Source organism: Nipponia nippon, unplaced genomic scaffold (assembly GCF_047370975.1).
Source record: "Nipponia nippon isolate SJK-2023a ecotype South Korea unplaced genomic scaffold, ASM4737097v1 scaffold_5, whole genome shotgun sequence".
Taxonomy (NCBI): domain Eukaryota; kingdom Metazoa; phylum Chordata; class Aves; order Pelecaniformes; family Threskiornithidae; genus Nipponia; species Nipponia nippon.
This window is the reverse complement of record NW_028262369.1, coordinates 90,750,120-90,894,298: the sequence shown is the minus strand read 5'-3', so window position 1 is coordinate 90,894,298 and position 144,179 is coordinate 90,750,120. Positions and strand designations below refer to the sequence as shown.

Genomic DNA, 144,179 nt, shown 5'->3' with positions numbered 1-144,179 from the left:
AAAACAGCACTATACCAGCTACTAGGAAGAAAATTAACTCTGTCCTAGCCGACACCAGGACACTGGTCTATGCCAGATAGTGGTCTAACACTAGGTGGATGCAAAAAGGTAAAATAGGGAATAAGGTCCCCACAGCAGTGCTATTCTGTGGCCTTGCTCAGACCCTGCCTTCCCCAGGAGACATAAGGAGGGGAAAGCAAATCTCACTGCCCTCTGCTTAACCTAACAGAGAAAGATTGTGAGGAAAAGGTGAAGCACACTTTCAGTCTCTGCTATCCCACTGGATTGCACAACTGAGAAATACAGTTGGTAATATTCATGAATTGGGCATATTGCTCCCAGCACGTTCCCCACCACAAATGAGAGATAACAGAAAAAAACATTGTTCCCTAAATCACACATTCTTCCCCACAGATCCTTTGGGGATGATAAAGACACATGTAACTCCTAATTCTGGTTTTCTACTTCTGCCTTTCACTATCCATAGAAGGAATGCCTCATCATCAGCCTGCTTGTTACTCTTCTGTCCTATTTCAACTTTCAGGACAAAAAATTCCCTGATGTAAAACTACTATCCAGAAGAGCAAAGCCCAAAATGGATATGGCCTTCCGTCTGCCTGTGTTTATTTTTACTGGTATTGCCTTTGATACTAACACTGTATCTTCCTTTCAATCTGCAAAGCACCTAGAACATTTTCTACTGCACACTTAAAAAATACAAAATACTCATAAAACATTGCTGGGGAAGCGGTGAGTAACAAAACCCACGCTGTCCTACAGCCATGTATTATGACAAAAAAAATAAGTTTGATTAAATTCATGCTATGCAGTTTAAGTGTTGCTATTCCAACTGTGAGCAACTAGATACTTCATCTTGAGCTTCCTTTTCAAGGCAATACTAATGCCTTAGGAGGGTCTTTAGTCATAGTTCCTTGCTTATTTCAGAAGCTTCCCCATGCCAGTGCTATCATGCATATAGGCACCTTGGCAACTGTGTCAGAAAGCAGATATTGGGCTTCTAATGTTAAGGCCAAAGGCTGCAGATAAATAAGGTTGTGGTGACCCAAGGGAACAGGCTATATGTCTTCTAATTGCTTTTTTCATTTTAAATCTGAATGTTCAGCAACAAAAGCCTACTGAAATTTCAGGGTAGGGGAAGGAAGAAGGGTGAGAACAGGAAAGTAATCACTTTCTGTGGGCCTTTTTCAAGCCTCTTTAAGCCCTAAAGGAGATTCAGTGTTTAAGTCTTCAAAAGGAGCAAAAGCAGGTCCTGCTTTTCCACCTGAAAGAGTGATCAGGAAAAGAGAAATATGTTAAATTTGCCTAATACTTAAACCTTAAATATGAAAATGCAAAAAGCAAAGGCTGAAAGTTATGGGAAAAATAAAGTATGTTTGTAAGGATTTTAATGACAGAAGAAAATCTGCCTTCTCTTCTTCCCTTTGACCAACTTATTATCAATTTCATTTAAATCTTGCTGTGGGTCATGTAAGCTTCTATGCCACTCCTTTAAGCTGTGAGGAGCTTTCTTGTAGGCTGAGGGCTGTATGGCAGATAAAAAGATCCCCAAGATGTGGAAGCTTTGCAATCTCATTGATCTCTTTTTGTTTCTCTATTCTGCTTTTCCTTATGAGGCTTTGTTACGTTTCTGCCAGCTCTGGCAGCCTCATCACTCCAACTCTTTTTTCCAGTGGCATTTCTTTCCCTTTCCCTTTCCCATTCCCTTTCCCTTTCCCTTCCCTTTCGAGTCTCCCTTATACTTCATTACTTCCCCTTTTGGTCACATCTTTCTTTCTCAGTTCCCTAGGTGAGGGGTTGCTGTCATTCCCTGTTGCATGTAACCCATCCCCAGTCAATGCTGGCATTTTTCTTCTCCAAGTACATTCTACCATACAACTCAAAACCAGAGCTCTTTGCAACAGTCTTGAATCTGGTTTTCTCACAGCACTTTTTAGTACTGCTTAACTCTGAAGAAGTATCCTCAGAGATGACAATTCATGTACAGACAGCTGATCTCTGAAAAGCTATTTGTACTCAGCCTGGCTCAAGAACTTGTGAAAGGAGGGTGAAAAGCTATGTATCAGAGACTTTAGTTCTGAATATTGTTCAATAACTCTGAGACTAAAGGTCCAATTTGCAAAGGTGGAGTTCAGCCAAGACACAGATGTACAGGTACAGATGCCAGCTTAAAGGCAATGGCAGTGCAGAAGATGAGCGCTCTCTATTAGGTCTTGCCAGGCTGGCACTGAGTCCTACAAGCTGCTGAGCTAATGAGTCATGAGCCCAGGACAAGAACTACAGCATCCCTCAGGATAAAACTGATGCCCTTCAGGGACTGAACCAAAGACTTGGAGAGCTGATTGTCAGAGAGGCTGAGTCAAGAGGAATTGCAGTTAATCAGCATCACTTAACACCTTCTTTCTGCAAAACACCCACAAATGTGGAACCTTTCTGACTATTTGGTCGTTGTGAGTTACCAGCTGTGTACATCAGAGATTAAAAGTACGCCTTTCTCAAGCATACTCAAGCAAACATATTCCTCTATGGAGTTCTTAACTACAACTTTATTGTCAGCTCACCAGTGTGTTACAGACCTTTGTGCAACACATGTGAGTCTAAGTAATATAGAGATTCTGTTTGCAGCAACAAAGCAAATACTGAATCTCCTTCTTAATTCATTGAGGGCTTATACTGAGCCAATTTTTATTATAGCATTGCCAAATAAATAAACATTCTGCTTTTCCCAAGTATTCTTGGTCTTGCAGGTTTCCTCCCCTTTATGTTACAGTATTGAAACAGATTGAATTGTGCAGGCAAAACCACAATTGAGAAGGAGGGGAAACATTCCCAATGTTTTAATCTGTTTTAATAATGTTTTTCAACGTTTTCCTTCTTTTTCTGTTTAAAACTCAGCCAAAAGCATTAATTAACACAAAGGGGGGGGGCGGGGGGGCGGGGAAGGGAATTACAAGCATGATCTAATTTTTATCTACATAACTAGTGGCTTAGGTGTCATTGAGATGCACACTTCTATAACCCATGCAGTCCAGTGAAGGAGTCTTTCTGCCTTATCAAATGCCTTGTACTCCTGCAATCTCACACACAGACACATAGCCCAAGAACTCTGAAAGGCAGAACAAAAACAGAATGGTATATAACAGCTTCCAGATGGTATTTGGATTCATTTCTAATAAACAGACTTTTCTCATCACTTTGTCACATCTAGATTAGATGTCCAGCATGCAAAAGGTTTCAGATGCTATATACAACAAACACTTTCCATCATACAAAAAGAGAACTAAAACTGCAAACTATCATATACCCAGAACACCAACCAGAAGAGCTAATGGAAAACTCACTTCTATAGGAATAACTCCCTTACCCTCTCTACGGACCTGTCACAGAATGTGTATTAGAGGAGTAAAAATGTGACAGCTGGTAGTGACTCTTGCTGAATGACATTACTTGTAGCACTAACATGATTATGAAATTAAGAAAGTGTGGAGATAACATATCTTCTTTTTTTTTGCAATACATTTGTTTAATCACAGAAATTCCACCAGAAAAGGAAGAAAAACAGAGGATGAGTATGCTTCTCAGCAGTGTTTGGGTCACAAAGTAGGGAAATGATGATAACATGACATGCTTTTTAAAAAAAAAGAGATATTAGAGATGTTGCCCCAGAGATTATGTAAAGTGCACAAGAAACAGTGCAGCTAATTAATGCATCTAATCTGTATTGATAATGCCCATTTAATATATATATGCCAAGAGTCCCTATTTGAAATGGCTGATGTGAAAACCTTACAGGAGTTAAACCAGAAGTTTCTGTGCCTGGGTCTCCAAGTACTTCCAAGCAAAGTGAAAGTTAACCACAGAAGGTTAAAACAAAGATGGGTGAAAGTGGAAATTACTGGCCCACATCAGACAGAATGACAGAAAGGGGACTTAAGTACCACTCTGAATATTTAAAAGTTCTACTATAGAAGGAAAAGACAAAATCCCAGCATGCCACTAAACCTTGATGTCAGTATTCCTCTTCGAAGCATATATGGCATATAAGCATTCTCTGGTGCACTTTGACCACTGTTATCTGTTATACATAAACACTAACTGAGCTGTTTTTACAGCTATTGAAGATCCTTACATCCAACTAAGAATTTTGGCATTACAGATTCCAGTCCAAGACTTAAGAACAGAAACAAGATACATTAATAATACAGCACTGGATAAGAGTATTTTAAAGATTTTTATATAATTTCAAAAAGATCAGGCGATCTTGCTTGCATCTTCTAATAAGAGAAATCCCTTATGTATTCAAAGGACCTTACTATCTCAGTACAAATCAGCCTAGAGGAGATATTATACATTTATTATAACATTTATTAAAATAAATCATAATTAGTATATCACCTGTTGATTCTTGTTATCTGTTACAATGAGATGAAGAAAAAATAAAAAAGGTCATTAGAAGTTTCTTCACTATAATCTTCTAATCGGTACTCATTTCTTAACAAATGGAAGGCAACCATATATTTTTATGAAGCAAGCCTGGGAAATAATTACATCCTTAAACAAAATAAAAAACCAGCTTATCCTTTGCTTGTCACTGGAAGGTGAGAAAGCACACAAAAAACTGCACATAGGTCAAGCTGCTCCTATGCAGCTCCTGCTTTTTGCATGTCATTTTAACACCACATTTATGTGTCAGATCTAAAATGTCACTGCTTTGAAGTGCCAACAGGGAAAGGAGAAGTAACACTGGAACTAAAAAACCTGGGCCCATATGGACATGTCAATTTATTATTTACAAAGCCAGTTTGGGGTTTTCTTCTCTGATAAGGACTTCGCCTGTGATATTTGGTGAGTCATTTTAAGACATATTTGAAGAAAGACTTTGATTCCAAAGTCCTGCCTAATTTCCACTTGAGCAATGCAAATCCAAATTACAGTCCTCGGGTTCACCACTCAGCTGCCACTCCACAGACTCTTAACCTTTTTACATTGAAACGCTTTTTACCAAAGATAAACAACCTTTTTAAAATTTCATTTCCTGGGAGTGTTCACAAACAACCTACTTCAGCTCACCCTGCTCTAAACCACTGTCTACAGAGTTTTTGCACAGATACCTGTAAATAGTATACATAGTCAAGGAAAAAGGCAGCAGAATCCAGCTTTCTGTCCTTCTACAAAAGCACCAACACTGGGCTAGAGATCAACGTCACTTTCTCTGTCTAGAACAGTGTATCTCTAATTTTGCCATATAACATAAACTCGCTTCTGCAGCTGACAGTGATTTTCTTCTTCCATCCCAGTTTCCCCAGCAGCTTGCACTCTAGGAGGTATTGTCTCTTCAGACAGTGGAGGTGTCAGTGGAGGTGTGAATTCATAGTTCCTACAACCTGGCTCACTTTTCTAATCAGCTAACTACTGGCTAAACAGAGGGCACCTTCTCCAACTGGATTTTGAAGGACCCCTGCTCAGTTTTTGTAGCACTATTCCAGGAGCAAGGCTGTGATCCTCAAGCAGAAGGAGCTGTCTCCCCATTGACCTCTGGCATCTTCTGTAGCCCTTCTCCATCTATCTTCTCGGGAAATAACAAAGACAACAGCATGTGTGCTCTCCTATCCACCTGCTGAGCTCTGCTAGGATGTGTCTGGCTTCCCCCATGCTTTTGATGAAGACAGTAGATGCCCGGTTTAGTTTAGATCACAGCATCCTGGACAAAGCGATTAGCAGTCATTTTAAAGCCACTGCAACTCAATGGCAAAGCTAAGCTAAACTGAGCATAACAGTACATGCCTGGTTAGGCAAATATTACTCAGGACAAAACAACTGAATACACATAGGTACATGTGACTCTAAAATTCACAGAAGTATGTTGATTACCTTAAACTATTCATGCAACAACAAAGTAGATTGTATAGCAGAGTTAATACACACACATCTGAAAATACCTTAAGGAACAGTATTAAAGAAAATGGGTCTAATCATAAAATGAGTTTAAGAAGAAAAACATGAGAGCATCCATGCAGGGAGAAAATGAGAGGTCAGGAACTATTATTTCACTACATGGGTCCCTGCACTAGGAGATGCTGAATGGGTGAAGAAAGAAACTGTTGTTGCTTTATTACCACACTCCATGCAGACATTCATGCAAAGATAGCCACAGCTTTACTGATTTCAGTAGTCACAAGACAGCTTAAGACCATGGGGAAAACAGTTTTAGAAAGACAGAAACAAAGGGTCCAGCGAGAAAAAGGGTTGAAATGTGACCCCCTGTTTTTGCTCAGCTACAGCTGCCCTTTCTTTTAGCTGGACTGCAAGGTGTATGTAAAGTATTGACATACAGGAGAATAATGTGTGTATAGGCAGCTAATGTGGAAGACCTTAGCCTACAAGACTGTGTTGATGGACTAATCTTCAAAGGGTGGAATAGGAAGATTCCCGCTAATATAATAATAGCAGTAATTAAGAACACAAAAACTGAAATAGTGTAGGAAGAGAAGAAAGAATACAAAAGGAAGAATACAGACATGTTAATTCATGCCTAGTCTGTAACAGAAGAAACCCCATCTGAAAAGTTTAACTCCTGGGGGAAAAAAAAACTAACTAAAATAAAAGTTTAAAAAGAAAGAAGTGAAAAAGAAATGGCAATTTCACCTTCAGATAAAAGCTACTAAGGGAAAAAGGAAGTACAGAATGTAAAAGAGTATTTTCTTTAAAAAATACTTTACATATTTCAATTCTTGTGTTTCCCTTGGGGTTTGCATATTTCGGTCACATAGTTATCCAATTAAAATGAAAACTCTGCATCATCCTTTAGGCGAGGATAGCTGCCAGCTGCTAAGTTTTATAAAGTCTTTAATCTTGTCCATAAATATTTAACAAGAATTGGTTGGTACACAAGCCAAAGTAAAGTAAGAAATCAAAGGCATGAGCTCTGCAGTAACCTCTGTATTGTCTGAATGGAGATGAACTACTTGAATAAAATTAAGAATTTTCTCTTTTTATGTTAAAATTATTATTAAAATGTATTCAGGCAACTTTTCTGATCATCTTTCCATTTTCTTCTCCTCATGTAACGTATAGAAAAGAAGCAAAGAACTAAACAGATTTCAAAACTGAGATAAATCTCTCTTTTCCAAACCGAGTTTACAGCGCAGCAAAGTACCAATCTTTGCCATTTTGTCCTATATGCTTTCCATGTTAATTAGTTGTTTTTCAAACACAGCCTTCAATAAAGGGTAACATCTTTTCCTGATATGTTGGATATATAGAGACTGCGTGTTCAATATCTGTAGGCAGAAATATACTCACAGGTGTAATGAGACTGCAGGCATAGCCCACAGCATCAGGTCTTTGCAGCATCAGCACCAGCACACCCTTACACGTGGTCTGCCGTCTAAACCCCATGGCAGCAGCAATGCACATGGCCTTCTCATTTAGACTGACGTCAGTTTAACAACCAAGCTGGCAGCCTAAGTCACACCCAGGAGCAAGGAGGAGTCCTGTGATCTGCTCTGTTTCCACAGACTACGTGCACAGGAGCGTACCTGGGAGGAGGCAGCCTTCAAAAGCACATGTGTGAGCAAATCACCGATGCAACAGTCCCGTGCCAAGCCAGGGAAAACTGGCAGCTCTTGCTTGAATACAGGATATTCTAACAGTTGCTGAACTGAGGGACTCATAGACTTATATTTGTAAGGCTACATGCAGTCATAGCCTTGCATAACCCTGTTTTTGCAGAAAGCAGAGGAATAGTCCTGTTGTCTATAGGAAATGGTAACCAATTCCACCCCCCCAATCCCAGGCCTCCAATCCCAATGTTATGCCTGCAGAGGATCAGCAGCAGGAGACATGGCCTTGCCCTGCGGCAGTACATTCTGCTTGGCTTCGATGATCCTTGTGGGTCCCTTCCAACTCAGGGCATTTTATGATTCTACGATTCATGATAAGCACACAGCAGAGTTACAGCATGTACAGCAGCAGCATCTTTTGGGCTCAAGAGAATAAGCTCAATGACAAGCTCCACACGTGGCCCTTGCATGATTGGTCTCAGTTTTTCCTCATGCCTCTGCTGACCACCAAACCTCATCTCCATGGCCTAGACACATAGGACTAGGGATACCAGACACCATCAGGAACAAGCATGAAACAGCACCTTCTGAGTCCTCTGTATCAGTGATGGACAATCCATGACCAAGACAGAGAATGACAGCTGCTGGTTCACACTTGTAGATCTCTTTTTTCAAAATGTTTGCAAACAGAACAACATATTTTAATGCCTAAGGTTTTTTACTTTTCACTTTCACTTCAAGTTTCACTTTCACTTCAAGGAATTATGTTAGTTTAATTTTTGTTTGGATTAAATGCATACTGCTAAGTACAGTCAAACGGAGATAAAGTCCTTTAACACAGCCTTAAAAAATAATTAACGAGAGCAATTTCTTGCCCATTTGATTGCCAGGCCTGTAGAAACTCAGAGTTGAGAGACAGCACAGTGAGCAGTCTCAGTCTAATAAACAAATATACAATGGCAAACACTGCTCTTAATCCTATCAGTTTGGCAGTAGCTCTTTAAACATCATACTATTTTAACGGGCAGAATATTGAAAAATGTAAGCACGAGCTCTCCAAGCACAGACTACCCAAGAAGAGGATGAGCCAGATGACCTAACGACTCTTCTCTGCCTCTGCGATAAAAGTAGGTATCTTTGTCAGCTGAACCCAGCTCAGGTGAGTGAGAGAGATGCTTTTAAATTGACTGTTTTTTACTAAGGCAACCACAGCAGAAACAACCAAAAAAAATCATTTTAATTTCCAGAAAGATCGTATCGCTTTATAACAACATAAAATAACTATCTGTGTCAGGATGTCAACCTTGATGTAAACAGACAGTTAGATATTGGAACCGCACTCAGTAAACTAAAGCTGCATATGCTATAAATTGGTTATAAGGCACTCCCTGGCACAATGGAGCAAAGCACACACCAGAGCTTAATCCTTCTGCTTTCTGAATCAATAGAAATATTCTTCTCAATTTAACAGGATGGGATGAAAACACTAGAATCAGCTTCACAGAAGTGGCAGAGTGAATTGTGAGGGATGCTGGAGATTAAATCAGATGAAAAGGGTTATTGCCAGAACCTTTGCGAGTGACAAGCGCTTTTCAGAACTTTGCATTTTCAGTTTTAATCTAAAACCTGGAAATAACGGAATCTGACTTTTGAAAGGAAGATCTTTGGCCATATTGTTAAGGTGGGAGATTGGGGGGAAAGAGGCAAAAGAAAAGGGTTCTTGTGAGATTTCTGGAAATTAAAACCTTGACATATTCAAAATCACTAGTCATTAATGAAAAATACGACTCATTCTCCCAGCTCTGTCACTGGTGAGTCAAGTAAGTTTGGAAAATTATGGTCGGAAGTACAGGTGGCTGCAAGTCTCTCTGAAGTTAATGAAAGCTGCAGAGACTAAGCACACTGGAAAAAGTCAGGTCATTAATATCCCTGCAACAAAATTTCATATATTTAAATGTAATTCTGAGGCAGTATTGCCTCATCATTTTCTTCTTCAAGTAATCAAAATAAGGCCTTCAAATACATCCATAAAAAAATATGCTTTAAATTCCTCTGAAGACAGGCTCCAAGTACAAAGCCAACGGCACATCCCACCCAATCTGTGATTAAGATGCTATTTGAACTTTGGATCCAGACTTAAGAGGTATTAGTCCTGAGTTCTGTTAGCCCTGACAGCTTAGAGCACAGTCCTTCACAGGCCTGTGAATAATTGAACAAAGGAATTCACTGCTATGGTCAAGGTGAGCAGAACTTGATAAATATTTTCATGGAAGAACTCATCCTCATAAGAAAATTTTATAGCACAGATTCATCTCTGACATGTATTAATTATAGATGAGGGAGCTCAATGAAAAGTAAGCTAGGCAGGATAGGTACTATGAGAGTCTCAGAAAATCTGCACTTAGCCTAGCGAGCAAACCCGCTTTTGTCAAAGAGCTCCTCAGGCTCACAAGCCCCTAGGGCAGAGCTAATTAAAGTTCAGAAAGAGCAGCAAGAAGTGATGAGCATGACAATTCCTCTGATGAAGGAAACAATCTAGGGGAAATCAGTGGGAGGCTGAGCATAATGACCCTGAGGTGTGATGTGTCAAAGTTAGGGAAGGCCATATGAAAACTGGTGATATCTGGGTGAGAAAAGCTGGAGTAAGCGGGAGGCAGTCCCATACTTTGCAGTGGGGGGCAGAGGAAAGCAGTAACTTAGATATTTTTTTCCACTCAATACAAACTTAACTTTTCTTCAACAAAAGCACAAACAGTTTGCGTGCTGAAGGACAGGGTGACTAACTGAGCACAACCTCTGGACTAAACCTCTATGTCCAAATATTTAGTCCTTGAGCCAGAATTAGCTGTAAAGAGCAATATAATACTATTGGATGAAGCCGTGGCTACTGGCAGAACCGCTATGAGCAGATGACAACACATGCAGTTCAGCTGTATGGACTGCTAGAGACACATGGTTGCTACAAGCTGAAACGTGGCCCGTGACTGCTGTGGGACAGGGAGAAGAGGGGAAGCACTTCACCTCTGAAGTATTAAACTGTTCAGCAGAGCAACATAAGACTGGCAGAAGAGAGAGCTGTATCTTGCTTGTGTGCAGCCAGACAGCAATGCGCCATCAATGCTTTGGTGAGAGGCACGAACACCACCACTCTCTTGCTTTGGATCTCTCCTGTAGACAGTACACATAAGATATAGCACAAGACATATAAACAACCTGAAGTTCAGGACATATTGCAGTTCTATTTTTACCTGATGCTACATTGGAAAATATTGGTATTAAGCTAGTAGAAACTTCTAAAGCAGTGCCAACTGCCTTTAACTGATACTATTACTTTAACTGATTCCTTCAGCAAATAGCCAGCAATAGCCTTTATTTCCTAGGCTACTTCCCACAACAGTAATCGAATTCTTGTTAACAATTTTCAGTCATGGAGGAAATCTGAACAAACTAATCTCTGATAAAGCACCTCTGTTCACAGCTGTGCAATCTGAAGTACTTCTGAGGGAGAGACATATTAAGCCTTGAAATTCTTCCATTTGTTATCCTCATGCCAATGAGAAAATGGAACACTTTAATTGAGTTTTGAAAGAGTGTTTGCAAACTGCTGACCTAGAAGGAAAGCCTTGCAAGTCATTTGCCATAGATTTCTTACAGGACTAGTGAGAAACCTGACATGAAGCAAAACAGCCATCTGCCACAGCACCGGTGAGTGAGTAGCGCATACAGATCAAGTCAAACGCTGGTTTTCACAAGCCTCAGCCAGAGCTAGCTATACCTAGCTTTGATTCAGGAGCAACATAAGCATTTTGCATGACAGCATCATGTGCACCATTTCAACTTCCCTTTAAAAGGCAAAACCAGGAAAATATAAACCCAGGAAAACAGGAAAATATAAACAGATACAGATCATGTGGTTTGTAGTGCTTGCCCCTCAGCAGAGCACAGAGGTAAAAACTCAATTTGCTTAAGCAACCATCTCCCTGTTCTGTTATTTGGGGGAACTCTACACAAGTTACCATAAAACTTAGGTATAGAGTTCATATGCTCATCTTATTCTGATAAGAATTGATTCAGCATAATTCAACTCACTAGAACATACACAGCCCAGCACAAGGCCATTAGGCAGGAGGCGTATATCTGCTCTAATGTTAACTTTCTGTAATAAATTATTTGGTTTTGATTCTAAGACTGGATTTCTGATAATGAAATGGGCTACTAAGCTCAGGGACACTTACAGCCGCAGAGGAACTCACACCACAGTTACCAGGAAGGAAAAATATAAAATGATATAACCCACATTCTTGCCCTTCCAGACCAGAAGATTACATTTTGGATTATCTTGACAGGCTGGATTGCAATACTTGATATTTTGGGCAGAGTGTACTTGTGTCAAATATTTGTTCTATCAGAAAATGAAAGACACATTTATCAGTGAGAGACAGGTGAGAAAGCAGAGATCAAACACACAGAAGCATCTCCGTTCAGTCTCCCGTAGTGGTGACTTCACGTGTTAAAATATTCCAGATGTTTGACCTGGTAGCAAAGGACACAGAAAGGGCCAAGGTACTCAGTGACTTCTCCACCTTGGTCTTTCAGTGGTGAAGCTTGCCATCAGCAATCCCAGGTCCATGAGACCAGTGGGAAAGTATGGAGCAAGGAAGACTTACTGTTAGCAGAGGAGGCTCAGGTTAGGGAATATTTAAACAGACTGGACTTACATAAATCCATGCAACCTGATGGTGTGTACTCACAGTGCTGAGAGAGATGGCCAGCGTCATTGCAAGGCCACTCTCAAGTATGAAAGATCATGGTGATCATGGGAGTTTCCTGAGCACTGGAAGAGAGCAAACATCACTTTTATCTTCAAGAATGGCAAGGCAGATCCAGGGAACTACAGGCCAGACAGCCTCACTTCAGTCACTGGGAGGGTGATAGGACAAATTCTCACAGAGGTCCTTTACATACAAATGAAGGTCAGAAAGGTTATTGGGCATGGATTTATGAAAGGGAAATCATGCTTGACCAACCCGATAGCCCTCTACAATTACAAGACCAGCTTGGTGATGACAGTAAATGCTGTTTATCTCTACTTTATTATGGCTTGCAGCACTGTCTACCACAGCATTAAAACTGACAAACTGATGAAGTACGTGCCAGATAAGTGGACAATGAGGTGGACTGAAAACAGGCCCAAGGGGTTGTGATCAGCAGCATGAAGTCCAGCTGGAGACCATTCCCTAGTGGTGTACCCCAAGAGTCAATATCGAAGCCAGTGTTGTTTGAATCTTCCTTAATGATCTAGATGATGGGGCAGATCAGGAAGGCATCCTCAGGAAGTTTGCAGCTGATACAAAACTGGGAGGATTGCTTGACAGACCAGATTGTTGTGCTGCCACTTGGAGAGACCTCAGCAGGGTTGAAAAATAGACAGAATAATGTTGGACTTCAGGAAGTTCAACAAAGGGAAATGCAAAGTCTTGCACCTGGGAGGAAATAACCCAATACACCAGTTCAGTCTGGGAACAACTGGCTGGAAAACAGCTTTGCAGAAAAGGACCTGGGAGTCCTGACAGACAAGTTGAACATGAGTAAGCAATGTACCCTCACAGCAAAGAAGACCAAAGGCATCCTGGCCTGCATTACAAAAAGCGTTGCCAACTGGTCAAGGGAGGTGATGCTTCCCCTCTACTCAGCCCTGATGAGACACAACTGGAGTCCTGTGTCCAGCTCTGCGTTCTCAAGGACAAGAAAGACATGGACATACTGGAGCGAGTCCAGCAAAACATCACAAAGATTACTAAGGGCTTTCAGCATACAAGTAGAGGCTGAGAGAACTGGGACTGTTCAGGGTGGAGAAGGGAAGGCTCAGGGCGATCTCATTAATGTGTATCAATACCTGATGGGGGAAGTAAAGAAAATGGAGTCAGACTCTTCTCAGCAGTGACCAGTGACCAGACAAGAGGCAACAGGCACAAACTGAAATACGGCAAATTCCATGTAAACATAAGAAAAAGCTTTTTCACTAAGAGGATATTCATGCTCTGGAATGGGTTTCCCAGAGAGGTTGTAGAGTAGCTCCCTCCTTGGAGCTATTCCAAACCTGACTGGACAGGATGCTGAGCATCTGCTTTAGCTGACCCTGCTTTCAGAAGGAGAGTTGGACCAGATTATTTCCAGAGGTGCCTTCCAACCTCAACCATTCTGGGATTATGTGAATTTACCATTTTGGTGAATTGTCTACATATCTTTCAGTGGGGTAATTCAACAAAATTGCAAGACATCTATTATTTAATCTAAAAAAATTTATGTATTCCACTAGGCAGGACACGTTTGATGCTGTGTTTGACAGCTGCAGTTAGGGAAATGGTTTTAAAGTACACTTAATATTGTAGCACATTAGTGTGACTGCTCCTACTGTCTAGGTACCATTATTAGACGGAAGTACGTGAAAGAATGGATGCCATTGCTCTTTGCAAAGTAATGTATTTATGAAAGAGCCCAGCCTCTTTGGTAATGCACGAAGAAATTGTAACTCATATTTTATATATTTTAAAGCTTTCATAATTCAACGATACCATCACTTACATGTTATTGACTATACTTACAACTCCTAAGTCCAGGGACTTGTTTCTCAGAGCCAAGGATCACCTTTTTTCCCCTCTAATACATCTATATTTTTTATTGAAGAGCTGTTTCACCCACAGGCACCCACTTGTAGTCAGTTGCTGCTTAACGGCAATCACTGCCTCTCTGGTTTTTCTCTTAGCTTTAGTATAATCTCAACAGCAATTCTGTACTGATTAGTCTTACCTAAATTTAGTGTATATATGTCTCAAATAGCATGAATACTGAATTTCAAAACACCACCCTCCATTCTGGTACTTCTCTGCTGAATCTGCTTGTCTCATCTGTAACTTCTTTGGAGCAAGAAGTATTTCAACCAAGGCACAGAGGTGCTACCCTGACAGAAACAGTAGGAAATATGAACAATAAATCTCTCTCACTGCATGCTGGAAGAAGGTCTTGGCTTCTCTCTGTACATGCATCTTCAGAGAACAGATTGAGATTATTGAACACAGGAAGACTTTGCCTCTTTGAGATGAGCACGGTGAGGAGGGAATATAATCAAGTCAGACTTGAATAAATACATTAAAAACCAAAACAAAATAAAACAAAGCCACATTTTCCCTAGAGAATTCAATATCATGACTAGCCTTCTCCATAGATTTTCTCCCAGTCAGAAGTATTAAATACTGCTATGGTGCCACCTTAGCTGGCCAATAATGAGTGGCTGGGGTTGGACTTAATGTGGTCTCATCAGCATTCAGTAGTACTACATCATACTGCAGCAGGGAGGAGACAGAATGGGGGAGGGAGAGGAGAAAAAAGGAAAGAAGGGTTAAGACAAATATTATTTCTTAAATTTCACAGTAGGTTTTCATGCTAATGGATATCCCCTTCCAGACGTCATGCTAAGTAAAGATATTGGCATAATATGTAGTGAAGACACTATTATGATTATATTTATTTTCAGTGGTTACATTTTGGCAGGAATTTTGGCAGCCTTATTCCACACAGATATGTAGGCAAATCATTCACTCTGTAAACAGGCCTACATTAGAGCCAGAACAACATCTACTATTATACCCTTCTTCTCTCTCTCTCTATGCTCCTGAGACAACAGCATTTTTGCTTGAACAAAGAATACCTAGGGCATCTGAGGTCTTAACAGCACCTCAGGGCCAGATCTTTTTTTGCTGCTAATGGCCACAGGGGACAGCAGACCAACACCAGTGCATTATCAGTTGACACTCCTTATTTGAAAAGATCCAACTGGAATTTGTGACCTACAAGTGCAGCTCACGCTGAAGCCCGTGATGCTAGAGTATCACTGCTATCAGTATTCATTCCACCTACAGCAAACTGACTTGCTTTTCTGTGCTGCAATCACACTTTCCAGTGATGCTGTACACATGTCACTGGTCTCTGCTAGAGAGCACTTATGGTCCTAGTATATATAGCATTTTTAAAAAGTACTTAGTATGCTTGTTATTAAAATTGTCTCCAAGTTCTACAAACCTCTAATTATGTGTGGCAATGAGGCCATGTTTGTTGCAGGATTATGTATTTTTTAATATATTTGTATTATGTATTTATTGGAGGATTACACATATATATATTCACCCTTAAAGCATCCCTTTTTCAACTTGGGCCAAAAAAATTGGTAGTTTATGCCTTTAATGAAGCATTAACATTTTCAAGCAAAAATCCACCTTGCTTAGCATGGTGCTTGGACTGTCTCCGTGCACAGTCCCCAGGAGAGACTGTCACCTTATCTCCCCACACTCTTCTGGCTTTCCCGTTATCCAGAGCCTTCCCAGTCCCACACTCCCCAGCTACACTGGCTGTTGGGGGAGAGTGCAGTCACAATCCTAGTTTCATCTTCACAGACTAACACAATATTTGGTACAAGGGAGTAACAGCACAATTTCTTCTTAAGGATTTATGGCAAGTGCATGCGCTGCAGAAGAAAGCAGAAAGAGGGAACTGTAATGAAGATACGGGTCTAGATAAAGTTTCAACTTGTAGTTTCACACAGTGTTACTGTGAAAGGAAAAATCTCTCCCATTTAAGCCTCCTCTCCCACTAACATTGCTGGATGTATCAACAGACTTCAGGCTGTCACTTAGCAATATATAAACAGATGTACAGCTGGTTCTAATTGATTCATTCTACCTGTTTCAGAGACCCTGCATGAAATTTTATAAAATATAATTCCAGCAGTTTGCAGCAGATATATTGAAAGGGACCGTAGATTTCTGATTCCCATTTGTATTGAAAATCAATAACTGCTAGGCATAAGACAAGAGAAAGAGATTTGTTATTCAAATGGAAGGTCAGGAGCCCATACATCTAGGTTATATTTCTGGGTTGAGTCTAGGTGTCTGTGGGTCTAAGTATATCATTTCATATTTCTGTATCTATCTGTCTTTGTAAAATGAAGTATTTAATTTGCAGAAGGCTTGCAAAGGTAAGGTACCACTTAGAAAGGACCTGAAGCCTTCAGGTGGAAGGCCAGTCTGGTATCACCGGACTACCATTAAGTATCCATTGTATTCAACAGAAACCAAGCGAAATGGGAACTATTAGGAACAAAGTCTAGCACACAACAATTAGTCAAGGCCAGTTCAGTGCCCTGATTCCCTTCCCTTTGTAAGTCCCTTCTGCACACTGAATATGGCAGGTACCCTGTAGAGAACTGAAGTAGGATGTTATAATTTAAGATACTGGACATATAGTTAATGTTGTACAGCCAACCATAAATTTGGCATTTTTCAGCCTCAAAATACTTGACTTTGCAATCTAAGTAACTATCTTAATAAACTGCATTGCTCCAAATAAGAAGTAGACTGTTAATCTAGACAAGTATCACTTTGAAGTGGGAAGAAATACAAATAACATAAATTTATATTTAAGTTCTACCTGGTCCCAAGCTTACATCCCCATAGTCAATTTGTCAGTTATTCTATGGACACATCTGCTAATCACACAGCCCCACGTCATGGGGGTCTGGCTGCATTTGCCTGAAGCCACTTCTGAATTCAGAGGGTATCTCTGAGCCCTGAAAGACTCCCAGCCCCTTGGTCAAACAAGTATTTACTAAGGAGCTCAAATGGATAGAAAACTCTTTTCCTCCCCCATGCGCTGCCTTTGCATCACCCTTGACTTTGCTTCTTCCCTGGAAGCAGCCCTTGAACATCAATCCTGGCATCTACATCCTATACCACACCCCAGCCATTAGCACCTGGAAAAGCCCCAGAGACTTCATTTAATTCTCATTTGAACTAAACCATGTCTTTCTGTGAAAGAATAGTCTTGCTATCTAGAAAGGCAGAGAGATCTAAACCTTATACTGGCTCTTTATTTCTTGTACATTGACATTATCATCAAGGGGGAAGGCTGTGTAGGTCAGATGAGGTGCCCGGTTTCACCTGTGTAACACCCTCCCTGTCAGTGTATTTGCACAGCTGTGACTTAGCAAATGGGTCTAATGCTGAAGAGAGACAAGGAAAGAAGTGTTTTTCTTTGTGGTACTGGCTGAGCAAACCTCGCAGGCACTCTGCTAACAGAGTAAAAAATCATTCAAAGCTGTCTCTTGTCACACTAGTCAGTGAGTATTATTCTCTGAGTGCAGCCTTGTTGAGAAGGAAGAGGCTATCCTTACATAGATACTTTTTGATCTACAAATTCATTTTAAGTTAGAGGCATGTGTTTTAAAGTGAGAACACAGAGACCAGTCAGAGAAGAAAGACAGACAGCATATGCTAGAATGAAACCAGCAATGGCAAAAAAGACAGGACTATGATGAAATACTTTCTTTTACAGCACAGATATCCAGCTTCAGCATGCCCTTCACAAAGCCTTGAGGGCTCACCTAGACCCCACTGAAATGAACAGCAGACTTCCACACAGAATATTGCTAGTTGCACCCTGACTTGACTGCAGATATTTAAACATTTCTTGCAGCAGCCACAGTATTTTGTACCTACTGACAGTCAACCACTGTCATTACCCAGCCTGTGGGTGGCTGACTGCTTTTCCATTATATATGTAAAATATGTAGACTAGGCTGCGATTTGGCTGCTTTCACGTATCTGTTTATCCTTGTGGCATTGCCGTATGACTGACATCAGACAAACAACAGTGTAGGACCCTTCCTAAGAGCGGTTTTTTGCCAGGTTTCTTCACTACAATGGTGCAGCTGGACTCCTGTGGTCCACAAGAAAACACAGATAGGAATGCCCTTGCGGGTCTCCAGAATGGGCTGTACCCAGCCTTGTCTTTTGGTTTCACTCTCACAGATGTTAAAATGAGCATTTCAGCTTCGTATTCTAGAGAGTCACGGCAATCAGACGGCATCCCTCCTGAGGCAGCAGGAGTGAGTGGTAGAAAGCCTTTTTAACCTATGTGGGCATCAAATACATTCTTCCACAAGTTAAATGTAGAAACTGAAGAAATGGCTGAAAAAGTATAGCTGCGCTGAGCAGACAGGTTGACCTTCATTTTACAGAGCCATGTTCCCAGTCCAGTCCAGCCCAGTCTTATCTCCCTAGAAGAGTCACCACAGTGTCAAGGATGAAAAGGTCACTGGAGTTTCAATCTGCAGTGTGCAATTTCGTAGTGCACCAAAAGCAGATATACAGACAACATACACAATGTGTGGAAAAGTACTACTAGCTGTTAATTCAGTTCATAGATATATTAGTATTTAGCATACAGTTTCTTCTCCTAAAACTAGCATATTTTAAAGTTGTCTCTAGAAATAGAGGGCTAGAGCAGGATCACAGTGAGAAACAAGGCAAGTTTAGCCATTTTCCAAAAAAAAGGTTTTTATTAAAAAAAGTAGATTCAACACTAAAATGAACTAATTTTTTTGCAATTTTTAACATGATATTTGCAAAAATGTACTAGTGTGCTCTCTCTTTCAGAAGGACTTGATATGTGCCAAAATTTCCATGGCAATAGAGGCAGCGTTTCATGTGTCATTTCAGTGCCTGCATTTTGGGATTTTCAGCTTGTGACACTTTAATGAAACTTACTCCTTTTCAAGGCAAATACTGCTGTCAGATGGACACTTACCAATCAAAGCACCAACTAGCTCCTTTCTTTCGAAAGCAAGAGTCACGGTTTTTTATGGTAAGAACTGAGCTACAGGAAAATGGCTGTATCAGTTGCTCCACTCTAACAAGATACTTGATTTCTTACAAAAAAGACTTGAAATTATGAGAACCCACTATCTGTGATAGGGTACATCAAGGGTGACGGTACAGTAAGCGAAGAGGTGCACATCTGCCACCTCTCCCCTGGACCGAGATGCAATGGGAACATTCTGACTCCTTCCACTCAAGGCAGTCTGTGATGAGATAAAAGTCTATGGTGGGACTTGGGCTGCCTTTGCAGTCTTTTTAGGGTGTGTACATTTTTCAGGGTCTGTGCATTTTTCATTTCTTAGTCAAAACTTACTTCTTAAGCTTGTTCCTGAAAATACAGCTAAATCTAAAAGGGGATCAACAGACTACCTACTTGAAAAACTAAGTCCCATTTTTCATATTTAAAAAGGAATACACATGCAACATAAATATGAAGCTAAAGGATGCTCTTTTTGTTTATAACGTCCTGGTTAAGGATGGTTTCTATGGCAGCAGAAAAGAAGGGTTTTGGTTTTTCCCACACACGCACCCCCCAGAGGAACTATTCAGCTATTGAATTTAGGAAGATTCACTTAGCTTATTAAAAATATTTTTTCTTCTTTGATGATATGCCAAAAGTGATAAAAGATCACCTATTTATATCATATCCTACTTTAAACATTTCCTTCGATGTAACTGCAACTATATTTTCTTATTGCTGTTCTGTGTTTCAAAAGAGGCATTTAGAGATAGAGCAAGGGCATTTGATTATTCAGCACCAGCTGAGGTCGGAAAATCACACTGATTAATGATATTAAGCTGAGGAGAGTCACAAAATTAATTATAACTTTACATCAGACCTTTACAAGCAGGTAGCTCTAGGCTCCTAAGAATGCCATTAGGCTTTGGATAAACAGCTACATAGCTGAAGATAGTCTCTCCTATTAGAAGTATATTCATTTACCATTTCTATTTTTATAACTGATAGCAAAAGATATAACCACCAACTCATTGCGCAGATATGGAAAGTTTTGTTCTAAGACGTTTTGGTTAGGTAAGGTGCTGGAGAAAATAGAAATACAGTCCATTTTAATTTACCACCTCACAGCCACATATTATTAGGAAAGCTCAAAGACTCAAAGACTCTGGTCTCTTTACGTTGCTTGTGGCAGACTAATATACTCTCAAACGGCACAATATGAAGATCCATGGTTAAAAAAAACCTACAGTCTGGCATCCAACAGTGGTGAACAACTGCAAGGGCAGATTTAGGATATCAGCTCAAGATTATTTAAACTGTTAGGCACTTGGAGACTGATCTTATTTCAACTGAAGTCAACAGTTACACTTCTGCTCACATCCATGGTAGAGATTTGACACTTTGACTAAATAGTTTCCATGTTGCTTGATAGTGTTTTACAATAAACTATGTCAAGCTGCACAGCTTCCCAGCACCAGAGGTATGTCTATATAATCAACAGCCGGTCAAACTTGTGCTCAGTCCAAACTACTACTGTGTCCACATTGTGTGGACACAATCCTTGGTTTAGGACTGCATAATCCCTTGGTGTGTATCGAGACAAGACAATGAGAAAGGCTGGATCCCTCCTGTCCCTTGGCACAAGTCCAAATACACCCGTATCCAGTGTGGATGGGACAGATAGGCTACATTTAACCTGGCTGCTACCACTTATCTCACTTCCTTTTGCAGCAATGTCTCATGGCTGAGGTCAAGAAGACTTATCATCTGCTAGGTCTTTCCTGGGACCCTTTTGTTTGCAGATGAGCAAATATTGCGAGGACTCCTGCACTCCCAAGCATGCACAATAGCAAGTGCATGCTATAGGCAACAATTTACATACACAGCTTATGCACAGCTCTAATTTTACCTTCCTCTCAGGTGTTTGCATGGCAGACCCCCTTAAATTCACAAAGAGAAGCAGCTTTGACACAGTGAAGATTATCTGTGCAGATCCATTCCACTCTTTGTAGGACCTCTTCCATTTTCTCTGCAGCACCAGACTACCTTCTGGAACATAGCAAGTAAACAAAGGCCATATAATTTCTTTGGTGTTTTCAGGAGGATTCAGTCACAGAAAAATGTTAGCATTAGCATGGTCTTGAGTCAAATAACACTGTTTTATGGAATTTGCATCCTGTAGTTGTAATTCTTTGCAAAACTGACCTTATAACCCTCAATTCTGATGTCACAAATATTTACACAGATAAGCAGGTTCTGGGATAATCCAGTTTTGCCCAAAATGCAAAATCCCACATATGGAACACAGTTCAGCTCTCTAAATATTTGTGTAAACAAATACTGCTTAATTTGGAGCACTGCGTACACCACACCACTGTACTTAGCACTTAGCATCTATTTCTGTTCCAGGATGCCATAATATTGAACTGTGCTCCATGTTTGTTTCAAGAACCCAGCACAGAGCTGGGGGGTTTTGGTCCAGATCCTGCCATCACACACCTTTCACTGACCTGAATGCGAGCTGCATCGAGCCCAATAGATACATCTTCCACTGAGAAATTCTAGCGGACAAAGAGTTGTGCTTCACTGTCTTGTGAATTACGCTTCATTCCTTTACAAATCTCTCTCTTCCCTCTCTCAGATGGAAACTGCCCACTTTCTACTGGAGGGAGAAGGAAAAAAAGGCATTAAAAAGGCAGAAAAGTGTATAGTGATTGCCTTCTCCCCTATCTAGTGAACACTGTCCCAAAGATGTTTCCCTCAAGTCAGATGAAACTGAATAATATATTTTAATATCACCACAGGCTAAGTTTGACCTTTAAATATTAATATTTAAATATTAATGAAATAGCAGGAGGAAAGCAGACTGACAAGTGTAATACAAGTCAGACAAAATAGCACAGTAAAATTATATGCTGCATTGAAATTCTCATTAGTGATAATGAGATATGCACAGATAATCCATGAGCTGAAGATGTACTCCAGAAAATCCAGGTAGAATAAATGATCAGAAAATTTTGCTAAGAGTAAGTATTCTTATTTTATAACTTTGAGGGCAATTCTTTAAGAGAGGAAAAGTCAGACACCTGCACTTACGCATGTAAGTGGACTCTTTTCCTTAAACTGGACCCTTATTGGTTTTGTTTCCTAAAATATTTTACCCAAGGGTCTCTTTCCATTCCAACAGTATAGGAAAATCTTAATCTTTACACAGTTCTTCATAGTACCTCACTAGTCTGTTCTTTATCAAAGTATATCTCTCAAACATGCCCTGAGCACTGCTTATACCACTAAAGCTGTCTGAGAATAGTGGAAAATTACATGCTGAAATTATAAACATTTTCCCATTAAGTGCAATATAACAAGACAGAGACATAATTTTGAAGTAGGATCAGTTCTTCATTCAGCACCTTCACTGCAATATAAAAAGGCAAAATCACAGAAGTCAGGCAGGGACACTGGGAGCTTTCAAATCATTCATACTTAAAATCATGTGTGCAAATCTACAAGATGGCTTTGAAAACATGACTGAAAGAATCTGTCTTAAAAACAACGAAAACAAGACATTAATAATGAAGGAGAGCTTAACAGATCCACAGCTGCTGTGTCACAGGTCTCTCTTTCTGCTAACACTGAGCTGTTTAATGGAAAAATAATATGGTGTTGGAAATTATGTAATTAAAAAAAATTATTTACAATTAGTTTGTTTATCCTTTTTGAAGATAGTTAACTACCCAAAAGGTGTAAAGTTGTAAAAGGTGTAAATGTTTAGAAAAGCATGGTGGAGGTGAGGTTTAACTTCCCTGGAAGCAGTAAACATTCTACACTAATACCAGGCTGGCTAGGAATTCAATTTGTTATATCTCCCAGTGTCTCTCAGCATCACCTGCAAGGCCAGACTTATTCAACGCTTTAACTTCTTCTGTCAGAAAAAAAAAGTAACACTAATTCTATGGCACAGCACAAATTGAATTGGAACTGGCCAGAGATGTCAAAAATAACAAGGGTTCTTCCGGTATGTAAGTTGCAAGCAGAAACAGAAGGAAAACATAGGCCCACTGTTAAACAGTAGAGGTGAATCAGTCACCAACAATGCTGAAAAGGCAGAGGTTCTCAACACCTTCTTTACCTCTGTCTTTACCAACACTGTTGGATCCCAGGCACTGGGAACAAAAATCCAGGAGGATCCAAACATAGACCCACCATCAGTGAAGAAGGAGTTAGTATGTGAATTATTACAGGAGCTTGACCACTACAAATCGATGGGCCCTGATGCCATCCACCCGAGGGTGTTGAGAGAGCTGGCTGATGTCATTGCGGGGCCACTCTCTATAATCTTCAAGAAGTTGTGGAGACTGGGGGATGTCCCAGAGGACTGGAGGAAGGCAAATGTTAACCCTACCTACAAGAAGGGCTCAAGGGAGGATCTGAGGAATTATAGGCCCATCAGTCTTACTTCAGTCCTCGGAAAAGTCATGGAACAGATCCTTCTGGGGGCCATCACGAGTCAAATGAAGCACGTGATTGGGAAAAGCCAACACGGCTTCACAAAAGGCAGATCATGCCTGACAAATCTGGTGGCCTTCTATGATAAAGTGACCTGCTCGGTTGACATGGGGCGAGCGGTCGACGTTGTCTACTTGGATTTCTCCAAGGCCTTCAATACGGTTCCCCATGGCCTCCTCCTGGAGAAACTGATGCTTTATGGCCTGGACAAGTGGTCTGTGCAGTGGGTGAGGAACTGGCTGACGGGCTGCACCCAAAGGGTGGTGGTAAATGGCTCTTTTTCAAACTGGCAACCCGTCACAAGTGGGGTCCCCCAGGGATGGATATTGGGCCCAACGCTGTTCAATATCTTCATAACTGATCTGGATAACGGGATCAAGTGTAGCCTGATGAAGTTTGCAGATGACACCAAATTGAGTGGGGAAGCAGACACTCTGGAAGGGAGAGCCACCCTGCAGGAAGGTCTGGACAGGCTGGAAGAGTGGGCTAACAAGGACCTTATGAAGTTTAACAAAAAGACAAGTGTAAGGTCTTGCACCTGGGAAAACATAATCCAGGAGTGCAGCTCAGACTGGGATCCGCCTGGCTAGGGAGCAGCTCCGTGGAAAGGGACCTGGGGGTCCTGGTGGACAGAAAGCTCAACATGAGTGAACAGTGTGCTGCTGCGGCCAAGAAGGCCAATAGGATGCTGGGTTGCATCAAAAAGGGCATCACCAGCAGAGATAAAGAAGTCATTATCCCACTCTACTCAGCGCTTGTCAGGCCACACCTGGAATACTGTATACAGTTCTGGTCCCCGTTATACAAAAAAGATGTGGACAGGCTGGAGAGGGTCCAGAGAAGGGCCACCAAAAAGATCAAGGGTCTGGGAAGCCTGCCGTAGGAGGATAGGCTGAGAGAGCTGGGCTTGTTCAGCCTTGAGAAAAGGAGGCTTAGAAGTGATCTCATCACCATGTACCAGTACTTAAAGGGGAGAGACAAAGAAGATGGAGACTCCCTTTTTACAAGGAGTCACATGGTGAGGACAAGGGGTAACGGGTAGAAGTTACTCTCAGGGAGATTCCGATTGGACACGAGAGGTAAATTTTTCACAATGAGAACAGTCAATCATTGGAATAATCTCCCCAGGGAAGTGGTTGACTCTGCTACACTGAAGATGTTTAAGACCCAGCTGGACATGGTGCTGGGCCATCTCGTCTAGATTGTGCTAGAAAGGTTGGACCAGATGATCCCTGAGGTCCCTTCCAACCTGGTATTCTATGATTCTATGATTCTATGAAATGACTTTACTTTTGCAGGTAAATTCTTATCCTGAGCAATCAGACTCCAGAGAAAGCCTCATAGTGACCAACAAACAAATAGCTGTACAACATCAGCCAATGTGAGAGTACTGCAGGATCATGAATGTAGAATACAACTGAAAATGCTTACACAGAGCATGTATATTCTGAGGAGGCCAAGATCTGTGCATGTCCTAAGTCTGAGCTGCCAGCATAGCAAGTTTTATTTTAAATAACACCTGTACCACCTACTCTGTCCTTACTGAGCTTCTGACATAGCCCTTCCAATACTTACATCCCCACCACCTCACCTGCACTATGCACAACTCCATGGCTCAACACACAGTCCAACAAAGTGTCCTGCCAGCTCTTTACTCTCCCTAATATTTTCTCCTGACTTTATTGTACCAGAATCCTGTAACAGGCTCATGAAATTCAGGAAGAACAACTGAGGGAGCTGAGACACGGCATCCAGCTTATCCCAGACACTACACTGCCCAAACCCATGTGAGGTATGGGCCTGGATGAGGCAGCCTCTAAGCACAGGGAATATGGTTGACCTCATGCCAAAGACATCTCCACTGTTCTTAGTAAGCACCACCCATCAGCAGAGATGCTCATTGTCCTTCTGATGTAAGATGATCAAACAGAAGCCATTAATTTCAGGAGGTAACAGGGCTCTTGAGAAAACACAGGCTTATCTGAGGATACACAACATGTAGATGGTGGTGACTGAAAGGTGGCGTGTGCTTGGATGCGAGACATTGCATTTTGGCATCGTAAAAGGACTGTCCCACTACTGTTGTCAGGGTCAGTGAGGGGATGTGCTTTTGTAGAAGAGCACACTCAGGGGACTCCAGGGTATAGCAAAACCAAATCTTCTTGTTCAAGTCTACTATCACTTTTTTTTTATTAAAGTTTAGTTCCATGGCACTTGAAATAGCATTTTTACAACAGAAATTTTGCTCCATATTTGGTATCTAGACAGAAAACATTTTTTGAGTGCTTACGCTTGCTGGGCTGTTAAGGCTTAGAGCCTAAGAAGTCACACAGAGATCTGCTTCATTCATCAAAAGCTGCTGCATATCTGCAAAATATATATGTGTCTTATGCTCCAAGTTTCCATGTGCATCCTTGCTTTATTTTTCTTGGCATGTACAAATCCCAGCTCAAAATATTTTTTTTTGGCATTTTGTCATCTAAATTGGTTAGGCAACTCTTGTTTTTCTTGCCTTCTTTTGTGAAATTACATAATTACAGATTAATGCATTTTGCCATTCAAGGTTGAAGTAATTCAGGCTTCATTTAAAGCCTTGAATTGCCCTTATACACACTGTACAGCTCTCTGCCTGGAGCTTACCTATACTGATTTGCTGCCTCCTTTTCTTTCTCTTTGATTATCTTCATTCCTTACAGACATGGACAGGAAAGGGTAAAACACACTATTAATCCAAAGGATGGGCACTATATAGATGCAATGTCATTCTGAGACTAGAACAAAATAAAAACCCTTTCCATTTCACTCAATCTTACTTAAAAAAACCTTTTTTTCACTCCATACCCTCCAGAAGAGGAATGAAGGCATAGGCACAAAAACTGCTGCAAACCAAGCTGAATACCAGGACTCCCTCATATTTTGTGCAGAGAGGGCTGAGGGAGGACAGGCTCTGAGAGACCAAGGGCTCACCAGAAGGACACAGGAGCAGCTCTAGGCCAGACCCTGTCTCTGACAGTAACCAGGAGCTTTGATTCCCTACATACCCTGGACCTGGGGCAAAGATTGATTGTTATCATGGATAAGTAAGCATAAGTAATTACTGAACTCTATACAAAAAGATATGAGGAACCCTCTAGGGAAGTCCAGCATTTCAACTCAATTAGGTAGCACTTAAAACGTGCAAACCCAGACAAACATCCAGCACTGTTTCCAAAACCACACTTAAGGACCTTGACTATGCTAAAAGCCCATTCACTCTGTACTCCCAACAGTCAATGAAGAGAGACAGACACCACTATGGAGCTCATGTGACATTTGAACTGCTTTTTGAAGTGAGTGTTTTAATACAGGACCTCTGTTAATGTCCATAGTTAGATGGCAGGAATGTGGGCATTAATTATTTATTTCAGTCATGTAGGATGTCTGTGGCAGAGGCAGAAGCTCTACATGTATCTTCTGAGTCCCAGTCCCATAACTGAGTGACATTCGGAAATAATTTTGGTTATATTATTAATGTCCTTTTTTTACACCTGCCAATTTACATGAGAATGTTTTAAGCCATCAGAGTACGGGGGAGTGTGGAAACTAGACTGTATGCCATGGCTCAACATTGTTTCAATCACCAAATGTTTTCTTCCTTTACTAATACATATCCTCTAATAGGCTCTGTTATTTCCCTTCAAGAAAATTCCAATATCTGATGTGGTCTTGCATGCTTGGTAAATGACCTGTGTTTTACCATTATGTAAGTAAAGACAGAACATCTCTCTTTGCACGACTCAATGATTTAATAATTATTAATGAGACATTATGCCTTTAAACATTTCTGGCAGATGATTAAGTGCACACTAAATGTTTAACATAGCTTTTAGAGGCTTGCATTATGATGCTACATAGCAACTGAAACTTCATATACACAGCTAAGGTAAATTCCATTACAGCTATTTGGGAATTGTTACTGAGATTTTGTGAAATGGACAAAGTAACAAACTTTGGTCAATATATTCAGTCATTTGTGTATCAAGCAGTTTTGCCACACTACGGAGTTTTGCACTCTCAATGTATCCATATTGCAAACCTATATCCAGATATTCTTTACCATGTACACAATTCTCACCTCCAGAATCCTGGCACGCGAGTCCAAAGACATTTGCTTTCTGCTAGATGTGAACAGCCTGTCTTGCTGCATGCCGGGTTAAAAATAGAGCTCTGCTGTGAGAACCAGTCATCTGCAGGATGTCTACAGGCATGAATGCTCCGGAAAGCAGTGGTGAGACATTGAGTAACGTGCATCAAACTGAACATGGTGAGCTGTAGAAGAAAGGTTGAGGACCTTTACACACAAACGTGACATGGAGGTCTGTTATCACCAACTTAAAAACCCAGAAACCTTTCCCTTATAATACTGACAAATATGATGAATGAGAATATAGCTGGACATTCGGAACAATTTATTGTTTTCCTCCTTTGCTTGGTTCTGCAATAAGGTCAGGTAGTAACTGAATACTTAATAAACATTAGCTAGCTTCTACAGCTGCTCATCTTACTCAGCATTGCCTAAAAGAATTTATTCATGTTATTATTGTTATTATCACTATTAGTCAGTGAGAGGTTGTTTAAGGCAGTTTGAAATGGTTGTAAGGTACAAAGCAAGAGTTTGCCCCAACAGAAGACAAAGTCTTAGTCCAAACAATGTATAAGCCTGATGTGGTCATGAATAATATTTGCTCTTGCTCTCTATACACTTGCCATTCCCGTGTACCTTACTGCAGTTTAAGGGAAGGAGCGGTAACAGTGAGAAGCAGCTTTGGGAGTACAAAACCATGATGATTATTAGTTTGTTAGAATTAAATCTACCAGTGGTCCTTAGTTCTAGTAAATAATTGAAGGCAGATCATGGTTTTCCTAAGCTCTGTTTGAGTTGGACTGTGACAATAAGGACAAAGTCAATTTAAGCCACCTTTATGCTCTCCTGCCTCAGAGTCCCTCGTGCTTACTCTATAGAAAAACATACAGAAAGGTAAGAAGTTCTTGTTTATGTTTGCTGCCAACAGCTCAAAAGAAACTGATATCTAATATTGACCAAATACCTTTATGCCGTGCAGCCATTACTTCTGCAGTAAGAATAGACAATTGCATATCTTAGTGCAGTGATACCCCACTGCATTAAAAGCTGATGTGACACTGCCTTTTGTCAGAGCACATGAAGAGAGACCAAAAGTATCGCAGCCAGTTAAAACCACTCTGATCCCCTGCGGAGGCTCTGAGTTGTCCAAGAACGGTGACTGGTATCTGTTAGCAGCAAATTAACAAAGAGACAGAGTAGGTCATACAGTCTCTGGGTGACTGCATTTTTACTGATTAAACACACATGAATGAATTGTGGTTTGTTTCTAAGACAGTTTTCTCCGAAATAGCCTGCCTTCAGATGAAGTACACAGTCTTAGGAAGGTGGGCTAGTCATTGAATTCTCTTGTCAGTATTACCAGAAAAGAGAGAACTGTAGTTCATGTATGTTGAAACAGCCAGACTGCACTAAGGCCAATCTGAAGACTGGGAAGACCACGATTCCCCCTGGATTTAGGTGATTGTTCAAAATCTGACACCTGAAAGAAAAGGCTCTGGAAGATACCAGAGGGGTCAAGCATGCAATGACTTACCATGCCAACAGGATGTGTGGCTCTTCCTTCACTTCATTTTAAATTTTTGCCTATTCTGGGGCACAAGAGCAGAAATTGTGATCACCAGTAGAATTTAACTCTGATCCATTAAGAAAGACTGCCATCTCCTGGTCACGGAAAGAAAGAGTTTGTTTTAAACCTTACGGCACATCATAAAGTCATGCCTGCTCTGAACCTTTAGGGGAAAATGTCACTGATTATTAATAAAGGACAGGCAAGTGCAAGTTGGAAAGGCTAATGCATTATGACTACACTATATAGATTAAGCCAACGTGTGCAATAATTATGACTATCACAGCTTGACACAGTTTATAAAGGCTTGAACCATAAAAGCTCAGAGTCCAATAATACAAGTTATCAAGAATTCTCTTATGGAGCACTGACTGTCCGAACTCCCACTGAGTTTCAATCAAAAAAAGTAATATTACATAACAGACTAATAATTAACCATTCTCATCCTCAGGAATATTAAAACTCCTTTAAATGGCAATCTGTAAATTTACTTAAGAGTAAAAGTGAACGTGCTGGTTTTGACTGGGATAGAGTTAATTTTTTCCATAGTAGTTTGCATGGGACTATGTGTTGGATTTGTGCTGAAAACAATGTTGATAACACAGGGATGTTTTCATTATTGCTGAGCAGTGCTTACACAGCCATTTTCTGCCTCCCACCCCACCCCACCCCACCAGCGAGGAGGCTGGGGGGGCACAAGAAGCTGGGAGGGGACACAGCTGGGACAGCTGACCCCAACTGCCCACAGGGCTGTTCCATACCATATGGCGTCATGCTCAGCATGGAAAGCTGGGGGAAGAAGACGGAAGCGGGAAGGTTCAGAGTGATGGCGTTTGTCTTCCCAAGTCACCGTTATGCGTGATGGAGCCCTGCTTTCCTGGAGATGGCTGACCACCTGCCTGCCCATGGGAAGTAGTGAATGGATTCCTTGTTTTGCTCTGCTCGTGTGCGCAGCTTTTGCTTTGCCTGTTAAACTGTCTTTATGTCCACCCATGAGTTTTCTCGCTTTTACTTTTCCAATTCTCTTCCCTGGCACCCCACTGTGAGGGGAGTAAGTGAGCGGCTGTGTGGTGCTTAGTTGCCAGCTGGGGTTAAACCATGACATAACTTCGACTGGTTTTAAGGACATGCAGAATGATGTAAAGCAGAAGAGTAGTGTAAAACTATGGATGTAGGAGCATACTAATAATATTGAGCAAATGCAGGGTAAGCCACTTCAAGGAAATCACTAGTAAGTGTATTCCTAACTGCGCCTTGCAGCAAATGTGAGAATGAACTCACTTGATATTTTCTTGAGGGTATTCTGTTATTCACCGTGAGCTAAAAACACACTTAGGTAGAGGTATCACAGGTTATTTGACAGGCTGTATGTTCGCTATTTAGTTTCCTCGTCTGTCCAGGTTTATGAGAATGTGGTCCCCTAAGATGTATACTTTGTTACAAAACAGTATTTTACTATCACTTGTATATTTAAATTTTGGTGGTTAAGAGTATATACACTTGTGTTTAATATTATAATAGTGCCCAGAGCTCCCTGACACGTACAGGCCTTCTTTGTTATAGGTCCCATACAAACCGATTTTTTACATTAGTCCTTGCTTTAAGGGCTTGCTATCTAAATACAAACAGGCAGTGAGAATAAAGAAATGTGTCTGTCCTCATCTTACAGATTCTCACTGTATGGATGAGATAAATGAAGTTAGAATGATCGCTTAAGATAACATGAGCATCTACAGTATAACAAGGCATTGAGTTCTGTCCTCACAAGTCCCAGACAGATGTTTTGACTGCAAAATCTTTTTTATTGTTTTATACAGGAAGAAAACAAACACTGAAAGCATAAATGTCATTCTGAACATAGGCATGTTGTCAGTATTACTGAAGTCAGGGTCCTGAGCTCAAGGAGTTTAATATTTAAGGTATCAGTTCCTCATCCATAATCAGAAGAACGCTAATATCATTGTTTAAATAATGCTGTTTAATTCAAGATTTTCAACTCCTTATTCCTTGAAGGAAGAATTTTGCATTGTTTAGAGTAAAGGTAAAAGGAATTTCAAACTGTAACGTAAAGAAAATATTACTCTTCAGCACAAAAATATTTACACTGTTTAGGAAGAAACAACAATTTATGTTATGTTTTCTGAAAGTTTTTCACAATAGTTGCCATCGCATCCTACTATAAGCTTTTAGCATTCTAAGTACATGTATGAAAATCAATAAGACTGAAGAAAACTCAGAAAAATATTACACTGTGCTCTCCATCAGCTTTTTCACTAACAGTGTAAGAAACATACGGCTACTATTAAAGGAAGTCAAATCTGACTTCAAATTTCAGGAACCGACGTTAAAACAGCAATTAAAAAATCATAAATGGCATGATAGAATTGAATTAAAAAGATCCAGCAATGCATAGAAAATTTTGTAGTGAAACATTGTTCTGTGATAGTTAAATGAAGGACCACGTGGTGAGCAACTTGGGGGAGGGGGGGGGAAGTAACCTTAATCCTTCATTCCCTTTCCTCTTCAACTAATGGCATTTTTGTGTTGGAGCTATCTCATAGCTAGGGTGACATCTTGTGTCCATTCCATCCACAAAATGTCACTCATTTGTCTCCATCCAGCTGCCATGCACCCAGAACATCCAAAGCTCCATCCCTCCCCTTCAAACTTTATCTTGAAAATAGTTGCAAAGAATCTCAGCTGACTCTATGTATTTCACTTACTGTCTCAGATTTCATAATCTCTTTAATTGTGACTTTGTATTATTTCAACAGGGCTATTTTAAATGAAGATATGTTAAATCATAAGGCAATATAAAAGACACACCCCTCCTGAAAAGGAGACAGTAATATATTTACTAGGATTCTTTAAATTAATGAGCTCACTGTAAAAGGAAAGCCTTCTATGCCTGAGAAAATTATTATTTTAAAGATTATGAACCTGCCATTCTGTAAGTTATACACTAGCTGCTACACCTGCAGTTTGATTAATGTGTTAATTAATCACTTGATCCTACTTGTAGCCTTTGTAGTATTTTGAAAAACCCTAGGTTTTTTAAAACGGGAAAATATTTAAAAATGGATCTTTGTATGTAAAGAAAGAATATTGTGAATTTAAATGCTATCTTAATAAAAGTGACTGTACCTTACTGTCATGTGCAAAACAGGCTATTTATAAATACTTACTAGGCATGGTGGTACAGCTGAAACAAACAGCTGTAAACAGCCTCCGAGAATAGAACTGAAAATGTTTGATTATTATTTCTTCCAATTTGGAAAAGAATTTTCTGAATACCCCAAAAATATTTTGTAAGTTTAAATTACGAATGTCAGAAACAACGTGTTCTGCATTGATAAAATAAAATAAAATCTAAACTATTCAGCTGTGTGCCATGCATGCTTTTACACTACAGTTATCCTCATGGTGCCCTCTTGCCTGCCAGTAGTACATTACAAATTGGGCACTGCTCTTGTATTATGTATTATTTGCTCTCTCATTTTGACTCTGTGAGGATAAAAATGTGTATAGCACCTTGTTTTCCTAGAGGATTTTTTTTTGCAATGTGTAGGTGTTAAATATAAAATTACTATGTATTTATCTTGGAAATGGCAAAGTTTTCTTAGCAAAAAAAGAGTTATACAACTATAACCGAAAGGCCCACTGTGACAACTGTGACGAACAAAAGGGAGGTGATCTTTCCCTCTACTTAGCAGTGGTGAGACACATGTGGAGCATGGTGTCCAGCTCTGGGCTCCCCAGTACAAGGACAGAGCCATACTGGAGCAAGTTCAGCAAATGGCCACAAAGATGAGAAAGGGATTGGAGCATCTGGCATATAAGGAGAAACTGAGAAAGCTGGGATTGTTCAGCCTGGAGAAGAGAAGGTTCAATGTGTATCAATACCTAATGGAAGGGAGTAAAGAAGACAGAGTTTTCAGTAGAGTCTCCATCCTTGGAGACACCAAAACTTGAGTGGACAGGGTCCTGAGCAACCTGCTCTAGCTGACCCTGTTTGAGCAGGGGAGTTGGACTAGGCAATATCCAGAGGTGCCTTGCAACCTCAAACATTCTGTGATTCTACGATTGCAACTGTCTTCTTCATTTCAGAGAGATATAAGCAATATTTTAGATAAACTGGGCCCTAGCGATGATGTATTTTGGAGATGAGGAACAAAATACTGACCTTGGCATAAATTTGTGTGGCAAACCAGTGCATAATCTCTCTTACTGCAGGTGAGAACTACAGCATTTTATTCTAGGTGGTGTTTCCTAAATACTGAAGGTTTTTTGCCCATACACATCACATCATCTAGCAGTAGTCACATCTATACAGCTCAATTCAGTTTAATTAAGCTAATCTCACACAATTAGCTGATCACCTTCATAGTAGCAGAGTCGATGATGTAGTCACAGATGGTAACGAATACACATGGCCGGGTGTTCCCTGCAAATCGCTAGCCTCCGAATCCAGCTGCCAATGTGGTTGCATTCCATTGCTAGAAAAGGACACAAGGAAATTGATTTTTTAGGTTTCCAGCCATTAAGGACCAAGTGGGGTAGGCACGCAGCTGATCATCACTATCTGCTGGATATATATCTTCAGGAAGGGCAAAGACTAGCACAGTAACCTGGACTCGTGCCATCCAGCTCATATGACACACCAGGATTTCACGATCAACCATGATAAACTCTGCAGGGAGGTCTGAAAGAGTGAGATTAGACTTTGGTCCTCTATGTCTATAAAAGAGGAGATCATTCACTAGAAGAATTAAAATAGTTTCAGTTCCTTACCCTGGCATGATCCAGATTATTCCAACTCTAGAAATTTGGCTTCCCTTTAATGAAAGGGCAATGGTGATAGCCTAACACTTTGAGGAATTAAACTGCTTTTCAGAAACACCTGAGTAGCTGTAAGTTCCAGAAATTCCACAAGAGCTATGCAAAATCTACAAGGTCGTCAATAAAATGCAATTCAACCCATCTCTACTTTCTCATCCTGGCTGCAGATCTGCACTGGATTTGATTTGGAACACATCCAGGTAAATGTCCATCTGCATTTACAATTGATACACTGAATAGCTTCGGTTGTAAAATATGGGCTAAATGAGAAATTTCCTAAAAAACTTATAAATGTGGTTTGAATCCAGCTGTATTCGACATGCTACACAAAGTGTTGATGATGCCAGTTATAACTGACACTGTCGCTCCATATGACACAAGGGAGACATTATTTGAAAGCAGTATTAAAAAAAATAAACCCTTCTGATTATGATAGCCTAGCTTGCTTTTTCCAGACACAGATATCTTACTCTCCCTGTCTTAAACTCAAAGCCATACTTTAAATTCCCTCATAGATTCAGTGATACCCAATGATACCCTATGGAGATATGATTTGCACCAGCAATTTCTAATCCCCGTTAACATTAACATGTTCTATAAATCAAGTCATCTGTTCTCTATGTGATATATCTGGATATATCCGTATCTACACCATTTGCATCAGTTCAGGTGTAGGTAACTTTTCCCTGCCAAAGTCCAGATTTCAGAATTATATGTCTCGATTAAACTGGAAAATTGATTATTTCTGCAGATACCTTTGTATCCATCACTCGCATACATATACAGATTTTTTTCTTACATAAATTGAACACACTTGGAAAAAAAAAACCAAGTCCCCATCCAGAACTTATTACTGTCTGACAGATAAATTTGTCCTAACAGGGAAAACTATAATCTGTTAAAAATTAAAAGACAGCTCTGAAAGGTTTTCCAGCTTGTGGCTGTAAGCAATAAAAGCTCTAATTTTCTAGTTCAAAACTTTTAGCTTAATGGTGCAGATGTTCATAAATTACAACAGTGATGGTTCTTTTCATGTCCAACCTAAGACATCAAAAAAGCATTTTTTCAGAGATTCTGCTTTCTGAAAATAAAACCTGTCTGCCTTAGTTCAGCTCTGTACCACAGCTCTAGTATCAAAAAATGACTATACACTTTTGTTTCATGATCTTTTCTATATGGGATTTTTGATGCCTTTTGTGTAAATTATCACCATCTACCTGAAATGATACCACTGAAATCAATGAGCACTTTTGCAGTACGTTGTTAATCAACACAAGTTAGTTAATGGTAAGTAGGAGCAAAGATTTTGAATTTGGCTTTAATGATGAATTGACTCTAGGAGAAAAAATACAGACTTTGGCAGCCCATTAAAAACATTCACCTTCAGAGATAAGTTCAGAGTATCTAATATGGACTTATTCAGCTCTATAAAGGCTTTGCTAACCCAGAACATGATTCCCTACAAACCTTTCTGCAAGATCATGTGTAAAGAATTCGAGACATTTTGAAAACAACTCAATAACCATTGGAGAAAATCCTGTTGATAGTAATGATTGCCTGATAAGTCAAGCATTTAGGAATGAATCTACTGGACAGAAATGAGACATGCACCAGGGGGAATTCATATGATAACTCAGAAATGCCAAACTTCAGAGAAAAACTATTAACATGAGTTAGTGGTTTAAACTATTGTCTAGACCTGTCACAATAAAATTATCATTATTGCCTTCTGAGTCTTCTTTTTTGTGACTTTCCACAATTGCAGCTCGAAGAAAAATCAAAGACAAAAAGAAAGAAGCTCATAAAACGTGTTTTGAAATTTACAGAGAAGCACACTACTTTGCTAACTCTAAGCAACATCTTTTACAAGATATTGAGACAAAGCAATGTTGGAGCACATGATACTTTGCCACCTAATGAAATCTGTTATTTCTGAATTCCGATACATAATGCCATGACATCTGTTTACACAGATGCAAAATCATCATTTATCTGCAAACGCAACAAAGTTTTCCTTCTGTGCCACGCTGATAATAGTCAATTGACATAGCCAATATATTCTGCTCAGCGGGGTCTAACATACCTTCTCAGGACAGTTCATCAATTTGGGACTCGTGCCACACTAATGCAATTTTGCGAAGACCTGCCAAGTCAGCTGGGACCCAACATGGACACTGAGGTGAGTTCTTTATTTAGGGTTTTACCTGATCAGGGTTTCCAAGTCCTAATTCTTGGCAGAGCTGGGGGTGTGATGACACGGGTGAAAGCAAAATAGTGATGATCCTGGCAGTACTGGTTAAGATAGGAACATGTGGATCATGCCATGCCCAAAGGACATAATTTTTTCCTCCCTCGATGTAAGTATTAATGTCAGCTCCCTCCTGTCCAGATTTTTAACTCACTCTATCTGCACAATGACCATATTCCAGAAAGGAGCACTGCCTGGGTTAAATCTGGATCCAAAGAGTAAACCTAGTCACTTATGTATAAATCAGTACAGGCTAGGAAGAGCAAACCCGTATCTGCTTAAAAATATATTCTGCAGACACAATATAAGGTAGCCAGGAAGACAACATATCCAGAACCTAAATTACACTGAGTTGCAGTAAGGCACTTTTACCTGCTTAAAATTCAGCCTTGAACTGACTTCCCCTGGATTTTTGTACCAAAAGCCTTTCTTGCTGAGGGTGGTTCAGTTTATTTTCAAAACGCAGTTGATGGAGATAGCAGTTATCCTTTCAGCTTCATAAACCAGTAGCCAGATCTGTTATCCAGTCTGTGACAGTCTGGACAAGATCATGCTATTCATATTTTGACATTCTGGCAAAAAAAAATTAATTCTCCTCCTGGTCATCCATATGACCTCTGCAAGACAACAGTTACAAATGGTGAAAAATTACTTTTGCTTCATCTCTAACATCAGTAGCTTTGTAAAAATATGTTATATGCAATAAACACTTTGAAATTAATATAGTAATAGTTCTGCAGTTTAATCTGCATTACAGCAAGGTATGGCGGGCTGAACCTCACACAGCTTGTAATCAGTCAGATTTCTAGGACCGCAGTGGTTACAGGTTTAAGACATCAAAGCCATCTGCTGCAAATTCCTGTACCGTTTGTGCCATCTGCTGGTCGAGAAGGATCTGAAGGGTGCTGCATTTCAGCCCGCAGGAATCGCTCCTTGGAAGAGGATGTAGAGCCAAAAAGCAGGAGGACACTAGAAGGAAAGGTCATGCTGCCTGTCATTGGAACCGAGGAGCAGCTGGGAGCTCCAGCTGGCCAGCTGGAAAGCGCTACCTAATAGAGCTCCAAGAAACCATGCCCTGGAAATGATGGGCTCCCAGATTTAGCCCACTCACTTGCTAGCACTGCTAGGCTGGTGAAAATCCGGGGTATTTCCATGTTCTTTGCACCCTTTGTCGGGAGGAACAGACAGCGGACCAGTCCTGCAGCAGGACTTCACTGAAGGCACAGCTGTGTCCTTTATCCCCAGGGTCTGTGCTGGGGGTTCTGCAAGCCTGAAACTGTCACCAGCTTTAGTGCTGGAAGTCGGTGTGAAATTTTGCACTGCCATGGGCTGCATCCCCCAGGGATGCCAGCGGAGCCCAGGGCCGGCGGGGATCACCGCTTCCAGCCGCTGCCTGCGGTTTGGCAGCCCTGTGGGGCACGCCGCCGTGCCTCCGGCCCGCACACGAGAGGACGCGCAGCGTGTCCCCAAAACCACCTCTCTCGGAGGGGCTAAATTTGGAACCGCACAGGTGGATGCCCGGGAGCGTTTGTTTCTCCCGTTGGAGTTAAACACCCGTAACCATGAGCGGAGGCAGCACCACCGGGAAAACGGGCGCTGTGGGGCTGGGGTGGCTGTGGCGGAGATGGCGACTGCCTTCCTCAGGGTAAAACTGAGGTAAAACTGAGCCACAGCGGACGGACGGGGGGCACGACGGCCCGGGCAGGACACACGGTGCGGCCTCCCAGCCGTGCCCGGGGTCGCTCCCGCCAACGGCGGGGCCGCAGCCGCCGCCTCCCGCCGAGGCGCTGTCTCCGCCGGGCCGCCGGAGGCCGCTGCGGGCCGCCCGTCAGGCCTCGCCGCGGCGGGGGGGGGGGGGTGTTCCGGCGGGGCCCGGATGCGCCGTGCCGCTGTCCCCACGTGTGGCGGGGTGAGTGGAGGCCGGCGGCGGCGGCGATGTCGGTGTCGGTGGCCGCGGGCAACCTGCCCATGCGGCTGCTCCGCAGGAAGATCCACAAGCGCAACCTGAAGCTGCGGCAGCGCAACCTGAAGCTGCGGGCGGCCGAGGGGGCAGGTACGGCGGGGCCGGGGCGGGCGGGCGGCCCTGCGGAGCTTCCGCTCGGCTGAGCGCTTGCGGAGCCGTGGCTGACTGTGGGTTTTTTCCCCCCCTCTGTTTCCGAAACGTGCCTCCGCCAGGCGAGGCGGCATCCCGGGGCCCCCCGGAGGAGGCGGAGGAGGCGGCTGAGGCGGCGGCGGCCCCTGAGGGAGAAGCGGCGGCGGCCGGAGGGGCCTCGGAGGGCGCGGAGGCTGCCGGCCCCCGCGGCGGGGAGGGGAAGAAGAGGAAGAAGAAGAAGAGGAAAGCGGCGGCTGCTGCGGGTGATGGTACGTGATCTTAACAAAGCCAGCTTGCCTCCGCGGGCTGAGTCACTCCTGCAGACCCCAAAAAGCGCCCGCTTTCATTTTCCGCCCTGTCGGAGAGGATTCGTCAGCTGGGCCGTGCAAAGTACCCTGCCTTGCTCTGGTGAACCTTTTAAAGCCCTGCAGGTCCTCACCGTTACCTGTTTTCTTATTCCAGCTTAACATTTGAACGCTCACATGCGCTAAACCGGTAACAACCAACTTCATTGCTGCATAGGATTCTGGTTTGTTACATTAAGGTTGGATGTTTTGCTTGTTTATTATGCAAATATATGTACTGGCTTTCAAAGGAGAGCTTTGACAGAGGGATGCTTTCTGTGCTTGAACGTCCAGCCAGTACGTCTTTTTAGCAACACAGCCAGCCTTCGGTAACATCTGTATATTATGAAACTATAAAGCATACTGGGAAACTACCCCAAAAAATTGCATCCTGCAAATACTCCTAGATTTTTATATCTTTTTATACATGTATATATATATTCTATATATATTTGAAACTTTTATTTTTGTTTGATCTTTGTGACAGTTCTCATGGTTATGCAAATAAAGAGGTGTTTTCATGCAGCTCTCTGAGGATTCAGGTACTTTAAACTGAACAGACATTACATTTCACGCAGCCTGAGCACAAACCGTGTTGGAAACGTGATGTCTGCATTACAGATAGGAAAGAATTTTGTAAGTTTTTCCATGTTTCCACAGAAAATTTATAGAATATACATTAAGCTTCACTGTTTTATTGTGGGCAAGAAACTTCTGAATTTTTTGCTCTCTGCCTCAGAAATATCCATAGAAACCTTGCCTCCCTCCCACCCCATGAAAAAAAGCATGCCATTTGTAAGTGGGTTACGGACTAAAGAAATTCACTCTGTGGAGCAACTTTTAATGATGAACATGTCCTGCGTATCTCTGACTTGTCTGCTGTAAAATAACACTCTAGATACAGAACCTAAAAAAGTGAAAACTGAAGAAGATGAATCTGTGGAGGTAGAAGATGAAGATAAGCAGGATTCTGGAGAGAACGAAGTGGAAGAGGAGGAGGGGGAGGAGGATGAAGTGCCCAGTTTACCACTAGGTGTAACAGGTATCTTGTGTCCCCTTATTCGTACGTGTGCAAAAAGCCAAGGTCTAACGCTTTCTTCCAGAGCAAGTTGCAGTTTTCAAATTAGGGTTATAAGTCAGATGTTTGAATATAGGCGACGTGACACTGGCAACGGTACAGCTATTACTCAGTTACTGTTCTTTGAAATTTGCATTATATGCACACTCCTATTACGTCTTAAAATGGCTAGTGAATATCTGTTTTAAAACATATATACACAGATATGTTTAACTGCAGAGGAAGAAGTCAATGAAGAGCAAGATGGAGGTGTACGACGAGTAAATTTGGCAGGAGCAGCAGTGTGTTCATGTTCATTTTTAACAGCTCTGTGTACTATCCTTAGGAACACATTAATACAGAGTATTTTGTCAATGTCTTCAGATTTTATGGTGGAAGGGAATAAGAAAAAGTCCTTTGCTTTGATTTTTTTTTCATCGAGGCCAATTTTAACTGGGTAATCTCAGAGGACAGATGGAACTGAAGAAATGAGTTTGAATATTTTTTATTTCCCCCCCTCACTTCAGGTGCTTTTGAAGACAATTCTTTTACTTCCCTGGCTGGTGTTGTCAGTGAGAATACATTGAAAGGCATAAATGATATGGGCTTTACGCACATGACTGAAATTCAGCATAAAAGTATTAAGCCGCTTCTGGAAGGCAGGTAAGAAATCCGTCTTTTTAATCGCTATGTTGACACCAAATGTTGTGTAAATTTTGCTAGCAAGGTAAATGCACAAAATGTGACTTTGCAGCTAAACTTTTTTTCTAAATATGTTCTCATATGTTTTATATTTTGTGTCTATATATTTTTTGTATATTTTTATATATATTTTGTATATATTTATGTGTTTTACAGACATTAATACAAGTTAACAAAGTATATCTGTGTTGCATGTGAACAAATACTTGGGGTAAACTCACGGAAACTGCTTTGCATTTGGCTTTGAAAGCAGGGAAGTCTGTTTGTTTTCACTAGTCTTGTTGTCAATGTGTCTCAAAGACACCGTCTCACACTGTCGCTAGAGACGCAGGGACCAATCATTGTGGACCGCATCCGCCACCGAGCTCTTAATGCCAACTCTACTCGTTTCCTTTAAGCCATGTCGTGCTTTTACGTTGTCAACATTGTTCAAAATAGGATTGTTCTTTCCTCTGCACGATCAACTAAATACTTTTTTTCTCTAACTTTGCTGCATACAGGGATATTTTAGCAGCTGCAAAAACAGGCAGTGGTAAAACACTTGCGTTTCTTATTCCTGCGGTAGAACTCATCTACAAGCTGAAATTCATGCCTAGAAATGGTAAGGCTCTTCATTTCACAGTTGAATTTTACTGTGGCACAGCCATTTAGGGACGTGGCTAGGAGGGGGATTGGACAAGTTGTGACTATTCTTGTCTGATCGATGTATTTTTTAGGAACGGGTGTTATTATTCTTTCTCCTACTCGAGAGCTTGCTATGCAAACGTACGGAGTTCTGAAAGAACTTATGAATCATCATGTTCACACCTATGGTCTGATAATGGGGGGCAGTAACCGATCAGCAGAAGCACAGAAACTTGGAAACGGAATCAACATCATTGTAGCAACACCAGGAAGACTGCTGGATCATATGCAGGTAGATAAAATATTGAAGTCTAATCTGCATTATTAAAACATAATAAAACTCCCGTCCCTGTCTGACTCTGAATTTTTTAATCTTCTAGAACACTCCAGGTTTCATGTACAAGAACTTGCAGTGTTTGGTAATTGATGAGGCAGATCGTATCTTGGAGGTTGGATTTGAAGAAGAGATGAAACAGATCATAAAACTTCTACCAAGTAAGAAAAAAAAAATCTGTCTTTCCTGGAAATCACTTGACTAACATTATGTCTTCTTTATGACTCAATTATTATAAGAGAAGTCATTAATTTTTATAGTTCTGTAAATGCACTTCAGAGTGATTGTCTTCCTCTGTCCTTTTTTTTCTGATAGCTAGTATATATTACTTTATTTAACATCAGTTATCTGAAGGACAGCGTTTTCATATGCACTTCAGGGATATAATTCTGTTCATGTAAGATCCTTTTAGTTTAACATGTGCGTTCTCACATTCATCTTCCTTTGCCCATTTATTTCCTACAATTCATTATTTCCTAATAAGGCTTCAATATAAGGAAAAAGGTCTTCTGACTTGCAGTTTGAATTTTCTTCATACCTTCCAGAACAGAATCTTAAGGAAGCTTAAGTATTTACCTTAGAATTTTCTTTTTCTAATTTTTCATTTAGTTAGTCCTTGTAATTGATGTATTAAACACGTTCTCAGAGTCAACAAGGCTCTCCCTTTAACTTTCAAAATGCAGGAAAAAAAAAACCCATGGAAATAGTATATAAAAAAATCAGCAATAAACATTTTGAGGTTCCAAATCTTAAATATTAAAATCCAGATCTGCATGTTTAAAATGCAGATATATAAATCTAATAAGTAACATCCTGTGAAGAATGTTAATGAACAGTGCTAAAAACAGAAGGGGAAGGAAGAGTGGGAGAACGACATGTTCTTTGTGAAGTGGAAAATGTTAGATAAAATAAATGTTTACTTTGCATGAGTTTAATTTGGTTTTGTCTCGTTAGGAAGGAAATTTTATTTTAGAACTGACACTTCAAAATAGGAAAAAAAGTTCAAAAATGATAGCACCAGTTGTTCGGCAAGAACAATTGCTACTGTTCTTGCAGTTGTGAAATGGAAAAGGCTAAGTCTGTGTTTTCCTTGTACTCACGTAACAAGAAAATGTTACAGGATCAGGATGTGTATTTGAGCTGAGAGATAACAGGCAGGCAGGAGATTTCCTACACCTGCTCCAAGACCACTGAAGTCACTGAGGCTCTGTACAGGCATGCTGCCAGGGCACTAAAGAGTATACACAAATGTGTACATTCTAGACTGATTCTGCAAGACAAGCAGTAACAATGCACTTCAGTTCTGTTAAGTTTTTTCTTGCACAATCTCTAGCATGATTCTTTTTTTTTAAACAAAAACATTTTAATATTCATGGAAATTAAGTCAATTTATAGTTAGAATTACAAGGTCAGTGTCTATTTAAATGATTGTTTTGTGTCTAAATTGGAGTGCAAATGACTATTAACATTTTCCCAGAGAGAAAGAATCATGTGTTTTGATAGCTGTTAGGATCTTGGGGATGGGGGCAGCCTAAGTAAACATCCTGTGTGATCCGTAATACAACCACACCTGTCTTTGTTTTTCAGTAGCAGTATGTTTGTATTAGAATTTAATTGAAAGAAGTAGAAGACTTGCTCAGGGAAGTTTGCAGCCAGAGATTTTATGAACTTGCTATTTGAATTCTCCTTTAAAAAATGAGCCTGTCTTTCAAAATAAATACTTTTTCAGAGCGCAGACAGACAATGCTTTTTTCTGCTACGCAAACCAGAAAGGTTGAAGATCTGGCAAAGATCTCTCTGAAGAAAGAGCCGCTCTATGTTGGGGTTGATGATAACAAGGAGACGGCAACAGTAGATGGTCTTGAACAGGTAAAACACAAATGTTATTAAAAGGGGTATGATCTGTGAACATAGTAAGTCCTGTGTGTTTTTAACTGGGTGGACATGATGAGTGTTGTTATAAAATTACCAGTAGCTATGTATTACCTCAAAAGAGTAAACCAGTAGCAAGAATTCCATAAAACAGAATTCTCGAAATCATAAAAAATGTTAAGAACCCTATGCAGTTTTTTCCATGCCTAATGCCAGTAATTCAAAGTTCTTGAAATGAATTTTTATTGTATAAACTAATTACTTTTCACTGAACTTACGCTAGCTTGGAGAATTAACTAAAAATCATTTCTTCATATTTCAAGGTAGTACAGTAAGTTTCTTGCCAAGTTCATCATCTTTAGGAGTTTCATATACCAAGGTGAGGCACAGACAATAAATTGAATGGTTTGGCCCAATATAGCTGGAAAAATTAACTTTGGCATATTTGTTTCACAACATAACGCTTCCCTGATTTAATTGTATTGCTGAAACAAGAGTTTGTTCCATACTACTTTATTTAACAATATTTTTAAAATTTCCAGGGGTATGTAGTGTGTCCATCTGAAAAAAGATTCCTTTTGCTCTTCACATTCCTCAAGAAGAACCGGAAGAAGAAACTAATGGTATTTTTTTCTTCATGTATGTCAGTGAAGTATCACTATGAATTACTCAACTATATTGATCTGCCTGTTTTGGCCATTCATGTAAGTATTTTATTCATTAATTAATTAATCTGATAGTACCTGTGAGTTGTTACTGACCTTACATTTGCCTTGTTTATTTCAGTAAGTTTCTAATAAGCAGATTCCCTGCTCACAAAACTGATGATGATCTTGATTAGTCTGTAGAGGAAGGAGACAAAGCAAAGACTATGTAATAACAACACTTCAACGTTGTTAGTCTTGCCCTTTTCCAAACCAGGGCTGAACACTGATTCATGCTCTGTGTGTAGAAAGCTTTCTGTTTTCTACCAAGGGGTTGCCTTTCATAAGCACTAAAACTCAATTTGTGGAGCAAAGCTATTGTCAGAGGAACCCAAACACTCTGATCCCTGGAGGGCTGGGTGCTTTTTCTAAGGCCAGGGTGATGTTTGGTTTTACTATGCCAATTCTTACCATTTGGATGAGTATTTTTAATTTTTACCAAAACTACAAAATGCGTAGTTCAGGAGAAAGAATTGACTGAAAGTTTGTGAAATAGTCGTAACTGATCACAAATGTCCTTTTTTATTTTGTTCTTTTGGGGATTTTTTTTGCTATACTTTGATAGAACTGTTACGAGTCTTTTTGTATGTTTTTTTTAAACCTATAACATATCTAACATATTGGTAGACTTGCAAATGTCCTTTTTCTGAACTTTAGGCATTTATGCAGCCCTCCTGAAAGGAATGCTTATGCAACCAGATTTTTAATGCTTTGGAAGTTACGGTGTAACACACTCAGAGATACCATTTCATGTAGCCCTGTAGTAGCATTGTTTCTTCACTGTGAAATAGTCCTGCTTGGTCTGTACAAGTCCATAACATGGAAAGATCCCGCAAATTATTTTATATTTTGGCAGTGATGTAATACGTGCAGTGGGAAATTGCATTTAGCTTACAAGTTGGCAGATTTTTTTTAAAATTTTTTTTTAGTTGATATTTCATCCTTAATGTGTTTGTTTCCTTTTAGGGCAAGCAGAAACAAACCAAACGTACTACGACATTTTTCCAGTTCTGTAATGCAGAATCTGGAATACTGTTGTGCACTGATGTAGCTGCCAGAGGACTGGATATTCCTGAAGTTGACTGGATTGTCCAGTATGACCCTCCAGACGATCCAAAAGTAAGTTAAGGAAATAGAGAAACTTCACAGCAACAAATCAAATCCTAGATACAAACATAGTTGCAGAGAAATGCTGAAACTGCTGCTTGACAGAGGTCAGGATTCAGCCATGATCATATCTAGCCACTGATTTCTTCCACTTCCCTTCACCAGATCCTAGGAAATGCTGCCCCTAGCCGAGACCTTCGTTTCCTTCTTAAGAGTTGCTTTTTAAAACGTTATTCTTTGTGCTGTTAAATTAATTTGAAATCTAATCAGCTGAACAACAAAACATTTCTCAGGAGGAGTATGAGTTTATATATGCATCCCTGAGTCTCCTAACAGCTTTTCTGGTGGAAATCTGATTTTTATTTAAAAGTCAGTATTCTTACTTGAATAAATGTCCAGTGTAAACAAGCAGAACGCAAAAAACCTCAGAAGTTTTGACAAATATGCAGAGCAAATATGCCAAAAGCAAAGTTTAATTTTCAGTTACAGCAGACTAAGATTTTTTTTTTCTTCAGTAAAAGTTACTTTACCTTTTAGTCAGGGGTTCTGTCTCAGCCTAATTATGCTTTGCATCTTTAGCACTTGGTTTCCCTTATCCATGTGTCAGTGCTAAGAAAAGTCTTAAAAAATAATGCATTACATTATATTAATGTTAAATTTGAGTGGTTTTTACGAAGCTGTTTGATTATTACATGTCTGAAAGACTGATTGGACTTGCTGTTTCTTATCCTTTCCAAAAGGAATATATTCATCGTGTTGGTAGAACTGCCAGAGGCATAAATGGTAGAGGACATGCTCTGCTCATTTTACGACCAGAAGAACTGGGCTTTCTTCGTTACCTAAAGCAAGCCAGGGTAAACTTTTATGTCTAGTTTTTTCTTTTTTCCTGTGCAACAGGTTTTTAGAGGCAAAAACTGTAATGATTCATCAAATATTTTAATTGTTTAAGCAAAAAACATTCTGTTGCTTAGAAAATATTTAACTGAACATCTGACTTTAAAGTCAGCAGCCCAAAGGTAAATATTGAGTGTATTTATAGTTTCTTTGCAACTGTGCAACTTGTGTTAATAAAAAATAAATCAATTTCCTATGACCTCTCTGTGGAAGGATACTGGGAGCTTGACCCTCCAGAGGAAATTAAAACCCCGATGTTGCTTGTGCAGTTCTTATTTTTTCTATTTAGTCAATTGCATTTTGTTCAATTCCAAAAGAAGTGTAGCCGCCTTCTAAATGTAATCATTTTAATATGATGGAACTGCACGTAGTTTCTTGGTTGCTCTCCTTATGGGCTTGTTACATTACAGAGTTTTGCCACTTGTAATTGAAGTGGTATAGCTTCTAAAGCAAAAGCTAAAGCGGTGAAAGTGTCATACTGAGCATCTTTATTACTCTAGCTTAAAGGAAGTCCTGATACTGGCATATTGATGTAAAGGCACTTCGCAGATACAGCTGTGGTATTTAAAAAATAATCTGGTTTGTAGCAGGTCTTTTTCTATTTGTCTTAGGTCTTAAACACATTCACTATTTACACAGTACAAATAATTTTGATATTTAATTTCTTTTTTTTTTAAGGTACCACTAAGTGAATTTGAATTTTCCTGGTCAAAAATTTCTGACATCCAGTCTCAGGTATGCAATGACTTCATACTACAGCTACTCTGAATATCTGTATAATAATTTACATGGAGAATGTTAGTCGATAACAACTGCAGTTTAAAAATAGGTATGCTTGTTTGGAAAAGTTCCTGTACGTGAGTACTGCGCAGTAAATCCTCCTGCCATGTTATCCCTTGGTGACAGTAAAATGATAAAATGTTTAGAAATTAAAGATTAATTTTAATATCTGGTACTAAATTATCATCATCATACAGTATGAATTTGCTTGTAAGAGTTGTTTTTTCACATTACATCGCAAAACCACAGTGGCATAAACCTGCTTTCAACTTTTGAACAGAATGTTCTTGTCTAGCGTAGCAAACAGGGTTTTGGTAGCTTTTATTGAATAGTTACGTACGTTCAGATTAATTGCGAGTAACATATGTCTTATAAGATGATGTACTCAGGCTTCAGTGTGCAGGAAGAGATCCAGTACCAACACTTAGAAATGTTAGTATATACTCCAGGTGTATTTTTAACTAGCTGGTGCTAATAAAGCCCCGCATCAGCTAAACCTGTTTTGTGCTCCAGTGCTACAGAAATATCCATGGAGCACAAAGTTGAATAGAATAGCGTAGATTGTTCTGTAGATGGGAATTTCTATTGATGTTTAGTTCTGTGAATCATTCTTTTGGTAAGAGCTCAGTAAAGCTTCCTTGCAGTAACTTAAATTTGAAATAGCAAGTACAAGAAGCAGTGAAGACAGTCCTTACAGAAAGAGGTTCCTAGTTAATAATCATTAGGAAGTAATGGTGTCTAATGTAACTTATTTTTAGTATGCTGAATTAACATATGTTAAGCATCAAATGAGACACTTGGATCTAAAGTGTATTGGGAACTTAGCCTGCAACAAATAAAATATCTCAATCTACAGTAGTTCATCTGCATTTTTGTCTTAGAATTAATACTGCTTATTTTAGAATACATTTGCACCAGAAGAGATAAGACTACATACAGAATTACATGGAATGGTACAGTTTAGATGTCTGGCTTAAAAGTATACTGTCGTTGTCCATTAATTCTCAGTACACGTAGTTTCATGGTGTGGCTGCAGTTGTATACTCCTTGATTAACTTGTTTGGGACAACCCGATTTAATATTTCTGTAAATTTTCTGTACTGTAATTCAGCTTCAGGCTTTTTTGTCCCTCTGTTTGTTTATAACAGCACTCTGATATATGTATGTGCACTCTACCATCACAGGGCAATTTTGCTGAAGTGAATAGTGAATGTCACTGCAACTCTCACACTAAATAATTTGCTTGAATATAATTTATACACTTGTTACAGCTATAATTGGATATGTGTTTTGTTTCTGGTTTTTTTTTTTCCCTCATCAGCTGGAGAAACTGATTGAGAAGAACTACTTCCTTCACAAGTCAGCCCAGGAAGCATACAAAGCTTACATTAGAGCTTATGACTCCCATTCTCTGAAGCAGATCTATAACGTCAATAACCTGGATCTTCCCAAAGTCAGCCTTTCATTTGGTTTTAAAGTTCCTCCGTTTGTTGACCTCAGTATCCTTTTACTGCAGTATTTCAAAGCTGAATTTCTGCTTTATAAACGTTAAATGCAACTTAGTGAAGTTCATATGCCACTTCAAATTCTGATTTTTTTTTTCTATTAATCACATAAATGCATCGTGCTCCAACAATGGTTTGTCAAAGAAAATGTTAAATTGCAATTTTCACGGTTTTAATATTTGCTTACAAACATCTATGTTTTAGTGCATATATGTGCTTCAGTTGCTGCAGGGTAGCAGACACTGGAAGATTTCATACATGTTCTAGAGTGCTCCTCCATGCAGAATTGTTTTCATTGAAAGGTTACGTGCTTAAGTTTAATAATCATGCAATATTGAAATAGAGGGGCAAGAGCATGAAATAAGAGACTCTAGATTACTGTCAAACCTGCCAGTGGATGGAATTTGAAGCAGTAGTACTTTGGCCAACTTAGTTGGACAACTGTAGGAATAAAAGGATTATTTAGAACCACAGACGCAAAGTTCTAGTTTTGCCTGTAGTTATGCAACTCCAACTTTTTATATAATGCTGTTGTTTTTTTCTCACATGACTAACTCTTACAATACCTAAAAAGCAACATTTCAAATTATTCCTTTTAAAGTTCTTTAACCAATAAAATCCCAGATGTGAACAGCAACCATGGCAGAAGACTACAGAAAAGAGGTGGAGGTGGGGGATTTGGTTACCAGAAATCGAAGAACGTCCACAAAGCTAAAATCTTCAAACACATTAGCAAGAAATCGGACAGTAGGCAGTTTTCTCGTTAATCATACATTCATTAAAATGGCTTGTGGCATTGGAATAGACTACCTTGATCAAAACCATCTGACAGTTACTTCCAATTTAAACTGCTCTATTCACATTTTTAGGGGCCTTTATGGTTTTGTTTCTTTTATCTTTCAGTTAATCTGAAAAAATCCTAAACATCTTTTATCTCCCTCCCTTTCTTTGGCAAGGAGAATAAAGATAGAAAGGGAGAATATGGCCAGGTAATTTTGCCATGCTTGTAAGGAAGAAGACAGTTGAATATAATTATCTTAAGTCAATACTACAGAGTTTTTTATTAAAGAAAAAATACTTCTAGATTTTATAGAAGAATTTGTTTTACCCTTCTTTCTATGCACATCTGAAAATTGTTGGGAGTAAACGCAAGGACAGATTACAGTGTGAGATTAAAAAAAATTTTGCTCACATGAATCATTGCAAGGGTGTTTAGTGCTACAGAACTCTGATTTGTCCATCAAATATGCTGAAGAATATAGGAAGATTCCTTTAGAACAGAAATTCTCTTATACCACATCGGGGACGTGCTTAATACTGTTTCTTTTAATGTTGTGATAAAATGGTAACATTCTAGTGAAATGTTTGTTTTCCTTCATATTTTCTTTAAATCTGAATTTATCCATGCGGTAATGTCTAGTGTACTCTCTTACGAATACGCAAAGAAATTAAGAAAAGCAGATTACATAAGTTGAAGCATTCAGCCCAGATAATGTTTTTTAAAATGCTCCATAACCTTACTGCAGTGAGAATTTTTGCAGTTGTATCTGTAAATTACAGAAGTGAATTTCTTTTTAGTCTTAGTTTATTAGATCAGTGATGGGCAGGGTCAAAGGTACTACCACAGGATTGAGGGGGTGGAGAGACTTGGTAAGGGAAAAAGTGAAATGGGGTATAAATACACTAGAAGGCTTTTTTGAGGGAGAAATGTAAAAGACTGAAATGGAAGAGGGTGGAATACACATTGCAAACAAAACAAACATGGAGACTCAGTAAAAAAAGAATACAAAAATTGGGCAAAAGTAGAGTAACTATATTACAGGCATTATTTTCATATCTTGACCACTGTAGAAGTAGATAATTATTCTTATGAGGCTACAATGGTGGTGAGCAACAGGATTTAAAAAATGTACATCCATCAATGCAGGGAAAGACTAAAATGTCACAGAAGCCAGACATCTGGCCCCCATCTGATTACAGTGAAACAGCTTTTAATTTACATCTAAAATGTAACCCAGGACCAATTATGAATACAAAAGTATACATAGCTATTCCAATATAAAATGGACTGTTATTCCTTTTGAAGTAGAATGTCGGATGTAAAACTATGATATGTGCGTTGAAGTATTGCAGAAAAACATTGGCAAACTTTCTTTTTACCCTTCAAGAAATCAGATCATTTTTTTGGGAAAATAGTATGACCATTCTGTTGCTAGTGCTTCCACCATTCAGAACTGAGAAGCGTTGCCTTTTTTTTCCCTTTTTTTGTGAAACAGCTGACTTTTAGCCCGAATGGATTTTTCAAAACTCTTAAATTAACATTGGTCAGATATTAAGAACTTCTGATATGTCAAAATATTTAAGTAAATTAATTTTGTTACTAGGATTTGAATGTCTCATGCTTCCAGGGTTGCAATGAAAAAGCAAAATCTGCTCTGAGGGGTAAGCAATACTAAGCACCTGATGCCTGGCTCACTGAGTTCTGATCTTTGATTCTGGGTTTGCTTATGTATTTATAAATAATAGATGTCAAAATAGTTCTCATGTCTGTTTATTAATAGCACATTTTAAGAATTATCTCTCAGATCTACAGTAGCATATGGTCGAAGGGTTCTCTCTACACTTGCAAGCTGTGCAGTAATAGTAGAGGAATTAACTTACATTATAGTGAAATTGACTGAGGGACTCGTTAGATGAACTGCAGAATTAATTACTTGGGAAGAGATGTAAGCAAAGCTGCAGTAAAGCACCGCAGAGATCAGAGCGTGGTTATGTGGGCACAAGCAGTGTGAATGAAGTAGTATGGAGTGTTCGTTTGGAATGGGGAAAAAGCTGAGATGAGGGGCACAGTCAGTGACCACCTGTCTGACCATGTGCTGCACAGCCAGAACGGGGCGGGCTTAAAAGCGCATCAGAATTCTTGCCAGTTCTCTTATGTATGCGAAAAGCTGCTTCACAGAGAACCGCTTTTTTCTGTCACTGGTCGTTCTGGGAACAGAAGGCTGACTGTTTTCCCAACACTGAGACAACCTCCAGCTCCACCTAATTTTTCCTTTCGAAGAACTGAGGCACTGTCAATTTCTGAAGTCTGACGTGAGGGCAACTAAAAAATAGGGGTTTGTTCCAAGTCTGCACAGCTCCTCCCTGGTATTTTTGGTTTGCATTTTCTGATATACCCTAATGCAAAGAAATCTTGGAAATAAACTCATCTAGGAGGTTAAAAGACGGGATGGTATTGGTCTAGAGTAGTACTAGCTTACCCTAAAAAAAAAAAAAAAGTTAACACTGTTACTTAAACATTTTAGATGGATAATGGCTGCACAGTCTGAAGTAACTACATAGTCTGCTAATTTACTGATAAAGCAGAAGAGAGATTCCCGAGCTGAGACTAAGCAGGTATTGAAAGAGAAGGGCTTCAGCTTCCTGGCTTGGGCAGTTACCTTTCTCTTTGTTTATGGAATCATAAATGAAAAATAGTTTCTGTTGAAGTATCTGTATGTATCAGGCAGCACCTATTCGACTATGGTATTGCAAGAAGTTTAAAAGATTGTCAAACTGATTGGATATCTAACGTTTCCTTTGCAACTTACCCTGTTATCAATCTTGTGAGCAGTTAATAGACCTCAGCCATCAGACTCTCAAGGCTTGTCTCGTAACAGTGACTGATAGGTTGGGGACTAATATTGTGTGCCTTGAGAAATTGCTGCCTTTCTCTGAGAACCTTGACAAAGAAATTGGACTCTTTAAACCACTTAAGGGGATGATCAAAACTGTCCTGCTTGAACTGGAAGATTTTTTTGACAGTTCTTGGAACAGGCCCATAAAGGAGAATTCCATTGCTGAGCTACTGTTCATAATCATGAAGAATCTTGTCATGATATGAGTTTCCTATGCCATAACGCTGCAGAGTTATACACAAGCACAAGACTAGTCAGAAAGTGTTGCCATCAAATTTTTCAGGGTGAATGTCACAGGGAGAGGGCACGTTTATTGACAGTGTAGAGCAAGAATACTTGAGAACTGGATAAGATACTATCTACTTAGGTCTGCTGTAAATAAGTATATTTATATTTTGGCAGTAATTAGCCTTTTTGTTTCATGTATGAGTTGATAACTCAATTTAAGTAAACTACCAAAGCTTTAGATACTCTAATAATTTGCTTTCAAGCCAGTAATCTAAAGCTCAGGGGAAGAAAGCTCTCACAGGAAGGGTGAAAAGGACTATGTGATTAAAAAACAAACAAACAAACAAACGTTTGAGTAGAGGTCTCCAATTCCTTCCCACTGTGAAGGAAAGCAGGGTACTGACAGGATACAGCACAGGTCTGTGACTTGTGTTTTTAGTTCTACCACTGTCCTGTTTAGGAGATAGTTGTCCAGTTACTTCAACCCCCCAAAACTTACAAGGGATTTTACAGAGATCTAAAAACCTAACAACTAGAAAAGAGCCAGTTATTAGCCCTTAAAAGGTGTTTTGTTGTTTTTTTTTTTTCCCAAACTAAAATAACAATGCTGAAAGAAGCCTAGACTAAACTGGCTAGGCATGCAGAATAAAATCTGTCTCTGCTCTTGGCTTTTGCTCTACTAGCTTGATTTCCTCAGGATTTTAGCTGCTTGGCTTGACAGGAGAATTCATGCAACTGTTTCCGATGCTTTTGTTTGCTCTAGATTTATAGAAGATGTTAAGCTATGACAATAAGAATCCAACGTCTTGAACTGGAATGTTCTTTGCTTCTAAAAAATTTGCTGGCTTGCATCAAAGTCGTAAATACTATAATGTTGCTTGTGTCAAATCTCTTTATTGCACGGCCACGTGGGGAAGAGATTACCTTTTTTTTTTTCCCTCTTAGCCACTATGATAAACTTTTGATATGGAGTTGTGAGAAGAGGTAGAGGAAGGATGCCATTAAGAGAATGGAAGACAAATGGAAAATCAGGGTGCTGTCTAGACACATATTCACTTTGTTTTATTGGTGTCATCCAGCTGAAGAACTGCATTCACCTTTCAAAAAAATAACTGAGCATACTCTACAATAGCAGTCCATCTTCCCAAACACTTTTGTAAGCTACAACACTGAAAAACGTAACCGTCTACTATTTTTTTCCCCTTGGTCAGAATTAAAAAGAAGAAAATCATAGGCCCTGCAAAATCTTGTATAACAGCTCTGAAACTTCTTCCAGGTGCTTCTCTCTATTTTGGCTGTCATCTGAAGATGTTTAGCTGTGCAGGGATTTCTGGGCTCCTCTATGAGTGGTTGCAATCCCCTACGAAAGTTAAGAATCAGGAATATTAAATGTGTTACTCTGTGTAACTAAAACTAGATGTTCACTCATAGGGGTTGACAGACTATGTGAATTTGTAGGAGTTGCTCCTGGAGGAGCTCCGGAGAGACTCCTGAGTCTTCCTTATAAGCTCCGGATAAGTGTTCTTGATATATTGTCACTTCTTCTATTTAATAAAACCCTTTCTGTACAGGAAAAGACTTGAGTAGCAGGTAAGTTCTACCCAGCACCTTTCTCTAATTGTTATTAGGAAACCGGAGAATGAATTTATGAAGGTACATAGTAACACTACAAAATGTACTCTGAGAACATAAATGTAACCATAAAATGACATTGCTTAATAAAATATATCATTATAAAGCAACTTCATTTTTCCATAGAAATTGTATTAGCTGATATTTTTACATTCCTCTCTTAACTGTGGCAGAAGTTAGCTAAATGGCTTGTAGTACTAAAAAAGGTAATTCTTTAATACTGGAAAAAGAATCCGTAGCTTCTACTAAGCCCTAGCTGCAGATGACCTGTAACAAATCTATATGAAGTACTAAATGATTATTTAGACATTGTATTTGCCACTTCATTGCAAAATTTTATGAATCTTTTTCTGGTGCTTTGCTGGTATCTGCTACTATAACTTTATGTAAACTCTCCGTATTTTTTTGTCCCACTTTCTACATAAATTCAGCAAGGGATTATTTGTAAAATAACGATAGTTAATATTTTAAGTGCAAACTAATCAATAAGGTATACAGGTTTTAATCATTAAACTCATCCAAATAATTCTTTTTTTGAGTATGGGTATGAAACTTGTCTATTCAAAAGTATTGCACAGAGAAACCGCACCCGCACACGTATTTCAGACTTGTACTCAGGGTGAATTCATATAAAGGCCTTGCTTTACTGTATGTTGACTCCACGCTATAATAGCAGTGGAGTTAATTAGTAGCAATATGTGGCCCATATGACGAATGTTTTGTGAACACTTTGTCCGAGGAACGAAGGCTATTTCTACCAAACTTAAGACAAATGTAAAAGAGTTGCTACACAGGTCTGAAGCGAGCTAGAATGAGAATCAAAGGCATTTGGCCACTGCGACTTTCTCAGACACCAATTAAAATAGAAATCTGTGAATGTGGGCTCCTAAATAACTTTAAATCTGACACTTGAAAGTATTCAGATCCACAAGTGGAACGCCCATGTCTTGTCCATAGACAAAATAATAATTAAAAAAAAAAAATCTGGCTCTTCCTCAAGATTATTGGGGGTAGCAGAAGCCAATAGTCAAGGTCAAGCAAATTAGATTTACTCAATTATAGATTACTAGTTGAGGGGTTTTTTCATACGGCTGCTCTAACAGGAGGAAAGCCTAACGTTAGCAAACCTGCTACTATATAATCCCCTTTGTATTTATACGTTGGCCTTAGCTGTGCTAAAGCTCATTGTCTGTTAATGTACACACACACACCTCTGTGGCAAACCTAATTCATTCAGGTATACTGATTGTTGCTGACTACCCCATGTGTTTGAAAACCTTGCGCATAGTGGTTCGCATCCTCATAGGTTACCTAAAACTGATACTTGAATGGAAATTATTCTGTCAAAGATTTGATCATTATTATTCATAAAATCAATACTAGCTAGCATTTATGTGACATCTAGATTCTCCATCACATTTTCAATCATAAAAATATGGAACCAGCTGTCAAAGGGCTTCTGAGGGTTGGTTTTTCCCTTGAGCTGAAATTTTTTCTAGATATTTATCAAATTAATTGCAGGAATTATATAACTTTTTCTGAAAAATGCTTTATAAAGGAGGCTAGTTTTCTATTAAAGAGCTAGCAGACAAGACAGGTTGGAATAAAACTGCATCTACTATAAGTTCTCATAGGACTTTTGTATCTAAAACAAAAAAAATGGAAAATGAGCCAAAACAGTCAAGTTCAGTGTAGTCCCTTTTTAACGGTCTAAAAATAATCTGCTTCTTTCTAACAGATAAAAGCAAACTTCTGAAAAATGTAAACTATATTTAGATTTTGTTATAAAAATACAGCATCGCTTCACATAATGAGTTGAAATTCTGTTATCTGGATGAATCATCATCCTCCAAAGCTGTTCCTAAGCAGCATGCTGCCCTTGAAAGTGCTTGAAAATAGAGAGCTATAATGAAGCTGGCCTGGGTAGCTGCTGTCTGGTGAAGACAGCCGCTTCTTTAGCACAACGGCACAAAGAGGAGCTTGGACAGGAATTAGAAGGATTCAGGGAGGATTAAGCTAAGCTAAGAACTTCTAGACTGACAGGAAAAAAAATAAAATTATGACAAGAGTGAGTCTGAGGAGATGCATTTCACCGTTGGCAGCCAGAAGAGTGAGCTTCGCAGGTGGTGTTCGGCAAGGTGATAAGGGCTAGGAGATATATTTTGCAATTCCTCACCTCTGTCAGAAGTCCTTTTCTCAGGGATTATCAGGTCACCAGGGAAAGTGAGAAAAGTTGCAAAGGAAGATGTAAAGGATTTCTACACTTAGACTTCAAAGCAGATGACTATTTTTCACCCTTTTGTGTTTTGCATTCCTCAGACTTCTCAGCCCACAAAGCTCCAAACATCCAGATGGAAAGATGAGATTATTTTGTATTTACTGTTAATTCCATCATCTTGCTCCAAGTCCTTAGTCACATATTTATTTGCTTATTTTAAGAGCAATGAAACAATTGATGATATCAGTTATCTTTTTTGAGGATACACACTGCCATACTTCGTTGAGAGAAGAAACTATGAAGATGCAGACTGTAGTTTCTAAAGTCATTGAAAAGCATCAGTGAATGAAACAAAGGATTTTCATTGTTTTCACTGCACTTTGACGTGACAGTAACTTGTAATACTGCAACTACGTAAAAGTAAACTTGGTCCTCCTTTAGTTTCAGTAGCAGGTGTAGAAGTAAGTTAAGTAGAAGTGTGGTTTGGTTTTGTCTCTTTCTTGTGTTTATTTATTTTATCGGTTCATGCAATATGTACTGGCTTTTCTGTTATTTAGAATACATGAATACCTGCAAGTCTCCTCATTTTTTAAAACTCCCTCTTCTCTTTTTCAAAGTATACCCTGGTTTCTGAGACATTGTAATGTGTTGCCATAGCAGTCTTTGAGGAGCACTAAGCCGTTGCATTCACAGGACAAGACAGCAGTGGGGTAATTATCAAGAAAAAATAAATCCCTTTGAGACTTTATTCAAGCCTCTGTATTACAAGACTAGGTTGTTTCAGCCAAGTGGGAGGAAAAAGTGGGAGATTTGAATGCATTTGACGTGGAGACTGAAATGTAACTCTCCGGGTGTGGCACATACCGTACACCTAATAAATAGGAGTAGAGAGATGGGAGACATGGCTTCTAGGAAAGGAAGATTTTGATATCATCTGGGCTGCTTTAATGGTGGCCCACACATAGTCCACAACCCACAAATGAAGTACCTTCACACAAGAAAAAGATAAGCTCATTTCCTGCAGGAGCAGGAACAAATGGATCATATCCTGGCCTATTTGGGCCCCTAAACATGAAACTTCCACAGTTAGTCTGAGTTTTGTTTGTTTGTTTGCAGTCTTTCTTTAATAGCTGAGTTACTCAAATTGTGACAAGGTTCTTTTATTCCTTTATTAAGTTCACAGATTTGGACTGACAATTGTTGAAACATTTAGAAGTTAAAGAGCTTTTTTATCTGTTTATTTCCCTTCCTGCTTTTAGGTCTGGGTGCCTTTTAACGGAATAAAGTGTTGTTCAGTAATTCTTTAGCTGGCATTTTAAAAGTAGCATTTGTGGTGGTGCATCCCCTCACCCCCCCTTCCTGGACTGCTTTACAATCTCGGTAACTCTCATCAAACTTGGCCTTTGTGTAACGAGTTTGACAGTTAAGCATCCCTTGACCGTATCAGAAACTCTTACATGGCTAAGATGGGAGCAGCACTGGCTGTACCAGGGAGGCAGCCGCCCCCCTGACAACCTTGGAACATATTTTACGTCTGTACCAGGCGCCCCCTGACAGCCTTGGGGCCTATCTTATCTGGGCTGTAACTCAGAAGAATCTGTACCAGCATCACTGGAATTTTTGAGAACTTTAGTAATTTCCAACACGGGTTGTGAAAGCAGGATGGAAATTTACTGATGCCTAAAGTCAATCATCTCACAACCAGCGGTACCAAGGGAGACCCTTTGAGCTCTCCGGGACCGCAGTGGGCTGCACCAGAATCTCCCTCTGAGTGGGATACCTCTCAGAGTTTGCGAACTCATAAGTTTGCATACGGAGGCCTGGCAACCGGACCAGAGCTGATTTCCAGCACCCTTCGCTCCTTGAGGCTTGACTTTTTGCCCTTTGAGACAATCATTTAAAGTGAGTATTTCACTGAACTCAAGGAGAATTTTTATCTGCACATACTGCTTTTTCACTAAACCCAGAGGAAATTTTAATAGGTACCTTCATCTGTGCATATTGTGAGTATTTTGCTAAAGTCACGACAAATTACCAGGCCTATTGTGTGCGTGTGTGTGTATCGATACAAATATTGTAGTAAAACCTATTTAATCACCTTGTAGATGCTAAATTAACCAATGATTAGTTATTGCTAAATTCTTGTGATTCTCTCTTAACTGTGAACAAACCTTAAACTGCTGTTAGACATATATAATCTTTAGACATAAACCGTTGACCAAGTCTGAGACAAGGACTGGATCCAGCCGCACCTAGGCTCCTCTCTGAGAAGGAGTTTAGAAAGCAAGGGAGTCCATTCTGAACTTCGTGACTCAACGGCAGGGCCTCCTTACCTCCCCCCCCTTGTATTTTCTTCTGTCTCAATTTTCCCTTCTCTCTCTCTCTCTCTGTATTCCATTCATTTAATAAGTAATAGAGTGAACCTTGCCATTGAGCTTTGTTAAATCACCTTTTTATAAATTTCTATTAAAATCACCTTTTACCAATATCCTTGGTGGTGGTTATTTAAGCAACCTAACCACTCATTCGCGACAGCATTAACTAACAAAACAAGACACAAATTAGAATGGAGCAATTTAAAGACAAAGCATGCAAAGCTGCTTGTGAAGGAGTCACATGCTGTCTGCCAACCCTGACAAATTTTTACCAGTGTCTAATTGTTTCAGATGCTGCTTTAGGCTTAACTTCGAGCAGTATTGTGAAAAGGCTTTTCTTGACAAGCTCTGTCAGATTCTGCCTATTGGAAGCTCAGGTGGCAAAATGCAAGACATGCAGTACTCAGAAGTCCTTTTCTTCTAATAATAAAAGCTGATCAGTAATGCAGCTAATTTTCTCTTTGCTGCTGGCTTACACTGCAGCACTTGTTAGAATTACTATAGGAAAAACCAACTAAAATCGTTTCTGCATTAAGAGCCTGGGAAAGGATTTATTTGCTTTATTGTTCATCTGGTGAGTGAAGTGGCATCCAAAAGTTAACCAAAGAAAACAGCCTGGTTATTCTGACTACAGTCATTGTCTTTCACTTCTGTAATATTTTGTCGTTGTGCCAGCTTTTGAAGTTGGGCCCTCTGAGTAAGCCAAGCTGGACCCTGCTTACTGTGGGGGTAACACAGTGGTGCTGCGAGAGGTTTATGTTTGTCAGATGGTGCTATTTCTTCAGTGAATGTGAATGTAAGTAAGTGAGTAACTGATATGAGCAGCACTCATTTAGACGGGACTATTCTGACCCTGAAAATACTCCTTCTCTACCTCAAAAACGAGCAACCGACCTCCTGTCCCCAAACTCTGCCCCATACAGTCTGTGATTGTAGGTGTGCTGCTTTTGCAAGGAAACAAACTTCACCGACCTTCTTTGATCTTAGTTTTATCATCAACATTTTGATCAACAGCTTCAAACACCTTTGGAGAGCTCTCGACGGCACCATATGACCTGGTAAGGGAAAAGAGCCTGTGTTTTGTCCAATAACTTCCACTGAAATTGTCCTAGTAATGGTCTAAGCAGGTGGAAATGCCAGTTACGGGTTGTAAAGGACCCCAGGAATAAAAGCAGGCTGGGATAAAGGATACTTCCCAAAGACCTTTGACATAATACCTTAAACACACCTTAAATATACTATCCAGATTGCTATATGATCCTGTTACACTACTTGTCACCATTACTCCAGAGGTGACAAAGCTGTTAGCTGTGTCTCTTTTATGGGTATCACCCTGTTAACATCTATTACAGACTTTAGAACAGGTTTTGTAACAGGTTTAAAATTATTTTTGACACATCTTGATTTTGAGGGTAGTTGCTGGAAAGGGTGAGGACAAGGGCGCATTTTCAGAGGCTGTGCCCTTAGTAAAGAAACCGTGCCATTAATCTGCCCTGAAACAGACGTAAAGATGGAGATGTTCCTGGCCGCTTAAAAATTTAAGAGAATTTCAGAGATTTCTTTTTAACTGGAAAAATCCACATTTAAACTCTGCAGCCTAGAAATAACTGGTGTTCCGTACCACAACCGTCACCAACCTTGCAGGCTGCGCCCGGCAGCGGCGGGAAGGGGCCGCTTGCTTGAAGCGAGGCAACGCTCTGGCGGGAGCGGTGAGGGGAACATGGCGGGCAGGGGCCGTGAGGAGAGGGGGTGTCCCGCCGCCTCAGGGCGGCCGTGAGGAGAGGAGGTGTCCGGCCGCCCCACGGGGGACTGTGGGGAGAAGGCGGCGGAGGCGGCGCCTGCCGCCACACCGGAGCGGCCCGGGCGCCGCGCAGGGGCTCCGCCACCGCCCCCGAGGCGGCCGCTGGGGCGGGGCGGGAGCGGCGGTGCCGCCCTCCCCGTGCCGGCCCGTCGCCGCGGTCCCGGCGAGCTTCCTCGTCGGCGCCGCAGCCGCCCGGGATGGGCGTGAGGAGCGGCGGGAGCGGGCGGCGGCGGGAGCCCGGCGGCGCCGCGGGGAGGGGGGGGGCGCGGGCTGCGTTGAGGCGGCGGCACATGGCGGGCGGCTCCTGAGGGGAGGCTCGGTGTGGGCTCCCGCTCCTCGGCAGCGGGGCTGGGGACGGTGCCGGGGCGGCAGGCGGCCGGGGAAGGGGCAGAGTGCTCGTGTGCAGGAGTAGCGAGGGGCCGAGCCCCGGTCCCGGGCATGGCGGAGACCCTGAGCCCCTGCACCCCACGGGGCCAGTGTCAGGCCAGCATGGGTGCCAACACCTCGTCCGCCAACGTGGACCCCAATGCCTCCTCGGCTGCCTCCGCGCTGGTGGGTGGCAGTGCGTGGAGGGGCCGGGAGCCCTTCTCCATCTTCACCATCCTCATCCTGACCCTGCTGGTGCTCCTGACCGTGGCCACCTTCCTCTGGAACCTGCTGGTGCTGGCGACCATTCTGCGAGTGAAAGCTTTCCACCGGGTGCCCCACAACCTCGTGGCCTCCACGGCGGTGTCGGACGTGCTGGTGGCAGCCCTGGTGATGCCACTGAGCTTGGTGAAGGAGCTGTCGGCTGGGCGGCGGTGGCGGCTGGGCCGGGAGCTGTGCCTCGTGTGGGTCTGCTTCGACGTGCTGTGCTGCACGGCCAGCATCTGGAACGTCACCGCCATCGCCCTGGACCGCTACTGGTCCATCACCCGCCACCTGGAGTACACGCTGCTCACCCGCCGCCGCATCTCCAACGTCATGATCGCCCTCACCTGGGCGCTCTCCGCTGCCATCTCCCTCGCCCCCCTCTTCGGCTGGGGGGAGACCTACAGCCCCGAGCAGGAGCGCTGCCAGGTCAGCCAGGAGCCCTCCTACACCATCGTCTCCACCAGCGGGGCTTTCTACCTGCCCCTCTGCGTGGTGCTCTTTGTCTACTGGAAGATCTACAAGGCGGCCAAGTTCCGCATGGTGGGCCGCAGGAGGAACGCTGTGGTGCCCCTGCCCAAGGCTGCCCAGGTAAGGGTGGGGAACGGGGAGGGGAGCTTCCGCTGTCTCCCCCAGGCACCCGCGCTCCTGCTTCTCCTCTGCTCCCAGCCGTCGTCCCCGCATTGGTGGTTTTGGCACAGCGAGAAGACTGAGACGTGCCCTGCGGCTCTCGTGTGAATTTAGCTCTGTTACAGACTGGACAGGAGCGGTAATTAGCCAGTCAAAAAGCGCCACTCTTGGAGAAGAGTTTTATTCTTGTTTTTTTTTCTTAAGTGTGTCATAAGAGTAAGTGACAGGTGCATTCACTGCCAGTCTGGAGAGCCATTTAAAAATCGTCTCTTTAGTCTGAATTTGCCATTCCTTCAGGTTTTTTCCTCTTTATTTTTTTACAGTGTTGATGGGGTAAACAAAGACATAAACAGATCCCTAGGTTGTGTACAGAGTAAATGCATGCATATTTATCTACCAGCACAGACTTTGTGTGGGATCTACCAGTGTCGGAATAGATTTTAATAAGATAATTGTACAGTTTATTTATGTGCTTGGGCTATTTTACCTTGAATACTGGGAATATACTGCTCACTGCATAGTGTTGAAGTAGTGAGCAATGAATTGTTTCTATTTTAAAATTACCAGCTGTCTTGAAAACCACATCCTTCTCCTTCTTATCCCCAACATTGCCTGTTTTCAATAGAAATTGATTTATGAAGCTGTCTTCTATGCAAAAGCATAAAATGTGTTAGAAAAGATGAGAATGGGTCTTCTAGTGGCATTCTATTTTTTTCCTACGGCCTTCATCCCCTGGTTTGCACCAAATTTCTTTCCAAGTTATTTTAAGTATGATGCTTGAAGTTAATGCGTAATCTTTCCAAGCACAAAAGCTAACTGAATATTTGTAGCGGTTTTGCATGCTTTATCTTTGAGATACACACATACTCCTACAGGACTAGTTGTTTGGAATCTAAAACTCTGGGAAGCTAAATGAGCTGAGGCATTGCTGCTTCAGTTTTAGCCTATAGAGATGCACGTTGTTGGTGTGTCAGTTTTAACACGAAAAAAGCCTGGCTCCTAATTGTCATAGTTCTGTCTGTGAAAGCCCTTGCGTGGGCACAGCTAGGCTGGCAGGTAAGTAAGTGCTTTATGCTGATGCAGTGTCTGGGAGCTGGTTTAGGCTATACTGACAGAAGAGCTCCTGTCAGCGTGAGCTGAATACCCATTTTGGAGGCATTGCCAGTATAGCTGTAATTGCAATACCAGCAAAGCTCAAGCCCGCAGTTCTTCATCTTTCTCATATTTGCAGTGATTGACATATTGACTTCTCCTTTTACAACAGTGATTCTTGAATCTGCGATTGGTATATAGTGGCAGCTTTCCCCATTGTCCCAGCAACTTCGTTTGCTGGCTTAAATAAAAAGACTTTTGTGATGCACATGCAAATCTTCACTCGTCCTCTGAAGGAAGAGCTGATGCCCAGCTGCACACATGTACAGTACATGAACCCACGGATCAAGGGAGCTGGCATTCAGGATGTGTTTCTTCTCAGTTTTCTTTCTAAGTTAAGAGACTGAGACGTATTCACTGAGTTTTATCCTGATTCCTTTTAAGCTTATAGGAGCAGGATCCATCATGTCCACAGGAAAAATAGCAGATCCCCCAGTGAATTCTGGAGAAGAATCTTCAGACGCATCACTGCTGTTCCTTTGGTAAACCCCATTTTTTTTTAACATGCAAACACAGAGGTAACATTGCCAGGGTATGTGGCAAACCTGGTGAGGTGATCCAGCTTTGCTTCTCCACATCCAGGGGTAACTGGGCTATCAGTGTCAGCGCTGTCCTTCTCTCTGATGGGGCAGATTCTGTTCCACTTACCTTGTTTTGCTCATCAACTCACTAATTTTCCATTTCTTTCTCATCTAACGTCTCTCCTACGTTTACTTTCTTTCATCCCTTCCTTCTGTGAGAATGCTTACTTTGTCACTGTTACTCTGAGTGTGCAGTGCCCTTTGCATCTATGTCAGTTCTCACCTGGGGTGCCCTGCACTGGTTGATCTGACATTAGAGGGGCTTTCGGCAGCCGATGCCAAAGGCTGGCAGCACTTCCCAGGCTGGAGGTGAGCAGTAGCAATGGTGATCCCTGCTGGGAGAGTCGTCTGTCTTGCACTCAGAAATTAGCTGTCAGGTAGTCTTGAGTAGGAACTGCATGCCAGGGCTACCGTTTGTGGCCTGAGCTATACCCAGCAGTGTAGCTGGTTAATACTAGCAATTTAATTTAATGAGGAAAAGGTTTGAGGTCATAGTACTCGTATGCCAGTAGAAATGCCTTGAAGAAACTGATGCACCAAGTGGAACAATTATGGTGATACCTTGATGTTTTTATGCAGTGCTTTTCAGCCAGCAGAGCCAGGTGCCGAAGTGCTTTGCAGTTTTCCACCTGCTACGTATATATACACACAGAGAGAGAAAGAGCAGTTGTCTCCAAGCTGAGTGTTGACATACATATGTTGTGCTTCTGTTCTCTTATAGAGGTGCTGAATAGAATAGTTACAAAATAACAATTTTGAATCATTTTTGGTTAAAATTTTACTTGTGTTTTTGAAAAACACTTTGTAAAGTCTTTGAAAAAAATTAAGGTGAGGGAGATGGACATGAAACATCTGAGGTGCTTCTAGTTTTAATGAGAGCTTGTTTCTTACTTTTCCTTGAAACAAAAGAAATGCAGAATTGGGACCCTAAATTAGACTGGTGCTTGTATAATTATTTGCTTGCTAATTGTGAAACTCCTTAAAAAAAAGTGAATTCTTCAGTCAATGCTGATGTGAGTGACCCTCCTAAAAAAAATGGTGACATACCGTCACTGACAGAGAGCTATACTCTGTCACACCTTGTTGACAGTAGGTAATAATTCTCTCTGTAAATAGTCCAATTGAAATAAATGAGACTGGTTGAAAAACAGCAGATACTGCTGAACAGTGCTCTTTTAAATCAATGAAGTCATTTGTAGCAGGTTTTGCCCAGCAAAACCAAGGATGGCAAAATCTGAATGTCAGGATTACTTACATGTAGCAATTGCAGAGTCAGGATTAAAATTCCATGTGAGGAGTTAAAAATTAAGTTCTGTTGATGGTTGGGGAGGGTTTTGTGTTGTTTTTTTTTTCTTCCTCCCCTCTCAAAGTACCTCGTATAGTGTATAAGTAATTAGGCCTGATCCAAACCTTACAGTTTTGTGAGAGTCCTTCCCACTTTAGATAGCATCAGGCCCCAAAGCTCCATCGGTGCAGTGTTCTTCTGCACCTTGGCCTGTTCAGCCTCTCCAAGCCACGTAACCAGTCAGGACAATAAGGGAAAGAAAACAGATTCTCCTTTTCTGAAGGAGTCACAGGCCTTCTATTTCTCATTTCTGCCTCTGACTGTACAAGTAGAAGAGATGGGTCAGGAAACAAAGTGCAGCTGCCCAGAAGAGTGGCAGCAGATGTCAGATAGGAGAAAGGTGAGGCAGGAGGCACAGTGGAGTGGCTAGCAATTTCCTGGAAGGAATGCAGAGCTATTCCTGCTTACAGCAGAAGAAAATCCTGTGAGAGAAAGCAGGTGTTCTTTTCCCCGTTTGCCCTATTGGTGGAGCATCCGAGAAAGTGTGGGCATTCCTATGTTTTGATCCTTCGTTGTGCATTTCAGTTTCTCGTGTTCTTGTTCAATGAGGAAGAAGTACGCCAAAGCGTCACTGAGGCAGTAATGATCTTTGCGGAACCACACTGTGATAGGCAAAACTCCGACTTTGTGGTAATAAGCCAGATTTGATTGATGTTTATCATCTTTACTGTTGTTTTGTTATTGCAGACCCTGGAGGTACAGTGCAAACACATACACAGTACCTTCCATGAAGGACCAGTAATAACAATCGTTAAAGCTATAAGGAACATTTTAAATCAAGGGATTTCATCAGAAATGAAATGGTGGCCTGTTTTTTATAAAAAAAACCACACTAGGAGGACAGGAACTGGGAACATACAGCTCTAGGAACATGCAGCCATTCAGTAGTAGTAATTTACTGGGGACAGACAAGCAACAGAAGTGGCATTGAACTGTAACTGCTGATCAACGTACAGAAGAATGAATTCTGATACTAAAACCAAGCTCCTTTGTGTCTGTAGAAGCATTTGTACTGGAGAGCTCTTTTCCTTCATTTAACTCTCTTTATGATACTGTCACTGGAAAGCGGTCATCTCTGAACTTCTCAGAACCTGTTATCCTGGAAAAAGCTGATTTCACAAATTCAGAACTTAATTCTGGCCTCAGAGTAGCCGACCTGTCATACCAGCTTTTTTCCCCACTGCTCCTGACACGCAGCTCCTGGAGCAGTGCCTGGGTGGGTGGAAGGAAATCTGTGCCTGAGGCGTAGTGTGCTGCTAGCCACCGAGTGACAGCAGTGTGCGAGACCGTGCAGAGATGCTCACATATGAGAGATGTCCCCAGTATAAACTAAGGCACCTTCATGGATTGCTTTAATTTACAGTCCGTGACCACCTTTTCCCCTGTCACAGCCTGCTCGCTAGCGCTCATCAGTAGGCCCAAAATGGGGGAAAGGTTTTATGTTGGGCTTGTCCTTTGTTCCATGTGGCACAGGGATAACCGTCAGGTATTTATTGGAGTCATGCAAAGCCTCCAGGGTTACCACTGGAAACTGCAGATTTGGTATAGTCAGACCTGTGTTTAGTTCAAGAAAATCACAACGGGCAAGGCTGGAGAGCAACTACGTAATCTTTTGGGCCTCTGCTCTTGTTCAGACTATGCCAAATTACAGTGGATTACCCCATGCCTGCAAAAGGGGGGAATCCTGTAGCCAGGGGGGGCATAAGGGGGGAATCCCTGCCAGCACTGTGTACCACAGCAGTGTTTGCCTACAACAGACTAATTTACTTTCCATGTACTTTGTGGGGGTTGGCTTATAACAAACAGCCTTGACAACATTGTCTTGGGGGCTGATAGTTGTAGCAAGGATAATCTTGCACCAACCAGGCCAGGGAGATGAGTCAGGCCTGCAGCAAATCATAGAGAGAGCAATAAAAATCAAAAAAATTTGAAATGATAATGAAAGGTTGGACTTTCCCAGCTTTGCAGTCTGCACCGATACATGTTGTCTGATATGAACAGCACTTCAAATTAAATCCGTGTTTAACTTTAAAAATCTAGTGGACTTGTCCCCTGATGAATCAGTCCCCTCAGCAGGGATGAGATGCTGGCAGTCCTGTAGTAGGTGTATATGGTGACCAGGCAGGGAGGGAGCACAGTACCGCAAAGCTGACACGTTTACAGGGGCATTGAGCACAGGAGCACTGAGCATAGGGCCTCGCTAGAAACCCTGTGTAAAGTCTGGTCCCTTTTGCACTAGTACAAGCCGGGAGCAGCTGGCCAGTGGCTCACAGGTCTGCCAAGTGGCAGCGCTCACGCCGGGGGCTGGCACGTGGAACGGTACCCCATGCCGGGAATGCCTGAGAGGCAGGTGTCGTGGCGGGTGAGCCTGATGGAGAGCCAGCTGAGCGAGGGTTGCTCACAGCGTGTGCGGCTGGTCAGCTGGAAACGGCGTACGGGGTGAGCATTAGACACTGATGACCATGGAAAGCTGAGCTTTCATACAGCTTCCAAGGTTTAAATGCTTGTGTAAGTCCCGTTGAAGGCACAGGCTGAAGGACCTTGCTGAGCAGGGATCCTAGTTACCTTTTCAAGAACATGTTGTGTATCCTTTTCAAAGGATTTATCACGGAAAATGGAAGCAAAATATCTCCAGTCTGCCAGGGATATTTACACAGTTTACTTAATGGAAGGTTCCATGAGAGATCCCATTATTTCTCCTAAAGCACCAGGCTGCTATTTGCACTTTTATTATTATTACTGTTATTACAACATTATTCAGAAGTCCCAGGCAGAACTAGTCAAAAAATAATTGAAAAAACAGCTACAACAACAGAGAAAATAGAAATTATGTAGATAGGAACTGCTGTCCTGTAATTTACAAAAAATACCATGGTCTATTTTCACTTGCTGTTTAGTATTCAAAGCCCTGATCTAACAACCAGTGGAGCTTGTGGAAATTCCTCTTATTTCAGTAGGAGTTTGACCAGGCTGTAAATGCATGCTTCATTAGGGAAAACACCTGAGGACTGTGGTATCTTCTATCAAAATAAATTAAATAACTTTTTCTCACAATATGTAATTAAGTGATAAAAGATTCGCTGCTAGTAAATTCTGCAGTTCACTCACAAGCCTTATAAAACATGAAGTACCGAAAAGAAAGGCTCTGATCTGATGATGGCACACTGCAAGCTCTGTCTTTTGAGTAAGAGTTGAAGGTTAAATATAGTACCAAACTATGCCCACTGCTAGTGGCAAAGTCCTTTGTGTGGCTCTTCCCAAGAGGCATACTTACGTAGCTTTTCCTCAGGGCTAAGACGTAATCTTTCAGGGTTGCTTGTCACAAATTTGTCCTCGTGTCATACATTCATCCCTTTTTGCAGAGCGTGATTAAGGATGCGCAGAGCAAGTCCTTCTGCAGACAAATGGTGTGATCCTTGCTACATGAGGGGTGTCCCATTTTAATTGTCAGGACAGATGTGATTTTCATTTTCCTCCATTATTTGCCTGCGCCCATAATCTGCTGCTCTTACATTCTGCAGCCATGTCTGATGTCTGAGGGTGAAGACAGGGATATCCATCTTGAAGAGTGATTGTTTCGCCATTGCCAGTGCTTCCCTCTCTGAGTTGCTGTGCTCATATTAAATAGAGGCTCTCCATCTATTATCAAGCTTGCACAAAGGTGGCACGCGCATGTGGAACATGTAGCTAACACGCCACCTTTGGAGTGGTGTCAAAGTCTTGCAGTGCCTGTGAGTTATCACAAATTTTAGTGCCTCAGGTCACGTCCTTAAACTTTATTTTATTGCGCTAGTCTTCATAACTGTAGTGCCTAGAAGAACTTTAAACGCGCAGATACATAATCTTCAGATTAAAATCACAAGGGAGTATCTTTTTCTGGATAGACTCTAAGCACATTAATAACGTGTGCCCAGAACCTTTTTGCCCCCGTCTGGCTGCCCCCCAGAGCACTGTGCTGCACTCACTGCACAGATCAGTGTCTTGCCCTTGGCGAGAGAGAAGGAGACAAGAAGCACCGTCGGCAGCCCGGAGTAGCTGACGTTTTCCCCTCTCTTGTGTAACACACTTCTGTTGAAGCCAGAGTTTGAACTGAAGGCCGATTGAAATGGTGTTTTTCTGGCAGTGGAGTACTTCTTGTGAGAACACCAAGTAGGTCCGAGTGAAATAAAGGACAGGTGACAGAAGAGAGAAAATGAGGACCAGAAAGTGCTGCTTCTCCAGCAAAGCTTTTCTTTGATTGCTACCAGAGTATTTTAGAAGCTAATTCAAAATGGTGGCACAGTGCCTGAGGGTACGTCACTTCAGGTGCATCCTTATGCTCCCGTTGTCGTATAGAGCGTTGGCAGTGTGACCAGGCTGCAGCTGGTGCGATACACTGCTCTGTCCCTCTCCAGGAGGGAGAAGTGCCTGCGATGAGATAGCCTCTGTCAAGGAAGAGCAGAAGGCACCTGACTTCTGTCTTTCATAAGGGACTCTTCGCGATGGGTTTACTCTCCACTGAAATATTTCCAAAGTATTTTTTTTTCCAAATATTTCCACTGAAATATTTCCAAAGTATTTTATTTCAGGCATTTATGATTTTTGGGGGGTAATGAAATAATTGGCATTTTCCAAAGATCAGACACATTTCTTAAAACTTCCCTTTAATTGAAATCCCATTCTTTCTTTAAAAAAAGGTTCTGATGGAAAAATTTTCCTGCAGTTTTAGCTGAGTTTTTGGGGGTATGCTTTGTCCCTTCTGCAGGACAAGTGGTAGTGCCAAGCTCCTGCACCCCCCAGGGATGGGATTTTGAGCTCTGCACCCAGGCAGTTAGGCTGAAGAAATTAGCTTTATCTTGTAGTCGGCGAGCGGGCATTTGTTGTAGGTCCCTCCCTAACACCGTAGGGAAATGACCCCAAGGGCCTGCAGTGGAATGAAACTCATTTACGATTCAGGCCTCAGAAACCCTAAAGGTCACGTAGCAGCACAGGAGAGTCTGGTTTAGGGATGGGCAGAAGGCACATGCCTTCGTTAGCCTTCCTTACCAACCTGATTTCCCACTAGGTATCAAGGCATCCAATAAAATAAACTGAAAAAGAATGCCCACAACACACGCAGCTTCAGCTACTCTTTATTTCGCTTTGTTTGTCAGTCACACTCAGCAGCTTTTCCAACATAACGAGAAGTCTGGTAATTTTGGCACTCTGGGGCATTTTCTTTCTTTTAGCATGGAAGGAACGGAGTTGGGGCCTTTTGTGGTAGGTGCACAGATGTCGTGCTGTCATTTAAAAGAAATACTTCACTCAAACAAATTGTCTTGGTAAGAATCCGTGTTTGCTTTTGTTTTGAGGTGAAGGAAGCTTCGCATGAACCACAGATGGTGTTTACAGCTCGTCATGCAGCTATCACTTTCCAGACAGATGGAGAAACATGGAGAGAACAGAAAGAGAAAAAGGCAGCTCTGATGGTTGGCATCTTAATTGGAGTTTTTGTACTCTGCTGGATCCCTTTCTTCATCACAGAATTAATAAGTCCCCTCTGTTCCTGCAACATCCCACCCGTCTGGAAAAGCATCTTTCTTTGGCTTGGCTACTCCAATTCTTTCTTCAATCCTCTCATTTATACAGCATTTAACAAAAATTACAACAATGCCTTCAAGAACCTTTTTGTAAAGCAGAGATAAAAGGGGACAGAGCAGAAAGTGATTCCTTTATTGCATAATGCAGAGATTTCTTGAGGGAAACATGCCTGTGATATGTGCAGTTTTCATGCGCAAGAGCCACTTGAGGGGATTTAGGAACAATGAAAAAGAAGATGGAAGATGTTTGGATATAGACCTCCTGACAGTTTACAGTTCCCCCTTGGAAATACATATATGCTGCTCCGGGGTTTGGCAAAGATCGAAGCAGTGAATACCTCCCGTCTGCTCTTTGAATCAACCTGGGTTAAGGTCTGCAAGCGAAGCGCTGTATGTGTCTAACAGCGTGACTGTCAAATCTAACTGGACTGATCTCATCTAACCGGCTGCAGGTGCCGTTCTGTAGCTCGCAGCATGAGCAAGGCACCAGTGGGAACTGCTAATGGAGCAATACCGAAATGTTTGTGATACGGGCAGGATGCTGGCTTCATTTTTGAGATTTATTTGGAAGGGAATAAACACGCTGTATTCAATCAGTTGTTGAATTGATGTGAAATTAAAATGGATGACTAAGCAGCTCAAAACCACGCCCTGGTATGATTGAAGGGCTGCGTGTTCTCTAGCAAGCAGCAGTCCTTGATGGGAAGTCTTGGTGAAATGCAGGTCAGTTATGTCCCCTGGGGTTAAGTGAAATTTTAGAGCCAAGTGTAAAATTATTTAGAGGTACTGAGAATGCGCTCATACCGCTTGCACAGGAGGAGGATCTAGCGTGGCGTTTTCACCTGGATCGTACTCTCTCACTCCGCAGGGCTCAGGCTCTCCCTGTTTTCTGAAAGCCAGGTGAGCTCAAGATGGGCACATGGTACCTCCAAGCGAAGGGGGACTGTATGCATTATTATTTCATGCTACCATAAAACTGAGCATGCGTGTGTGTTACGAACGCCAAGCGTGCTGTATTCGGTCACCAGGTTTGCTGGCAGCAACACAAGGCTGCTTGGCAGTGGTACATGAGGATCTGCGCTGCGCTGTCTGGGGTCCTTGCACCATAAATGTTGTGCTCATCACCCTACCTGAGGGAACGCCACAATTTGTCAGCTTGCATCAGCTTCCTCCTACTGTAAGAGAGGTATTGATGCCATCAGGGCTACGTGACTCCAAAAACACCGAAGTGACTCAAAGCCAAGCCTCAAATTGTTTTCCCAAGACCTAACAAACACCCCTGTCCCAACAATATACACATAAATAAATTAAAAGATAAGTATTTCCATGCATGCTACCAAGTCTCTCTCTCTCCATATTTGTTCCTCTAGTTCCTCTAGTGGGTTTTACTTCCTCCCCTTCCCCGAGGGGGGATGCGGACAGCATTATTTCTAGCGTGGCAGCTTTTTACTGACACAGAGTCCCAGCGCTTTCTCCCATCTCCTCCTAAAGCTTCTTTAGGTACTGTAAGGGCAAAACATGGTAGCTTCGATGGGGCTGGGCAACATCGGAGCTCATTTGAAAGCTGAGGTTTAACCTTTTACGCTGCCTTACTCTGCCAGTTTTGTGTTTTCTGTTGCTTAAGCAGCTCTTGGATCGAAAGCATACCCTCAGGCAAACACCACAAAACTGCACGGAATGACTAAAAGTCACGAATTGCAGCTGCAGCAACATACACCACTGGCATCTTGATCTCCCTGCCGCGCACCGCACAGCCTCATCTCTGACAGTTACCAAGCTAACGGGCATCGCATCGATGCGCGTGCTGACCACGAAGCTCCTACCGAAGCCTCGGTATCCTGGTAGTCTCTGACAGGCAACAGCAGCTACGTGTATTTCTGTCTGCTAGGGACTGACGTACTCAACAGCCTTCTCAGAGCGGTATTATCAAATGTCTGTATCTTGTCTGAAAAACAGAAAAATGATGGAGCCTTAACTTGCTTAACTGTAAAGCAGAGTTTATGGCAGCGTAGCCTAACGTGACTGTGTACCTGGTGATGTCAGTTTGAGCTTAATGTCAGGTATATGGGTAACTTAGACCAAGGCAAGTTCCAGCTCCTTTCTAAATAAGTGATTTAAACAAGTGCTGTCGAAGCGCACATCCCTCCAGTGCCTAAAGGGAACCGCCCGGCCTCCTCTCTCTAGCACGGTGTACGGTGAGATCAGGCGCTGCTGCACTTCGCAGCCTGCAGTACTGTGACATTCCAGTGTGACCTGCTGTGTCTGCAGCCACAGCCACCTCTCTATCTTACGGACCCACAGAGGATGCTTCTCCTTGCAATTTCAATGAGAATGAAGAAATTTTAATAACCTGGAATTTAAAAAAGTTGTTAAATAGTTGCTCAGACTTTTAAATGCCCACTTAAGTAACTCTTTCCCTCTTGAATCTCAATTTGCCTGTGTATCGAATAGCTACAGTTCAAACTACTGTTTGGAGGCTTAATTAAACCAGAAGGAAGACACATATGTAAGAGTCTAAAAGTTACTAAAACCTGCGGGTCTTATTCAGAACCACTGATGAATTCTTTAAGTGAATTGCATTTTTCATCTAAGATAGCCACTGCTCTACAAACCTTAAAATCCAAACAGATGACCTGGAAGGAGAAAATGAAGAGGCCTTTTTCAGCTGGTTGTTGAAGAGCAGACAAATCTCCTGCATGTGGCCACTCCTGAAGTTACCAATGATCGTGCTTTGGCCAAACTGCAGTGCCCGTAAGACAAGCCGTCACCAGCAGGCAGATCTGCTTACCAGCCCTGCTGCACTGAAGGTAAGGCCCATCACAGCCTGTGGCTGCGGCAGCAGCAGCGAGAGCTCTGTTCCAGCTCTAAGTGCCAGCTGGCTGGAGGAACACCAGGCTCCGGTTCTGAGGCAGGAACCTTCCAAGACACGACACAGATTTTGGGGTATGTTTTACCACAGCTTGGCATCTGGAACTTCAGAATCACCATAAAACCAGAAGGCTACCGCACAGTTTGGCGTAGCTGTACGCTGGCACTGGTGTTACTGCAACGCTGAAGATGCAGCTGTCTCCAGCTAGCTGGAGAACTGGTAGCAGGGCTACTGATGTAGCATACGACGTAGCTCTCCACCTCCTCGCAGATGAATTTAGCTTCCTCAGGAGGCGACCCTGAGCCTCTGTAATAATTTTACTATGAGAAGTTCTCGAGATGATAACTAGTTTAGTGCTCTGCCCCCCCAAGCATCTGTGACAGCAGTGAGTTGTTGCAGAATGACAGGCTTCCACCAAAAGCAGCCTGCCTTCCTATATCAGAGGCTCATCAGAGGCAATGAGAAACAAGCGGAGCTTTCATTTCGTTTTAGAAAGCTCGTCACAAAATCGGCTTCCCACACTGGCTCTGTGCACGTCTGCGTTTAGAAGAGCAGCGGCACATATTCAGGATTTAAAATCCTGGATTTTAATCACATGGAATCTGAGCTTAGTGTGGGGGAAAGAAATACGTTAGCTGGGGTTATGGCCTAACCCGCTGGATGCTGCTTCCCGCTTAAAGCCAAAAGAAGGCATTACCATATCCGGCCCTCCGCGCAGCAAGCGCAGCCCTTCACCCACGGACTCGTGTGCCAGGCCCAGTAACTTGGTGCAGTGGGAGCGGAACTGTTGGATAGTCATCAACCTTGATTAAAAACACTTGGACCTGTGGATAATTTTCTACCTCCCTTGGTACTTTATTTCTGTGATTAATTACTCTCATTATTAAAACTTGCAACTTTATTTTAATTGAAAAGAGAGGAAAGAGTAAAATCAGACATTCAAGCATTCCTCCTTCTGGCACTTCAAGCATTAGAGTTTAGATCTTATGTTATTGCTGTGTTCTTATCCTTGGCTTCACGAGGGACCAAAGAAACTATGGAAGATACAGCTCCCATGTGAACTAAGACAAATGATCTTGAATACCCAAATAGAAAAAAAAAATAAATAAAAATCAGCTTTCTAAAGAAACATGATTTGGCAGTGCTTAGATGTAGTCATTTATTTCTCCAAAGACAAGCTGCCAATTTGGAGTACACCAGTCATCTCTGCTTGTACACAGTGGACTACTAATTTTATTTCCTGACACTGAATCTGCTCCTAGAAAAACTGACTGGAGCCTACTGCTCAGCAGAAGGGCATTGCCGTGTCCTGCAGCAAGGCTCTGAGAACCCTGCAGCTCTACGGAAATTAAGGCCTCCGTTTGTTGTGCTGTTGGAATCCACAGCTTGTGCAGAAATCGAAGAGCTTTGGAAGATGAATGTGAACAGAAAATGCTAATAACTTTCTATGCTCCTCCTCGCTCCATGAAACAGCTTCTACGATAAAAGCTCTTCAGTAATGTATTATTGTACCCAGGAGCTCCTGATCTTTCAACTCTACTGCAATTTCTGCTTCTAAATAGCTGGTTTCGCTGAGAATTCCCAAGCCATTCCTACATGAAGATTGATGCAAAAAGACGGAGGGGTTGGCCCTGAGAATACACACTGACAAACCCCTGTGAGCAGTACCTCATAAGCTGGTCTACGCCACCGTCACCCAGAAACCAGGTATGAGCAGCAGCCGATGATGGGAACACGCTGCTGGGCGTGAAGCAGCCACGCACCTGCCTGAAGAGCCGGGCAAGGAGGCAGCGCCTGCCCCGCGCTCCAGGCACCGGAGCCTTAGCGGCTCTGATGCCAGCTGGCTGAGCTGCTGCAGCCGTGGCCGCGTAAAGCCTGCAGGAATAAACAGGCTTGCGTTCGTAATTTTTTTTTAGATAAAAGACTATCCTAAGAGTACGTCATCCACCACCCAAACGAGTAAGATTTGCGTATCGCCTTGTACGTGGTGCCCTACTTACGTGCCTAATTTAGGAAAGCTGGTGCTAAGGAGGTGGTGTACCAGCAAATCACAATTCTCCAGCCGTCCATTTTGCGTGAGTACCAGCAGCTATACAAAGTGGGACTTAAAAGAAGTAACGCCCTTTCTCTCATGCAAGTAATTTTATGTTTCTACAGAAATTTCTTGTAAAGTTTTGCTATCATCCCCTGTGTGGCTGGGTAGACCTGTGCCACAGCGTCTCCGGAGAATAAAGAGTACGACATGCTACTTTGTCACACAGTAAAATGCTTTTGCATGTCATTCATACGTTTCTCCCCCATCAAATATTGTTTGGTTCCGGAACCTACGCACTAAGGTCGCACTTTAGTAAGTAGATTTTGCATTAAATAAAGAGGAAGAAGGGAAGAAACCGTAAAAAAAAAAATATTGGTCACATTTTAACTTGCCTTCCGAGATTTTCTTTTATTCAAATCAATAGTGACTTGGTGCAGTACTGCATTTGTTTTGACAGACCGTAACAAAAAGATTGTCTGGATTTTGTCATGCTTGGATTCGGTGTATGTCACTGACTTCACTCTCTAAAAGGTATTTTACCAGTGCACTTGCGGAACTGCATTTAAAGGAAGCTGTCACGGGCTAAAAGGTAAGTGTACGCCTTAAGTTCAGAGACTGTCTCAGCTTCTGAAACAAAGAGCAGACTTTTACTTTACAGCGGTTTATTAATCAGCATATCAAAATAATTAAATGTATTGAAATGCAAATTCAAGCTCTGAGCAGGCTCTATGAAATTAGAGGGAGAAAAAAAAAAAGGAAGTTTTGCTACAAGTCCTGTAAATGTTATTTTACAAGCCTGGTAACACCGAATGAATTCAGGGCGAGATCTTTCTCTTTAAAAAGTCAAAGAAATCCAGCAATACTGAGGTAAAATTCTGAGAAACTCTTAGCTCCTCCCTTGCAACCCGCCAAAATGGAGGATTAAGACAGATTCTGCTTGCTCTAGGTTTGTAGAGCCCTTTGCATACACGCATCTACGCGCTCGGAACTCAGTGCCTCAGCTGCACAGCTCCAATCACCAAACTGGGGGCATTAAAAATATTTGTAATTCTGTAGATCAAAAAACTAATGTAATAATTATGCAAAAAAGACTTTAAATCTCCAGCAAAGACATGGTACACAGTGAAGCTTATTGACTTAAAGGAAAATAACCACTTCAAAGCACTGCCCTCCTTTCTTTGAAAACTCAGCAGTTCCCTCCTGGCACTGCCCTTCCCTTTGACAAATAGCTGTCATCATTTTGCTGGAAGCTCAAATGAACTCAACTGTTTCTGTTTAGCAGGACTGTCATGTTTATAGCATCAAAGCATCTTGGATACGGTTCCCAAAAATCACCTTCCCACGAGCAGCCGTAGCATGATGCGCACTTGTTCCTCCACGGTAAAACCGCCTGGGGCAGCCTGACGTCATGGTTAACCTGATGACTGTCAGGGTTAAGCGGGCCGTTAGAAGCAGCGCCCCTTTCATTTTGATTCCTCCCCGGTACCAGGGGAAACGGCACCCCCAGCGCACACGGCCTGCGACAAAGCAAGGAACAGCTGACGTAACTTTTCTCATACCTCTCCAGCCTCTTTCCTCCCATTTTCACACCAGGATCTGAAAGCAAAGATAGCGTCCGTCTGCCCTGGAGTTCAATCTGTTGCAGAAAGAAATTGGTCTGTTACGTTACGGTATAATCTGGACTCTCATTTATTTTCTATGAGCAGTAACTGGATCTTCACAAACCCCAAATTTATATCTTAGTCAAAATCACTAGCTCCTAGCCAGCGCAACGGTTCTAACGTTCTTGTATTCCATGTTGAAGTTTCCAGGTTACTGTGTTTGTAACAGGCAAACATAAAATTTAATGTTATACTGACCATATAATCACATCATTTATTCGACATGTAAGTTCATTACTTACCCTACCTAGGAAATATTGCTTGGTACTAAAGCAATTTTGATGAAAATTGTAAAACCCAAATTGAAATGTCCATTCAAGTTATTTTTTTTTAGAAGTGCATAGTATGCAAATATGTCACAGCTTGATTTCACAAACAGGTGGTCTTGGTGCCAAAGTTAAATTATTCGCTTTACAAATTGGAAAGAAAGAGAATTACTGTTTTTATAGAGGGCAAAGTTTGTAGACATAAATAATGTCTCCTAACATCAAAGCTGACTAGAGAAAGCCTGCAAGTGGCACTCAATGCAAATTTCCTTCTTTGAAGGAACTCTGAATGTGACTTTTTTCCTTCTTTGAAGGTACTCGGAATGTAATTTTGCCTTCATTATTTCGCTAGCTCTAGGAAGACTGACTTTGAATGCGTACAAGGGGAGCAGCCTGGATAGATTCAGTCACTGATCAGTGTGGAGGAGTAAGGTACAATAAGCTCGCTCTGTTTGGACTGAAGGAACAGGAAAGGTGTTTCAGGTTGGCACAAAACCAGCCTCATTTATGAGAAGGTACCTCGCATCGAACCTAGCCTACCACCGTTCTGGCAGCTCACTGCATTTCACCCGGACAGAACACGAACCACCTCCTTATGCAAGGCTTCTCCATTTTCAATGCTACAGAGCGTGCATAAATTCGCACGGTAGTATCATACCTTGCCTTGTGTTCAAAAAGAGTAGAATCAGGTACTGTACTGCGATGAACTCATACCTTCTCCACTGAGGATTCTGAATCTTAAGCAGATGCTTACGGAAGAGAAATATAACCTTCCACAGGCCTCCTTTGCACGTACCAGGTTTGATAGTTTGTGCCAAATACCAAAACACCATGCTTGCCAAAAGCGGCAAGAGAAAACAAAATGTTACCGATTGCTACGTGACACACGAAAACATCCTTATGAGTGAATAGCGACACAATTCATCTTTTAATGGCCTTGTACATCAAAAGCATATTAAGGCTTCTAAAGCAAGTTCCACCTTAAAAACACAATAGCAGAAGGTCACTGGATTCCAAACATTCTTTATTTTATATTTGCTGCCATAGAAAGTACTCAAACAGCACTGCCATCATTGTTATTGGGAAAAAAAGAACGTGGTTTTTCTTCTCCCAAAGATGTGATGTACATTAAGAAGTCAGTCCAAAATCCTGATGTTAAGTACAAAAAGCAACTGTTTGAATTATAAAATACTGTATATACAGACATAAAAAGGTTTCAGAAAGTGTTCTGCAAAGTTTCTAAACTTCCAAGGGCAAATCCTCAGCAGGGTAAATAGGTGGTTGTCTTCAAAGGTGAGCATCAGTTCGTTTGAGCAGAATGTCTGAATCTTTATCTTCCTATATTACAGGTGACATCGACTTTGATTTTCGTCCCAGCCAGGGATAACACGATGGTCCTAGTGATGAAGGTGTTTTTTTTCTGTAGCTATTTATTTAACAAGCACACGTTCTCTATATAAAAATGAAATTTCAAAGAAATTTATACAACAGCTAGACTTTATAAAAATATAGATCTATAATTTTACACCAGGAATTATCCAAGGTAAGTTTCCATTTTCTTATGCCTTAACCATTAGAAATGAATTTTTATCCTTTGGAGTCTTATCTATGGCTAGAGTGTAAATTAAAATCATGTGAAGTTATTAGCTGGTGAAACGAGTTTCAGGAATCTCATTCTGTGGGGTTTTTCGGCCAAAGCTCATAAACCGCTGCATTCTGCAGTGCTCATCTTGGGGTACTGGACATATTACACAGTACATATCTACTTATTCCAGAATCTTGACCTAATTCAGTGTTAAAAACCGAATAAAAAAATGTCCCCATTGTCCTTACTGTTGGAAAAAACCAAACCCAAATAAATAAAATTAGACAATATTTCTGTTTTGCTGTACTGTGTCAACTCTTTACTGTGTAGTGGAGGCAATAATGAATACAGCCATGTGATGAAGGAATGTAAAACTGGATACATACTGGGAAAAAAACCAGACTTTTACAGCTGTGTGTATATATTTTATATATATATCTATATATATCTACATTGCAGTTATAACTGTCACCTCACAAAAGAGATTCAAGGGACTGAACAATCATCTCTAAACTTCACCAGCTGGGGTTCTTCAGGAAGAACTAGCTTTCAGCTTAGACAGCAGCATTTCATTCTTACGGCATTCCTGTTAACAGAAAGCAAACAGATAAGGAGGGAGTTGCTCTGAACTCTACTGTCTTCACATCAGCAAAACCAAACCCTTTTATTTTGAAAGATCTCCAAGACCCAAAGTAGTCTGGAGTTAGTGATGAGCTGAAGATAATTCTGATTCATCCAGAATGTTATTCCAATGGTAATACTCATTAACCTTCATTACATTTAAGCCAAAAGGAATGCTGCTTGACCATTTGCCTAAAGTTGGTAAAAGTAGCTAAAGCAAATCCACCTTTTTACTTACAAATCGAATAAATCTGAAACTGAGATTGCTTTCAGGTGATCTGGAACTTCACAAGACAGTTTGCAAAAAAGTTAGCGTTCAGGAAACAAGCCTAGGTCAAGAAATAGATTTACCTAAGTACTTACCACCTGTTTTCAACACCACAGCCATGACTTCATTTACTTTTAAGGATAGCAAGGTCAAGTACAAGTTCCCTCACACGGCAGTGGAAGAAAAAAGGCTTATTTACGCTTCCACAAAAAAAAAAATTCCACCTAACTTATGCAACTAGGAGGTGAAATGCTGCATGTCAGAAAAGCAGCGGAACAGTCCCTGTCATTGTCGCAGAGCGCACTGTCCGAAACAGGAAGGAACTGTCTCGGAACAAAGCAGGATGAATTACAGAAAGATGTTTTTCCTCAAACAGCTGAAGCCAAATGACAATTCTGCCTGGCAGCACTACTTTGTCATTCATTATCATGGAGACAATAATTAACAGAAGCACATTATGATGAAAAGCTCAGGAAAGGCTAAATCAATGAGGTGTTAAACAGTGCTTTCACAGTGGTTAGAAAACAAGGCTGGTTCCTAAAGGTATTTATGGATTCCCTCCCTTACTCACGCATGTTTCCACAGCCCTCTTTGCTCCAATACCTAACTGCTTATAGATCTTCAAGAGATTCCATTTGCAACCCCAAATATACAGCTTGCTCGGTAACAAAGTGAACTTCCCCTGTAGCCTGGAGGGGTGCTAGTCTATCAGTGAAAAAAGAATTTCCAGAATCAAATTCAGAGTCCGAGACTCATGTGGAGATAACCACCACGAGACATCGTGAACACGGTGTGATAATCAGCGTATTAGGAACTCTTGTGCAGATATCAATGCAAATGTCAAGCCAAAATGGGTCACTGAACACTTGCCAGTTTATATTAGCAAAAATGTTCTTACCTCTTTAAATTCTTTCACTGTTTTAAAGTAAAGCCTCTGTTTCTCTAGAAGCTCTAAGTATTCATCGTTCAACTGGTCTCTTCGCATTTTGTTTTCTTGCTTCTTCTTTTCCATCTGTTGGTAAACAGGAAGGATAAGAGATCATATACTGTATAAGGAATACACACACACGTATATACTGTATAAGGAACAACTATCTATAATTGAAAATGGGAGGCAGATGCTTCATAAATTACACCCCTGGCTCGTGCTTTAAATGCAACGAAAATTTAGGCCAGCTCTTAAAAAAACCTGAAAGGCTAATGCTGAAGTCTCGGTACCAGTGGCGCTATAGGTAGCATTCAGAATTAAACTAAGGCTCACACCTCTGCAAGCCAGGAATCGCTCACTGAACAATCCTACCTCAACGATGACACAGTGAAATTATTTAAACAGAAAAACCAAAATGAAACAACAACAAAGTTTTTTGATGCAACACTGAGATCTGGATTTGATTGTTCATGTTAGTTGTATCAAACAGGGAGGGGGGCAGGAGACCTCTTTACCTTCCCGTGCAATGCTGTACTTGCTCAAGACCCACACACAAGCAATCTCTTTTCTCCTTGTGCCAAAGTTGTGACAAACATAACTTAAGTCCCTAAATGTGAAGGGGGTTGGTTCTTACTATAGAACAGAGTGCCGTCCTCTCAGGGGTAGTTCTAATGAAGTTCTTCCATCACAGCATCACAGATGAGTTTGCTGCTAGTCTAGAGAGTCAATTTTCCCTCCCTCCCTCCGCTGCTAGGGCACAACCACATTAAAAAAGCCCTGGTGCGTTCCTCTCCCCAAAAATTATTTTTGCATTTTCTCTGACAGGCTTTCCTCTCCTAAATTTTAATTCCAAAAAAACTGCAAGAATCCCCTAAAGCCCAAACAAGCAGGTCATTCCACAGCAGAACTTGCTGCATTTCTAGATTTATGCATCAGCATTGATCTTCTTGATTCTTATGCCTAAAAGAAACGAGCAGATCCCAAACCTTCCCTGAGTATGAACACTGCTAACAAGGTACGTCTCCTTTACAAAGCCAGCTGCTGTCCAAAACATCAGGGAATCTCTCCTGACATAACTTACCAGAGCCAGTAGGTTTTTAAAGTTATGCTTGAGGAAGAAAAAGCGTTAAATGTGTTAATACAGAAAAAAGCATTACTACATGTGTCCTGTTCCTTTAGGATGAGGCTAAAACCAGCACTGCTAAAACATCTAGGAACTAGATTCTTGCAAAGAGATAAGACCCTATTACTGTCCTTTGATAAATTGCTTCCTTTATGCATGACCATGACAAATCTCTCGACACACTCCTCTCAGTAGAAATTGGCCTGCTCTGTCCTCAGACAGTCTCATGAATATCTGTTATCACACTGAAATGCTTGTTCGCAAGTTACTCGTTCTTGGTGACAAGTATGTCTGATTTCTCCTTAGGCCTCTTTTACGATGCTGTTACAATATGATGGGCTTTGAAAACTGAAATTTCTCTTCAGGCAGAAGGTCTTCAGGGCTGTACAGAAAACAAAGTGGATGCACTTTAAGAGTGAATCGTGAGACTGACTGAGCACTTCTAATGCACTGCAGACAGAAGTCGAATAGATAAGACTAAACCATCACAGGGATGAACAACCCTTGCAGCGTACAACTAGCCCGTCTGTTGAAAAAGTCATCCAACAGACATTTCCTAAGTGAAGAACAAGAAAACTTTCTCTTTTGCGGCAGAGCTGTTCCCCAAGGAACCATGTGAATTGTTAAAACTTTCTTAGCATCCATTTGTTGTTAGTATCTTCACCGGCATTGAGAAATCAACTACGAGAAGGTACCAAATGATTATCTACTCCATCACTAACAATTTTTTTTCTCTCAGTTGAGATAAGCTTAGCTTTTTCATTCAGAAATTCTTGGATTTTTCCATTAGTTGTATCTGCCACCTCCTGCTGATCCAGACACCTGTGCTTAGGAATGAAATGTCACTTGTGAACTCTCTCACACTATGCCAGTGGCCAAACTGCCAGTGCAGAAATACAGCACAGGTGACGTGAGCTGCCACTGCATTCAGCAACCGTCAGAGATGCTGAAAGTATTCTCCCGAACTATCAGTCATCTGACATGATAGCTCCATGTACTTCCCTCTCCCTTATCTGTACGTGAAGCAGCTGGAAGTTTTGATTCCATTGGAAGAGATAGTAAGAGAGTCCAGGATGATTCTATGGACTTCAAAGATTTAACAGTTCAATTGCAAGAACCTGCAGTAAGTCACAGCAGAGCTCCGAGTCTGCTTTCACTCCTTGCATTTGCTGTGCCGTTACCCATTTCTGCGCACATAACGGAGGACAAGATAGAAAACAAAACACTGAACTCCTGGACAGTTTCAATTTGGGGCAGTTGCTTGTTGCAGCAATTAAAATAATGTCATTCTTCAAAAAAGAGAGAAATGTAATTATCTTCAAGCTCATCTTCACTAGACAGAATTGCACTCTTCTAAAGTATTTTCATAATCTGTTTGACACTGAGTCACTCATTATGTCAACAGCCTTCACGACAGAAAGATGACCCGTACACACAACCACCAATACCGCTATTCTTTCTGCTGTCATTTTGTCCTCTCTGAAAATAAGAAGTCATGCAAATGAAAATAACTCATTGCAAAAAAAGGCAATGAACTAGCCACCTATTCAAACACAGCAGTCGATAGTAAATATCATATATTTTTATAGTGGAGTTTATTAGTGCCAAAGAGCGTTGGTACAGCTTGAGTTCCACCCTGTTCTGTTTCGCTGTATACACATGCTTATCATATTTTACATTTGAAGTTTCTATTTAGCTACTGAGATAAAACAGCCCAGTACCCGGACAGACTGCATTTCCAGTACACATTCTAGTATATATTGATTTATAGTCTACCATACGTCCATTTAAACTCAAATAAAGAACAGCTATAATCCACTACCAACAATTTTCTGGCTCTATAGAGAAAAGAATCTCAAAGCCCCTTTATGGGACTTAGGAAAATATGAGTATGTTCACGTATGAAAATAAAGGAGTAAACCAACACAATAGCTACAAGTTAGTAACTACCATTATCAACAGGGATAGGCTTAAGTACTTCTTGTACGCAAATATGCCTGTGGACAGCTATGGAGCACTGCCGGACCTCATGCTTGCATTGCCCCAAGACCACTTCACACAAGTCCACTGAGGCTGTGCTTTTACAAAACAGCCCTCAAATGTTACCAGCAGCAGTTTTGTCTTCTCTGAACGAGCACTAGGGCTCTGCTCACCCACAAACCCCCTTCACTTGCTATGTGGACACAACGCACTCATCAGCAGTGCTGAGTCTCTTCTAAATCAGGTTAAAAACAACAAAAAGAACAAAAATCCACCCGCGTGGATTCAGCAAGGGGTCAGACGAGCGCTGCAACTGGGACAAGGGAAGCTGATGGCTGGGGCTCTGTGAGGTACTGCTGACCCTCTTCAGCAGCAGAAAGCAGCTTCAGTCAGCTCCAGCTGCCTGAAAAACTGTGCCCCAGACGGAGGTCTGACTGCGCCCACGCCATCCAAACAGAAGAATTCTCACTGACTTCAGTAACAGCTGTTTCAAGCATCCACATCACTACACCGCCAATAACGAAGTTAAGGGGTGTAAGCTTCCCGTCCGGAGAGAAGCGTTATAAAACCTCTATCCTACTCTATTCCTTAACATTTCAGTGGTGAGCAGTTTCTTATGGATGTGAAAATAAGTAATACTTGTCAGTTGCTTGCTTAATTTGCACCTCACATAATGGCCTTCTCCATGCACAGTTATTATCCAAGAGGCTTTTCTGAAATAATTCCCAGGTTCTAGCAAAGAAAGCGAGAAGAGTCTCAGACCTTCATCCGATTCTGTTTGATGCCTTCTACAATCTGCTCCATCTGCCGTAGAAACTGCTCACGAGAACCAGAAGATGCCATTGCTCTGGAAAGAAAAAAGAGATAACAACTGACAGGGATGTAGGACAACGTGTCTCATCTACAGTTGTCTTGCATATTTACCCGTGTCCAAGAATTCACATTGCTTAGTGTTCTGTGTAAAAATTCATCTTTTTAGTTACTGATTTCAGGCAGCAGTGCAGCTCTTCAGCTAGTATAAGCTATCAGAGATGGGAACAGAGACTACAGAGCTCATCACAAGCGTTCTCCGTGTCGGTTCAAGTCTGTTCCCCTCTCTCATGTGTTGTACAGAAATAAATTGCTATTAACTAACCAAAAGCACAAACGTTTAAGAAAAGCAGCTGTTGTGAATATGAAGAAGGCAAGTAGAGGACTAGTAGATCAACAAATATTCTAAAAAATAATTTCATGCCCTAATAGGGAAAGCCCAGAAGCAGTTTTAGACTTGTAACGCTTCTTAAACAGATTAAGAAAAATAAAACAAAGAAAATACAACCCCGCACACCCATCCAACAAAAAACCAATCAAAGACCCAGCTGTCCATGACAGCGTTGGTATCTACTGACTGAAGAGAATCAAAAGGATCTCATCACTGAGCAAAACAGATCTACAATCCCTGCTGCAAAGGAAAACACCTAAAATACTTAATTCCTGGGTTTTGTTGTAATTAAAAGTTTTGGATATCACAATAGGAAAAAATAATTTTTAGAAAAATCAAAATCTCTGACCAAACACAGAAGGACAGAAGTGTATTGAAGTAAGTAAAGAGATCATTAATTACGCTGGAAAAAAAGAGAAGCTTCTAATTTCACAACAGAATTATAAAAAGATACAATAGGAAGAATTGTTTAAAACTATTAAACGGCCATCTCCTCCCCCATGACTCTACTGAATTGTACTGTTGTGACAAAAATTCATACTGGACTTTTTTTTGTGAAGTCAAAAAACCACAGAAAAAAAAAATAAATACCGGCTGCATCATAGACTGATATTTGACCTTGAACTTGCAAGGGAACCATGATTTTACCTAAAGACTTCACACTTCATCAAAACCTTTAAATACAGAGTTAGTCTCTAATAAACATGTCTGAAATATGTCCAAGTCTAATGTTTTGTACATAATGTATTAACCACAACTTCACAAAACAGAGAAAAATATTTAAATTAATGCCAGGAAAATTATGACTGAATGATTTCATTCCACAGCTGCAACTTAAGAGGGAGATATTAAAAACATATGTTGGCTATAAAAGTTCGGTAATTCCAAGTCTTTCATTCCCCAAACATTGGCTTAAACAGAATTAATAAACTATTTTATAAAATAGTTTACATTAATTAAAAATTCTAACAATTTTTTTAGACTCTATAACTCAGGCCTGCTCCCAGTTTTCAAACCAAGCATGCTACTCATTTCAACTATCAAGAGAAAAATGACTATTACTTACTGATGAAAGTTGTCATGAATAGAATTCAGTAAGTTAACCTGGGGGGGGGGGGGAGAGGGAAAAAAAAAAAAAAAAAGAAATTATCAATCAATCATAGAATCATAGAATCCCAGGTTGGAAGGGACCTCAAGGATCACCTGGTCCAACCTTTCTAGCCAAGAGCACAGTCTAGATGAGACGGCCCACCACCAAATGATACATTTGTCCTTTCTGGTATGAGTTTTCACAGACAATAAAATGAAATTCAAGTTAAAAAATTGACTATATAGATGTTGCCCTGACAAGCAGTCAGCTACATGAAAATCACCACGAGCTTCTTTTGGAAGAGAAACCACAATCCCTCTGTATTAGTAAAATCTATCCCAGTGGGGAAGCCACAGAAAGCAGAAGCAAGTCTTGGACCACAATTGCAATTTTTTATTTTACTGATGCCCAATTATACCACTGAGAACTTTCCGGCGTCATGACTTTCCAAACTAAAGCAATGAAGTAAAATGGTGTTTACATCTGTTCAACATGCGTTGAAACTTGACATACAAGTAACTTACAGGTACTCATCCAGTGTTCAACAGTGACAGCACACAAGCATACGCTGTGGCTATGTTAGGTTAACATAGTCAGTCTTACTTGTAGTGATAAAGCAGAACAGTTTCACTTAGGCATATCCCTGACTACGCTTACAAGCCAGGCAGGATAGCAAATGAAGAAATATCTTTCAAAAAAACCCCACCAAGCAAAAACAAAAAACCCAAGCAATAACTCCCCACCGCCCAAACAAAAGAAACCCAGGCTGTATTAACAGTACTGAAGATGCTGGCTTTGAAGCGGTTACCAGCACAGCTCTGTCAAGAAGCTGCAACTTAGCTCACCAGCCTGAGCAAAGCATTGCACCGGGAGGGAAAAAAAAAAAAACCCAAAAAAAAACCCCAACCCCCCCCCCAAAAATCCCATAACCCCCCCCCCGCCCAAAAAAAACCCTCCCCAAACAAAAGAAAGACCCCCCCACTTTTGCTTCTGAGACTGGAACCAGTATCTCCACACAATACTGCCAAGACTCACACCAAGCAGTGCAGGAACAGCAGGTGAATTTCTGCACTGCTTTCATTGTGCAGATGAGTTTTACAGGGTTCCAAACAGCCGTGCATCGTGACTCGCTTTGCCTACCTGTATTTTACAGGCTGTTAAAAGATGAACTTCTAAAAAGTACAGAAGTGGCATTTCACATGCATGGCTTCTATTATAAGATACTAACATTGCACTGAATCAAGACAGAAATGGAAATTTATAACATCACAGCAATATTTTGTTGCTCTTGGTATAAACTCCCCCAACTAATTAAACTATAAATTGAATATTTTCTGTGTAACCACCTTTGATTTTTTTTCTTGCTTTCTACATATTGCTGAGAGCACTAAAATTCACCAACTAGCAATTAATGTGATTCTCTCTCTCGGCTTTGAATACTTCTTGCAAATCTCCTCTGGTTAAACCTTCCAAACAGCGTCTCCTTTTGATGAGTATTTAAAAGTGTTCTGTACCAAACAAACCTAAGCGTTGCAAAGAGAATCGCTTTCCCGCTGCTATGGAAAGTTAAACTGATCTCTCCCAAACCCAAAATCTTCCATCTGAATGAGACGGTGAATCTGCACTTGTTCCTGACCTTACTTTGAACAGTTAAACGAATTCTGAACAGACTCCAAAGCAGCTAAGATGTTGAAGAACTCCTGTTACTTAGAGGAAAGAAATTATTGCATGACTCATCAATATTTGCCAAGTCCACATCCTTGCCTCGAGATATTTCCAATACGCACATGTTTAAGAATGTCATTAGTTTATACCGCAAAACATTCAAGTCATGAGAAGTAGCACTGCACAACTATTGCATAGTAAGAGTGCTGATGTGTTACGTTACAGACAGTAAAATCAGTGTATAAACCCCAAAAATCAAAGACATTATGAAAAAATGAGTTTAAAAGCATTTTAACGACTCTTTCACAAAATATGATTAAAGTATCAACCATATTCACAGAGACCTTTCATGTCAGAGCTATAACCTTTATAGCAAAATTCCACTGTATAACAACTCTTGCTATCATTATTTTAAAGCAATTATGCTCAGCGGATTTTATGAAAGGGTTGGTTTTGGGGGGAGGGGAAAAAAAAGGGGGGGGGCTAGAAAAAGCACAAGCATATTCCAGAAATCTTTGTGAGGCACAGATGCCAAAGGCATCTTTTGTACATTCCTAGATAATATTTATTTGCTGAAACCTTGGTTCTAATATTAAAAGCAACACAAGGAAACCTCAACTATATTATACATTTAACAAAGATAAGACTGCATCAGAAGACATTCAGGCCTCTCTCTGTTGTGATTGACATGAAGATAAAAGAAACCCTTGAACAATTTATTTGCCTTTTGAAATTATATCCATGTAAGTGAAGCTTGGAACTAAAAAAAAAAAAAAACCAAACAACCAAACCCCCCAAAAAAGGCATTGAATTATATTGGCAAGAGTACTCCCCATTTATACAACAATGAAACACATCTGCTGCCTATTCTGTCAGCTGGTTTTTATGTGCCCATTTCAAAAACAATCTCTGTACGCTTTTTAAATTTGCAGGCTTGCCCTCAAAATAAATAAATCTGTATTAAACTCTAACCTAGGGGAGAAGTTACAGTAATATGAATTCTATAGCTGCTACTTAACATAGTATTTTAAATCTGGTATACTGTTATCTGCAACAGTGTCGTATTACGTCTTATGAATACATTTCACCATTTGGAATAAGAAAATAAAACCAATGAAAGACCACCGAAAAACAAAGCATGTGATAATCTTCTTACAGACTTCGGTAAGGCATTTGCCAGGAACACTGGCAGCCATTATGCCACCCGCTCTTGCGCGGGGATGCAGGTTTACAGCATCCTGTAATACATACATACAACCTGCATCCAGGGTTCCTGAATGTTCAGCATGTAACTGACATTACACGGTAGCATCACTGTTGGTTTGTAAGAAGTCGATGTTCGAAAAACTTTCAAGGAAAATTCGTAATGGTATTTTCAGGAGACGAAAAGGTAAGTTACACTGCTAATTCCAAGATAGTTTATTTGAGGATCTTAGGGACCATCACCTAGAATAATTTTTAGAAACAGCTAAACTGAAACCTCTCCCAGAAATTCGGTATTTCTAGAGCACATGACAATCTTCACCACAGGTTAAACTTTGGTAAGATCCTGCTTTGTACTGATCGCTGACCTAACTCAAAACAGATATACACACACCAATAAAAAAGCCGTAAGGCTCAATTTCGCACAGAATTTAAGATTTTTTTACATATATTATTCACATGCATTGTTAAATCACCTAGTCACAGAAGTTACTTTTGAATTTATTGTGACGCAACTTGGATCCTGACATCATTCATAGAGCAGTATAATATTTTTCTGCAACAGAAAGGGCCAGATCTACCCTGACACTGCAGTCATGCCTTAAAATACTTCTATCAGGGTAAACTGGGGAAAGTTAAAGTTTAGAATGGTAGTGTGAAAACAGTATTCTGTTCGTTTGGGGTTTTTTTTCCATCATCTTGGCCTCCAGAAAATCTGTAAGGAAGCCCAGTTCTTGTACGTTTGCCAAAGGAAAAAGCTATTATGTCTCTGAGTAAGTCCTGCACAGAAGTAGAACATCGGTGAGCTTTGCAGCAGACTCACACGGTGCACTTCCTGAGGTTATCAAAACCAGAACAGGTAAACTGTACTCAGTTACTGTAGAACTAAGGAGGAGAATCGGGAAGGGATGAAGTTGTTTTTTTCCCCACAGTTAACACGCTCTTGTACGTGCCTAACATTACTCCAGCCTAAAGGGCTGCCGTTTGCCAAAAGTTCGCCCTGCTCCCCAACTACCCCTCCGCACAGTATTACCACAGGTACAGTACCTGCAGCATAGGTTAATTGTTAAAGAGGATTTCTGTATTTAAACCTATTCCTTCAGTTGTGTTTTGTGGCAAGCAACTGTTAGGATCACCGTCCGCTAAAGCAGCTACATAAATCAATGACTTCTCTGAATTGAAAAACTGAAAACTACCTAGCACAGGTATTAGAATCAGCTGCCTCATGGAAGGAAATGGTTGCTCATCATCTTCAAAACCAGGAAATAAAGTGTCTTTACATAGTCAGGAATTTGACTACTGCTTGTCTCATAAACTAAACAAATATGTCTAAGTAATAAAAAACTAACTAATCTGTTCTTATTTTATTAGAATAAACAGAGAAGCCTGAAGTATCAAAACATTATATATTTTAAAAGTAATGTCATAATTTTTATCAAGTCTTGACTGCTCGTATTTATCCACCTTTACTGAAGTCACATGCTTGTCATTGCAAAAAAGAAAACTGACATCACTCGATTAAGTTGTCCCCAGGAAAAAGCAAAACTCTGTAGAGTAGGGAGAGAAGGGAGGGAAAAAACCAAGTCGCTTTCATGAAGACTACTCTTCTGATCCTGATCCAGTACAATCAGCAGCAACTTCAGTGTAGGCAGGCTCAGACCCTGCGAACTAAGTCTGATGTTTCTGACAGCAGCTGGAATTTACCCTCCAAAGTTACTGACTGTGGCATTGGTTCATAATAAAAGATATTGACCAAAAAGAGAGAAAGAGGGTAATTTGGTCCTGGGATACCAAGACAGAGATATTTGCTAATCAAATGTTACTTATGTTTTGTGAACATAGTGAGTAGTTGAAACATGCTGTACTAATAGCGCTTCTTTTACAACCCAGACCATTTCCCCCTCAACATTAGAAACATTCTTATGAATCAAATGTTTCATTTTTAGTTACAAAGACTGTTAATTCTGCTCCGACACCACTGAATATGGTGAAAGTAAAGTAAAAAAAAACCTCTTTATCGCCTTCTCCACAGACTGAATATTTAGAAAACAGTAATAACATTTTCTTACCTCCTTTTCCAAATATACTTTCTTATCATCCAGTGTATTATAAAGAGTAAAGAACTGCTTCGTTTCTTTGTGAGTTGCTGAGACTGCAAACAAAAAAAGGGTAGAATAATAAAAGAGCATGAGGTGAAATGGAATCTGTAAAAATACTTCGTAGGCTTTATATAATAGACTTTCCACTATCAATAATGGAACACACTCTTTAATACATTCTGGAAGAATATTCCCTCTGCATGTAAATCTCCAGCAGGGTTTGCAGCTATCAGATTTTACGCGAACACCACAGCTTAGTGTTTAAATTAAGCCTCAACTGCTGACAATCCTTTATGTGAACATATGTTGGCACTATCAGCTGTGCTTCCTTGCCACTGTCTGTTCATCCTGCCTTCATAAGCTTTACCCTTACACCATACCGGTTGCTGTGCTGCTAACAGTCGCCCTCGCATAGCTTGCCCATGGTGGTAGAGACGCACAGGCTCAGCAGGGACAGATAAGAAACAGAGAATCTGATAGTACTGTCTGGAAAACAGTGCATTATACTATGTATTTCAAGCTACACATGTGCAAGGTGCCCAAGAAAGCTTTTACTATTTTAAAGCCTTTTTTTCCCCTCTTCTTACAATTTATTCATGCTGATAGGATTAAATAATACTTTCTTTTCAAATAATACTTTCTGGTTTAGGTGATTATAGCACATGTTGGTCATAGCTCAGTGGGGAAGGTAAGGGTCAGACATGCATTCCCTATGGATCATACATGATGATGACTGATACTCAAATCTGCTAAGTCTTCATCTATTCTTTAGTTTTTCAATGCCTAAGGAAACGTAAGGTATTTGTGATTCCCAAGGAAAGAGTTCAACAGAGAAGGACAGTTGGCAAAAATTATTATGGTTAATATATTAAGCACTGTCTAGAATCCTGAACCTGGAAAAAACATATGGGTTAAAAAAGATCAAATGATTTAATAATGAAAATTATTCTAGAGGTCACGGTTAAGCCAGATAAACCTGAGATAAATCATGCTCTGTACATTAAACTCTAAAGGCTAAAAAGTTGCCAGCTTTAACTAAAACCTTTACTGCACTGATGCGCCGGACTAAGCTTTTGAATGGAACCACTTACAGACAGCATGGCCTCCTTCCCGTGTCACAACATCATTAACCGTCCAAATTTTTAAAGAAAGCCCAACTCCTGATTTGTACAATTCTGTTCTCCTGCTGAAGCCCAACAGCAACCCACAGCTCAAAGCTGAATGTTTTAGTGACAGAAATCCAGCAGCGGCTACTTCTGCAGTAGCAAGATGCTTGGGACCAAGGGCTTTCTGATTGCCACAGTAGGATTGTGACACACGTTCTGCACATGCTGTAGCCTTGAGAAGCGTACGGAGTACTGGGAGCCTGAAAGCACTGAGGAATTCAGAAAAGCCTGGGACAGGCTGACAAATCAGTAAGGGCTATTCAGCACGTTCCACAAAGATTTCCCAAATGCCGAGATCAGGCTGCTTCTTGACAAACCACACGAACACAAGGATCACCACCAGGCCTACTTCAGGTGCGCTCTCCTAGTTAGTTTGGTTTTTGCAGGACTTGCTGCTGCCAAATGGAAGAGGCCTTTCCCAAACCATTTCCTTCCTGCAGCTCTTCCCTTTCTTGCAGTAGCTCTGGTAGCCACAGATCTTTTATGAGTGGATTCCACATACCAACCCAGAAGAAAACTTTTCAGGATTTCCACTGGGTTAGAAAGTTGTACCAGCTTATGGAGCCTCACGGGCACACACCAGAGCCCATGTGAGGTAAGACAGACAAAGAAAGAAGAGCAAGAAGGAGCCAACTGGCTCTTTAATTCTCCTGAAACCACGGCTTAATGTTTTCCAAGGGAAGAGGCTTCAGTTAGGCCAAAAATAAAGCAGAGAATATTGGAACTTCAAAGCATTCTAGTACAGAATCACTGAGGTTGGAAGGCATCGCTGAAGATTGTCTTGTCCAACACACCTTGGATCAAAGTTCAAAAAAACCCAGGTTCTGGCAACTCTAAAGATCACCTGAATCTGGCCAAATGAAAAGCTTCTAAAAAATACCACAATTCACACAAAGACTTGCTAGAGTTTTTCAGCTCATTTTCCCAAAAACAGTTTACAATGCAGGTTCCTAGCCACGACTGAGCAGTGTGTTACTGAAGTTACTACACAGATTTTGTACTATAGAAAATAAAGTCCCATAAAATTCAAAGCATCTTAAATCTAAACCCAAAGCTGCACAAGTCTTTTTGACCTTAATCTTTCTGTACCTCATACATAAATGAAGCCCCCATCTTCTGAGCAGGCAGATGCTCTGACCACAGATTATGTGCCTGAATTCACTTAGACATGACAGAGAAAGCAATCTGTAGAAAATTTGATGAAAGACAACAAAGTGGTCTTTATAGCTGGATTCGGTTAAACAAACTGCATGGCACATAAGCAGCAAAGCGGGGAGAAGGAAGTAGTGCATTTGTACTCACTGAAGAAGCACATCTGTTCCATGCGTTGAGTTAGACAACACACATGGAAGATAGCACATGACTATGGCACTAGAGATGCCTCATCAGGGCAAGGGATTTGAATCAGAGTTAGATAATTTTAGAACTGCTCAACCTTCAAGAGCTTGGTTCATACGCATATTAGTAAATGCAGAATATCTTTAAAACATTAGCTGTTCTTCTTGGTAGAAACTTATTTCAGCTTATGCTAATGCACAAGCTACATTAAGTATACAGCAGTAACTATACTGGTCTGTCATCAGTTTAATGGAATAATTTTAAAATTTCACTCAGTTCTCATGCTCCATACCATCCATGCGCAGCAAATGCATACCTATCCAAAAAGTCAGCCGAGCACATTTCCCCATTTTATAACTTCTTATCATAAAAAAAAAGTTAAAGATAATTCGTACTCTGATGCTACCAAGATACTGCAGGATATTTATAAATCAAAAATGAAAGAAAACAACCCCTTCAAGAAATTGCCTTTACTTTGTAGCTCTTGACATAGTTTGGCTCAGAACCAGATATCTCACGTCAATGAAAACAATGAAAGCAATCTAATGTTAAGAGCAATTAATTAAACATAACAAATTTACAACCACCTCATTTGTAAATGGTGAATTAAGGACTTTCTAAACACACTGGTCATTAACCTAAATGACTGAACCTGTTGCAGACAAAATTTACTGCAGAGATCTTGTGCATCAAGTCTTGCCCTCAGGAAAACTCTTATAGCCAGCTTATAAAGCCTGGAAATAGGGTATATAACATGAATACCAGAAGACCCTTAAAATACCACAAAATTAGCAAGTGCTGTTGTTACATGCCGTATGCTTAAAATGTAATTGCCCTCCTTCCCGGGCTTTAGCCTTCAGCAGGATGTTCCGGCTGTATGTTGATATACATACCCTGACTGTAAAGTTCAATAAATCTCTTCTGATACTGTGTTAGCTCAGCTCGGCTGGGTACTTCATCAATCTTGCGTTGTAAAATGGCTATTTCTCTGTTTCTTCGTGCCTGAATAGAAAGTTAGGAGGGGAGAAAACAAAGCCTCTTCTTGTTCTCTTCTTAAAACGGATGAAGCCCCCCCCCAGCAATATTTTGTTACTAAATAATTAATTTAAAAAAAAAAAAAAAAAAAGGTGTTGGCTGAGGCTCATTGGGTTTTTTGTAATTGATTTGTGACAGAAGAACTTTTAGAACAACAAAAAGAAGTATTAGAAGTTAGAAGATAAGAAAAATGTCAATAATTTTGTATGAGTAAATTTACAGAGAGTTACTCACCAATAACAGCCGGATCTTTTGAAGTTTATCTTTCTCAGTTTTGTACTGCTGTTCTATAATCTTATTCGGCTCCTAGAATTTGAGAACCCAAAACAATTGTGTATTACAGTAGCAAAAATGTGCAGCCTGGGTTTGTTTTCTGTGTTTGTCTATCTTCCGTTTAATGGCTCCCACAATAACACCACCACTTGCTGTTATTTCTTTTAACAATGATTCATAATCTGCATTAGAAAACTGACAGCTTTTACTGCAAATAAGTACATTTTGCTAGCTTTTAAGCCTTTAATGTTTTAGTTTTTAAGATTTATCAGTAGTTTTTCCACTGCTTTACAACAGTCACGCTTTAAATGAAGATACGTATCGGAAGATTGTCCGTACTCCTTGTCTGAATGTTTATACTTTGACTCAGTGGCGGGATTAAGGATAAACATGGCCCAGGACAGAACACAGACCCTCTGACATGTACTCTAGATTTCCTGGATTGTGGACTTTCAGATAATTTTTTCTTGTTTAAAAATGTAAGATTTAGGTTGCATTTTATTTTTTCATGCTGTGTTCAGAAGGACAGCAGCATCATGGAACCTGTAATCTACCTCAGTTCACAGGCATAAATGTATCAAACGTTTACCCACTGAAAATACAAGTAATTCAAGCTTTTCCTTTTCTGTTCATTCATTATTCATCGCCATCAGTCTGGATGCACTTGTGTTAAAGCCTAACTTCTGACAACTGCTCACAGCATGCAATGTACTGAGCCACTGAAAACTTGTGCTTTCATTCTTCAAATAAAGCCACTTTTAAGAAAAAAACAACCAAACCAAACATGCTTTCTCAGGAAGACCTGCTTTTGTCAGACGTATGCACTGCTCTTAACACAACAACCAGAGATTCTTCTCTGGTACTACGAAGTAAAAGGCACAAAAGCATCTATGAGTTAGCCCCATAGATGCTGCAACAGTAATGAAGAATACTGCAACTATTCTCAGTCTACTGTATTTCTATGATTATTAGCCTGAACCGTGGCTTTACCAGTGGGGGAGAATAGAATTTTTCAGAGATTGCAACAGATACTTCAACGCTTACAAGAACGTGCCAGAAGTCAGAAGGACCTAAACCAGTATTTTAAAACACAAATTGAAAAGAAAAACTTAGACATTTGCTATTACCTGTTCCTCCCCATTTTCCACTGCCTCAGCCTTCAAATTCTCGATATTTTGTTGAAGTCTCTCCATTTCTTCCTTCAAAACAAAAGAAGTTTTTGTTGCTTTTAACTGAGACCTATCCTCTTAACAGGGGAGAGCAAGAAACTTGACAACATACACTTCTAACAAAATTGTGGAGCTGACCACACACTTCAGATTTGTAAGACTGAACAGCATTCCCTGCTTAAGGGTAAGGCATCCATTATTACTCATTACATAAAACTGTCTGCTTTTATCAAACACAGGAACAAGCTTATTTCTTACTTGCAAATACACTAGATCCAGCTAAGACAACTAATAAGTGACATGGAAAATGAAACTGAGGAAGCAAAGGAATATTACATTAGCAACAGCATGACATGGGGTTGCAACTTACGGCATTTGCAAAAATGAATGAACCTGAAGTTACTTGCAAGGTAGTTTCCATTACAACCCGTTAGAGCTTTCCAAAGGAGTATTATGGGAAAATGAGGCTCCTATGCTCATCAGTCTATGCTTCAGGGCACTACTTCTTTTTACTTCTTTTTACTTCTTTTCATTCTATTAAATCCCATCCACTACTGCTTACGTAGAAGAGAATGAAAACAATTCTCTCCAATCATATTTCTAGGCAGTCCATAAACACAGCACTAAACAGGACAGCAAAACATAGTAATTAAGCAGTAAAACTAAAACGTGCTCTGAAAACTGCAATAGTGTCATCTCAGTCTTGTCTCTTTTGGTGGGTTGCTCCAAAGCTAGGGGCCTTCATGAAGCCTCCTCTTTGGCACTGTTCCTCTCCTCAGGTCACTGTTGGCTGCATTATCCAAGAAGAGACCATCGATTTCAGGTTGTGAAGAGCACAGGTGGGTATCTCGTACAGCCCAATCTCAAACTTACATTTTAGTGCTCCCTGTCAAACCCAAGTTGCTCTCAGCAGAATGGTAATGGGAATGAGGAGAGCCACAGCTGTGACCAGTACAAGGCTGATCTGGCATTATATGTCTAGTTACTGCCCTGTATTAAAGAGTCCCAGGCACAACCGAACATTGAAGGCTGCACTAATTTGGATGCCTTGGCAGCCTTCCTTACACCTCCCTGCCTCAGGACAGGGTTAATCCAATTCCAACCTTCTTGGTCATCAGCCTTGGTGCAGATATGATGCGCTGCAGAACTGGGCAACTGTCCATAATTCTGCCATGAATCAAGCTGGTGGCAATATTCAATGTGAATCTGGAAATACCACTAAACAGGGCAGGGTAGTGGGTGGCGACAACAGGGACACACGACACGACGACAAATCAGGAAGAAATATAATGCTTATTTACCAAGTTTTAAATGAATCCTTATATAAGAAACTAAAACTTACCCTACAATGTGCTTTGAACTCTTGTTCCTGGCTTTTTAGGTTTTCATTCATGGCCACCAGTGCTCGCAGACTCTGTAATATGCTAAATTTGAAGATCCAATAAACCACATTAGACTTTTTAGTTTCTTATTTAAACAAATGGAGAACTAAAAGACATAAGATGAAGCTTAGATCTAAATAAATTTCCAATAAAATCTGTGTAAATTAAAACCCCAAATATCACCACTGAAATACCAAGGTCAAAATAAAAACGTACTATTTACACTGAGTATTTTGATGGTTTTGCTATGCTCTGACCTCATTATCGTGGAAGTTTTGAGAGAGCCTCCTATTTAACTTATGTGAGATGAAGCCTTCAAATATCAAGAAAATAAATCAGGAAGGCCTCATCTACTTGTCAAATATGTCTAGGGTTCTTCCGCTTTGAACACCTACAATTATTTTCAACTACAGATTGACACTTTTCATTCTGACTGAATACTATGGTAATATTTTCCTGTCTTTGGAAAGCAAGCTGGAGAATTATTTAATTTTTAAATTTTAGTTATTTGTTTAGGTTGACAAAGCAAGAAACATTGAATGATTCATTTTAAAACCATCATTTTTCAGAATTTCAAAGGTCACAAAGGAAGAAACTTACCTAGAATCTGCTTGGGATTCTATTGTTTCTAGGGCTGCCAATTCCTTGTCCAGCTTTTCACCATAACTCTTAACCTAAGGGTTGCAATTAATAATAAATTGAAATACACTCCCACACATAAAAGGATTCATGGTACTCTGCTTTCCCATACCATGAGATCAGTGAGGTAAGCTGTCAAACACCTTCACCATTTAAGAAATCCCTCTACACACAGAACTTCTCAAAAATGATTCAGCTAGAATCCGTGCACAGAAAAACACAGAAAGATTACCTCAGTTAATGACTTTTTTGCTTCGGTACATTTTGCCTGCAGATCAGCACATTTAGCTTGCAACTATTATGAAAGAGAAAGAAGAGAGTTTGATTCTATATTCACACTAATTACACCTGTAATGGAGAATAGCAATATTTGAGCTGTTAATAATGGTTGTCTACTAAATACTAGGCCAACCATCGCAAACACTGTCTTCTTGTCACCTACTCTGAGAGGATTGGATTGCAAGAATTCTGATTGAATATTTAATTAATAATAGCAAACATTTTTTACCTGACCTTTTAGATGTATTAGGTCCCAGAATAAACAGCATCTTTTACAAAAATGGATGCCAACAGAATCGTAACGTATCGGATAGAATCTCTGCTAAATTGCTCACGGTTATTTAGCCTGGTTACACTGGCCTGGTTTCATACCAGGCTACGAAGAGAGTCCCATTTTGTACTTCTCCAAACAAGTTAGGGTGATTCAAGGCTTCCATAAAAGTGCCATGGCACCATACCATAGACATGTCCATACCAAATAAGCAAGCTGGTTTATAATTTTATTTTGTGTAACTATGGAAAGTCTAATAAGAAGGCAGTTAGCAAAATGCCACTGGATATTTCACTTGTCAAATAATTTACAGAGGCTAACTTTAGAAGAACATCCTTCTTTAAAGTCCTTACGATTTAAGATAATATTGCAAATAGTAACTACAAAATTGGGACATGGGTTACAAAAGTGAAGCAGAAGTGTTGCAAACAAAGAAATGCACACTTGGCTTTCTGTTCCACTTCTTTTCATGCTGATTTAGTTTGCTGTTCACAACATGGAGCTGTGACTCAACACTCCACTCATCCCTTTCCACAGCCAAATTTATAAAAAGAAAGCTTTTTCATCATTTTTCATACTTTTCACCAATAATTCACCAGTAGACTGAATTCTAACTAGCTGGAAAAAAAATAATATAATTTAAGCCTGCAGTCCACATCTCATGAAAACTGACATAAAGATTAAAGAACTATTTGTTATGAGAACTCTTGCCCCAAAACTTATAGCAGTAGTGAAGCCAGAACTTCACAAACGTTTTTTTAAAAGGGGGGTCTTGACTGTCACTGATTTCAAAAGCTGTCTTTGGCAAGCAGTAAAAAAAAAAAAAAAAAAAAAAAAAAAAAAATCAGCCAGGAAATTTTTACTCTACTAAACTGATAAAAGGATTACATTTGGCTTATAGCTGTCAGTACTTTTTTTCCCATATAAAAACATAGCACTGAGACTATAATGTACTGGAAATAAGCAACACACTATTAAAGGGTTCTCAACTGTTAAAATGGCAAATAGCATGATAACAGATTTAAAAAATACTTAAGTTTTCCTATGGATTATGAAGTTTGTTGGGCAGTTAAAAGCAGATCTGTAATGAAGTAAGGAATCTACCAATTTTGTCTGGTTTACAACTATGTTTCCTCGCCACCCCAAACTGCTTTCTTCTTCTCAGCGGTATGTGAAAAACAAACAAATACATTCATTCATATGCCACGGAAACTGATAAAGGAAATTACTTGCACCAGGCACGAAAATGTAATCCACGCAACGTATATCTAGTTACAGGCATATTCTGTATTACTAATTCAGCAGCCACACTATGCTGCAATTCTCTAGAATATAAGAGCCATCTGCTACAGAAAAAAAAAGCTTTTGAACATTTCAGTCATTGAGACATTGGCAGATGCTTTCTGCTTTCCAGATCACAACGGCAGAATGCAGAATAGCTGCAAAAGCTACCCACAACTGCTAAGCTCATTTACCAGCCTCTCCCACTGCTCAACTAAGCAAGAAAGACCAAGGAAACAACGTGGCTGGACAACCGTGTTAGTGCACGTTTTCATTTTTTGAAACCCGAGCTAGCTGTTGCAGTTTCCTAATGCCACTCTTACTACACAATTGTACCTAGGTTGTCGTCCCCAAAATTAAGCTTGAGCTAACTGCCTCCAAGAACACGAACTGTTCTCACAACGTGAGGGCTGTGGTGGAGTGTCCTAGTACATACATGCATTCAAACTGAGCGTGCCTCCCACACGTCTACATACTGCCTGCAGAAAAACTGCAGATGGATATGAGCTGGCGGACACAACCAAAATCCATTCAAAATCTGTAGAACTGTACTAGAACATCCTTAAACCTGAGCAAACGTGCCCCCTTTTCTAACAGGGCAGTGCTAAACCGTTGCCAGTCGTGACAGCAAAGCTGCTCGTCTGGAACAGGTTTGCAACCCGCTAGCTCAGAGTGGATGCTGAGAGAGCCTGCATCTGTCTCCATTCTACAATATACACGCAGCACATCTGTATCTCCCTTCATATAGATTTGTCTTGTAGCCTTTGTGGTTTAAAAGAAGAGTTAAAGTGTGACAGAAATGTACTGTAATGACTTAAGATGCACTGAACATCCTTTTCTTTTCCCCCACTTCTGAAATTCCAAAGATCTCATTCTGTAATTTGTATTTCTACTTCAGGAAAAAAAACTCAAACCAACATGGGAATTCACTCAGGATTTAACTGTGTGTAAGCCCATATTATGATTTTGAAAGCCTGACACTTCAGCCCGCATTTAAATGCTAGGTATCGGCAATATATTTTTTTTTAACAACAGTCATCATCTTGACAGGGCACCAAAGTTATGTTTGACATAAACAGACATCGAAAATTCATATTACCAAAGTGTTAAGAGTACAAACTCAAATAAAAAAAAAGTATATTTAATTTCAGTATATCATAATTATAGCATACGGTAATACTTTCTAATATTTCACTCTAGAATGGGGAGGAATTGTGACAGACACAGTGTACATTCAACATACAGTGCAAATAATAATTGTAGTGTTATTAACTATGAAAAAATGCTATTTTTAACAGATGGGCCATGCCAGAGGGCAACACAAACAGAAATGCATCAGTTTAAGAAGAACAAAACTAGTTGGGCATGTTCCAAAAGAAATGCATTCTAATATTTACCAGTTAAAACACTGTCAAACTCTACCCTTTGAAAGTCTTATTTTTGTGCAAAATAAATAAAGAACCACCTGCGCTGATTCTTCATAAAGCTTTTCATTAAAGTTGGAAAAAAAAGAAGAGAGAAACAAAGAATAGGATAGTCAATTAGTCTTTCCATTATTTTGTGCGTAAGTTTTATTTCTATAGCTTTATTTAAACTTAGTATTACTTGAATGTTAGTCGGAGACTCCACAAAATGGTTCACAGCATATGCTTTACTGAAAGGAGATTTAAGTTTTGAACGATAAATATCCTTTAAAGGAAAGATTTTATTGCACTGTTAGAGACTATTTTATTGTCATCTTAAAAATAAATTACAAAAAAAAAAAAAGTCAGGTCTAGTAACTGGCTGAGCAGGAGGGTTTAAAATCTAGTGCTCCCATCGTTATACCATAGTAGGTAACGCTTTCAAAGCTACCATTCTTTTACCTTTGCTGTTTGTAAGACTGAACATATCACTGTCTCACAAAACGTGCCATACAGACACCTATCTTTCGGAGCCCCTGTACCCCCAACATTTAACAGGTAAAACCAGTTAAGATGTAAAGCGTTAAGATGTTAGTGACAAGAGCAGAGCAAAACAAAACAAAAAACTGCTGAAGGCTGCTGGAGCAATTCTGTACTTGACAGAGTCTCAACCACAGAAATAATCAGCAGCAGTTTTTCCTCAAGTACTATTTGGTTTTTGGCAAGCTCTTCCGATTACTGACTCTGATGCAATATGTTTTCATCAGATTCTGCAAGCTAAAGATGGCATGGTGCTGATTACAGCAGTATGCATAATTAAAAGCAGCATTTCATTAATGGCATAGCTTTTCCACTTATACTTTTCTGGGTTTAAATGGCAATAGTGTAAGTAGGTTGAAATACAGGAATGGTGGTTCTTGCTCTTACTTATAGATATGAACAGAACATCGGTCACAAATTCAAGAGCCTTTCCCCGCTAAAACAAATGTGAAGATGTGAACCAAGCAGTGACTGTTGAAAAGCACCCCCAAACAAACAAGCAAGCAAAAAACCCACCTTAGTCAGTGAGACAAGCTCGCTTATATAAAGGACAGGAAGTGATAAAAAGTAATTTGTAGCATATTTTAGAGTAAATTCCTAAATTGTTTCTTGAAACTGTGAAAACAGCCCATTCAACACTCCAGCTAACAAGCCAATTGGAGATACTCTATTTTTCTCCGAGAGGTATGCAAGAAAAAAAAGGAAAAGCACGTTTTGGGTATCTAGCCTCCTCCTCACAGACAGGGCTATACAATTTTTTAACATAAAACCAGCCGCATTGTCTTAGTAATAAGTGTGCAAGCAAGACATTCAGAGATGCTGAAATGAATGTTCAGCATGACAAATTGCTGGTACAGAAGATAGCTTGCAAATCTTTTCTGGATGGCAAAAACTTCGTGATCAACTACATTTATCAATGTTTTCTTCTTTATTACACACACAATACTTACCTCTTCCAGGAGTTTGTTTTTTTGCAAAATCTGCTTATTCAGAGATGCTACTTTCCTTCTATGCTGTTGGGCAGCTCCAAGCCTTTCTGGTCGCTCCTCAGCAGAAAGCTCAGATTGCTAAAATAAACAATAACAACAGCTTGTTGGACCTCACGCCATTACTTTTTGCTTCTTCAGTAGCTCAGGAAATGCCAAAGTGGGACACATCTCTGATATTCCTTATCAAGAACTGTGTCCCACTATCAAACAGAAAGAATGACTTACCAATTTATCTTACATCAAGATAAAGAAGCAGCTTAACAACTAAATTATACCCCAAAGGTAACAGGTAAAGTAAGCTAAAAATAAAGTCAGGTGCTCTGGGATGGATGGAAAACACTACAGTATACCAAAAGAAAGAAATAATTTTTTGTATCAGCATTACAGTTAAACCTGGTAGAGTTCTCAAACTGAAAAAATACAAACATGCTAGAAACCACCTTAAGCAGTGGTATTTACTGAACTTGTTGAATCAGAGATGCTCCATACCCCAATAAGTAGATCCAGAACTTTCAAAAGCCTTGAACAATTGTGTATTTAGATTCTGAAATACCGGCTTGGATGCATCTTTATGCTGAATGACAATGACATATTCAGTGTGGTAGATCAACTTACCACTCTAAGCGTTTTTTTGTGTGTGCGTGTGTACTACGGACACCAGCCTTTGAAAACTACTCAATCCAGCATGCACCGCCAAGAAAGTGTCTCATAAATACATAATGAAGACAGCAATCTGGAGCCAGTCTCCTGTTCTCTCGGAATTGTGCAAGGAAAGCTGCCAGAAACATTCTTTACCAGGAATAACATTTATAATAGAAGTTGAATAATTGCAGTAGACAAAAGAACGATTAAAAATCAGTAATAGCTAGATGTCTAACTGATTATTTGCCTAAACATTATTTGTACCTTTTGAAAGTCCTCACTTTAATACTTACATCCATCTGTTTTGGTTATTTGCTTCATGCACTCAGACTACTTTTTCCAGTTAATCCGTTTTCCAATATTTCGTTAGAAAAACACTTAAATTTTCAAGTACTTCAGGTGCTAATTTGCTGAGTCTGTCAAAGACTTCAATACTAAGTGCTTTTTTAATAATTACCAAATGTTGACAACCACTACAATGTATAATCAGCAAAAATGTTACAAGAAGTATGAAATACTCCTCACCCATATTTGCTCCTGGTATCCACTCTAGGCAGATGGGTAAGCACGTCTTCGTTAACAGCTTAATTTTAAATGAAGACAGAGGCAAAACCTGTCTTCCTCTTCTCCATCTTCTATGTTATTCATAGTGAAGAGTAGCTTAACGATTTGTTATACTTTTACATCCACAGCAAGAAAAGACCAATTCTTAACCCAACAATTCACGTGCTTTCTTTCCATTTGTTAGGAAAGGAAAAACGCCTCTAAGCAACACCTGTAACACTGAACTATTCAACAAATACAAACTCAGATTTACTTATTCCTGTCATTATTTAGCCAAATCACACTCCCTCATCACGTCATGCATTCTAAGACCCCATCCTTCTCACCATATGACTAGCCTATCTGACATCCATACCATGCAAATCAAGATAACTGGAACTGCAAGAGAAAGAAACATGAGCTAAACCAGTCTGAGACCCATCTTGCAAAAATAGTAAAAAACCTTCCAGTAAAAGTTTGGCATAAAGAAAAGGTCATGTCTCAAGAAGTGGACTGTTAAAGCTTGCTTTTTGAAAATGGAAAATAACCATCACCACAATACAGAGGTTTCTGCAGAAAAATCCTTCTGGTCTGCAAATGAAAAAGCTAGGGTTAAGCCTTGTGCTGTCAAAGCGGGCTAAGGATCTGCTCTGCAGCAATACTGCAGCTTTAAAGTTACGGAGGAATCAGGTTCCAATTTGTGGAGAAAAATGCAACTGACCATGTAGGGTGCATAGTAATCTCTGCTATAGGATTCTAGAAGTCCAAAAATATTCTGAGTCAACTTCTCAAGATATAAAAAACTTGCAAACAGGATTTAAAACTGTTGAAGAGGATTCTCCTTGAGACATTTTTGAAGGGGGTAGTTTTGAGACAGCACTTCTCTAGTTTTATTCATTCTCTCATTTTACCAGGAAACAATCTTTTCCCCCTATTCTACTGCTAGTAAAATCACTTGTTATATATGACTATACTTGTAAATTCTCAGAGGAAGAATCCTTCTAACACAGGAAAATCAAAGTTGCTTTGAATAACTGGCCTTAGAAAGCCCGTGATGAATAGACAGATAAAAGCCATGTTAATAATTTTCTGCCAGGATTTTTAGCAAGTGAGGAATGACTCTAGAATCTTCCTTCCAGTTTACCCAGCAAGTTAACACAGCAGCAGAAAGGAGGGGCAAATGCATAAAACTGTACGCGTTGATCTTTCACAAAAATGCCATCTTGTAAGAAAGGTCCTGGCACATGGCAACATCAGATCTAGAGTTTTGTTTGCTAGCTATCTTCACTGGGCCTCTGGATTCTATTAAGACTCTGGTAGACAAACAAGCACTGCTGTGTTCTTCAGACTATGTATAGTTACAAGGAGTTAAAACTATTAGAACTATATCCAAACATTGCTGATGCTTCAATAACCTGTTCGATAACATCCTTAATTCTCTTTTCCTGGGGCATGCATGCATGCATACACAGAAATTTCTTTTGTCACATCCAATAGATTTAAAAAGCGATATATTTTTGGTATGACTTGAATCAGTTCTTACTTTCCAGAGTATTAATCATCGTTCTACTATAATAGTCAAGGTCCTGCTGCCTTCTCTCAGAACAGAAGAAATGTAACATTGAAATATGACCCTTGGGCTTCTGTTCTTCCAATCCTTTATAATAAAGAAAGGCCAAGAATTTGCTATAGACTCTGTTGAGTTATAGGGTTTATCTCCCAAATGGGAAAGCTCCATACCTCATATGTGTCAACAAAAAGGACGAAATATGAGAAGACTATTGGACAAATAAGAGCGACCTATAACTCATATCTGGCAGTGATGTATTGTATATATTAATTGCTTGAAGAGCCAGATTTTCTTTTCACATTACTGTAAAAACAATCACAGTTGAACACAATAAATGGAGCTAGTATACACAGTTAATTGCCTTGACTTCTAAGAACAACAAAGGTTTGTTTTTGATGATAGTAGGTTCAGAATGAGAGATCCAGGGTGTGGCTGATAATTGGAGCCCAATATAAGTAAGATCCCAGTGTCTGAAAATCCAAGTGGAGGAGGCAGAGATTCTTCTCTGGGCAGGCCCACAGAACTGTATTTCTGTGCTTAACACTGAACATTTTAAAATGCATTAAGAGTTTAGGCCTCTGGTTTGACTAGGTATCAGCCCTCTGGTTTGAATAGATATCAACCCTCTGGTTTGAATAGATATCAACCCAGGACCTTCTTTATTCATGAAAACATTTAAGAAAGTGCTTAAACCCAAACTACTCATGAATGCAATTCAGGAATATGTGCTGTCACACCAAAAGCTCGTGCACGTTTAAATCTCATTAAAATACTTCCCTGAACCCCGACTGTGCTGTTACCCACAACACATACGAAACAGTGATGTTTCAAGAGAATCACAGCAACTAAGTTGGAAGCTTAAGGCCTAAATTAACAAGCTATCAAACATGACTTGGCAAAACATAATCAGGTAACACACTTACCTTTTCAGCGTATTCTGACACTATTTGCTTGATCTCATCTGACTGGAGTCCAACAATCTGGCCAACTGTGCTTGCTGTCAACTTGCCCTGCAATTGTGTCAAGAAAATGTTTGGAGTTTTGGAAAGGCCTGGGCTTTTTACATGGCAATTTCCCCAAGCTCTAATTTTAACAGAAATGTACAAAACCTTTACACTGGTTAAAAACCTCTAATCATAAAAAAATACCAAGAACCATTCCACCCCAAAAAACGGCTTCGCTGATGGGAATTTCTCACTTACAACATTTTCACAAACAACAGTGGTAATTTGAATTCAGACTTTCAAAAACTTGCTTCAAGTTGTATTCTGTCTACTGAATTTTGCATGCACAGTAATAAAACTCACTTTTAGACCACAATAACAATGCCGGAGTGTGAAAGAACTCGCCTTTCAAACTGGATGCATGTACAAAAACAATCTTCAAGTAGAACTGAATTCTACAGTGGATTTCAGTAGAAAGCCTGTCAATCAACTTTGAGACTAGACTAATTACTACCTTTCCTTCTGTGACTTCAGCATAAACAGAAACAATGTTTAACAACTTAATTTCCTCCCAGTTCTCTCAGCCAGAAATCAAAATGTAAGAATTTTCAAAATTACAACAGCCTAAAAGCTCCATTGTATCAATGACTACGACCAATTAAGAACTTGAAAACAAGATACATAGCCAGTATTTTCAGTGTCTCACACTAATAGTGTTGTTTATAAATATTTATCAGTGCTTTGAAAAACACCTTGAAACGCATACAATTTTCCTCCAGTCTCCCCAGTAAAATGATTACTCCTCTGGATGTCTTCACAAGATGAACAAAGTAAGATCACACTGCATCTTGCTTGAGTAGCTGCACCATGATGTCTTTCCCCTTAAATTCCCCTTGTAGAAACCATTTGAAAGAGGCCCTTATTTATATTGCTTTTATCATTTCAAGGCAAATAAGTCACCAGTCTCATAAAAATTACCGTCTTCCTAATTCAACAATCTTTTCTTGCACTCCCTTCGTGAAAATTTAAATGCAGTCATTCCAAGACTCCAGACTCACCATTAACCCCATTTTAGGAATAACTGCCATAACCAACCAGAATTTAAACAAATCTGTATCAGTTTTAAATGCTGCTTACCTCTTCTGTTGCCATTGCAGCCATTCCAGTCATCAGAGTTTTAATGCGAAGCTAGGGCAAAATATGAGGAATTACACATAACAATTTATCCTTTATTATTTAACTTATTTCTGCCTAGTGACAGGGACACAGGTATACAGTTACTATGATATAACACGTGTATTTTAATGCATGTAAGGGGACAGTAAGCCTGTGAAAGTTAAGAAAGAAGTGGCTAAGGTTATCACATAAAGGAAAATTCTTTATAACAGTACAGGTTCAGAGTATTCCGCTCCCACTATCAAGCAAAAACTGACCTCTTAAAAATGCTTGGATTCCAACACAAAAGTTCAATTTTTTGGTATTGATCATCAACAAACATTTAATTTTGTGCATCAATTTCAGGTTCCATGTTCTCCTGCGTGAAGCAACTCCCACTTCAGCTAAGCATGGAAATTTTCCTTCTTGCAGAGAAGGACTGGGCAGTGAAACTGCTGGCCTCCCCCCAAGTTAGTAACATCCATGCCTACTGTGTATATGGCACACCTCTTCAGCAGCCTGAAGGTCATCTTCATCACAAGGCTCAGCTTTTCCTGCTACTGCAAGCCCTGGAGCTAGAGCAATTTTTTTATCTTCAGCCTTTAAAATAAAAATTAAGAAAATACTGTATTTAGTTCCAGTAATCTAAAGTATTAAGACAAGGAGAAAACTGGAATATAGCTGTTCTGTTTTTATGAATACATGTTGGCTACTGGAACATCTTCACACTCCAACTCATGCCAACTGAGGTGTAACCCTCACTGAGTTTGCAAGTATTACAGCTGTTCAAGACCGCGTCTCTGGCTTGCTATGGACACGTCTGGTGCAAAAATCCCTTATTCCACAACATTCTAAGAACTACCAACCTCACAAGACAACTGGCTACCCCAGAATACGATGCCTGCTATACAAGAGAAAGCTGATTTTTTTTTTTTTACATAAATAATTTTTTATAAAGCTTAATTTAAATTAATATTGGTATAACAAACATACAACATAAAAAAGTGTAAAATTGCCTAGTTCAGTCAGAAGAATTCGTACCACTAAAATAATGAGAACTGGTGATAGACAGACTAAATTTCTAGGTCACTCTATTGCACCACTAACCTGACTATTTAAACTTCCACTTCTGCCTTACTGATGACTCAATTCACACAACAAACATGATGACCTTCTAATATACGATATTCCAAAGTCAGTAAAATTTTTGAAGAAACAAAATGAACACTATAAACCTGACTGTAGCCTGGCAGTTACTTTGAGGGGAAAAACAGGTATACCTAGATTTGGAAATATCTCCATTTATAAAATTTAAATGCTAAATTTGTATGCGAAATATTGAGATAATGAAGAAGGGCAACCTTAAAGTACTCAGTGTATTGCTGGGTCCATGATATGCATTATGCATTTCTTCATTATCTCTGTCTGTAATAAAAGCTTGTAGCCAAAGTAATATCTGCACTGAAATAATAAAACTACAAATACTCTGACAAGGACATTTTATGATTCCATAATCAGCAAAAGCACAGCAAGGATGCTGCTTTTGAAGAGGCACTATGATTTATTTATGGCATGGTATCATGTTTCTCTATCACATTAAATAACCTGTTATATAATAAAAGCCTACAAAATTTCTTACCAAGCTGAATGGTTCTTTAAAAAGAAAAGGAAAAAACTCTTTAATGGTCACATCATGGAACACTTAGTTAAAAGATACTCATTAAACAGACAGGATACGTTCATTACCTCACATTAAAAAAGAAAGCGTAACAAACAAAACACCCAAACCCCTTTTCTTCTAAGCGAAAAATGTTTGCAAAATGTGATATTTGAATACAGATGAAGGAAATGCTTTAAAAAAGGAGATAGTAATCAGTTGCATCTTTCATGGTATGCAGATTTTTAGTTGCAGTTAGCCATTTTTAAAAGGTGGCAATAGTAGAAGTTATAGCTGTTTATTCTGTTGTATTCCTTTAAGATCTTACAGCAACCAACACTCCAACAAGAACAACACAATTCTTCCCACAATATGAATATTTAAAATCAGTATATTTTTACCTGTTCTGTTTTCCCTGCTTGTCTGCTAAATCCGTATCTCCTAAAAGAATAGTAACATGAAAGAAATACATTGTTGTTTGCAACTTCCACAAATAAATTAAGTTTCTATCAGTTTTCAACATAAGAAATGCACTAAAAAGTGAATCATTTAGCAAAACCAACAGCCAGGTTCAGGTTTTGGAATGCTTCAAATAAGCTAAATAAGCAGGTACTGCAGCATATTTACAGAGTAATTTCAGCTCCATCTACTTTTTCCATTATGAGTTGCAAATCTAGACTGTTCACAAAATATTGTCAGGTAGAGCTCATGAAAGGAAAAAGCAATGCTCTCTTTCCATTTGGAAGTTAATCCTCCGCTACCAGCTCTGTACTTCTGAATTCTGGAAAGGCCTCAGGAAGTTGTCAGTGCAATCTCTATTCCCAAAAAAACCATTCATGCTTGTGTACTTTGATGAATCTTCAATTTCCTTCTGAAGCATGGCTTTCGGAGCTTTAAATATATACTCAAATAAATTTTTTTGCTTCTGTTTTTTATGAGGGAGAGGAAAAATTGACATTTGAGTTATGTTGTTAGTTTGGAAATATTATCTTAAAGAAAAAACAGGTAGAAAGACATTTTAGATATGAGTAAGCAATCATCTTCAGTATTACGAAGCACTAAACCCAGCACCTACGCAGATATGAAAAGAAGTGATGTTCCTGATTGACTAACTTACAGCTACCACTGTTTAATTCCTTAACTACTGCAGAAGCAAGACTATTTACAAGCCTTTTATGGCTAAAAGTTAAGTGATCTTCAGCAGCAGTATCAATTGTTACCAGTTCTCCATTTCCAGTTCTCCATTTATTCAACACTCATACTTAAGAGGTAAATTCAGGCATATTTATTACAGCATAATACCAAGTTTTCAAGAATTCCCCAACAGTAAGTTCTCTGTGCATTTTAAAGCTTAGCAGTACAAAGAATGTGGCAGAGCACTTCCCTCCCACAGAATATGCATGAAGTTGTATTAGTATAAAAGCATTTGTAATTAGTATTGCCATTATCAGATATCTGTTCTCGCTTTTTGTAGGAGCACAATTTTATTTTCACACAGATAACTGCATCCAAGTAATGAACTGCACCAGACCAACAAAAACTTAAACTTCAGTTATATCAACAGAGAACCCAGATGCCTCCCAAGCTTAAGATTTCACCTCTGTTACAGGAACTGACTTTGTGCTTTGCTGAAAACCGATTGATAATATGTAAAGACATGGCAACAAAAGCCCTTGGCTGAGACAGACTATGCAACTGCGTGGAAAGATGCTCACTGGCCTCACTCCACTCTCAAGCCAGACTCTGGCCTACCACATTCAAGCTCATTTGCGATAACGTTTAAGCTGGAGGCCAGAGGATCAAAACACAATTTAGAATACGGCACTATCACTGGCTGTATCTGAATAATGCTGCATTGGCCATCAGGACATTGCAAGACCCTATACTATTTGTTGGATTGAGAAAATTAACTTTTATGATTAGTGTACTCTGAAAGGAGCGATTTCTATGATAACCGAGGAAAAAACATCCTCTACTCACCGTTTTCTATGACTGCCATCTACATGCAGTAAAAGAATGAAAGGTTCACTTTAACTATTTGAATTCTAAAAACATTCAACTCTACTCCTAAATCTACCAAAAATTTACTATTTAGCTTTTTCAGCAGTGTTCTAGTTCCCCTAACATTGTTGAAGAGTGGACAGTAATCCCCACTGCCCCCCCAGATTTCTGTATGTATCTCTGAGTCCTTGTACTCTTGTTATTTTATCACTAGGTTCACAGCAGACATACTATCCTCCTCCTTCAGAGTTTCTTTGTCTACCAAAACACATGAACTAGACACTTGTGTGGCTCATTACTGTCATTTTCGCAGATGTTCTTTATTTTTGCACTATATCAGAAATACTTTTCTGATCAAGAGTTTTATGCTTTGAGAACTCATTATGAAAGCATTACCAAAACACATTCAAACCTTGAAACTACCCTAATTTTCTCCCATTTCCATTCAATTCATGTTAAGCTTTTCACACCAAATAACTAACTGTATTTGTCTTCTAGTAAGCACTGTCCTTCATTCATATCGCCAATTTAAATAATCAGTCCAGCAAGTCTTCTGTCACGCTCCGTGCCCTTCAAACACCAGATACCTCGTCTCCATTTGTTCTTCTGCTAGGACTCTGCAATTTCGTCAAGATCGTCTCGACAAATACTGTCTTGAAGAGGTATTTTCTTTCCCAAAATTCACAAGTTCTTGGTCATCTTTCTTATTAGTCCCAAACCACTCCTCATGTCTATGTACTGATGCACACTGTACAACAGAAGAGCAGTTCCCTTTTATCTTCAATGCCTCCTACTTTTCTGTTCTTATTTCCTTTCTCTGTACTTAAGCTTTCTTCATCATCCATTTTTGTTGTTTTTTATATTGAAGATTTATCTGCTTTTCCAGCAGAAGTGACCTTTACTTAGGTCTCAACTTTCCACAGTACCTAAAGCTAAAACAATTTCTGAGATCTACAGAAAACATCTATTTATTTCAATTTTCAAGCTATATACTGATCTCCAGTTTTGCCTTTTAAAAAAAAAAAAACAACAAACAACAAAACCCACTAAAATTACTCTAGAAAAATCATACACAAAGATTTCCTAAGACTGAATAAACTATTTTATACACTTTTTATTTATTAGGAGATGTCTGTTGACACCAATATTTAGTAATGACACTGAAACAGTACAAGAAACTATAAATAGACAGAATAGGAGTACACCACTTAGTTTTTCCATACCAGCTCTTTGGATTCCCATTGTGAGCATTGATGAGGTATCAATGACCTGATCTAAATCTAAAGATTTCAGGGCAAGACGTGCACACCAAAGAGTCAGAGAAGAAATCCACATGCCAAACAGAATAATCCCTGACACTATCACCAACTTGCAAATTCAGTTTTCGTTGGGGAGGGAGGAATTGGACTCTCAAATGGATGACGTAAATCAAGCTTAACTCCTTACTAGCGTTAGAAAAATAATAAGACTCATTCAAGACTACAGCCCACAGAATTTGTCAATGCTAACTGTGTTAATAAAATTAGCTGTTTTAACATATATAGATATATATATTAACATACATAGGCACTGTATTTCCTTGTAGCTCTCTGTGTTTTGAACAGATTAAGCTCATGACAGCAGCCAGTCATCTCAGGCTTTTAAATGAGCTTCCTATACTTCAGATCACTGCACTGAACTCCACCGGTGGCGGAAGGAGGGGAAAAGTTCTGCGGTTAACCATTTGTATATAAGCTTTATGCAACTTCAGAAGAGCTGTGCTGAGTAACAGGACACCCAGATGTCTCCCAATAGTTTCATTCCATTAGGAACACACAGAGGATTTCATCCCACGGTAATGGAAAACAAGCTGAAAGATGTTAATTTGTCCATGCTGCCCTCACAAAATACCACCAAGAATTAAAGGGGAAGATTATAAGCAATCTGCAACCAGGACACTTGTTGATTTCAACTGTGTGCCAAGACAAATACACAAAAAGGGTAAAAGGAAGGTACCCAAAATAATGAGACCCAGAAAAGAAAAAAAAAAAAAAAATCTATGGCTTTGGGAGAGAAGCCGCCACAGAAGATACAAAAATTAATTCAAATGTCATTTGCACTCATTAAATATTAAGAGCTCAAACAGCAGACAAGCTGTCCATATCACTAAACTACGAAAAGAAAACTGGAAAGAGAAACTAGAAACAGAAACTCTGTAACAGTATTTTTATGTGTTTGGAGAGCTCTCAGTAAACCAAAGGGACTTCCAAAGGTAGCGGATAAGTGCAAACCTTGATAACTTCATCTCTATATGGAAGTTTGCAGAAAGTAGGAAGACAAAGCACTAAACCATGATTCGGCCTCCTGATGTAGCAACCACACTAGAACTACAAAAAGAAGCAATAACAACTTCAGGTCCTTTTTTCCCCACTTTCCAGGGATTGCTTGCAAAGAGGCAATATTGATTGACAAACCCTACCTAGACGCATCATGAATTTAAACCTTTTCTATGAAGCCAAGAACAAATGTGTTAAATAAAACATACCCTACTAGCAGAATAAAGTCAGAACTTGGGCTCCCATTGTACCAAACATTGTTCACGCATATGAGGACTGTCCAAGTCCCCAGAGAATTTACAGGGTAAGCAAACAAAACTTGAAATCAAACAGGAGTAAATCTTAAACAGTTTGATTCTCAAGTAGTAGGAAAAAAACCTCACAATCCCAATTTTATATGGAATGCTTCTAAATACACACAATACAAAACCCACAGACAATTAAATAAAGCCTTTCACCTGCCATATTCCAGAAGCGTAGCATGAACCTTTGATTCCTCATCTAGCAGTTCTTCAGCTCCCTTCTGACGTTTATATTTTCTCTGGGGTTTGTAAACCTCCTGTAAGACAGCGAACAAATTCAGAGCTTGTAAAAGGCTTTTCTAAAATAATTGAAGAATTGTTTATCTAGAGTGATATATACCACTGTTTGCTTTCCAACTCAATATACTTACCCAAATAAACAACCTTCACTTCTTCTTTTTGGAATTACATGATAGAACCTTACCGAATTTACTTCTAAACAATTTACTATAGAACCTGTCTTTCCAGGTTTAAAAAAAAAAATTATGAGTGGCTATTTAACAACAAACATGATTTCTTCAACCATCTCCTCCATGATGTTTGAAAGAAGAGTTAAAAATAACACAATCAACACCTATTAAAAAAGGCCCTACGATTTAGCTGATAATGCCAGTGTCTAGAAATGTTACCTCCTTTGCGAGTTAATTTTATTTTTAATCTCTTATTAGATAATTAAATGTAATTATTATCTACTCAATGGTCACAGGTTACAATGGAATTACATCAGATTTTATCGCAATTTAAGGAACAAAAATATCTTAAGAAGCTTGGCACTAAAATCATTCGATCTCACGCTGTCCCAATGCGATCCCATAGCTGGACAACAGCCCATCAAATAAAACAAGGATTCACAAGTCCTATTTTGTTCCGAGAGAGCTACTTCCAATTTAAAAACAAAATGGAAACAAAAGGACAGAGCCGCGATCCTGACTGTTAACATAGACACAACTGTTATAGCACTATAAATCTGGCCTATATTAAAGTACCTTTTCTCTTCCTCCTTCCATATAGATCCACTATGCCCCTATAAAAGTCTATAAAACATCATTAGAAAAATTATTCTGTCTAAAGCACAAACAAAACAAAACCAAAACCCAAACCAAACAAAAAAAATAATCATGAGATCCTCAGCTTTCCCCAAATTAGAAACTGGAACCAAGATAACATTTACTTTGACTGGAATTATTTTTGTTGTTTGTTTGGTGAAAGATTAGGGCGCAGTGAGCCTATAATGCAACATTTCTGTTGCTGGAACCAAGATTTTGAAGTTAATTGAAGTCTAGTGTTTGGTGCTATCCTGCTAGCAAGGCTACTGAAAAAGACTAACCAAGAACCTGTGATCTCAAAGATATTTTTTTACTCCAATTGCTATTTTTTAAAAAATGTCCCTCCTAATCAATTAATGACATTTTCTCTTCTCGTTTTTCTGAAATGAAATTCCAGCCCTCATCACAGCAGAGAAAAACTTCATCACCATCACCAAATAATCAGCATCAAAAAGGAATGCTCCCCTCTTCTGATCCCTTTTACACTCATATCTTTTAAATCCTCTGAGGCCCAGGCTCAGAATACTTAGAACAAATAATTACAAAAACAAAAGTTGAAATCAATGCTTTCTATATATACATTTAACTTCAGAAAAATCCTATTCACATGGGACAAAAGGTTCAATGCAAGAAGTTGCAAAGATTCTAAAAGAAAATAAAAGAGGAAGATTATTTTTTGCTTGATCTGACCTTTTGTACAACATAAACTATTATTTTCAAGAAGCAATGCCTGCACCATAACATTGCTGAAATAGCTTTCAACCTTTTTCAAAGACATGTAATCCCAAAGCAGAGATTTCAAACGAGTGAAAACAGTATTCCTTGGCAAGTTTCTCCTGAATTTGCCAGTTACCCTTTGCAATTTTTACTTCAATTCTAACCTGAATTTCTGTCATCTTCATTTCCAGCTATTAAATCTTGCTACATTTTTGCCTGTCACATGGAAAAGCTTTTTATGATCAAGAATCTCCCACAAAATGTACTTTCACACCTCCAGAAAAGCAACGTAAGTCATAAAAATAATTACAGCTTTTATGGTGGCATTCCGTATTATACCTGCGCTACATAAAGCGTAGGCATCATACCATAAACATTAGTCTTGGCATCAGATAATTGAATAGCTGAACAAAACCACTGCAAGAGAATCTCAGCTCACTAGATAGTGGTGACAGTACTTCCAGCAGCAGTAGTTCCTATTCCAACAACCATTACTGATATTTAATATTCCCTTTTCTAACCTTTAGGCCTGATCATGACCATAAATCTCATTGTATTGTCCCCCTGAGAAGAGCAGGGTAGGTCCTTAGACCAGAGTTATAATAATGAGTTCAGACAACAGACTAATCTTTCACACTTGCTGGTCCTCTTTTACAAGAGTAGATTTCTCTTCCCATTCCAATGCATAATGATTTAAAGGTGACCTGCAGAAGAGCCTTTATCTAATAGCCGCCTTCTCCTTATTCCAGTTCCTATGGATAGATAGGAAAGCTTGTGCACTTTCCCCCCTGGAAATTCACTCTGTGTGTTCTAGACTGCACTTGTGCCTTTACACCTTAAAAGATCTCATGAACTAATCTTCCATTAAGAAGATCAGGTGCCAGCTGTAGAGGATATAATCCTGACAGAGCTCATGTATTTAAGGAAGAGGTGTTTGTCTAATGATACCCTGGGCAGTGATGAACAAATATCAAAACTTTATCTACCATGAAGATGCACCTAAAAAATAAAGATCTGTGATCTGGAGGAGAAGACAGAATACCCTGTTATCAACTCTGCAGATAGAGATATTCAGACAGGCTAGCTGAATGATGCAAAACACTATCAAACTTTTAAGACTATACCTTGTCTTCCTTGCTTTCCATTATCTGTTTCATTCTTGGACCCTGAATATGGAACTATTCCCTAAGCTGCAGAAGTAGACACACGGGTATCTGATTCCAGGACCATGACCTATGAATTTTAAACTAGCAGCTCTAATATAGTGGGCAAGTGAAAACCAATTCAGTGGCTTCAACCAGCAAAGAAACACCTGATCTAGCATACATGTACCTCCTTCACCTTTGCCATGTCATTCTCTTCGAGCTCTAAAAAGCAATTCCAGAAAACATGCAGGTAGATATGCAAAGGGAACTCCACCGAGCACCATGGGACTTTGCACAAGGCACTTGAATGGACCTGACATTTACTAGGTAACGGCACACTGAAAGGAGACTGCATTCCTCCTTTTCAGACAAGTTCTCCCAAATAAATGCATTAATGAAACAGAATAAAATTAAAAAAACAAATTATTAGAACGTGAAAACTAAGCCTTGAAATCACCTCTGTTCCTCAGCAACCAAAGGGATCCCTTCATTACTGTTAAGCAAATATTTTCTGTTTTCTTTTTTTTTTTTTAAATGACACTAAAAATTCTAAGTACTGGTGTCTCATAGCAGCACTGTGATTATTTTGTTTCCGCCTCTTCAGTGACAAGGTTGGTGTCAGCCACTTGGATGAATAATCTTTAGTGCTATTTAAAGACAACGCAGGTAGAAAATGGACACACCTGAAACACTTGAAAAATTAGGACAATTATTCTGAAAATTGAAAATAAGCAGAAGCTCAAGGAATTTCAAGTGCTACTTGTTATAACACTCATTTGGATTTTGCTTTCTTACAAGGATTTGCCTTCTCTCTCAATGTAAAGGGTTACACAGGTGCACAAATGTGGCAGTGTGCTCCCCCCTGCCCCACATAAGCAATAACCACCAGTGGGGGTCATGATGGCTGCATCCAGCTTGTGCTGGAATTTCGGGATGGATGGCAACACAGTAGCCAAGGGCTGTCCGGAGCAGGGACCCAGACCTCTTGCTGATATGCAAATATGACTATTGTCATATCATCTTACTCCTTAAATGTCAATCATCTTACTCCTTAAATAGTGGACAGCCCAGAGCCCGTCAAACTCTCCCGCAGGGCAGCAGGCTGCACGCCAGGATCTCCCCTTGAGTAGGGATGCCTCTCAAGGTCACTCCTCGAGGCTGAGAGAATCCTTGGCGCATCAGATCCTCGGTAAGTGACTAATAGCATGCTAAACTTTGAAATCTCAGCTAAGTGATACAAAGGATTGATTGCGCATATATAATCCTTTAGACATAAACCATTCACCAAGTCTGGGACCAGGACTGGATCCAGCCGCACCTAGACTCCTAGACTTTAGAAAGCAAGGGGGCCCTTTCTGAACCCCATGACTCAACGGGAGGGTCTCCCTCACAGTTTTGTCTGACCCTGTCCTCTATGCAGTAAATAATCAAGTGCCCCTTGCCATCGAATCTTGTTAAACCACTGTCACATTTACCAATGGACTTTGTTAACTCACTGTTTTATATCAATAAAGTATATTGTTGCTTCTCTCTTATGAGTGAAGTGCACTCTCACTCCATCCACAACAACAAACAAAACAATACTTCCCATTTATAAGGGGAGCTAACTCGTAAAACGGAAAACAGATCTCACTGGAAAGACAAATATTGCTGGTTGGAGTAAAAGACTCATTGTAAGTCTGCTAATAATTAAAAAAAAAAAAAAAAAACCAAACCATGGGGAACAACAGTTAGAGACTGTAATTGAAATTTTCCAAGCAAGAGTAATTATTCAAATAGAAATAGATTAACAAGGGCATTGGTCATCACCTGGAGACTTTCATAGCAATGTTTTTCTATAAACATACACTGTAATTCAACCACAATATATTAGGCTCAGCAGCACTCAGATTGTTAATATGGAAAAAAGCTACCTCCAAAACATGACAAAAGAGTAAGATGACTTGTCTGGTCCGTTATGCAATCTATCATATAGCTCGTTATACTGGCACTTAACACCTCTATCCATGGACGAAGAGTTTAGGGTGTCTGGCTAGAGCTACCTGAAATAGCATTGATTTTCTCAGAAGAGTGGGGTTTCACCACCTATTGAAGAGCCTTGGCAGTGTCCCATTCAAAGCATACCCAGATTTCTCATCCCTTCAAAAATGCTGGCCTGGGAATTTATCAAGATGGTCAAAAGAAAAAAAAATGTAGCAAACTGTTGGAGTCAGAAATGGTGAACTGACAGTCACAAGCAAACAGGGAAAACAGAGAGAAAGCAAGGACAGAAACTCCAGTTGCTAGCTAGGCATCTGAATTCAGGTATGAGACAGTGAGGCAGCCTATGTATTTTACATGTCACTCCTGGTAGTGCTCATGAACAAGCTTTCAAAAAATATAAACAAACAGTTTATCCAATAGTTAGAAGATCTGCACCTGAAGAGGGAGAACACAAGTGATACCACCTTTCCCAACCAACAGTTGCTACTTGAAGAACGTTTCCAAAGTAAGGTGTATATTTTCATTGTTAATCACGAGAAGTAAAAAAGACAAGTTCTGAAATGCAGACATTCAAATTGAGGAGATCATTGCCATTTTGATTAATTTCAAGATAAATAGTCCAACTGCTGATAACTTCAAACACTTAGTCTGCTGAGGGTTTAATAGCCTGTAAGCTACCTTGTGACTTTTGTTTGATAGTGTGGAACTCCACACACTCTGTGTAGGCAATTGATATGGTTTATCTACTCGTATAGTGCACAACTAAAAGGTTTTCAATCTGATATGTTGGCATTTGAGACCTGTTCTAAGAACGAAGCTCAACATGTAACTTAATTGGGACCTTCTCCTGAGAAAACCCAGGATTGGCTGCATTAAACAGAATTAACCACCACCATTTCATTACTAAAACCAATTGCTTCTTGATCATAAAAAAAAAATCTAACATACTTACAAAGATATCAGTAACAGTTTTGATAGCCTTCTCTTTTCTCTGCATAAATTCATCATCCTGCAAGACATTAACGGAAGTGATTAAAAATACCAGGAATGGAGATTAAATCTCAACCATTGTAATGAGTTTAGCAAACAAAGTTGTCAAATAGTTTCTAACTGAGCTGCCCAATTATTTGGTGAAGTGTCAGTGATTTCCTGTAACACAGAAAAGCATTTGCTTCCCTCATCAGATACAGGTAGATAGGTCTTTAAAACTGTATCCAGATCAGCAGTCTTTCTGCTCTCTGCTTATACAGTACCTGACACAAATGCAACCCCAGCCCACTACCAGGATCTCCAATCATTACTATACTGAAGAAATGAAGTTGGGGGGGGGGGGGGAGGCTTAATGTGGAAAACAGAGGTTTCCCCTACTGTTATTTTAGTTTCTAAGTATTAAAAACAATCAAAAAAACAAAACAAAATCCAAACCACCTCAAACTAATAAAATCTGTCTGTCTGTCCCAATACTAGGGACATCTACTTTTAATGCTGTTACTGAATTAGAGATAAAACTTGGGTTCTAGGTTTTAAATATGGAATTGCCTTGGGATATGCATGAACAGAACCGATGGCTCTGAACTATAGGCACAAATCCGAGCTCGTTCCAGCTCTTTTTCTACACCAACAAGCCTTCATATCATTACTGCAGAAGGGGAAGAAGAGAGGATCACAACACCGTTCTAAGCATGTAACTTCAAAGTCGGCAGCATTTGGCTGTTACCAGAAGGAGAAGGAATATTATCAAGGTACCTCAAACATTGCAAAATTACTCTTACCACTACACTTCTAGATAAAGCTGCAGCTCTCATTCCTCTGGCAATCGTATTTTACAGACACAAATGTATTTCCTTTTAACCTAAACCTGTCCTCTCTGTCTTTCCCCAAGTTCAGTTTTTGAATGAAATTTTTTAGGAATCTAGTTTTCAAGAACAAATTTTGGGGTTTGGATACAGGGAGACAAGAGCTGACTTTGCGCACTCTAAAACAAAACCCAAGTTATAGAGCATTAACAGCATATCAGTTCTCATGTAGCTAGATCAGCTTCTCCACAGCATGCCAGCTGTTCTCGAACACATTTCAGGCAATGTAGCTCCAGTCCATGGTTTGTCTGGAAATGCTCAACAGAGCTCTACAGCCACACCAGAAGCCAGCTACCTGGCAAGCCAGACTGGTGTGATTTTTGGGATTGTCCTATGCAGGGACAGGAGTTGGACTCCATGATCCTTGTGGGTCTCTTCCAACTCAGGACATTCTATGATTCTATGACAGAGAAGTACCAAATACTGCAGAAAAACTAAGGCAACTCTTAAGCAAAAGTTAACCAGTATCTATGAACTCTGTCATAATGTTTTAATTTTTTTCCCGGTTGAGTTTGTGCATGGAGTCCTCTAGGACAGATCAATAAAATGATAGCAAAGGCTACTGTGGTGTATTGTGCTGATTTCAGAACTGTGAAGCTGGTAGTGCACCTGAGAATTTGACATACTATAATAGAAACAAGAACTGGCTTGATCTTACCTCCGGTAGTCTATGCGTTTTTTGAAACTGTGATATAGAGTAAGAACGGATATAGTCTCCCATTTCTTCCCTTGTTTCTATTGCACGTTTCACCAGCCACTGGGGGGAAAAAAAAGTTTGTATCAGTGGAAAGGGGAAGAATAACAGCAGCAAACACCAGCTGCATAATTATTTTTAATACATGATAAAAGCTAAAAGCACATTTTAAGCACACAAACAGGAGCATTTATTTGTAAACACAGCAACTCGAGGACCTACTCCTAACAAAATGATTCAGCATTAGCTATTTTATAAACTTCACACTTGCTCTTCTCCTATGTACTAAAAAGCTCAGTAGAGCGATCAGCTAATGCATAAGCTCAGAAACCACATGGCTTTTCTTATAATCAAAGTTTTACGCAGAAAAACCTAAATATTCTTCATCCTGTTGAACCATAGAAACCTCAATGAGCCATACATACTATGAGTTCATAGTACAGTGGGATTCGATAGTCCAAAGAAGATCAGACTGCCTTCCTTTATAAGCTCCTTGGAGCAGAGCCTGGTATCCCGAAAAAACACTTTTCCCAATGTTATTTTTAAATAGTGTATTGCAGAATTAGTTATTTTATTGCATGATTTCCCCTTTATTTAGCTTGCACTGTAACCTCTCATATACTGAATTGCTTTTACAATCTAATTAATTTCTTCTAGTAAGTATAGAAAAAAAATTCTACTGCAAATTTCAACTATTAGGAATTCTTAGCTGACAAATTCATTTATTAACAAAAACATATGAAATCTTCACAAGCATAAGCAAAATTCATTGACATTTTGCCAATATGAATTTCTGTAATCCAAAAAATTGGATCTTCAATAAAATAATTCCAAAAAAGGAAAACGAAGAGCATCTGTGGAATAGAAATGGATGTGGGCCACTTTAAATATTATTCTTTTAGCTTGCATCTTCAAGGAGGAAAAAAAAAAAAATGTCCCCTCCAAAAAAAAAAACCAAACCCTGAAGTGCCCTCCCAAAAATTTGAGTGGCATAAACCCTACATCCTAGCACAAGAAATCTACTCCTTAAGCTAAAAATACATTTTAACAAAGTACACTTCACCCCACTAAGTAGTTATATTATCTATAGTATTCATTGTTATTACTTGTTAAACATTAATAATATTATGTTATCAAAATACAGAATAATACATAATATAGAAAAAATACACAGCAGTAGTTCACGAAACAAAGGACTGTTAATTTTCTGGCTTTTTATATTCATTTATACCATGGAATAGCCTGCACACCTCACAACTCACCAGACCAAGAGCTCAGCTGTACCAGCCAACACAACATACATCCTATTCTACGTTCAAAAAACTCAAAACTCTACTGTACTCTAAAAGCTATCAATGTTCTCCTTCTACTGAATAGGTCACACTGAATAAATAATAAATCCCTCGGCTCTCCGAAGTGTTGGATTTACGGCATGTATACAAAAATGTGATTATACTCTGCATGCATACAGGTTCATCCCTTTCTACTCCAAAGAAGCCCTTGGGAGCATACTTTAAAACAAATGGATAGTCCAGGTGGCTTTTATACAGTCTGTGGTATGGTCATCCTTCTACAAAGCAAGCTTGAACTGTTCACAGCACCCCTCTCTATCAGTCTGAGTGGGAGGAGATGGGCTGGAACTCTTCTGGAATCTGAAGCAATTAGAAGTTGAACAGAAAATGTTCCGGGCTCTCAGTGCCAGGACCCAACACTGAACCTGTCTTGTATCATTAGTCCGTTATACTCTGACAGAAGGCACTGCTTGGAACACAACCTCATCTCGTTAATCTTGGCTGTACCCCAGGTAGAAGCCATTACAGCTAGGTTATATGCGTTTCTATCAAATTTTCCCACTATAGATCACTTTTTGTTTTCAAAAACTACAGCTCCACCATAAAAAGACATATCTTCAAGCCTGTGCAGTGTTCAAGAACCACCACATGCCCGTATAAGAAAAAAAGACTTCTTCTGACATTTACAAGACCACACAAAAAGCCACAAGAGATTGAACTACATTTTAAATAATGTTGGAGAAGATAAATCTTGGGGGCTGTTGACAGCCTGTGCAGGAGGTCACATGAGAAATCAGATCAATCTTGGGATCCAAGTTTGAACCAGCAATAGTTTTCTGTGCTGTAACCATGAACCCCTGGAAAGTGAGGGGAAGATGATGACAACAAGAGAGATGAAAATGCAGACTATTAATTACAAAGCACATCGCAACACAAGATTGTGTACCTACTTTTCTCTGTGAACATAAGCAGAATTTACTAGGAAGAACAGCACCATTTCTGCCCACTGGAATTTTTTTTAGTTTTTTGGTTTTGTTTGTTTTTTTTAAGTTCTGCTGCAGGCTATGGCAGTGAGCCAACTCAATCTAATTTCTTTCTGTAGGGAAGGATTCATCTAAATTCCTCCCATCAAGTTCACCAGAGTAGCCTGCACAATGCAAGAGCTATTGGGACACAATGCCAGGTGGAGGAAAGAGCTTCTGTATTATTTGGGGACTGATTTGAGATTTACAGATAGCAAATGAAATCTTGAATGTAACAGGACATTGAGTAAAGTGTCATTATCAAATACGTAATTCCTACATGCCATGGTATGGTCAGCCTATTACAGCTCTTGCATGGTCTTTTTCAGAACACAGTATACTGGTGACACCAACAAAAGTTTTCTCGAAGGCCTGTCTTGGTTGGGATGAAATGAGGAACCAACAGTATCTGGAGCAGGCAGAACTTCACAGGGACCTGATAGAAAGCCACAATTTCTAAAAAAACATCCTCTACATACAAAAAACTAAGTTCATCAAGAAAGACTTTTTCACCAAGTATGGATTAGATATACCACCTACTGGCCAGCTCCTAATACTGAGAATCACTGCACTCAGAGAAATCTAGAAGCCAATTTCCTCCCTGCTTAGAATTAATGTTTCTCCTTTCCAGAGGTAATATCCCAAATCAGGACTTTGGGTAAAGCAGGTCAGAGAAAAGAACACCTAGTGCTATAGTTTTTACAGCAGGAGTAATAGTTTACGTTCGCACTTTAGGAGAGGAATTCTTTTTCCTGTGAGAGAAGTCTTGTATCTGATAAGTGTAACCATTCATTATCAACATCATTATCATCAAGTGACCAGGGCAGGAAATTAACCTGGGTTGGGATTTTTTTTTTTTTTTGGTAGGAAAATGCAAGTTTAGAAGTAAAAGCTCACATTAACAAGATACAAACTTTCCACCTTAGGCAGCATAAGCACAGTTTGAAAGCTGTGTAACAGTAGCAGACACTACATAACTGCACTCCCCACAAAAAGTTAAGTGTGTTTTTTCTGGGGAGCCCCCTACTAGAAGATAACAAGAAAGAAACAACGGAAGTTTTCCCCACTTCTTACAAACTGTAATTTAGATTAAATTCTTACTTGCTAAATTCTTTCACAGGCAGGCAGTACGGAGATATTTAATGAAAAAGCAGCTTGCTAACAGTCTTCATTTTCCCTATTTATCAAAGATACATTTCTGTGTGCAGATGAAAGTAAAATCAAAAAATGGTAACGACATACCAAGGATTCTCAAGATACCACACATAACTGGAACACATCACATATTAGCTTAAACCTTAATAAAATGGAGAACTATGAGTATGCACACGGTCAGTTCATGCTGCTCAACAAATCCGGAGCAATAGGGTCACATGTCAGAGCAATTTATTTTTCCACCCACACAGTTTTTAAGCGATACGAATGAAGGATGAATTATGCTTAAAGAAACAACTCCAACCGGCTTTCGCCTTATCCATATCCTTCTGACTGAGTGACTATCTGCATAACTTACTCCATAAGCTTAAACATAGACTGGAAGATATTTGTTTTATTTCCTAGTCTGGCAAAGTAGATTATCAGATTCCGAAACAAGCTTAAACTTTAGTTTCTTTAAGCAGATGTTCCACAAAAGGCAGAATCTGACTCCATTTCAAAGAATTGAAAGAGTTTGTTTTGTGTTTTTCTTAAATGTGGATCAAACAATGCTTAAGAATTCTACCATCCATAATGTCACTCAATTCTTTAAAAACATTTATTTAAACTACTTCTCTGTGATTATTCATTCCAAAGTTAAAGAGCCAAATAATAATACAGATCTTTGTTAAATTTTTTATGCAAGTTTTACAGCCTTTTTCAGCAAAGTATCGATACATCACAAAATTATTACCTGTACAACAGGAAATATATGAATGAAATCCAGTCCCTGGATCTGATGTGGTTCCAAACGATGAGGACACTTCATTTTTGGTAATACTGACACAATTTTTTCAGTTAAGGCACTATTATAAAACAACAAAAACACATATGTATATATGCTACAGTTTTCTTTTGTAAATTACAAATTATGTTTGCAAACACAGTTAGTAGTTAGAAGGTTCCTTCTAGTGGCTTCCACTGTATACAGCTGTGAAAAGCAATCAAACTTTTATTTACAAAATAGCTTTTACATTGTACTATATATATTATTAGTCTGTGAAAAGGTGATTAAACCCCTCCTGCAGGCTCCTAGCTTGTGATTTCATTTATAGTATCACACAGAAAATTTTAAGATCTGCATGTCTGGTCAGATGAAATGCCCATGTAAGATATATCTACAAACACCTCTGCATATTATAATACATGCACACATGAAGAAACACTAGCTTTTAAAACAGTTATACTAAGTAAAAGGTATGCACTCGAAGTCCAGAATCAAATGTAAGGACTTAAAAATTTGTTTAGCAGAACTCCCAAAATATATCTTGACATTACTACTGAAACTTCTTGAGTTTAAATAGATATATTACACCTAAAAGCTAAATACGCAATATACTTCACATGGTTTTGAAGTGAATAAAACTGGATTTGCTAGCAACCATCTCATTCTACAGCTCAGGTAAGAGTTGGTAAAATCCAAGGATTACCCTAACAAAAGGGATTCATCCTGCTTCCACTGAATCCCTTATTTCAGGGCAAGGTATTTTTTTTGTTGCCAATGCTGTCAAGCACATTTTTAAGGCAGGTGTCTGCACTGAGGATGAACACTGTATTGGGAAAACTATTTTTCCCTGAAGGAAAAAAATTAACTGATCCAGTACTGACCTCAGTGATATTCAGTACTGCCCAAATGGACAACTGATATTCTGGAAGAATAAAAGAGGAAGCAAAGAAATATGAGACAGAGACCAAAGCCTGGGAACAGAGCCTGAAAAGTTATACTTCTTAAGAGAAGTGAAAACTTTGACATCATTCTTATAAGGCAATTTTCACTATGGCACCATACTAATATTCTACAACACAAAAATAGCAGCACCCCTCAGCACCATCAAAGCAAATGCAATTAACCCCCACACACACATTTATCCAGTAGATGCAAGATCCTCTCCTAATGTATGTTTCCATGTTCATTTCAACCCAGCAGTTAAATAACAGGACACCATCAAATGCCTTCAGAATACTACCGAGAAAACACAACTTGACTTTTCCTCATCTTGAGAACATCACAGAAGCACTGAGCCACCACCAATGTAAACATTACATGGCCATCAAAACAGCCTATGCTTGTGTGACTCTGAACACTTTAGATTTACAAATAAATCATTGTTGCTGTTTTGGGAGAGGAGCCTGGTTTTTGTTTTGCCAGTTTTGCATCCAGTCAGCTGGAAAGATAACAGAATATTTTCAGAACAACTTAACTATTTCCTATCCTGCTGTTCTTAAGGATAACAAAGATGGCAATTATAAAAACTATCACCACCGTCTTCATTCTTAGTCTGTACTTAATTCTGTGCACTTAACAAAGCTTTATGTAGTTAGTTATCTAGGATGATTTGAGTGTCTCCAAGTTTAATGGCAATAACCACAAATCTTTATTTTTAAATGTGTTGCAGTCTTGCCAATGCTAAATGACTTTCAAGAAAACAGCACAGAAATAATATTCTTTTCAATTACACTGAGCAAACAAAAGTCTCTTCATGCAACTGTCACTTGACAGGCTATTCTTACTTCCTGCAAATTTTAATTATGGCTCTTTTATCACAGAAATGCATAAAGAAATAATGCAGTTTAGAATGTATTCCCTTTCTCAGCATAAACAATTTTTACAATCTCCCTAATACAGGAATTAGCTGGCTTATGAGCAAATTCCATGCATAAGAAATGAATCAAACCAAAATGGTCTCATTGGGTCACTACCAGGAAGGAACTCGTCCTCCTCAGTATGAAGCAGGTAACTGTTTCAGCAACAGTGTCATGCTTTAAATTCTGTTTGCTGATGCCTACAATTCCAACCCAGAACCACAAAGGAGAATCAGAGGTTATTTACACAGCAAAACTGCAGACATAGAGAACTCAAGGAAGGTCTTCTAATGTTGCACTCCAGTTTCCAGCAGCGTGGTCTCCCTCTGCCCTTTGTTTTGGCCTCTACATCATCCCTTTGTGCCAGCACAAGCATCTGTGCAGCTGCATAGAGAACTGGATCCAGGAACTGATTCATGTTAAAACTATTTTCTTTTTTTTTTTTGGTAGGTTTTAATCTGCATCAGTTCCCAATCCAGTTCGATGTGGAGTCACATAAATGCTTTCACTGCTTAGCTGGGATATAAGAACATGGCAGCCCAGAGGGGACTAGCACTGCCTTTTTTGGAATAAGCTTCTTTCTGGGTTTTAGAGTTTGTGGAACTACGGTCTGAGAAGCCCAGAAACCAGTGCACTGTTTTGCAAATGGGTGGTCTTGAAAAGTGGGAACCTTGGACTAAAAATCCTTCTTATAAACAAGCAAATGTCAGGTAACTTCCCCCCCGCCCACTTCTTCTTTTCTAAGAAGAAAAAAAATACCACACTTGCCATTTAATTAACTTACATTTTTTGACCAATAGTAGAGTTTTCCTGAAACAATAAATCAACATCGATATCAAAGCTGCAAGTAGTGATACACCACGTCATGCCGCCTACCACCTAGTAAAGGAGCAACAGCATGGTTAGTTCCATTTTAATTTGAAGAGGTAAAACCAAATGCATCTTAAAAGCTTTATTTATTTTAGGAACTACAGCTTAGTATTTTCTCCATCCTCAGTATTCTTATATAAAGACTGAAATGCATATAGATAGAATGCATATATCAAATTTTACATACAATACACATATACAAGACAGAAAAAAACCCAGAGCAGTTAGTGACATGCTAAATTGCTCTCTTAGCTTAATATATTAGTTTTGAAACAGCTCTCAGATTAAAAAAATAAAAACAATAGATAAAACATGACAGTATGTTAAATGTCATGATCTACAAGAAGTGACCGTATCAAAATTTTATCAAGGATCGTAATTCATTCATATATTTACCATTCGTTCATATATTTACCATTATACATAGACCTTTGCTACTATTATTCTTTGCTTGCTGACATATGCAAGACCAACTGCTAGGCACTGTATCAACATAGTAATGGAAATCCCCAGTTCTGTAGAAATCTCTATTTCCGGCCCTATTCCTATAGATACTTAGGCATATTTAAACTCTTGAGCTATTTCATGAACTTTACATAAATTACATAAATATTTAAAGACAACCTTGAAAAAACATATGCATGATAACCTAAAAGTATGCAAAGTCAAAGAACAGGAAAAAAGGATTAAAATGTGGAATAACTTACCAACATCACACAGCAAATTAGGGTGTTTTGTACAAGGTTTTCTAACACATTACCCCTCTCACATTCCCGTCTGAAACAGTTAATCAGTATCTCTTTTATACTAGCAGCTAGATCATTTGCTATAGCAATGCTCATTTTTGTAAAGGTTGGGCATTGTCATGAAATGGTAACTTTGCAATTGTATTTAGGCAAGTATAAACCTGATGCATCCATTTCTACACATCAACGCAACAATATTACATCCTTAGGCAGTCTCCTTGAAACTACTTTGTGTCTGTGCGCGCAGCCTGCTGAACAGCTAAGGTCAGTAATGCCAAGCAGTTTGGAGAAACTAAAATTATATTGCAAAGTAGGGCTGTGCTATGATCAAAGAAGCAGCAGAAAACAGAAGAGTCCATTTCAAGGCTGCCGTAGTTCTGTGTTTTCAAACCTTGGTTCAGGAATTTCTCACACAGTCAGCACTAAAACCATTCAGAAGTTTCTTTTCAACCTGAACTTTGCTCACTGTCAGTATCACATACTTCCTGTCTAGGACAATGAAAGATTAACATATGTGACATTCTAAAGAGACGTAAAAACAGCCCCAAAATAATCTCACTAGGCTACTAACAGTTCCATTCTTACACAGAGCCTCTCAAGACAAATATTTCCTCATTTCTCCTGAATGAATAATTCTTTTTAAAATTACCATGCTATCTCCAAGTATCAAGTCTTTCTAGCTCTTCTAACTGCAGTTGAGAGAGGGGCAAATTTCCCCATATATGACTCTAACTTAGGCCATAACACCCACAGAAAAGCATACCAGCAATTAGCTTGCATCCAACTGTCTCCTTTAAAACAGGCCTTGCTGCACAAAAACATTTTTAGGACTGAGGAGGTCCTATCTGCCTGAAACTGGGTCATTTGCAGAACTATTTACATAGGAAAGCCTCATGTCTTCCAAGTATTTTTTTTTAATCACCTAGCACTGCTAAACTAAGTTGCAAAAAATACACAACCCTCATATACTTAAAAAAGGTTTTTGAAAATCCTGCATTGGTCTCACCTTGTCAAAGGGTGATAATCCTTTGATTCTTGCTCGAAAATACCCAGCAGCCACCAACAGTTCCAAAATTTCAGTCAACTTGATGTTTTGTTCCTCATCTTCTCTTGTTTCAACCTGGCAAATGAAGAACACAACATTAATTCAGTGTTTCTCTTTCATTCTTCAAACAATTTCTAAACTTTATCTTAACATAGATACATATCAGGGAAAACCTTGACTGCCATTAGCATATTGGTTGTTACGTTGAGAGACATTAAAGAAATAGGTAATGCATTTCTACATGGATTTAATATCACATCTTTTTCACTCAGTTCAATATTTTAATCTGGTTTTGCTGGTCAAACTCCTGGTCCACCACTTGCCTCCAGCTAGACAGATTGCTCCTATTGCCATAAGCCAGTTAATTTATTCTTCATTTTGCACATTTCTTTCAATTTCAGTGTTCACAAAATCATGCACCTCACATTAACGCTTCTATAATCTTTTTACAAAATCAGGAGAAGAAACTCGTGTGGAATTCCACTTCTTGGGTAATGCAATTTTAAGCAAACTCCAAGTACGGCAGTAACAAAACCTAAACTCTGACAGGCAGCCTGGAGAGTTTCAGTGCTCCAAAGCCTCACCAGCACAGCACCCTTTTAAAAGTGCTTTTGTCCCCAGGTGACAGGGTAAAACCCCACAGCTCCAAGAATATACATGGTTTACTAGAGGCACAGAGCACCCAAACATCTCAGACCCGGGCCGGAGAGATGGCTCACAGGGCTTCAGGTCTCCCCCTCAGGGACCCACCTACGGACCCTCCTCACCTCCCTCTTCCCCAAAACCCTTTCCACAGCCTCCTCCTCTCCCGTCCTCTCCCTCCCACGGAGCCCACGGAAACCTGAAAAGCCTGGCAAGCAGAGGGGACAGGGAAAGGCAACGGTGCACCGAAGGTGACCTCCACAGGCGCTGCCCGCAGCCCCTCAGGGCCTCCCCCCCGGGAGCGGGGCGGAGAGGGGCCCGGCTCCCCACGCCCCGAGGGACCCCACCTCACGGGGCCGCGGGCGGGGAGGCGAGGAGGGGAAGGAGCGGGCAGGGAGCCCGGGGAAGCCAGTGCAGCGGGGCCGGGGGAACAGCGGGCGGCCGCGCCCCGCCAACGCCGCTCTGCCCGGGGTGGGGTGTGGCGGGGGGGCCTGGGAGAGACGCCGCTACGGTACCTCCTGGGGGGCCTGGTACTCCTGTCCCCTGGGGACGACCATCGCCCTCCGCCTCCGGCAGCCTGCGCCCGGCCGCTCAGCCTGTCACGTCCGCTCCCCCCGCCGCAACGCCCGGGCGAAGGGGTGTTCCCAGCCGGCGGCTACCGGGTTCCCCCGCTCCCGCTCAATGGTTCGCCCGCACCCTCCTTGCGTACAAGCGCATCCGGGCCGTGCCATTCACGGCCAAAGGGGTGCGGGGGAAGGAGGGCGGGGGCCGCGCGGCTCCCCGGCGGCTCATGTGACTGACTGCATGGAGCGCAACCGCCGAGCGCCGTCCCGCCCCGCCCGCCAGTGCCCGCGGGCGGCCGCCCCCCTGCCCCGCCGTGCCCAGGGCCGCGCCGCGCAGCCGGCCCCTCGCAGCCCGGCCCTCCCTGCCGGCACCCGCTGGTCCCGGGCGCTTCCCCTCTGTGTTACTGGCGCTCGCCCTTCTCCTTTTTCCTTCGTTTTTACTTTTGCAAGGGGACCTGAGGCCTCTCGCCAGCATGGAGGACAAGTTACCGAGCGCTCTGTGACCTGAGAGATGCCTCACGGCCTCTCACGCCCCACAGGCCGCTGACACCCCTCATTAGCAGCTGGGTTTCATTTGATGACCTGACAGCTGAGGGGGATTTGACTGTATTTTTTCTTGGCCCGCGCACAGGTCCCACGCTCAGGAACCTTTGCACCCTCGTAATCGGGTGCTGCCTCTGCCTCATGGCAGTGTGGGCCCGTGTCTGAGCGAAGCCCTGCTGGGAAGGCGGGCGGCTCTTTGTCGGCTGGGTGTGCTGGAGCCCGGCCTCCCGTCCCGCGTCTGCCAGCACCGGGCAGGCCCAGCGGCGCCATGGCTGTGCGTTGGCAGGGCCGGGGGCCGGAGCGCTGCGCCCGGGCACCGGTCGGTCGCTGACACCCTGCTCCGGCTTCGCCACACTTTGGACTCGTGAATAAAATTACACTGATGCACAAGGATTTACTGGGTGATAACAGCCTGGTAGTAAACTAATCCACAGCTTGGAGGCAGGGTAGCCTTTCTCGTTGACGACAGCTTCGGAAATACCTGACAGTGGTCTCTTTTCAAGTCTACCCCAGGTGTTCAGTTTCTAGGCTCTTTGCCATACGCAGAGCATTATAAAAAATAAACTGCGTTAGGCTGCAACTAGAGACATCTCCGGGACGTGAAGGAACAAGAAAAGCCAGGCAAGAGCATCGCCTCCATCCGTTGGAGGGCAGCAGAGCATACATGAGCCCGTCCACACCGACTGCTGCCCTGACAGAGTGATCAAAACAATAATAATAAAAGCAAAAATATGCCAGACTGGCTCAGGCCATGTACTGGTGTAACCACAGGCCACGTCTTAATTAGAGTTGCAGAAAACTGTTATGCAGCCCCAGAGGCTAACATGCTCGCCAGAGGAATACAGGCTTTCTGCTTTTTGTCTGTCTTCTCCTCACAGAGAACTGTGGGGCCCTAATTCGATTGTCATGGAGAGGAAGACTGAAACAAACAAACAAAAAACAGGGACAAGAAGAAGGGCTGGAACACAAAGGCCTTGCTTCCCAATACCGAATTGTGATGCAAATTCACCCAGTTATCCAGACAGAGCCGTTGTCCCCTATGACATTCGGATAATCAATCTTCTAAATACCAGTTAGGTTTAAAAAAGTCCCAAGAGGGATACCGTCTAAAAAAGAAAAACCTCCCTTCCTTCAGATCTTTAGATTTTGTGCTGGCAAATCTCTAGCAGGTTCAGCTTTAGCCTTCGTTTTCCCTTTCCCTGTTCTATTTTGATCTGCGAAGGTAAGCCAAATTCTGGCTCTTGGTGCAGCTGCTCTGAACAACCCTGTCTTGATTTTTCCATTTCGTTAATCTTCACCTCATGAAGCTGAGCTAAAGAGCTTCCTCCCTTTTTTATAACCACGCGATGTATTCCGCTGTTCAGCCTGGACTTCTGACAACATCAGACTTGGTCACCACTGAAAATGTAGCAGTAGGTTTCACTGTATCTTTTAGCACAATTTGGTTTTTCTTGTAACAAGAATTAAAATGTGAGATGGGGCTACAACAGCAACAGCAAGGGCTCCTCTCTTTGGTGGGCAGGCACAGTTAGATAAATAAACAGATAGACTTAGGCAATTTTCCAATGATCTCTACGCTGAGGAGGCCTAAAAGACAGATTTATTTCCATAAATTCTGCATGGTAGATGAAATAAAGTATAACTCCCTGTGTAATGGTCCTTTGTACAGGGTCCTTTTGTTAGGGCACAACATTCTTTTATGTATACCATAAAACGAAGTGTCATGGACAGATCTTGGAGTAAAGGGAAAGGATCCCAGTGACTTCATTGGAATATGGACCTCAATAATGCCATGATTGCATCTTCTGAGTTGTTGTCCTAATTTCAGAAGCCGAAGCCAACTGTAGGGGACTTAACCCAAGCCTTCTGAAGTCAGTATCAATTTTTGCATTGTTTTCTGTGGCTTACACCTTGGATGAGCTCTGTTTTCAACCCATTTTGTTGCCTGGCAGCCCCAGCACAGAGGTCGCTTCCATCCTGATCCACAATGAAATGATTCCTGCCATGAAGGTTTCAATCTAGATTTCTGGAATTAGCAAGACTGCCAGGCACAGCAGCAGCATCTTCCTCTGTATGAATTTACTCTTCTTTCTTATTTGTTGTCGTGGTTGTATCCCATCTCCTTACAGTTATTCAGCCCTGCTTCATCTATTGCTTGAGATGTAGTAGGCACGAGGAACCATTCGGTAGGCAATTGCAAATTCCCAATTATCATCTGTGGAAGTGAGACTCTGTGCACTGTGAAATGAAAAAGTCACAGACCTGTTACAGTAGCCATTGCGTTAGAGGCTGCAGTAGACCATTGCATCCCATCAAACAGGCTGATATGTTTGTAAGGCATAGTGCCCTTTCAGCAATCACATATACCATGAAATAGTGATGTTTTAAACATGCCCACTATCACAGCCATTGGTGACACCTAGAAGGTAGAGCCTAGCTAAGATCCTATTCAGCCTCTCCTTGGAACGATGCCTATTCTCAGCATTTAATAGTTTAAAACATACAGGGATACAGGAAGACATTTTTCTTGAAAATTATGTTTTTGTCATTATTAATATTGTTTTATTAAGGTTGGCAACATTAACATGAACATTTTTAGCTCACTTGCCAAGCTGCTACTTCATCCCAACCAGACCCAAGGCAAACACAGGTAAAACAGGTGGAAGTAATGGAAGACGCTCCTGTTCATGGTCACCTTCTTGATGATGTTGTTAGCATAGTTCCTTGTTTAAGCAGGAGGGAGAGGAAAGACTTTATGGCCTGTGGAATTTGTAGAGGAAAAGACAGTCCAATGGTGAAAATGCTGATAAGAAACAAACCACAGCTCCCTCATGGTCTGCATAGGCAAAAGTCACAAATATTGGTGGTTGGTCCTCTCTACAATTTCATCCATGAAAGCTCTCATACCAGTTTGTCTGGAGAATAAGAGAATATTATAACTAAGCATCCGATTCATACTGAAGTTTTTGCCAGAATTCTCTTTTGCAGTGTCATGATTTTGGTCACATCACTCAAACACCGTGGTCAGAATATTCAAGTAAACTAGTCATTTTTGAGAAACTTTATGAAAGGTTTCATTTTCAGAGAGTGCCTACCATGCCCTCTTTGAAAATCAGGCTACTGAGGAGTTTCTCTGTTTCTACATGGGTACACATTGCAAAGTCCAGGCAAGGACGGGCACAGTACACCCTGACACAGAGTAATTACCCGTACTGAAATTTGTTTGGGACAGTGCCATTACACATCTTCTTTTCTGAAAGCCTCAGGGCATCTGTAGCTATTGCAGTCAAGAGAAATTAATCCATGGGAGAATGAAGTGGGGTTTTCTGACTCACATATCATCCATGGAACAACTAATTAAGCCTGAGTCATCGAGCCTTTACCTGAGAAGGTACAAAGAAAATGAGAACAATTGCACTGTAAGTGCGTCACGCAGTCCTCGATTTGGGCCAGGATATTAAATTTCAGATCACAGCTGTGTCTGTGATGCTAGCACCGGGCAGAAATGTTTTGTTTCATTTTTACATTTAGACTGGGAAAATCTGATTTGGAATTGTTGGAAAACAAAAAGCCCAGGAACTTATAATATATTTTTAAAAGCTAAACTCCAAATAGAATCACGTTTTAAGATTTATTTGATGTGCAAAGACCAAAAGAATATAGGTTGTTGGATCACTGGCTGCCTTGGAACAAATCTTTACCAAGGGGCAGAGAGGTGTATATGTTCACCATGGCTTTTTTAGGCAAAATGTATGGATTTAGACTTTACCTTCTACGTGTCATAATGGTATGGCACATCCTTCAGTTAAAAGAGCTGTAAGAATGCACAGTTAAGTTCTCCGATGGAGCCAGATAATCTGAAACAGTAACAGACTTCTCACAGGTACACCTCACTCCCAAGAGAAAGACGGTCTAAGGTGGAGGATTTTCTTTGGCTTTTCTTCTTCCATGCCAATTTTTGTGAAAGACAACTGAAAAGGCAGAGAAGTAGTAAAAGAGGTGCAAGAGAAAATAGCGGTAGAGGTAGAAAAAGACAGAAAGGTAGAAATGCAAGGTGAGCACTTGAAGCGTAACGTTGAAGAGAGCAAAGCAAAAAGGAAAACAGGCTGAAGAGTGAGAGGAAAGGCATGTAAAGAACTGAACAAAGGCATTCCCACTTATCCGATTCCTGTTTTATTCAAGTAAATATGACTTTGTCTTTTCTGTGAATTACAAGCACTGCATCCACTTCATTAACTTTAAAATAATCTACAGCCTTTTTTGATGAAAAAATTTGGATTAAAAATGTTAACTTTTATAAATCCTCCATCTTCTTATACTAATGTCTCATTATGACACTAATAACATGCCTTTAAGATATCCAGGACCATTTACAAGCTGCTTTACAATGCAGCTTGCTTGCAGAAGAAATTAGCTGTATACTGTCTGGATAGACATCAAGTTTAACTTGATTCATTTATACATGTACCTGTTCTGACATGAAACAGTCCCACAGAGCAATGGTTTTTAGGAATTTTAGCCTGACAGCAACTTAACCCTAAATGAAAAGCAAACTTTGCTACTGTTCAGTCTACTGTCTCCATCTTCCGACTACATCTCAGCAGTGGATTCTGGCATAATCCAAAACTGCCATTAGAATAACATATCTTTTTAAGAATCGAATCTTGCTTACACTAAGGCAAACACCGACAAGTGGTGGAAGAGCACCATCTGGTGACCTGAGGCACATCACTATATTCTGCTGCCATCAGAAAATATATTCATGGCATACAGCCTGTATTTTGGAAAGCCTGTGTCAATGTGTTTAATACGTTTTAACCCATTATTCAATTATGCATAAGACGTAAAAGAGTGAACTTCTGAAAACAAATCTGAGCTGACACTGACCCTATCTCTACTGTCCCTTAAATCACTGAGACGTTCTTGTAATTTGAATCAAACATTTTCTGCATTGTTCTGAGCCAGTTTTTTAGGAGGCTTTTGAGCAGTTTTTATGGGCACTATGAAATGCAGTCCCAAGTTTTATTGCAGTGGACATTTCAAGGTTTTTCTGTGTGTGATCCAAGTATTTTCTTACAGTGTTCAAGAAACTTGGCTTAGCTGTCTTTTCAAAGATTTTTCCACAGAAGCAATTGTTAAGAAAAATTACTTACCTTTTACCATTCCAGCTATTCAGAGGTAAGGAAAAAGGATGGATCTTAACCTGACTATTACTTGCAAATCATAGCGAATTTCAGCACAAATTGAACCTGACTATGCTAATAAATAAAATACATGATTTTTCTGAATAGGTTCTTTTTCACAATGATGATCACGCCCATTTCATTAAAGTTCAACAGCAAATTAAAGTGAGTTTAGTTAGGAATTAATAAAAGCACTTAGCAATTGTAATAAGCTTAGAAAACACTTTCTGGAATTTTAGTTGACAAAGTATTAGTTTTCTAAGGCTGTGGTTTGTGCACATTAACTTTCTCACACTTCAAATCTGTGCAAAACCCCTAAACCTCAGGGAACCTTGCCAAAAATGAGATAATGGTCAAGAATGTGGGAACCATGGAAGTTCTTAACTGTTATGTGGGACTCAAGTATATAATTCATTAAAATCATGGTCACAATTACCAAGTTATTTTTTAATTTATCATATGATCCTGGTCCACATCATATTGATTGAATCTTTTATTTAATAAGATAATCAAGCATCACCTCTCCAAAGTGTAAAAAATCAGAATATCACCTAGCGTAAAACTGTGGAGCATGTCTGAATAAGTCTGCACATAGCATATGATGATTATCCTGAAAGAAAAGTGATACGCCCTGCTTCTTCCCACCATCTCACAGCAGTGGGATGACAAATCTTCAGCCTGTGATGCCACCCAAAAGTGTTAAGTTTGTTTTAATGTTGAACACACTGTAGCAGAAACGCCCAACTGGTAAGTCTACTGTTTTGTGCAGAGAGGAATACTGAGGAAGGCTGCAGTAGCTGATGAGTTGAAGAAAAATCACTCATACTAAACAGTAAATTAGAAAGCAGGTCCATTATTGCCCAAAATAATGAGGGAGAAAAAAGTTACATCTCCAAAAGCCTTAGCTTCCGATTCGTACAAGACTTCTAAGGCTTCTTAGAGGGCAAGAATTCAGAAATAGAAAGCAAGAGAGACCCAAGCCCAAACGACCCAGGTTCTAGCTCAGTTGTTACAAAGCCACCTAGTAGGCTTACATTCACAGTAACGGTTCATCAAATTCAGCCCTCTCTACAGCTTGGAAGAAGCTGTCTCGTGCAGAGACAATAAGCAGCCCACATTCATTCGTGATAGCTTTCTGTGCTTTCTGATGGCAAGACCAGATGCCCATTGTGGCCAGGAAAGTGTATCTTGTTTACAACTGTGAGTTAACTTCAGTGGGGGTTCTGGCTTTTAGAATCGGGTATCTGCAATTCAGTCTTGCCAAAGATCTAATGTCACATGCCAGAAGGGGAAGATGATACCTCTTTGGCAGATTTGCGTGTTCCAGACAAGAGTATCTCCTTTTCTGTGTGCCACAGGGTGATATTATTGCCGTTATCTTTTGCATCTAATGCCAGTCATGTGGCAACTCAGTCTGGAAACAGCCAGAGATGCATGCTCTGTCTTTATACTGCATATCCTGCTTAGTTGCAGTCATACAGGTAACATCAGCTATCAGTGCTACCTGCGTTTTTTTCCTTCACAAGTGCTGTCACAACGGAATCAATTGACTTGAGCTTGGATCTCTCTGAAGCTGTTTTGTTGCTAATTAAAGGATGGGTTATTCCAAAAAGAAAGCTCCTCTTGGGTTTGGCATCATCAATGTTACTAAACAGTGAACATTAAAAATTCAGTCTCGGTAAATAATGTAATCAACTTAACTCAGGTGATTTAATATATCTAAATCATATATCAATAGGAAGGTTTTTCTATCTGCTTTTTTGGCTTTTGCGCCCTTGGAGATTCTTTTTACCAGCAACTGCAAAATGAAGAAAACCTTTCTTGTTTGTTTCTTAATTAAAACAGAGACTTGCACCTAATCTCTTGATTCCGGGAGCTGGGCTTTAAACAAACATCGAATATTGCAAGGCCCATAATAAAAATAGGGAGAATTGGCAATGCCTTATTACACAGCTTCACATCCTTTATGCGGGGCCACTTAGGACAAAGATTTACCTCTAAGATTGTTAGCATTTTTCTTATCAGTCAACTCAAAAGCAGCAGTGTGGCTGACTCCAGTGACTGTGTTGGATTTTTTTACAGTGCAAGGCTAATGAGGTCTTTTTGTTGTAGAATTCTCCTAGCAATTTCTCCACTGTCTCCAGTAGTTCATATTCTTGAGAGTTTGAAAGGCTGAAAGTAATACGTTTGGAGTTATACTGCATATCCCCAAAGCATGCCCTCTTATCAGTGACTATGCCTTCTAGAAACCGAAGATGGAAAAGGATGCCTTGTAACTTCCATGTCTTTCGAAATTAGGAAAAAAATTCCTGCAGATACACAAACACCTGGGCTATGCTGTAGGCGGTCCAGTCTAGTTTGTTCAGAATGGCTATTAAAATCTCAGCTCCTTCACAAAGCAAGCATTAAAAGCTCCAGCAAGCTCTGCTTCCCATTGCTGCTGCCCTCTTTCTTGGGATCCATATTACTTTTGCTTAGTATAAGAAGCAGATGTGCAACTACCTCTTCTCTCCTAAATCTGCCTCTGTGTAGGGAATATAACCTCTTCCAGCTTCCTATCTCTTGGCCCTGCTCTTAGAACTTACAGGTACTCCTTTAGCACCGTACCCTGGGCTGTGATGACCTGTGGTTGCAGAGACATGTTGCTTCTCCTATTCAGATTTCTTGTAAACTAAAATACCATCCTATAAAACCACCCATTCCCTGCAGATGAACTTTGCAGAAATTACTTCCTTGCACTTTGGGAAGCTTAGGGCTGGTGGGAAGCTGAGCAGCGAGCACTGAGCAATGCTATAAATTGGCAGTTCAGCACAGTCCTTGTGGAGCAGAAATGACCGGGATCCAGTAACTGCTTCTAGGGGGGAGATGCAGTTGCCCCCTTTAATTCAGGGACTGTGACTTCCACAGAGAGAATAATTAACCTTTTACCTTGACTATTGTTCTACTGAGCTTAAAGACACTTCTCTGTCTTCATCTCTTCTGGCTAGACTCTCTCCCGGCTCCCTTTCTACTGCAGATTTAAAGAAAAATCTGACAATGCATTTTCTTTTTTGTCAGTCTCTGCTTCCCTAGCTGGCTGCCTTGTAGTCAGTCCTTCTGCTATAATTCTCCCTTTGTATAGCAGAAAATATCCTGCAATTTTTTGATTTAGAAAGTAGAATGAAATGAGCTGCACATGCTGTATCAGAACATCACACCAGGATTCGCCTGCCTTTATTTCTGGAGGTATAGATGAAGTGAAGCAGCGTGCCTCACAGTTGCTCAGAGAAAACAGGTCTGTGCTGACTTGTAAGAGAGAGAAAAACCAAGCCTGCTTTCAGAAAGACAAAGTGAACTGGGGGTTCCAAAGTCAGATGGCAAGCGGTAGCTCTCATGCCATGCAGTAAGTCAGAAGTACCAGTGATTACCCATGAACTGACAGCAGAGGCAGCATTTCAAACGCTAAACCAGTTCTGAAGAGATTCTGGTGTGCTGAAATCCTGCCTGCATGTATGCTGGGTGCTTGGGTGAAAGAGCGGATGTTCATATAGGAGAAACCAAAGGAAAGAAGAAATGCACGGTGAAAGGGTTAGAGTCAGAACAATTATTTTAAACACTTTACGGAGAAATAAAACACAAAGAAAAAACCCACATCTCTGGCCTTTGACCTTGTTCAGCTCTAGACCAGCCTCTTTCTAAAGCATTCTACTTAACTCTTTCATTTTAAGAGTATTTTGTTCCCTGTCTCATACAGAGGTTTTTCAGGTGACCTGGACATGAGTATGACTGGTAATATATTCTGTCCACCAGAACACACGCCGGTGCTAACAGGTAACCCAACGCTGGATAATACTTTTTCCTACAAATCTGGTTGCCCCGAGGGATGTTGTTCTACTTGGGAACTGGCATGTTGGTGTTCCATTCCGGTGCTTTTTCACTGAGTTCCATATCAAATTCACTCCATCTATAAGGCAAAATAAGATTTTTCTAACTGCCAGGTCTGCACTTACCAGAGTATCTGAAAATCGAGCTACATTTTTTCTGCCATATAGTTCATAACCTAGCTTTGATAGCAGCAGATATTCTGAGATCAGGACTGAACTGCAATTTTATTGCTAAAGCATAAGGGGAGATAGACTGTATCTTGCTTTTTCTACAGCTATATTGATTATCAAGCCTTTTAGTAATTAAATAAAATCAGAAAAGCAAGGAGATTGTAGGTGTTGCCATGGGGAAAGAATTAATACTAGAGTAGTAATCTGCTTCTGACAAGGCACTGAAGAGTAAAAATATACTATTTGTAATAAATGTATATAACTGTGTAATATCATCATTTACCCTTCAAGGCCATCAGATTAACTATCTAAACACAGTATTTAGGTTAATCTTCAAATATCACTTTAGCTCACACAGTAGTCGTAGTTTTACTGACAGCCTCAGCCAAAGTCTACTTGTAAAAGTAAAAAAAAAAAAGTAAAGTTTTCTGTTGCTTTATATTGCATCAGGCCAAAGAATTAAGTCATTGAGTCAAAGCTGCATAAGCGTACATAGGAAGGAATAGAAAATGCCTTGCTTTTACAGACTTCCTAACTCTAACTGCACCCAGCAGTGACAGAATATTTTCCACTTTTAACATCTTTTCCATAATCAAGCTCTATTCTTTGAATTCATAGTCTTTACATATAGCCCTGTTTTTTTGCTGGATGCAATCCATTATCCATACTGAGTGAAATTCTACTTGTTAAATACAGTGAAAATGCCAGCATCAAGTAATTAGACTGGAAGGAACTACCTGACACACTGAATGACAAGAGTTGATGATCCATCTGGTCCGGTCCTCTCTGCCTAATAAACTGCTGGTGCTTCCACTGCATCGAATGAGAGACGCTATAATTACTGATTACTTTCCAAGCTGTTCTTCTAGGTTCTTTTAGCTAGGTGGAAAAGATGGGATTTTCCGGGCTCTGTCTGAAGGACCATAGGGCAATAGCGCTGGGAAAAGGAACAGGAGGACGGCTTTCTCTCTAGAACGAGAGCAGGAGGGAGATGTTGAAGGGAAAATGTGCACAAAGAACGATGGCATCACTTAGGGTGGTGTTGCTGGAGCCTTGATGTGATAAAACGCTCCCTTGGGCAGGGTATAGGCATGCAGAGGATGGCATCAAGCAGCAATCTGTACTAGGGGCCAGGCTGGCTTCTGATTTAATCAGTGGCCATTGTAACACTTCATCTAGTAGGAACACAGCATCTTCTAGTTTATTAGAAGAACTCCTGGCAATGGTAGCGGTAGCATAGTGTCCCGTGGGACACAAGCCTTAGGGGCAAATATTTCCTCCTGTCCTTTGGAGCACATTAAAATGTGTAAGATTTAGAAGCGCTATGGCAAATACCTGGGCACATCACAGATATTTCCCGGGCCTGCGGTACAGGTCCCCTTCCTTAACAGCAGATGGCAGTGAAGTTAAACAAATGGATGGAATAAATCGAGAAAATGTGTTTTGCCTGCTAGATGATGTTGCTGCGGAGAGCTCATAGAGCTCCGTGCATATTCAGACAGTGCAAGGTTCATTTCCAGTGCACAGATCACCAGTGGCACGTTCAGGTAGCAGAAAATATTAATTCATCCATAGCTGTTTGTAATCCAAGTCATGTTTCTTTTGTTTGTGATGTTTTCGATCATAGAAACAGTAGAACAGATAGAGTCTGTTATCATTTCTTTCTTACATCCGTATTTAAAACCTATGCATATCTGAACAGATGAGGATGAAGCTCAGTTTCAAGTGAGTAGACTTTTATTCTTTATTACATATCTTGTGCTACGTCTGAGAGAGTAAAGATATATCACCATGGGTTGCTTTAAAACTTTTGTAATGACAATTTGTTTTTACCTCAAAAAAGCTGCGTGAAAGGGTTAATAAGATCTTGGTTTAAAGCCACAAGAACAAAGAGATTGAGAGGAAACTTTTACAGCCCTTTCTCACACTTTAAATTAATCTCACTTCTGGTGGAAGGATGGCGGAGGGGAATGTTTGTTTTCCAATTTCCAGCAGGCAAATGATGGAGATGTCAGTATAGATATTTGACTGCAACTTTTAAATTCCTTGCCTAAATTAAAAAGGGATGAAAAGACATTACGGATGTCTACTTAATGTCATTAACATCTTAGTTCCATAGCAGTATCATGAAAAATACGTGCTTGTGGGGTTTGTGATTTCCAATCAGATGCTTGACCATCCAATACAGTATCTTCCTTATTTACTGCTCAGTGCTTGATCCACCTGAAGAGACCCAGCACGACTCTCTCTCCATCACATACCAAGGTAATTACTCAATCCTGTACGATTATGCAAAGGACTGGAAGAGTGCCTTGCATACCACACTCAAGGCCCAGATCTTCATTTCAAAACCTGTTCAAGACATTAGCAAGCTCTGCCTGAAGTCCTCAGCTATTAACAGTGCTGATCCGCATGTCAATACTGTGATAGCAGAAGGAGAGGAACCTTTCGTGCTCCCCTCTTTCAGACCACCGATGCTCTGCAACGCAGAGCTGGACTCTGCAGCCCTGTTCCTAAGAAAGGTATCAAGCCAGTGGGACTGCTCAGGGAAGAAAGGGCTTCAGGGCTGCTCTCACGAGTTTGATTGCCCTTATCGTAGCATGCATAACTACATATTTTCTTTTCAAGCTCATATTTACACATACTATAGTCTGAATATGCTTTTAATCTTTCAGTTATATTAGAATTTTTCGTTAAAAAAATGTGCGTGACACCCCAGTAGACATATTTATAACAAGCAAGGGCACAAGTTTCAATCACTTGTGAAGAAGCAGCCCTTCTTAATCTGTCAATCAGTCCATGCACAAAATGCACAGAGCATCAGTTGCTTTTTAGGTTATTTACTGTGACTTATGTATCTGCCAATAAATCTAAAATACAGGTCAAAGAATATGTAGCTCAAGTAAATCCATAAACATAGCAGAAAAGCTTCACTAACTACCTCGGATTGCCAAAGCTGAGGTCATTTCCTTGTTGTGAAAAATACTGAGGTCCATAAATTATTTTTATCACCCCTGGGGCAATGCAAACAGTTTCCCACAGATGCTGAAAGTATGATATGTTTTTTATTTAATATCAGAACACCACTTTTACACAGCTCTTAAAATATGAGGTCCAAGATTCTGCTTGTGCTTTAAGGCCCCAATTCAGCAACATAT

The 144,179-nt window shown here is 40.2% G+C and overlaps 3 protein-coding genes across 5 annotated transcripts; 2 read left to right on the top strand and 1 right to left on the bottom strand.

The window, feature by feature from the left end:
* The first annotated feature begins 38,405 nt into the window (after positions 1–38,405).
* On the top strand, positions 38,406–58,205 carry DDX18 (DEAD-box helicase 18). The gene is made up of 14 exons (XM_087732422.1): positions 38,406–38,586; positions 38,709–38,894; positions 39,868–40,011; positions 40,554–40,689; positions 41,229–41,329; positions 41,445–41,644; positions 41,733–41,847; positions 43,416–43,555; positions 44,101–44,262; positions 45,229–45,381; positions 46,110–46,223; positions 46,942–46,998; positions 48,365–48,542; positions 49,173–58,205. Exons 1-14 carry the CDS (start codon positions 38,469–38,471, stop codon positions 49,313–49,315), a joined length of 1,947 nt encoding a protein of 648 aa, XP_087588548.1. The 5' UTR covers positions 38,406–38,468; the 3' UTR covers positions 49,316–58,205.
* A 2,428-nt stretch (positions 58,206–60,633) lies between these two features.
* LOC104009780 (5-hydroxytryptamine receptor 5A) lies at positions 60,634–70,968 on the top strand. 2 transcript variants are annotated; one of them, XM_087732424.1, is made up of 3 exons: positions 60,634–61,700; positions 63,276–63,373; positions 70,148–70,276. In XM_087732424.1, the coding sequence occupies exons 1-3, from the start codon at positions 60,918–60,920 to the stop codon at positions 70,149–70,151; spliced, it is 885 nt and encodes a 294-aa protein (XP_087588550.1). In that variant the 5' UTR covers positions 60,634–60,917; the 3' UTR covers positions 70,152–70,276. The 2 variants fall into 2 exon arrangements, with proteins under 2 accessions (XP_087588550.1, XP_009460076.1); XM_009461801.2 differs by lacking the exon at positions 63,276–63,373 and having other exon boundaries at positions 70,148–70,968.
* A 7,244-nt stretch (positions 70,969–78,212) lies between these two features.
* On the bottom strand, positions 78,213–131,459 carry CCDC93 (CCC complex scaffolding subunit CCDC93). 2 transcript variants are annotated; one of them, XR_015699115.1, is made up of 24 exons: positions 131,214–131,459; positions 130,018–130,131; positions 128,180–128,274; positions 125,507–125,618; positions 121,269–121,367; positions 119,707–119,763; positions 114,020–114,120; positions 109,647–109,686; positions 108,096–108,188; positions 107,571–107,621; positions 106,413–106,499; positions 102,696–102,812; positions 98,204–98,266; positions 97,933–98,006; positions 97,293–97,374; positions 95,909–95,980; positions 94,743–94,814; positions 94,367–94,475; positions 90,940–91,022; positions 85,979–86,016; positions 84,474–84,558; positions 80,579–80,692; positions 79,264–79,377; positions 78,213–78,603 (listed from the first exon to the last, which is right to left on the bottom strand). XR_015699115.1 is itself a non-coding variant. In XM_087733803.1 (23 exons), the coding sequence occupies exons 1-23, from the start codon at positions 131,253–131,255 to the stop codon at positions 79,324–79,326; spliced, it is 1,854 nt and encodes a 617-aa protein (XP_087589929.1). In that variant the 5' UTR covers positions 131,256–131,459; the 3' UTR covers positions 78,213–79,323. The 2 variants fall into 2 exon arrangements, 1 of the variants encoding a protein (XP_087589929.1); XM_087733803.1 differs by having other exon boundaries at positions 78,213–79,377.
* Between the last annotated feature and the right edge of the window lie 12,720 nt (positions 131,460–144,179).

Excerpts from the sequence above, each read along its gene's own strand:
- DDX18 (XM_087732422.1), top strand. The coding sequence starts at position 38,469 with ATGTCGGTGTCGGTGGCCGCGGGCAACCTGCCCATGCGGCTGCTCCGC. Across the intron at positions 40,012-40,553 it reads TTTACCACTAGGTGTAACAG|GTGCTTTTGAAGACAATTCT; the intron begins GTATCTTGTGTC and ends CCCTCACTTCAG. Across the intron at positions 40,690-41,228 it reads AAGCCGCTTCTGGAAGGCAG|GGATATTTTAGCAGCTGCAA; the intron begins GTAAGAAATCCG and ends TGCTGCATACAG.
- LOC104009780 (XM_009461801.2), top strand. The coding sequence starts at position 60,918 with ATGGCGGAGACCCTGAGCCCCTGCACCCCACGGGGCCAGTGTCAGGCC. Across the intron at positions 61,701-70,147 it reads CCCTGCCCAAGGCTGCCCAG|GTGAAGGAAGCTTCGCATGA; the intron begins GTAAGGGTGGGG and ends TTTTGTTTTGAG.
- CCDC93 (XM_087733803.1), bottom strand. The coding sequence starts at position 131,255 with ATGGTCGTCCCCAGGGGACAGGAGTACCAGGCCCCCCAGGAG. Across the intron at positions 106,500-107,570 it reads CTGCAATGGCAACAGAAGAG|GGCAAGTTGACAGCAAGCAC; the intron begins GTAAGCAGCATT and ends ACACAATTGCAG. Across the intron at positions 79,378-80,578 it reads CAGTGAAAGAATTTAAAGAG|GAATGCCGTAAGAATGAAAT; the intron begins GTAAGAACATTT and ends TTCTGTTAACAG.